Below are 102294 nucleotides of genomic sequence, written 5' to 3'. Positions count from 1 at the left end.
TTTTGATGTGTCTTTTTGTTACGAAGACAGTTGGTATCCATTTGCAACCGTCATATGGACATGAACTGCTACGCTGAGACCCCCTGTAACTCAGAGAAGCCACGGATAACTCTGACTTCTCCCAGCCCTTAGTCGACACGAGGGGGAGGAGATAATGAGTAAAAATTTCAATTTTGGGTGAACTATCCCTTTAACAGAAGGACAAAGAAGGAAGTTAGGACATTTTTTTTCTTATAGAAAGATGCTGGCATGACTTCAGGAATGAGCAGATCATCACTATTCACAAAGGCCAGGTTAGTGCCTACCTGAGTTAACTGCATGTTTCGCAACAAGCTGGTGACTCAGGAGCCAGGCATACTGTATTGTCTGAGGCTGTATCAGTTCGAGTTATAGCTTGACCTCAGGAAGTGGGCCGTCATGGTTTTGTTATTATGTGTGGTAAGAAAAAAACCTATCTGAGTCCATATTAGTGAAATGATGTTGGGAAAGTCTGTGGTGAAATTAAGAACGCAAGTTGTGAAGAAGAAATGAGCATTGGATTCAGGATTAAAAAAAAAAGAAAAAGCAAAGCAAAGCAGGTTGGACAGAAATAAAATGAAACGATGGCAGCACAGCCCTGTACCTGACACAATGTAGTAAAAGGTTATCAGACTAGTCAAAAATATAATTGAATACAGCTAAATATAGCACAGAAGTATAATTTGTCTTTACCCTATGTCATTCCATTTTGCATGGTATTTAATGCCCTCTACACACTGTGCGATTTTAGCAGTCTTATAAGACTGTTGCATGACACACTATGCGACGTGGAATTTACAATCTTTGCTACGACGTCAAGTTTGACGTGTGCAGACTGTACGATGATCGTTCTACTGAATCGCAGGTCGCCCGCTCCCCCTCCTCCCCCCCTCCCCCCCTCTCTCCCTCTTCACACACAGACACAAGTCACCGGCACCAGTGGAGCAGTACTGCCAGTTGTCCGTTATTTAAAAATGAAATCACGGCCTGTATAGAACATCACAGCAGTACCGTCACGTAATGAGAGCACATCTAAACGAGGACTACCTCTCCCGGCGTAAACACGTCAATATTCTCCGGTAGGCGACCGCTTCTCATCATAGTCCGCACATGGGTTTTTTTTTTTTTTTTTTTTTTTTTACAGATTTTCACCATGAGTTTCACACACAACTTTTCTGATGGCTGTATGAGTCTGTCCATGTTCCTCCTCTTTCTCCGACAGTAAAAAGGAATATAGGCTACACCTCTCCAGACATGACAGGATAGGCTATTCGTTTTTTAATTTAATGACTATTTACTCGAAAATCAGTGCTCGTTCCTGTCACCTGCGCCACTGATAGACGTCCATCAGCTGATTAGTAGACGTAGGTCGTAGCAGTTTTCTGACACTGTCAGAATTTAATCGCAGGTCGTCTTTGGTCGCAAGACGCTGACAACGGCCGTCGTAGAGCCTGTCTCACTGTGCGACGTAAGACGGCCGATTTAGAGCTACGACCAAAGATTTCGCCACGATTCTCCTACGATCCGCCGTCTTTCGTCTGCGACGGCCAAAATCGCACAGTGTGTACAGGGCATAAGTGCGCCTTACACAAGCCAGATGTGTGAATATAAAACAAAAGAGTGGGTGTGTGCAGGGTTTTTTTGTGTGTGTGTGTATGTGTGTTGTACAGAATATAAGGAGCTCTTGGCATTTTCAGCATAAACTCTTAAAGAGGCAGTTAAGTGAAACTGGATGTGTTTAGACGAAGTGCAGACTGAAACTCTTACTAAATGATCTGTTTCAAGATACATCTGACAAACCAATTTCTCGTTACTGTGTCTTCACATTACGCTCCTAAATACTGGTCTGGGCTAGTTTTTGTTGATAGTTAGGAGAGCAGGAAATGATTTGCATTTTGCATGATTGAGCAAGAGCATGACAAACATGATTAAATCCAAGAACTAATTGTCATCGGGCATCAAAGACATCTAATTCATCTTTGTACCATTGTACTCAACTCAGAACCTTGAAATGAACATCGCAGCAAAGTCTGGTCGCACTGAGTTTTTATTCAACCTTTGCTTTATTTTTGTGACGTTTTTGTCAGAGCTTCTTTCATTGAAAACAGAGGACGCTACTCTGAGATGAAGGCTGAGATGAAGAGAGGGGTTTCCGTGGTTGCTGTGCTGCTGGTGCAAAGGTTAAAAGGCCTGGAAGTGGAGATGAACTCTGGGTCCTTTCTGCCGTCAGTCATACTCATTATTGTGGGAAACGTAAACTCTCCGCCCAACAAGAGTAATGAGCTTTTGAGATTTTGATGAAGACTCAGAAAGTAGACATGTTTTCATATCATAACAATACTTGTGTGTACATCCCACCCATGGCAACTGCTGAAGTTCTCTCCATGAAGTCGTCGCCAGGATACAGACTAAACATCCTTAGGCACTTTTAACGATAGGAGACTTCAGTCATGTTTCCCTGATGGATTGACTGTTGGATGTGGTGGAGAGATGCACACTGAAGATGTGCGAGGCTGTTCTGAACAACTCGGATCATCCACTTTCATAACATCTTGACGGACCAAAAGACGGCTCCTCTCTCTGTGATGCAGGATGGAGAGGTATAGGCTAGAAGATCCTTTGTACCTACAGACATCAGGGTTTTTAATTCTTCTGCAAATGGTAGATGAGCTGAATTTCCCTTCATACATCAGGTTGTGCATTTATCACACAGGCCAACTTTGATAACTTCCTCATAGTCAGGGATAGTATATAGACCATACCATATTGTATTTGTCTTATCTGTTGTATAATGTTATGTCTTTGCTATCTAGTGGTGGTGTGGTATTTCTGTACTGTATGTTTACAAGACATGAGGTTTCTTCTCCTGTAGACAAAACATGTCTAGACCAGTGACTTCTCACCCCGTCCACTTTCAAACACAAGCCGTACACACACACACATCTTTTACCTAGTCAACTTTGGACACTTGCTTTTGTCTCTGCCAGTTTCTCTGGACACGCTCGCTCACCAGCAGCTTCCTCCCAGATGTATCCTGATAAAATTCCTCACGGAGCAAACGGCTACTCCAGCTGTGAACTGCCAGCTGCCACTCAACTTGTAAAATACACGCCAAGAACACGTCAACTAGCTAATCAGCGTAATTTTAATATGAAGGTAAACACATGACCCACAGCTGTGTGCTCGCTGATGCTGGCCTCTGTCAGCTGAGTTTGACTTGCACTGATAACACCGAGTATATCTGGTGTTTTTACAGGGGAGCCGTTTCATGCCTCAGCTCGGAGTCATTTTTTTAAAAACCTCATAGCGCTGGAACAGGAAATAATCATTATCATAATAATCGTTTAATCATAGCTGTGAATGGGTCGGAAAACCAAGGTCAGGAGGACGTAATTTGATTTGATTGCACTCATCACAGAGCCTGACTCATCAAGCTGCTAGTGGAAAATGCATTGCCAAGTTAAGTGCTGCACTGTAGATGTATGTGTGTTTGAATGAAATATCTGAATACTTTTACTTGGATTGAAATCCCTCACAGTGCGTTTTCTACAGCTTTTGTTATTTTCTTTTGTTTTATATGTTTAGAAAAGAAGAGTTCCCGCCGCACACATGGCCAACTTGCAGAATTTATTGCATTGCAACGTTTCGGTGCTAGACCTTTTTCAAGCAAATGTTTGTGCCAACAACACAGGAAGCCATCTTAAATAGGAGTGGCTGTGTGACACAAACCAATCACTTTCCCACACGTCTGAGTGTGAGGAATTCAAATATTAAATATCAACATACAAACAATAGAAACAGCATCAATATATAAAGGTAAAGAGCAATGAATACATAAAATAAATACTAAGCTGTCCTGACTGGATACATTAGGTCCTAATGGAAGGTAATAGCTAATAATCACAGTCAGAAACAATAAATACGACAGATACAATAGGAAAATAGAAGACAGAGGGACTTGTCATACGTAAAAGAATGTAAAAAAAAATGTAAAAAAAAAAGAAAAGAAGAAAAAACAAAAAGATTATGACAAATATTCTTATTCTGCGGGTAATGGGGGCGGGACTAGATAAGCTTTTGCTTCTCCCGCTTTCCCTTTCGGCCATGTGTATTGTATTATTTGAACGAAGATGAAGTGTGATGATGATGATTTAAATTGACATGCCCGAAATAAACAGATTGATTGATTGATTGATTGATTGATTGATTGATTGATTGATTGATTGATTGATTGATTGATTGATTGATTGACTTGGAATAAAAAGTGTGCAAGGATACAGTAAAAATTCTGCATATGTAAATGAGCACAAAACCAAAGGTCACATATAGATTCATAAGCCTGGTGATGTGAACATAAACATACGTGGCTGCATCTTCTATAGCTGGGCAGAAACCCCACCAATAGACATAAAGAATATTACCAATGGCAATATTAACATGAAGACTATAAGTTGTATATGTTTAAAAGCAGCCAGAAAACATATTTACTTTCACTTCCTCATTGATAAATCTTTTTTTTTTTTGCTATTAAGAGTTTTTATTATGAGTATTTACAACTTTAAAAAAAGGGAGGGGGGGGTTATATGTTTAAAAGCAGCCAGAAAACATATTGACCTTCACTTCCTCATTGATAAATCTGAGTCAGGCCTTCTCCCCCGCCCACCAGGCTGACAGGTGAAACAGCAGAGCAGAAGTATCAAAGCAGTTCATGTAGTTACAGGCAGTGTAGCTGACAGTCCAGAATTAAATAGTGAGGCGTGCTTTCCATGTTTCAAACACGATGCTAACCTGGAAACTGGGTGAATTACGTCTCGTGTGCCCACGCAGCTGCAGCAGCACAGGGCGAAGTAATTACTACATGTAGTTCCCGTCCGTCCGTCGTGTGTGAACCGTGTCATTCCAGACATTCACTCTTGTCTTTGAGTCATAACAATAATAATAATGTTCTCTGTTGTTTATCAAGGTCTCGGTTTGTGTTCAGGTTCAATATTTCTGGTGAGACTGTGATGTTGTGATTGTAATGCTTCACGTGCGGCCGGCTGGCTGGCTGAACTGTGGGTGAACGCCTGTCTGCATGCTGCTATATTTATCCACACTAGGTGTCCAGAGACTGTTTGTCACTGCTGTGTGTGTGTGTAATGGTGGACATTTATAAGTTAGGCAATCCTCGCTCTGTTTTCTCCCTTACAGTCTGACCAAAGGGGAAATCCCTCCTCTGGCTCATCCATCCATCCTCCCTCCCTGCCTTCCCTACCCTTCCCTCTCTCCTCTCCAGACTGCTGTCGTTGTCAGTGTGTGAGTCTCTGTTAACGAGCCGTGGGACTTGTGTTGATGTGACAGTGAGAGTGGAGGAGAGCTGCTGTGGTTTTGGACAGGACATGGTTTCATCATTCAGGGAGAGAGACATGTGTCTACACTCTCCCTCCCTCCCTCCCCCTCTGGGATCAACACACCTCTCTCTGTCTGATTCATACGTTGTGTTTCACAACAGTTAAGTTAGTCAGGCATCGCGCTCAATGAGCCTCCAGTGGGTGGACGGAGAGTATGTTATGAAACTTAAAGGTTCCCAGGGTTAATGTTAAGTTCCTTTTCATATGACCTGTTCTGTTTCACTGTGTGAATCACATCCAGGTTTGTTTGTTTAGTTTAGTTTAGTTTTTTGAAATAAAGGAATGAAAAAAAGTTTATAACTCAAACCCCCTTGTGATGAAACTAGTTGTTGGACTTTATTGACTTTTATTGAAGTTTAAAAGTGAGAACATGTGTAGGACATTTTTTAACAGAGTGGGTGGACTAGGATTTATTTTTGGGGGAAAAGGACAGAGTTTTAGAAAACCGAGCCAACGGAAAAGCAGCAGGATCAGATTACATCACATGCAGGTTTCAAAATGTTATGCAGAACAAGGAGAGCAAAACATCCCCACTGAGTCTAAAGCAACAGAGAAGCAACACTAACATGTTTTCATTTCATTTCAACAATGAAAAGTCAGTCATTTGAGACAGATAAAAAAAAATACTTCTAAATCCTGTTCAACTGTTGCACCAACTGTGACTGGCAGGCATGTTATCCAGGTAAACAACGCCACGGATGGATGGATGGATGGATGGATGGATAGATAGATATCACAAGATTAAAGGGATAGTTCACCCAAAATTCAAATTTCACTCATTATCTACTCACCCTCATGTCGACTAAGGGCTGGGAGAAGTTTCATGAGAAATTGTTCTGCTGGACACAGGAAGAGCAGTGAACTGAGACACTGGGAGCTTCCGCTACAAACAAGCTTAAAATATAGACTTATTTAATTTTTTCGGAACAATTTCTCATGTCGGGGCTTCAATACAAGAGGGACATTACAGACGAGCACTATGGAGGTATTTGGATGTTTTTTGGTTTGTCTTTTTGGACGAAGAAAAGTGAGCACCATTCACAACCATTATATGGACAAATACTGCTGCACGGACCCCCCCGTAACTCAGAGAAGGCACGGAGGACTCTGAAACTTCTCCCAGCCCTTAGTCGACATGAGGGTGAGTAGATAATGAGTGAAATTTGAATGTTGGGTGAACTATCCCTTTTAAAAGGAAGAAAAAGCTCAGTTTACACAGTAAATCGCTGTGCAAAGTCATTGCAAACAGGGCAGAGTTTAGTTGGGACTAATAGCGCTGCAGGGGATTCTGGGAGTTCTCTGGCAGACGGGGGGTTGTAAACGGTCGTAAAGGCTTATTGCTGATTTCCTGTATCTGTCCTTGTGGCAGTGGAGCTGAACCGGTCCATAGGGGAACATGCTCCACTGCCTGAGCAGAAGGTGGAGGAAAGGCTGCTCCTCCTCCTCCTCCTCCTCCTCCTCACAACTACAAACCAAAACAAACAACACCTGATTCAGAGCTTTTTTTTTCCAGTTTATTTGGTCTCAGTGGTGTTTTGTGAGCTCCTGTGATGCCCGAGCACTCGATTTACTTAAAAACCAGACTGGTCATTCCCGTCTAACCTGCCTCATCATTATAACAAGTAATTTTCGCCCACGGAGCGGCTGCCAGCTCAGCGGTTTTCTCAGTAAATTGTGAAGAAGTCCCAGGAGATGAGCAGTTTTCTGAATTGGTCAAACCACTCGGTTCTCGGACCGACAATTATGTCCTGGTCAAGTTACTGAGATCATATCACTTACTCACTTTGATGTACCTCTTGACCATGTAACAGTAACTCTGTCACGGATGCTATGTGTACAATACATCAACAACACATGCAACTGACACTGAGAATATGTATGTTTCACATTTTTACTGCATTTTCTGTTTGCAATTCTAATTTCTTCACAGCATTGTGCAAAAGAAAAATACACTACAGTCATCTACTGTATTTACAACAAACATAAGAAACACCCAGCTGTGCACAACTGTAAACAGTATTGCAGTAACTGAACCTACAGAGAGAGTACTGTAAACCATTCCTGCACATCCAGATGTTCCTGTCTGTCTGGCCACATGTTTTCATCTACATGACTCTGTCAACTGCACCGATTGAAACGGATTCAATGTTCCCAAAGATATTGTCATCCTCGCATTGTATTTCTCTCAACCTTGTGTCATTGTTTGCAATCACCGTTGCACAAATGGCTTCTTCTTGTTGCAGAGTAAAAAGGGTCCTCTTCCATCTCTGTGAGGTTGTCCTGCAATCCTATGTGATGCAGAGTAAAATTACAGTATGTACAGTACATATACTGCATCAACCCATATAACTGTAGTGTACAATACTGTAAAAGTGCTTCCCACTTATAAAATGCTGCAGTACAGTACCATACTGTAAATATGGCAAATCTTTATATACATGTATAGTAAATCTGTAAGTCTAAATGTAAAATGTAAAAAGTTCTTGTCCTACTGTAAGCTTACAGTAAAATGCATCTCTTTGTCCTACAGAGAGTTGAATCTCCATCTGCACCAGCCTGCCTTTGCCTTTCTTGCTGTTTATTGTTTCACATGGATCCCCATTAAGTGACGCCTTGGCAACAACTAACGTGTGAAACTCTTGGCTGCTAACACACACTTTAAATACTACAGGATGCACACATTAAATCATGGCACTAAACCTGTCTGGCTCACGTGGTGGTGAATTCACCGCAGGGCTTCCTCTGCCTTCTGCACAGCATTATATAAATTGTGGGATGTTGTCTAAGCTCCGTCCAACAGTATCTGCCAAGATGTGCGTCTCTCTCTCTCCATACATATTAAATGAGAGACTTTTATCATCTGCTCTAAGTAGTAGTTTCCTGTAGATCAAACTGACATGCAGGTCACTGGCCTGGACGACAATTTCATTCACCCTTTGATCTGCACATTAAGATGTCTGTTGTAGATTATTCTAACATGCTCTTTTCTGGCCTGCAAACTAAATGTACTCACACCGTTCACATGGATCTGAGCATCCTGTGTCTTTAAAGGGGTAGTTCACCCAAAATTCAAATTTCACTCATTATCTACTCACCCTCATGTCGACTAAGGGCTGGGAGAAGTTTCAGAGTCCTCCGTGCCTTCTCTGAGTTACAGCGGGGCCCACGTGCAGCACTGCATGTCCATATGACGGTAGCGAACGGAGCTCACTTTTCTTCGTCTAAAAAGACACACCAAAAAACATCCAAATACCTCCATACTGCTCGTCTGTAATGTCCCTCTTGTACTGAAGCCCCGACATGAGAAATTGTTCCGAAAAAAATTAAATAAGTCTATATTTTAAGCTTGTTTGTAGCGGAAACTCCCAGCACTGCTCTTCCTGTGTCCGTCCAAATCTTGCGCGATTTGCATTGACACCGGTGCAAATCTTGTGTCTTTTTGGACGAAGAAAATTGAGCCCCGTTCGCAACCATATGGACATGCAGTGCTGCACGGAGCCCCGCTGTAACTCAGAGAAGGCACGGAGGACTCTGAAACTTCTCCCAGCCCTTAGTCGACATGAGGGTGAGTAGATAATGAGTGAAATTTGAATTTTGGGTGAACTATCCCTTTAAGGTTTCTCTTGTGTCTTTGCTCTGACTACGAGGCATCTCATCCTTATGCCTTGACTTGTTGTTCATGGCTTATTATGCTTTGTTCACCTGTTATCATTCTCTAGTCTCAGTTGATCCGTTAAACCTCTATAGTCCATGTGGTCATGGCATGAGATTACTGCAACCTCTGTTTGGTTTCCTCAGTCAGTCACATGATCGCCCCTCCCTGTGTGCCTTTATCTCTCGCCTCTCACTCTCTACTTATCTTCTCCTCTCTCTTTCAAAAGTGTCTATCTACAGAAGAATATTTCAGTCATACTAATTTTTTAAGAATATACATCTGTCTTGACTGATAACCACTGAGAGCAGCTAATCTGTTTGCCCCCATTGTTAGAAAACTAAGCAGAAGTTCAAACAATAGATCGACTTTCCCTGCAGAGACGATAACATCCTTCCTCATCCCACCTCCTCCACATACAGTATATTCACCACCACCCAGGTCATGCTGGTATTAGAGCAGCAGGGGGGCTCAAACCTTAAAGACGGAGGTGTCCTTCAGAAAGTCGCTGATTGCCTCCAACAGCTTCAGCTCTTTCCGTTTTGAAAGTGGCCCACTGGCATCCGTAACACCAACAATATCAGCCTCCCAGACTCTGCAGTTGTTCAAATGTTTTATATTTGCTGTTGTAGCGTCTCATTTCAGTTAATCCCTCACAGTCTCGATGGTGTCGTTTTTATAGCGCTTTAATTGAAACACTATAAAAAAAATCCTATCTACCCCTCAAAATTCTCAGTAATGTTGTTCTTTGATTTCACACAGAGTTAAAGGGAGGCTGCTTCTCATAACTACTAGCTGACCGTTACTGGTGATGTTGGCCGTGCGTTTTGTGTCCGTTATAAATTCCACAGACAAAAACAGCAGCAAATCAGGAGCAAGAAAGAAAATATTTAACAATTCCTCACAAGATGACTCCAGTCCACACAGCCAAACTCCTACATACTTCATCTCCTTATTAAGCTCACATTTTTTATTTGATTTGATGTTTATTTGTCTCAAACAAGCACAGTATAAAAACAAACAGTATATGTAAAAAACAAAAACAATAATGACAATGACACACTGTGCAAGTTTGAGAAGGGCCTTGTTTTAAGTTAATGCACATTTTTATAATATCATCTAGTCTATTCAACATTTTTACACCACAAACAGAGATGCTCATACTTTTCAGAGTAGAATGGATGGTAGGCTCTTTAAAGTTACAGTTCCCTCTTAAATCTATGTGCAGAGGTGACAAGTAACGAAGTACAAATACTTTGTTACTGTACTTAAGTAGATTTTTCAGGTATCTGCACTTTACTTGAGTATTTATTTTTCCGACAACTTTTTACTTTTACTCCCTACTTTATACGCAAAAATATGTACTTTCTACTCCTTACATTGTAAAAACTGTTGTTTTTTTTTACACATTGTTTTGCCACCTCTGCATATGTGCCCTCTCTGACCATAAACATCTCCAAATCAACTCAAACTATGAGCTTCGTGGTTTAATTGGATCAAACTTGCACCGTCGAACAACACACACGTCATTCGATTACATTTTGACGAGTGTAATTTCCCTCAATAATTGCCCCATAATTCATTGTATATCCTGCCTGCTGTCTGTCCGTCTCACCGATAGGCAATTACTGTACACGCAGGCATCGGGAACACATCAGCCATAACAAGGTTCATGCAACATTATTGATTAGTTGATTAATTAACCCTGTCTGGTTAATTGGATAATCTCTTGTGTTGTGATCAGGGTCACAGGAAGGAAGCAGCAGAGGTGTGCTGCTGTGTGTAGAGTTTATACATACAGATCTCAGAGATTTGATTTGCTGATAACCACATAGTAGCATGATGATGATGGCGGTACAGTACTTAGGGGCTGACGCTGATGAGAAGATGAAAGCCAACGTGATTTCCTCATGAGTCAGACTGAAACTTACCAGATATCTACCTACCTACAGGATTCCAGTAATAAAGAGCTGCCCACTCACATATATTATCGCTGATGAATAGTAATACAGTAGTTTCCTCTGCAATCTCATCTGCATTTCTAATTCTGAGAAAAGATAACAACCAGGAAAGAACATTAAAGGGATAGTTCACCCAAAATTCCTCCATGCCTTCTCTGAGTTACAGGGGGGTCCGCGCAGCAGTATTTGTCCATATAATGGTTGTGAATGGTGCTCACTTTTCTTCGTCCAAAAAGACACAACAAAAAATATCCAAATACCTCCATAGTGCTCGTCTGTAATGTCCCTCTGGTATTGAAGCCCCGACATGAGAAATTGTTCCGCCGGTCAGTGCAAATCACGCGAGATTTGCACTGACACAGGAAGAGCAGTGAACTGAGACACTGGGAGCTTCCGCTACAAACAAGCTAAAACTATAGACTTATTTATTTTTTTTCGGAACAGTTTCTCATGTCGGGGCTTCAATACAAGAGGGACATAACTAACTAATTCAGAGAAGGCACGGAGGACCCTGAAACTTCTCCCAGCCCTTAGTCGACATGAGGGCGAGTAGATAATGAGTGAAATTTGAATTTTGGGTGAACTATCCATTTAATAGAAATGTCAGGCTCCTTTATCAACTTGCAACTGGGCAACCTGTCATATTTCTCTATTTTACATCAGAAATGAGTTTTTACCGTAGTTCAAAACAAGTTAATCACCATGCAAAAGAGAGCAGCTGTCCTTATCTGCTCTTTGCTGCCAGCAGCTATAATGATGTGGAGTTCAAAGAATTACAGAGAAACTTGAGCAGGTCATGAGGTCGTGCTGCACTCAGGAAACAGTAGCTCTAGGGGGAAATGAACGAGTCGGTGCAAAGACCCGGAGCAGCACGTTGGTCGACTGGTTTTACTAGGTTGCAGTAGGTGCAGAGGCTCAGAAGTGTCGTTTTACGAGGTCTAATCAGAGCTAATGTCGGGTGATTATCTGTTAGGGTTTGTGAGAAAAAAAGCTTCTTCTATATTTTGTGCTAATGTTGATGCTGATGCTTGCGGGGCGTATAGTGGAGGTCGTATTTCTGCTTTGAGTTGATAAAAACTGCTTTTTCCTTCTACTTTTGCTTGATTACAGACAGAAAAAGGAGACAAGCTGTGAAGGGTCCAGTCCAGATTCAAGCCCCGGCTGCTGCGTTGAAGCCAGGTGAGCGACCACTAGGGTGCATGTTAAAAGTTTTATAGCCTCCAAAAAACGCAACGTTTTATCGACTACGTAATGCTACGGGTTGTTTGTACTGTAGTCAAACAAAAAACAACCCGTGAGAAAGTCGAGTCTCTACCAAAAACGGTAACAACTTCTTTGCTCTTGCGTTGTTTTTCCAGCCTGGTCGTAGATTTTCCATTTGAAAATTAACACTTTCTCCTTCACCCCTCAATATAGAGTAAGACGGGAACATTCTTCTGGTAATAGCTTTTAAAACAGCTTCGTTTAACTGAAAGCAGTTTCTCACAGAGATCTCATCCTGTTCCATTGTGAAAGTATTTGAAACCACAAAACTAATGTGAAAGCTAATGTCTGTTCTGACTCATTTAGAGGGCTGCCCTCTTACTCCAAAAAAAAAAAAAAAAAAATCCAAATAGGGTAGTTTCTAGTTTGGGCTCCTTAAATACCGTACATGGTATACTGTTTAGCAAAATGTATACAGTGAAAATAACCTATACATAATAATAATAGTTAAATATTTGGAAAGCAACCAGGTGGAAACATACTAAAGTTTCCCTTTGAATAAATGAGTCAACACCCACTTTTAATGTCAAACAAAGAAGTTAAGTATCACAATTACAAGCACTGATAGTGAAGGATACTGTAGGTTGGGCTGTGGGGGTTGAAGTGAATACTAGCCACGAATCAAGGTTTTTGTTTTGTTATGATCACAGGAAAACAACCTGTGTGTCATGTGAAGACACAGGAAGTCACCATTTCATAACGTAAGACGACTCATAAGACTTTAAATACACTTGATGGATCTCGCTGCAGCACACAAACCAGACTAAAGTTTCCTGTCAGGTCACAATAAACCAACGTGTGATGTGGAAAGGCCCTAGTTAATTGAAAAGAGAGAGAGAGATGAGCTGATAAACCATTTTGATTTCTTAAATCCTGGACCATAACTTCTGAAAATTAGATTACCGCCCACTCACTGGCTTTTGGTGGGGAGAGAGAGAGGAGAGAAAAGCAATAAAATTAGGATTGTTTGATGGTTAAATCCGGTTTCTCTCCGTCTCACATGAAAACAGCTGTGTGGTTCCCCACCCCCACAAAGCTGCACCACTAACGTCTGCATCTGATTATTTCCGTCACTCAAAACAATACAATATCTTAGCCGCCGATAATCAAATCAAAAGTCGGATGAAGAAGAAGAAGAATAGGGAAATTAAGAGTTGCAGTGAAACATTTTAAGCGTGGGAAGATGTAGCTGAGCCATATAATTTAAAATGGTCTTTATTGAAGGATAATGGACAGACTATATGGTTTCTAAGTTTCCCTTTCTGCTACTAAGCCATTGAGCTGCTTCACTATCACATCATGAGATCAACCTTTGCAGTTATTTTTTACCCTCAAGGCTGGTGGAATTTTTTTTTTTTTTTTTTTTTTTACAGATGATGATGATAATGAATTTCCCTGAAAGTCTGAATGTTAAACTGTACAGTCAGCGCCTCTGTGGTTTTAACCTGTTCCCGTTTGACTCAGTTTTGACTGTGTAGACTGGATCTCAGTGCGTCTCATTGTGTATCGGTCAATTAGAGGAATTGAGGATGTTGTGGACGTGTCGACAACAATGAAGTGAAAAGAGCCACTGCAGTGCTTTGTGTGATAATAATCAGCAGGGAAGGGTGCTCTGCCTGTGTGTTCCTGCTCATCCATCCCATTTCTTTTTGTTTAGACAGATTTATAAACAGGTTAATTGTGCGTGCTGGAACGCCGTTCTGGACCTTAAACCCCCCGACTGGCAGCTGTCTACTGTGGTGGACAGTGCCCAAGGATTGTCTTGCTCGTGTTGTGTTGCTGCTAGGTGGAAGAAGAAAGAAAATAGAAGACGAGCCTCTAAATCAAATGCACAAAGTTGGCAACAGTGCAGGCTATAAACAGAAAACTGTGCCAATTCATTTAGAAAGAGCCACGGCCGCCAGTGAGGAAACGATGTACGATCACTGAGTCAGTCACAGACATACAGCTCTGGAAAAAAACAAGATACCACTTTCACAAATGTTTCTTAAAAGCATCTCTACATGTATGACAGTCATTCTTTTCTTTTCTTTTTTAAACACCAACACAAACACAACTCGTTCTACTTAATGAGACACTGATGAGGTCATCACCAGAACCACATCTGGTTTTATAGGAAGATTATAAATAAAAACCACTGCTGGGATTAAACATCGGCATTATCCCACAAAAACTGATTTATAAACTCTTCCTGAGTTAAAATATTCTTGCTGTGTTGTTGAGGAATACATATGAACATGTTTTCTTTGCATTATTATTATTCAAGGTCTGAAAAGCCTAGATATTTTTTGTTATTTAGACTAGTTTAGGCATTTTCAGCCAATAAAAGCTCTAAATGACAATATTTTTAGTTCAATTTTGGGAGAAATGTTGTCAGTAGTTGATAGAATAAAACAATTTCTTTTTAAATTTAATTTTACTCAAACACAAACCAGAGAAACTGATCATTTTGGGAGTGGTCTCTTAATTTTTTCCAGAGGTGTATGTGATTAAAGCATGTTTTATTCTCTCATGGTCAACATAAATCATCTGTTGACTTTACTAACGGCAGCGTGGAATACCAAGGTAGTGAAGACATGTTTGCGTTTTCTACTGGCTTATATTTTTCATCAGAAAAACTGGGCTGGACCTTGGCCGCTCTTGATGTCTGCACGCTGCCGCCATCATCACCCGTGATTAGCATCGAAAGAACCCACAAGTAAATGACACACTAGAAGATATGAACATGAACAAAAGCAAACCGGAGGGAGAAGACGTGTTGAGTAAAACATCTTCAAGGTTCAACATACAGAAACTGAAACACATGTCTGACTGGAAGACTCGGCTATATCGTCCACATCTGGAACACATCCACCTTGTGTGTGTGTGTGTGTGTGTGTGTGTGTGTGTGTGTGTGTGTGTGTGTGTGTGTGTGTAAAGAAGCAGGCCAGACAGAATATTTAGTGAATGAGATGTTTTTTTATTTATTTACACAAGCCATAAAACACACACATACATACCTGTGTGTGCTCAGTGCATTCAGTTTCTTCTACAGTACTTTATAATCACAGAGTACAAGACATCCAGGTAGGTTTGACATTGTTACATTTCAGCGCTGTCTCTCTCACACACACACATGGACGTATATGCAGGAACTTCCATAATTGTAACCAATACATTCACACACTCAAACACAACAGGAAAAAACACTGACATACACACACACAGAGGCAAAAGTCACACATAACATCCACAGGAAGCAGCGTGTGGCCGTGGCAAACGCTGAACATTTCGATGCTGAGCTCAACAGACCACGAAAGGCAATAAACTGCTGTTCTCACAACACAACACAAAATAGCTACACAATATGCTACACAACTCTCTCTCACACACACACAAACACACACCACAGCCACAAACTTTACCTGATGCTCACACAACACTCCCATCCGCCCTAAAATTAGATTAATGTTGAGAACTTGTCGTTTCTTTTTCCCTCACATTACACACACTTCAATACACAACTCATTCAGTGAAACTGGACCCCTGCTGTTATGTAACCCAAGTGTTTTTCTTTCTCTCTCTCTCTCTCTGTCTTTTTTTTTTTTTTTTTTAAGAGCTTTAGGACCAGAGATCCTCCCAAAAAATCTGTAGTAGCTTATTTTCTTGCCAGACAACTTGAGCCCAGTTTGAAGACGTCTTTTTTTATTTTCCTCTAGAGATGCTGAAATAAACACCCCATCATGATGTTGTGCAATTTAACCTCAATGTGTAACTTTCTGCTACTCAGGGGGAAATTTTATCAGTGGGCTTGCATTAGTTACTAATAATTGGGTGCAATCAAAGGTTGTAATCATGCAATGAACATTTCTCTAGAAAGACTAATTTTAGATACAAATCAGCAGATTTCCAAATGGTCCTCTTGTAGTTCAAATGGCACTTGCAATGTTGGTTAATAATGGATACAAATAAAGGCTCACAGGCAATGTAAGTGCAACAAATGACTCCCGAGAGGAAACAAAAGCAAGACACAGGAAGAAACAATAAAACTTGTCCCACAATGACGTGTCTGCTAACTGTAAAATTGATTTGTGGCACAAATTAAAGAACAAACAATGGTGCTTTTTTTTTTTAAAGAATAACAGATGACATACACTCAAGATGGCATTTGAGTAGGGAAACACAGCTAAAACTAATGCAGCCTAATGCAAACGGTCTTTCACAGCATTGATTTAACTGTTGAGGCTGCACTTCATGGTGCTGTTTAAGTGTATTGCATAATACTGACAAGTATTTTTTAATTTCATGAGTTAAATTAAAACCTTCATGAAGGGTTGTTGTACTGCAGGACTGTGGTATTAGAGTGTATTAGTCTTTGCCGCTGTATGTGTACCTACTGAGTGCATGTCAAAGACTCTGAGGCCTGAAAAGTTTTCAAAAAAGCTTACTAGATTGATTAATACATTTTTTTTTTAAATAGCATTTTCCAAAACTAGTTGTATTAATGGGCGGCAGTGTTTTTATAAAGCGAACAAACGCCTAGCTGTCTGTTTTCATGCTATTCCAGTGAGTAATACTGAATGTAAAGAACTCCTCAGGGTAGCTTTGACTTCAGCTACAGGACATTTTATTTAGGAAATAAGTTAAGGTTAATCCTTTATTACCATATAGAGGATCTCTGATTGGACCTAAGCGTGTTATATTTAGTCATTAAAGGAGGTAGCTACTGGTCTTGATGATAAAAGTACCATCATTCGCTTAAATTATGTGCTATCATTAGTTTAGTGGGTCAAAACAAGCATTACATTGACAGCAAGTTTATGTACGTATATTCATTCAACAATACGACAAGAAGAGTTTTCAAGTCAAAGGAAACTGCAGTCTCTTATGAACCTTTAAAAAAAAAAAAAAAAAAGACAATAATATATGCTACATACTGTTTATATACAGAATAAAATAATGTCACTGCCGTCTTGTTCTGCTTAACACTCTTTCCCACCCTCTACCTGAGTGAAGTAGAGTAAAGTCTCTCCAGGCTTCTTGTCCTTTGACCTTTCCAGCAGGAATCTGGTTTTAAATGTGGGGGGGTGGGGTTACCAAAGCAGACCAGAGGTTAACGTTTCAGGTCAAAAAGCTCTGAGATGATAAGATAACGTTCCCAAGATGATGAGCCACCATCACTGAACTACTGAAGCGTTCAGAGGAGAAAGGCAAAAAAAATAAGAGACCACTTTCACAAATGTTTCTTCAAAGCATCTCTACGTGTATGACAGTCATTCTTTTCTTTTCTTTTTTAAACACCAACACAAACACAACTCATTCTACTTAATGAGACACTGATGAGGTCATCACCTGAACCACATCGGGTTTTATAGGAAGATTATAAATAAAAACCACTGCTGGGATTAAACATTGACATTATCCCACAAAAACTGTTTAGGAATAAATACGAACATGTTTTCTTTGCATTATTATTATTATTATTATTCAAGGTCTGAAAGAAGTTATTTAGACTAGTTTAGTCATTTTCAGCCAATAAAAGCTCTAAATGACAATATTTTTAGTTCAATTTTAGGAGAAATGTTGTCGGTAGTTGATAGAATAAAACACAATTTTTTTAATTTAATTTTACTCAAACACAAACCAGAGAAACTGATCATTTTGGGAGTCGTCTCTTAATTTTTTCCAGAGCTGTAGCTACATCTGGGTTTTACCTAGACAGGCCTCAGACTGATATCTACAGCTGGCACTGACATGTATTTGCTCCTTAAATTTGATCTTCATACATAAGCATCACAATCCCATTTGATGTTCATGTCCCCACTTTGTCTTTCATCCTGTATACCTGTTCACTGAACTTTTTAGGGAGTGTGTTTTGCTCTGTACAGGTCTGTATTTTATGGCATTTTATGAAATCCGTCATGTCTCACTTGGATAACCATTCCCAGAACCAGTGACAACAGTTTGGAAAGCAGCATTTTGAATCAGAGAAGGCATAAGCATGCAAGGCCTCTTCCTTCGCTCTTTGTCCTGGATTGAAGGATAATCCATTTCCTGTGCTTGGCGGTGACAGAATAACGTCTTTACTGTGTTGAATTCTGAATCATCTCCTTGCTCAAGACGCTCCAAACCTGTTTTGTCTTGATGCATTATTTCAGACAAAAGTACTTGGGAGTTTTCCATTTCCATTTCCATCTGAATTTGTTTTTTCCAGTCAGCAGCCTTTTTCTTTTTCAATTGAACTACTACAGAAGTAGTCGGAAACGCCTAGTAAATGCCAAAAGCAGATAGGGCTGATAAAAGTGGCTGGATGACGTGCTAATCAGTTCAGAAAAGGGTTATCTTCACGGCAACACCCACACAAGTAGCCCACCCACAGGGGAGTAGAAGCTACGGCCCATGAAAGCTCTCCACTTCTTATGTGACCACCAAGAAAACACACAATTATATCATGTGTCCAATAAATAAACACCAAAGTTGATAATGTACAGCTACAGTTATAGAGTCTCCGCAGAGGGGAAATGGTCGGTGTAGTCCTGGGTGGGATGAGACAGAGCGATGTTGGCGTTATTCTCTTTAGCGATTGATGTTTTAAAGAAGGAGCCCCTGGAGATTCCGAGGGGGGCACGGCAGACCGTGGCCCAGCAGAAGTGCAGCACGCTGGGGGAGAGGAGGATGAAGACCCAGGGGTCAATGATGGAGTTCACGGAGATGAAGCGCAGGGCAATCAGGTCCATGGGGTGAGACTCCGTACGAATACCAATGGAGTTGATATACACCCTGATCTGTGAGACGGGACAGAGAGGAAAGAAGATATAGGAGTTAGGTTTAATAATCCCACTTTTGAATCTAGCACACAGCATGCCACATCCTATCTTAAAGGGATAGATAGTAAAGGGAACATTTTGGCAAATTGGCCCATTGCCATAATCCCTATAGTCATAGCAGTAGGTTCGTTACCTTTAATTGTCGGTGCAAGCTGTTTTTAGAACGGCGGAGCAGAGCTGCGAGCTACGGAGGCTCATGGGATCTCATCATCTCAAACTCATCAAATACACAATCCAACAACTCCAAAACGCTCTGGTGGACAAGTTGTGACCTGCACATTCACCACGCTATGAGATAATAACACAACGTTACCAGACAGAGTTGTTTTAGAGGGAAATTCATGCAAAACCGCTGATGCGCGTTACCTTCAGGGACAGTTTTATCATCAAGCAGTCTCTGAATTTACCTCTAAAACAACTCTGGTAACGTTCTGTTATTATCTCATAGCGTGGTGAATGTGCAGGTCACAACTTGTTCACCAGAGCGTTGTGGAGTTGTTGGATTGTGTATTTGATGAGTTTGATGAGGGAAACCAAGAAATCCCATGAGCCTCCGTAGCATAGCTCTGAGCAGCTCACGGCTCTGCTCCGCCGTTCTAAAAATAGCTTGCACCGACAATTAAAGGTAACAAACCTACTGCTATGACTATAGGGATTATGGCAATGGGCCACTTTGCCAAAATGTTGAACTATCCCTTTAAATCCTGGTTTATAAACCCCACACTGAACACTCCACAGCAGCGAGATAAGAAGCGGACAAAATGTATATAACTCCTCTCCTGTCTCCTCCTGACAGGAAGCTGAAGACAGACATCAGATCTGCTTGTCTGTTTTCGGGTTCACATTCCTGTTCAAACGTCATCTAAGCTTCAATTCAGCCCCGATCTCTCTGTTCATCCTCCAAACACACACTTAAGTCTTGATATCCAGTTGAAAAAATGAGAGAGAGAGAGAGAGATCAGAGACACACGTGACTCTATGGGAAAACAGAAACCTGGGTGGTTTGACGGCTTGTGTTTCACTTGAGCTAGATGTACCACAAAACTTATGCTTCACTCTACTTTATTCTGTCTTTGATTGCACAACTGTAGTGAACTGAGTATTTGTCTGAGAGCTGTCAAAACATGAGTGACCTACATTCACAGTCAACGGTTGTTATCTTGCAGAAAGACGACCAACCTTGTTACGATTAGTTTGTTTTTGGATGTTTGCCAAAAGTCTCGTGAGGTTCAATGTGGAGACTGACTGCCATGTAAATAGATGCAGAAGCCACCATATCATATAACACATAAAAACCACCAAAACATGTAAATATTCCGCTTTGTTTGCCAAATCCCGGTGTTTACAAATCAGCACACACTATCAAAGGGACAACAACAAGCCAGAATGAATTCAGTACCTTCCTCTCATGTGACAGAGTTCAGATATTCAAACTTTTTATTTGGTCTGTGACTAAATAGAAACAACCAAACGTGTGTCTATTCCCTGACCTGCTTTCCTGTTAGCAGAGATAGTTATCAGCTGGTAACTGGGAATGGTGGGAACTCTGTATCTTAACTACAGAAGCCCTGGTGGTCCATTTGCATCGCACTGTGTGTGCACTTTGTGTGTTTGCTCAAAATAACTTTTGCATGATGAATGTTTTTTTTGTTTTGTGCAACACAGCACACCTGCCAATTTTATCCTCCTTCATGCAGAAAACAATCCAACGCTCACAGGACGTTTGCAGAGCACAGAGTAACGGTCTAATTCAAAGGACATATTGAACTACTCTAATTTTGTTTGGGCTTCAGACGAACTGCTGTGGCAAACACACAGGCAGCCGTTAAATTATTAAGAACGTGGTGTTTGTGTGTGTGTGCGCGCGCGCGCGTGTGTGTGTGTGTGTGTGTGTGTGTGTGTGTGTGTGTGTGTGTGTGTGTGTGTGTGTGTGTGTGTGTGTGTGTGTGTGTGTGCGTGCGTGTGTGCGCGCGTGTGTGTGCGCTCTGTGGTTCAGGGAGCGGCTGACAGGCAAGATGTGGCCAAACCAAATTGAGATTGAAATCCAGATATCCTGTCAGTTTTGGCAGATGCTATCTTTCTTAGCCAGACTTGTTACCTACATTTGCTAATTTAATTTAGCTGTTTTCCTCAGCAAAGACTGGATTTATCATTTATGATTGATGGCTAAATTATGAATATGTCGACTTGATATTTTTCAATTTCAGCTAGCTGGAAGGGGGAGAAACTACTGTAAATAAGCTCGCAAATGTTTTTTGTGACGTGTGCTCTCGGGCATCCCTGATCGATAACTGCTGTATTTTTAAAAAAAAAGAAAAAGAAAGAAAGTTTTTGACCTTTTTAAATGGAAGCAGCTTTTGATTGCAGCTGTTTTTATATGGTGGCACCGAGGCCAAGAATGAGCAGCAGGCTTCACTGATTAGTTCCTTGTCTGTGGTTTAAGTGAGTTCAGCTACTGCAGAGAGAGCGGCTGCAGCGAGAAGCAGTGAAGCCCCCTGGGCTGATGACCACAAGGTTGAGAACCAGTGTGTTAATACAATCCATGGAAGCTATGAGTAGTTCACAGGTTTAGGAATTCCTGCTGCTGCTCTCTCTGGGGACCAGAGAGAAACAATATCTAGTTAAATGTGAAAGGAAAAACGACCTTGTAGCTTTTTGTTAAGAACTTTTATTAACTTCTTTTATTCACCTCTCTGGTATTTCACTTTTTTTTTTTTTTTTTTTTTTTTTTTTAAATCTTCCACCTATTTTTGTCCCTTTGCTTCTCTCTGAATTACACACACTATTTCTTCATTCTCTGCTTTTTCCCTAGACTCACTCACTTTTACTGACGCCCCGTAAAAGCACCCATGCTGCTTCCTGAGATGGCGATGGTTGCGCCAACCCCGTTGTGCCAACACTGTCACGGCATTCTCATTAGGTCAATTTCCTGTTGCACAGTCGCACAAACTAGTCGTTGAATAGTTGCCATCAAGACTAATGGGTTTTTCCCACAGTCTATTTAGCTTTCCAGCTCCACAGCTGCAAAATGGTCTTGTTTAGTAGGAGCTTATCAGCAGCTGTTGTCTAATTCCTGAGAAAGCCGGTTAATACCCACTTTCCCAGATTTTCTCAGCCATTGCATGAAAATAGCTTCAATTCATTACATAACTTAACATAAAAAACCAAACTAACGAATGAGCGTTAAAACATGAACAAGGTGTGATGTGTAAAACAGCTCCATAACAACCCCAACGTCATTTTAAACTGAACCACATGAGGTCATTACTGTGATTGGTGACAGGCTTCACCGTGTGTGTGAGACAAAAACACAACACAGCAGGCGAAGGATCTCGTGTGCGAGCGAAGGAAGACAGATTTTTTGGTTTTCCAGACTGAGCTATGAAATCGGACTCGCGCAGGAAGTGTAATAAAAGTGTTAACGCGAAATGTCTGTGCGGGCTCAGAGACTCATTCTTATCACTTCCCATATATCTCTTAGATTTGTTATTGAGAACAATATCGAGAACTTGTTGTCCACTCCATCGTCTGCATTGCATCACGCTTCTCACTGTGTTTCCCCCGGGTTCAGATCCATCCTGATCTTTATTACCGGTCTCCACCTCCTCATCACTGTCTCTGTGTGCAGAAGGCCACAGTCTGACCTTTTCCATTTTTAATGCAATCGGAGATAACTGGTGGTATATGACACACAAACGCCTCCTCAGCCTACAGTTTCATATTGGCAGAAAAATGTAATATGATAGTGTGTGTGTGTGTGTGTGTGTGTGTGTGTGTGTGTGTGTGTGTGATATCCTGCCTTCACTGTGGTATTGCATTGCAAGTAGGAAGCCCCTTAGAGTTTTCTCTAATGCTGTAGATAAATGAAGTAATTGAAGTGCTATTAGTATGCTTCTGAATGTGTGGACATGGGAAAGCTGTGACCACAAAGCAAATATCAAATTAACTTTGCGCTCCACCCTGTAGTACTGTACTGTATGTACTCACTCAACAATGTGTGCAATTTGCTTTAGCAGCAGCTTTATCGCTTGAAATCCATAGTAAACTTTGAAACAGTTGTTTGCCCTCCACGACAGAGGTTTAACATTTCACCAGATGAAATGAAGACTGCATGGGGCTGATGCTGCAGCTCATAACAACCTCCTATAACCTCCATCGGTCTCAGATACACACAAGCTCGTTATGTTTACAACAGACAAACGCACTGTTTAAGCCATTACTTACAATATGTGTAGAAAAAATGAAACAAAAAGGACATTTCTCCTCAAACTGTGTACACTGAGTGTCTGAGTTTATCTAACCAGACAGAGGGGACAGCTGCACTGTTACTGCAGAGAAACCATGCCAACAACTATAGATACCGTTGCTGTTGTTATTGATACTGAGGCAGTGTGAAATATGGTAAAAGGTTTTCTACTCTCTCTGCAGGGCAGCAAGTGGAAATGTCCGTCAATAGGTTAATGTGGCCATCCTGTGGAAACACGAGGAGAAAGAGGAGAACAGAGGAGTGGAGACCTCGACAGACACGTATGTATGACATGTGGCTCCCATTATAAGAAGACTTGATCGTGCACGGCTGAAATAAACGTTGTCGATGACTTCTGCGCGTGTGGTGGAAGGTCTGGTGACTGGAGGATATCTGATAAGACAAAATAGGGCAGGCTAATGGCTAGCCACAGCAGACATGAAGAAGCACGTACACAACCAGATAATAGAAAATAAAAAAACCCACAAGGCTGCAGACTTAAAACTGGAAATTGAAAGAGAAAGAAAAAGAGCTGTGAGCATTTGCCTAATGTGAGACTCAGCACGGCCTTTCCATTGTTGCACAGTTAACACAATTAGAGAAACAAGAACATGAAGCAAGTGGGACATCACCAGATAATAACAATCTTGTATCATGAGTTTCCATCTACAAATAATGCATGTCGTAGTTATGACAGTGTCTGAATATTAAACAAATATCAATATTGATGTCAAGCCATTTTAACATTTAAAAGCCAGACTGGGTATGTGTTGCACATATCTGTAATTCAGTTTTGCCTCGTCGAAAAGAATATTTCAGATATCTGCAACTACATTCTTCCTATCCACAATTGTCGTTTCAGATATCCACAACTACGTTCTTCCTAGGACAAATGACGTCACTTTAACCATTCATGTGTATGGGGTTTGTCATTACAGATATCTATAATTCAGTTGCAGATATCCGCAATGTGAATTACGGATATCTGTAACTGAATTACGACTATTCCTAATTCCAGTTTGAGATATCTACAATTTGATTCTGACTAGTCTGTCCGTGAAGGTTCTCAGTCATCCAGGTCATCTTGTTCTTGTGGAGTTGTAGTAAAAAGCAACTGGACTTCACTCAGAACTGAAGAAGCCTCTTGGATGAGGGGTGAAACGTCTTCAAGCAAGAAAAGAAGTCCAGTTGCTTTTTACTACAACTCCACAAGGATTCTGACTAGTCATAATTCCAGTTCAAGATATCTTAAATTCACCTCAATTAAAGATATCTACATGTCCCTTTTCAGATATCTTAAATTAAGTTTTGACTAGGCGAAACGACGTTGTAGATATCTCAAACTGGAATTCGTAATAGTCGTAATTCAGTTACAGATATCCGTAATTCACATAGCGGATATCTGCAACTAAATTGTAGATATCTGTAATGACAAACCCCATACACATGAATGGCAAAAGTGAGGAAGAACGTAGTTGTCGATATCTGAAATGACAATTGTGGATAGGAAGAATGTAGTTGCAGATATCTGAAATGTTCTGTTTGACCAGAGGCAAAACTGAATGACAGATATCTTGAATAAAAAATCCAACTATTCAAAATGTAGTTACGACAAGTCAGAAAGACGTTGTTGATATCTACAATGTTAATTTCGGATAGTCAAACTTAGCTTTTAAATGTTAAATCCGCTTGCCATACGAGGCCAGTGTGTGCTTTTGAGACACAAGAGGAGATCTCATCTGCGTCCTCATTAGTTGGTCTGCCCTCTTCTCTCCTGCTGCCTCCTCTCTCTCTCTTTCTCTCTCACCGTCCTTGTACAGTATAACCTCACTGTACCCAAGTCATCTATTTTATTCCCTCCTTATTAAGCAGTGAGGAAAGCTGATCCCTGTGTCCTCTACCTGCGCAGGAGTAACACCTGGTACTGTATGTGGTGCACTCTGCAGAGCAGGGCAGTTAAATGAACCCTCATATTTACACTTTTAAAATGTTCTCCAATCTATTCTCAGTTTAATCACCCTTTGGTTATTATGTGTAATGTTTCCCACTCGTGTGCTTGGCCAGTGTGCAAATTTCCATCAACTCAATAAAAAGCTGTAATAAAAGTGGTTTAAAGAAAAAAAAATTGGTGAACTACTATACCCGTAATCCTATTTATCCTTAAAATGCTCTGACGAGGTGAGACAGATTAGATCCAGTAATTAAAACGCTTTAAATTGTTTATGATGTTGCTTTAACTAACTAAACTTCCAGTAAAAATACTCCACAATACATCCAGTTTTTGAAGTGTCAAACCTATTCGAGCTCATCTTGACACAGACTCTCTAAAAGCCTGTCTGTTTTGTCAGGAAGTCGACCTTACAAAGTAGTTTCTGTCCTCAATCACATTCCTCTATTCAATTAACTGTGATGCAGGATCGCTGCAGAGACGAAAGGCCATGACTGCGCATTTCAAGCCACAACTGAGATACAGCCACAAACCAAATAGCCCCATTATACTGATGTCTGGGAGTGCACTGCATCATACACTGCTGGGAGCGTTATCGATTTCACATTTCAAGTCCAAAGTGGCACTTTCAGGACCGTGGTGGTTACCAACATATTGCCCCGGTCGTCTTACTGAGACGGCGTAATGGCTCATCACCAGGGAAAGAGACTCATTTGTACTTTTCCTTACAGATAGGTTTACAGTAGTGATTGTGTAATTGTGATTAATATTTTCCTCTAGACAACTAAATATATCCATTATGATACAGCTCATGTGCTCTGTCACACAGTAATGAAATCCATTTTTAAACGTTTATTGTCCGTACCTGTGGCATCAAAAGCAGTAGCTGAGTCAGTAGCTGTGAGTAGCTGTTTCCTGTCCACAAATTGGCACCAGAACCCTCCATAGTCTATTGTTTTATTGACTGAATAGCTGCATTGTCATAAACGCCACAAGTGTGGAGAGACGGTTAAATACAGATACAGGTCAGACTGTATCATGCAAATTAAATCTAGTAGATACAATACACTACATTTCTGCCACTTGTAGAATCTCAATACAGTTTAAATATCCTAAAGGCAGCATTAAAGCTCATGATGATACGAGTTACACCATGTCTTGCAACTCATGGCTCAAAGGTTAATGGTGTTTACGAATTCCAGCTCCAAAACAAAGATAAGAAAATTTTAAGTGCATCAGCGTCGTGTAAAAGGAGCTGCTCGCTCACTGCATGATGGAACTTCAATCAATTTCTGCTGTTAACTATTTGCCCGACTGACCCATGGAGGTAATTAACCCCAAAACAAGTCAATTAAAGGGATAGTTCACCCAAAAATCAAATTTCACTCATTATCTATTCACCCTCATGTCGACTAAGGGCTGGGAGAAGTTTCAGAGTCCTCCGTGGCTTCTCTACTGTACGTTACAGCGGGGCTCCGTGCAGCACTGCATGTCCATATGACGGTTGCGAACGGAGCTCACTTTTCTTCGTCCAAAAAGACACACCAAAAAACATCCAAATACCTCCATAGTGCTCGTCCCAGTGTTGCTCTGCCGGAATCTTCTGAGATTTGCGGAGCCGTGAACTGGGTGTCAATGCAAATTGCGCGAGATTTGCACAGACACAGGCAGAGTAGTGAACTGAGACACTGGGAGCTTCCGCTATAAACAAGCTTAAAATATAGACTTATTTAATTTTTTTCGGAACTGTTTCTCATGTCAGGGCTTCAATACAAGAGGGACATTACAGACGAGCACTATGGAGGTATTTGGATGTTTTTTGGTGTGTCTTTTTGGACGAAGAAAAGTGAGCTCCGTTCACAGCCGTCATATGGACATGCAGTGCTGCACGGAGCCCCGCTGTAACTCAGAGAAGGCACGGAGGACTCTGAAACTTCTTCCTCCCAGCCCTTAGTCCACATGAAGGTGAGTAGATCATGAGTGAAATTTTAATTTTGGGTGAACTATCCCAAAATAACCGCTCCTGTGGGGTGAGAAGCGTGCATGTGTGTCTTACCACTAGGGGGAGCGTGCAGATGATGAAGATGATGGTCATGAAGACCAGCAGGATGAGATGCTCCACCTCCTCGGCCATGGACATGGCTCTGCGGTCGGTGTTGGATCTGGACGTGGCCATCACCGAGCCGCTCCTCTTCCGCCGCTGGTACATCTTGAACAGCTGGTACACCACGAAACCGTTGCACGCCACGATGGCCAGCACCAGCACCAGCAGGATGGTGGCGTACAGGTTGGCGTAGGCCCGGTCCTCTTTTTCTGTCGGGTTCATGTCGATGAAGCACCACGTGCCGGGGCAGTATTGTACGTATTTACCAAATCCGGCAAACGGGAGCAGGCAGAAGAGCATGCACAGCAGGAACACCAGCGGGATCGTGATGTAGGCGCATTTTTTGGTGACGTGTTGGCTGTACAGGTAGGGGTATCCAATGGCGAAGCACCTCTCCAACGCCATAGAGAAGAGCAGCGACAGGGTGGCCAGACTGAAGAAGGTCATGCTGACGCCAAAGTACTTACACACGCCCTTATCGCCAGACGACATCCCCACCATGGACGTGTTTCGCGCGTACGCCACCTGCACCAACGGGCTGATGAGGCAGGTTCCCAGCAGGTCCGTGATCACCAGCGACGTGATGAGGATGTGGAACAGCTTGCGCCTCCACGTGCCCTCGCTCCTCGTCTCCCTGCGCCTCCGGATCTCCAGGATGACCAGCGCCGCCACGTTGCCGAAGATCCCGGCAGCAAACATGCTGGCGCTGATCAGAGGAGACGTGGGGGGTTCAATGAAGTCTATAGTGTGGCATTTCTCGTACTTTGGAATCATCGTGGGTGAAGACATGCTGGATTTGATTTGGGGGAAAAAAAAAATCAAAAAATCAAAAAAGTGTCCTGAAGTTGTTGTTGTTGTTGTTGTTGTTGTCTGCAGCCATCTCGCTGAAACAGAACGGAAAAAAGAACATCTGTGAAAACCACATGCATCAATCTCTTGCATGCTGTGGGTAAGACTCACTGTAACCCACTTGTAAGTGTAAATATATACATTAATAATAATAATAATAATAATAATCAGAGATGGACAGAGTACTTGACCCCAGTACTTGAGTAAGAGTACAAATACTACTGGTCAAAATTTACTCTGTTACAAGTAAAAGTAGCTCAGTCGACATGTTACTCCAGTAAGAGTAAAAAAGTACTTGCTTTTAAAGGTACTTAAGTATCCAAAAGTACATGCTTTTAAATTTATTTAAAGTAAAAGTAAGAGTAAGAGTAAATTTCTTCTTTTTCACATCAATGAATTACTATATTTTTTTCTAAATGAGTTTAAGGAGCTTTTAACTCTTGTTTCTGAGAATGAACTCTTTGAAAGCAGCTGCACTGATGTGCTGCTTTTAGGGGTTAGGGTTTCCTTCTTTGACAAACACAGCTTGTGTCCAATAGGATTTTAGAAAAAAAAAGAAGAAAAAAGAGCAGACCTGAAAGTAACGAGTACTTTTCAGCCTTCCTAGAAATTAACTTAATTTGTCTTGGAAATGTATTCAAGTAAGAGTAATAAGTAGCCTACCAAAGAAATCTAATACTCAAGTAAAGTACAAATCCTCTGGATATGTACTTAAGTACAGTACTCAAGTAAATTTACTCCGTTACTGTCCACCACTGATAATAATAATAATGATAATAATAATAATAGAAAGACGCTCTGCATAACACAGACATCATTTAATTACAGCCTATTCTTCTGCTCGGACTAGACTGGAGCTACTTGAGTGCATCGTTTAAAAAATGAAACTGTAGCAGCAGCAACATTTCATTGACCATCATCACTCTGCAGCATCGTTTGTTTACCAGCGTCTCTCTAACTTTCACCCTCTTGTTATGACTGGATGTCAGCAACGCTGACCCTGCACCACTCTAATTTTATGTATACACACATCTTTGTCTAACTTTTTCTGATCCCATACGTACACAGAAAAGGACAGAGACCTATTTTCTGCCTCTCCCAAAACACAACATTTTGCATAAACTGGTAAAGTCCCACGCTTATGAACTTCTTTCTTCTCTTTCTTCTCATTCATCCATCAGGGAATAGTGCTATCCTATCCCTCTTTGCTCTTTGTGGATGTTTTCTAACTCATCTGTTCCACTTGTATGACTTTGCATGTGCCTTCACTTTCAGTGGGTAAGTAAGTATTAAGTGACTCACCTACTTGCTGTGTCAAATGCACGACGTGTCCACCACGGTGAGATCCGCTCCAAATGTCCCTGAATCGTTCAAAAAACAGGAGTGAAATCTGTGGATATGTCCAAGCTCACCCCCCAAGACACGGAGTGAGAGCTCCAGCTGGCAGATGTGTCCAGGTGTTGGATCTATAATGCACCACAGGCTGCTTTCCCCAGCCCCACGGTAGATTTTCCGTCAACTCAACTTTTTAAAAATCAATCATGAGGAAATAAGATTTTATTTGGCATACTGCTCTTCCGTTTGGAAATCTACGGAGCCCAAAAAAAGAAAGAAAATGAACAAATTAAGATTTGCTTTTAACAATAAACACATGCAAGAAGGTAACTAACGCTGTGAAGACACGTGTTGTAGCCTATATTTGGTTTTAACTGTGTGGATTTCCACAGTGTGCGCTCGGGTTTCCCTGTAGCTACACAACACAACGTGCTGAGAGTTGTGAAAGTTTGAGTTAAAGTGGGGAATGATTAAATAAATGTATGTAGGCTACGAATGAAAGATGATGAGCTACAGATTTACAAAGTGACTGATCTCAGACAGTGAAACCAAGAGACAAAATCTTGACAGTTTTCTAAAGTCACATCCGCGTCAATTTATTTAGACTCTCACCTATTGTTTTAACTCGCTCCCCGCAGCGTGGAGGTTTATTCCCGCGTTAGAGAAGAGAAAGTCCAGGTCGAGCCGCACCGCAGAGACACACACACACAGACAGACAAACTCAGACTCAGACTCAGATCTCACAGCTCAAAGCCGCTCCGGTTCCAATAAAACGAAGAAGCCGCTCCGGTTTAAAGGTGGGGTGTGGACACAGGGAGAGGCGCGCGGCACTGTGATGTGATGATGAGGCATGAATGGACCCGGGGTTCAGGCAGCGATGTGGTGACGTCACGGGCCACGGGTTACGCCCACCCCTTGCAAGACTGCAGGCTGGATCTCGTTCACTTATTACAAGCCTTTTATAAGTTATTAGTTCAAGCCTTAAACATGCACTCACTCACTGACTCCGACATGATTAGGGATATAAATAATAAACAGTGGTGGACAGTAACAGAGTAAATTTACTTGAGTACTGTACATATCCAGAGGATGTGTACTTTACTTGAGTATTAGATTTCTTTGGTACTTATTACTCTTACTTGAATACATTTCCAAGACAAATATTTTTACTTTTACTCGAGTTAATTTCTAGGAAGGCTGAAAAGTACTCGTTACTTTCAGGTCTGCTCTTTTCTTTTTCTTTTTTTTTCTAAAATCCTATTGAACACAAGCTGTGTTTGTCAAAGAAGGAAACCCTGACCCCTAAAAGCAGCACATCAGTGCAGCTGCTTTCAAAGAGTTCATTCTCAGAAACAAGAGTTAAAAGCTCCTTAAATTCATTTAGAAAAAATTATAGTAATTAATTGATGTGGAAAAATAAGAAATTTACTCCTACTTTTACTTAAAGTAAATTTAAAAGCATGTACTTTTGGATACTTAAGTACCTTTAGTAAATTTTGACCAGTAGTATTTGTATTCTTACTCAAGTACTGGGGTCGAGTACTATGACCATCTCTGATAATATAATAATACATTTTTGTGAATAGTCTGGATTATTTCTGCTCAACCAACTGTCTGAAATCCACATTTTATATTGCATGAAACAACTCTAAAGCAGCACAATCAGCTATTTTTTTTTTTTTGTCAATTTTGCTGAATAAGCTGCTTAAACTGATCACAGTCTTGCTGGCTAAAAATTGTTAACAAGTTTGAGTTATCTCAGACAGACAGTATGGGATATATGAGATGCTCACCTATAGTATGAATTATGCAGCACACAACATGTTGGACAGAGCAAGGCTGTGTCCTCATGTAATAAGATCAAATACAATCTGCAACACCATTTAATTCCCTGAAGCAATTTTTCCTCTAAATAGACCAGAAACTAAAAGAAGGCTGTGTGCGGTTCACAATCTACGCTCTCTATATGCAGCAGCGTGATATTTTGGGATTAGTATGTGACTCTCTGTTGTCTCTGTATGTGAGCATGTGTTACATGGTTTCATCTGTGACACCTTAGCATTTAAAGTATGCCTTTAGTTTGCTCTGTTGTGTGTTGAGATTGCATGTTGTTCTCCTGGGTTGCAGACTCTTGATTTCCCATAGGGATGAATGGGAGTGTTCGTTTCCTTTATAAACCAGTGACAAATCCAACATGACTCCTCTTCTCAACTCTCTCCATTTCCTGTATCCTAAAAAAAAAAAGGTCTGTGATGTATCATAGGAAAACGGATGAATCACCAGCATAATAAATTACAAAAATTTGCATCATGTTGTTTTGCATTTCAGGGATGTATTGGTTCGTTATATCTGCACGAATCCTCACTGTAACATCTTCTTGTCAGGCGGGAGGAAAAGCTTTTAAAAACAACATAATGCACTGAAATATTACACTAATTTGGCCTCTTTCACCCATTTTAAGAAAAGAATAAATGACAGGATCCTTAAAATGGGGCCCGATGTCGTCTGAAAGCCCTGAAATGATGATGATGACACTTGAGTGCTTTTATCCAGGCCCATTAACCAAATCTTAATTGTGATATATTGCCAGTGCGATCGCTTCTTCCTCTCCCACTCTGTCTTCCCCTATTTATTCTACATCACTCTCTCTTTCTGCACAGTTCTTCCAGAATCACACATAGTAACATTCATGCAATAAACATTAGTACAGAATTCAAAGCAATGCAAATACTATACAATAGGTCACATACAATGACCTTACTGGTCCCATTCTGGAGGTTATTTTTAGATCTGACAGCGCTGATCAGATGCAGGAATGAACTCCTACGTCTCTTTGGTCTCTCTCTGTTTTTGTTGCTCATTCTTTCCATTCATTTCTCCTCCCTTCCCCTTGTTCTCTGACACAAAACTACTTTACCTTTCCTTAACTGTGGAGTTGATATCGATGTAAAGGAAAATAAAAAAAAACTAAAGGGTAGATAATATCTTCAGTGAAACTTCCTCCTCTGTCTGTGCTCTTTATTTATAAACAGTTTAGTTATTGATCAAGGTCTTAATCCACAAATCCTACGGTCTGCTCTGCTGGTAAACAGCCTTTGTTCGGGGCTTGGCATCGGTTAAAAGTGCTGACAGGTGCTGTATGTATTGTTTGTCTCGACCCCCCCCCACACACACACATACACACACTAACCCTAACACACACTGCAAGGTTGCATTGCTGGCATCTCTCCTTCACTTCAACAAAATAAACCAGTGTGTGTGTGTGTATGTGTGTGTGTTTGTGTGTTCGGTCCAGTCGGCTAATGGCCTTCGACTGAATCATTGATGAGTTCATTGATTATGGTGAATATCTGATGTCACAAGTGAAGCTGGTCCGTTAATTGTTAATTACACTCTGAAATAGAAATAGAAAACCACGACTGAATCTGATAGATCGCTATTCAAATTATATAGAGACAAATAAACGTTTCTACATCATTGATGTGCCATATTTATATAGAGCACAATGATCCAGATGTTATTATTTGTTCAGGTTACAGGAGGGTGTTAGGGTTGCCTTAACTACTACTAATAATGATGATTTAATTAATATTGTAGAGAAAGTAAAACTTGCACTCTCTGCACAGTCAATAAATAAATAAATAAATAAAATAAAAACCCACTTTGTTGCTGTGCAGCATGTGGATCTTAGCCTTTCCTTTGCCTCCATCTAGAGGTTGCTCTGAGTAAGTGCAAATGTAGTCGAACAGGATAGACTGATGAACCGTGGCAGACAGACATGTTCTAACTTTTCTAGCATTTTCTTCTTTTTTTTTTTTCTGCCCCACAATTGTGAACCCACAGTGAATAAAGTGGCCTCGGGTGCGTCTTGTTTTTCTTCAAACATCTTTAACACACCTCTTGAATTCGATTGATTTGACTCCTCCTGCTGTAAATTAGCAGACAGATCCTTGTGGTGAAGCATGCTGGGACAGGATTATGCTCCAGAGGTGTCGCTCAGTGGCAAATCTGAGGAGGAAGGGATGAGTGCAGCCAATATGGAGAAACCTGAAGCTCTCAGACTTGATGGATCGTCTACAATCCTGGAGCTGAACCCCAGAGAAACATCTGCAGAGAGACATAGAGGTGTCCAGTGTGAGTCTATGTGATGTCATTGAAAGCTCTGCCAGGACTGTGCTGCAACATCTGGGCTGTTTGCCCCGAGTTAAACACATATTCACAAATGGGCTGAGGTCAGGTGACGGACGTGGCCATGCAGTTAAAAATATTCCACTTTGGTTTATCCTGTCCTTTGTGGTTTGCATCTTAAAACTGAATGAACCCTAAAACCACCCATAAATTGTTTCTTTTAAAAATGGATGTAACTAACAATTTATTGTCCTTGTTTACTTATTCCAGTACTGAAGTCCCTCTGTTCAGGTCTACTGGCTAAACTTGGACTTTCCTGTCTCCTGTCTTTGCAGTCGGTGCCTTATTCCAGACTCTACGAGACTCTGGTCCGGTCCCAATGTCCACAGACATACAGACTTTGAGGTTTCCCGGTCAGATCGTAAAGACTTTTGCTTGAGCTAAATTAGTAAAGCTGACTTGACTCTATTATATGTCCTGTCAATCTAAATTTGCTGCAGTAAAAATGCTGCAATAAGCTGCAGTGACCACTAGGTGGCACACAACGTGTAAGTATTCTTAACGTTGCCTTCAGTCTTTATGACTGGCAATAAAATGCAATAAAGAGTAATTGTTTAATCTACATTGTGGGACTGATAATTAATTTTAAGTGTATTCACGACTATTACACTAAATAAGGTGCAAATAAAAAAATCTTTACTGCTGGTGTGAATTTTACTTAAATCTGGACTCTTAGGAGTATTTAGTATTGCACAATTAGTCTCTTAAGTGTCCCCACTCATAAATCTGTCACAGTAAGTAAAACTAAAACAGTGTTTAAAATAAATAAATAAATAAATACATGTTTTATAGTCAGTGTGTGTTTGTGTGTCAGTGATTAAAAAAAAAAAAAAAAAGTTACACAATGTGTGTTTTCATTGTTGTGAAACAGATAGAGTTACATCCGGATTAAAAATGCTCTATTTGTCTTTTTTGTCTAATTCGAGCCAGATGTTGCTTCCAGCGCCGCACAGCTGTCACTCAAGCCCTGTCTGGCCAATCAGGGCGCGTCCAGACTCCTCCCTCCCTCCCTCCCTCCCTCCCTCCCTGTGGTATCAGGGGCTCGCTGCAGCGGAGCGGTGAGTTCTCCTTCTCCTTCTTTCTGCTCCTCTCTCTCTCTCTCCTGAGTCCATCCGTTCACCCTCTTCCTTCTGCCGCTGCCTCACAGTTGCAGAGCTGCTGTTGCTGCTGCTGCTTCACCTCCCCAGCTCTACAATGGAGAGAGGGGCAATGTTGGCTGCTGCGTGTGTGCTCTGCTGGAGCTGCAGTGTGTGTGTGGTTACAGCCATCCAGAGGGCTGATATGTTTCCTTATGGCACTTTAAGTGGAGATTTAATTCTGGCAGAGGGCGACGATGAAACGTCCAGAGTGCTGTCCCTGCCCAAACCTTTATACTTCTACAACTCCCTCTTCTCGCAGCTCTATGTAAGTAAAAAGCTCATTCATGTTATTTTGCATGCTTGTAAATCTCGCGCTGAATTTCGCGACTGTAGGAGCGTGGGATTATTATTATTTATTCCAACATTTCGCAAGTGATGTTTGCAGCTGTTGAAGGAGCGGTGGCCAAAGCAATGGTTTATTATCACTGGCCTTTGGGTTTATAAATATTACTGTAAATGATTAAGTTTTTTCCTTCCTTATGTCGAACTTCTACACGATTGCATCCTCCTCCATGTTTTACGAGTTAGAAATTAGTTTCCAACAATCGTGGAGAGTCAACAGGCTGATGAGTAGGAATACATTTGAGCATTACAGGTTGAGTGGATGACTAAAAAAAAAAACCAAAACATGAATTTGAAGAATCATAAATGTCAGATACAATTTGACAGTGGAAGTCTGAAGTTGCATAAATGGAAACACTCAAGTAAATTACACCTCATAATATGTGTCCTTAAATACAGTTCTTGAGTGAATGTACTCCATGCAGTGTAAACCAGAGGGTGTCCTGCTCTATTATCCAGTGTAATGTATCAAGTCAGCGAAGCCAGTAACAATTGTATGTGGTTTGAATGTTTTCTGAGCCACAATCAAGGGACCAGGCTCCAGGAAGGAGCGCCAGAGGTTCCAGTGGGTAAACGTTGAACCTACAGATTCATTATGTGGTTCCTGGGGTCCACGAGGGGGTTCCAGCGGTTTATGAGGGGGTATGAGTTCATTAGGAGGTTCCCAGGGTTAATGATGGTGTTCCAGGTATTTATGACGGAGGTTTTGAAGCATTCAGGGCTCCCTTATGGTCTACATGGACATTTTTTTTAAATTCTTTTTATTGAACATTTTCAAAATTATAACAGTCCAGTGCATACAGATTATGTAGCAAATCCAGAATATATTCCACAGCAATGATCTCAAAGGTCCTTGTTAGGTCTTACATTTCAGGCAGTTGCATTCTGAGTTCCCAGGTACTTTAACACTTTGTCAAACTTTGCTGTAAAGAGGTCTTTCTGACCGTTAATAGGAAATCTTAGTCTTTCTAGAGAAATATAGTTTGATATCAAAGACTTCCACAGATGTATGAAGGAGGTTCCTCTCCTACCCATTTGGGCATAACAGCCTTTCAGCCCAACATAATGTACAGTGTTCTTATGTGATCTTATTGATTCAGGGATATATCCCAATAAACACAATATTGGAATAGGCTGTAGTTGCTGTTTAATTATCACACTACCTCAGAACATACAGTTTGCCAAAACCGTTGAATCTTTTCGCATTCCCAGAGGCAGTGAAATCTTGTCCCTAAAATAGTCTTACATTTTGGGCATTTTGCAGAGGCCCCTGCTGTATATTTACTATACATATATGAAGATATATAAACATTTTGTAAGATATTATATTGCATTTCTCTGAATCTGTTACATATGGATATTTTCGAAGGTAAAAGTAAGATTTCCTCCCATATTTCACCATCTATCGTTGTTTTCAACTGGGTCTCCCATAGTTTCCGTAGGAATGATAAATTGTTTTCAAATATTGCAATTTGGAGTAAAATTTGGAGACAAAGTGACCTTGTTTAAGACTATCTAAAAGAGTCTTTTCTAATGAGTTAAAGTCATCTGGAAGATTGAGAGTATCCATTTTAGTATACACATAGTGTCTGACTTGGAGGTATTTGTAAAATTATTTTGTTTGTAGTTTGTATGTAGCCTGTAATGATAACCCTAACATGGACATTTTTTAAGCAGAAAATGGATTAAAATTAATGTGTGACTCTCTTTTATAGGTGGCCACCAACGGCATCATATCGGCCCAGGATTTGCCGATGGAGAAGCAATACGTCGACGATGGATTCCCCACAGATTTCCCCGTGGTGGCGCCGTTCCTGGCTGACCTGGACACCAGCCGAGGGCGAGGACAGATCTACTACCGGGCGACGGAAACGCCCAGCGTGCTCAACCGAGTGGCCCAGGTCTGTGTGGATTCAACCAGGAACAATGAATGAATACAATGTCGTGTGGCACTGAACTACAAATTTGGGATTTTTTTTCTTTTTTTCATCCATTAGTTCAATCCATTGTACACTCTTTTGTTCGCTTTTCCTTTTTCCTGTTCCCCCCTTCTTTCCCTCCTCCGTCATTCATTCATCTGCTCACCCAGGAAGTACATCGAGGGTTCCCAGATGCAAAATTCACACCGACGCACGCCGTGGTGGCAACATGGGAGAACGTGGCGCCGTATGAAGAACAAACTCCAACGCCGGGGCCTTCGAACAAGGTAAGATGGATGGAGGGATGGAGAGAACTCTGAATGAATGTATTTATCATAATGTGAATACCTCTTAAGTGTTCCTCACTAATGTGTTTTGGTTCCTGTGAGACACACAACAATCCCAAATTCCTGGAGGTTGTGCATCGCTTGTAATCAGCCTGGGGTGGGGGGTCTATTTGTAATCCCCCCCTTCCCCTGTTAATCTGCCTCTTAACCTTTTGTAGAGGTCAGAGGTCAACCTTAAGGGTCATTAAAGTGTCTCCTCCCTCCCCTCCCAACTTGTTATCCCTCCCTCCAGTTCACACACACAGGTAGAGACACAAACACGCCCTGGCCATTCATGTTGTCACGCTCTGTCGGACAATCAATCCTCTTTCTGTTTGTGAATAACCTGGTTTACTATTAAAGGGATAGTTCACCCAAAATTCAAATTTCACTCATTATCTACTCTCCCTCATGTGGACTAAGGGCTGGGAGAAGTTTCAGAGTCCTCCGTGACTTCTCTGAGTTACAGCGGGGCTCCGTGCAGCACTGCATGTCCATATGACGGTTGCGAACGGAGCTCACTTTTCTTCGTCCAAAAAGACACACCAAAAAACATCCAAATACCTCCATAGTGCTCGTCTGTAATGTCCCTCTTGTATTGAAGCCCCAACATGAGAAATTGTTCACTGCTTTGCCTGTGTCTGTGCAAATCTTGCACGATTTGCATTGACTCCCAGTTCACGGCTCAGCAAATCGCACAAGATTCCGGCAGAGCAACACTGGGAGCTTCCGCTACAAACAAGCTTAAAATATATAATTTTGGGTGAACTATCCCTTTAACACGAAGCTCCTCGAAAAGTTTCACAAATCATAGTTTTGTCATGATTTGACCCAATACAAGCACAAAGCATTTTGTTATTACGGGATAATCCTGCTCTTAATTTTGTAACTGCAGTTCCCATAATTTGTGGCTTTGTGAAATGTAAACAGGAAGTGTAATGTTGCTATGGAGTCAGTCAGCCATGGACGACAACTCTTCATTTTCCAAATTAGCAGTTATTTTTCTGCAACAACTGTGACTGGTTTACTCTGAGCATCAGGAAATGTGACATTTTTTTTAGGAACTCTTCCAGTTTTGAGTTTTCGGGGCTGGTTAACAGATGTTTATTGACGATAGCGATCAGAGATAGTGGCTTCTTTGGAAAAGTGTAACACTGTCACACTGGATCTAAAAATATACACAGTGAGGTCACAAAGTCAGAAGCCACTCAAGGGGGGAGCTGTCTAAAACTTTGTCGAAGCAGCAGCTGTATACATTGTGCCTTTGTGTTCAGATTTGTGTTATGAATCAGAGAGGAAGTGCCATTTTTGACACAAATTACAGCAAATGGGCACCATGGGATTCACAGTGCCTTAGCACCGCAGCTCCTGGAAGCTACCGCTCTCGCTGTGCCGGTGACTAACTTCCTTCAATGGCGTGCACCTGTTCCTCTCAACCAGTCGTATCTTCCTCTGCAGTCTGAAAAAACCTCTGCAGTTGTGCAACACTTTATTTTACTTGTCTGTAATTTCCTAGGAATTTTCTTGAGAAGGATGCGTGTAATTTGTCCCTAATTATAGAGACAGCAGAGATTTTCTGGAAAAAGTGAAGCCCCATTTAAAATCCTAGCAAATACCCACTCAACAAACTTGAGATGAGAATCTAATGTTTACCACAATGAAACGCAGCATCTGTATATGAGACATTTCCTGTTGCTGCAGATCTCCAGTTTCTCATCTCTATGACAGAGCGTTTTCATTATACAGCTGTTTCCAGAGGTGAGAGGTGAAGCCAATAAATACTTGATGTGTTTTTTTTTGTTTTTTTTTGTTTATAATCATTATCAAATTTCATCGTTCTCACTCGAACCTTCTCCCAGGGAATAATGAATAAATTACAGACCTGTAAAATAAAGGGTTACCTAGGGGAGGATTTGTTTAAGTAGTGAGTAAAGGCCGACTTACTGAACTTATCGATCAAACAAACAGTGCTTTGTTGTTCCTTGGGGTGTAGCATGTGGGATGGACGGATGAAGGGAGTGGTAGATTTAAGGGAAAAACCCCAGGGGATCTTCTCTGTCTCTTCACCCCCCAACCCTCTCTCATCTGTGTTTGTCCTTGTCTTTACTCTCATGGTCTGGTTTCTCTTATGCCGTCTCCTTTCTTCCTGATTGATCAAAAGCTAAACACTCAAACAGTCCAGTGGGTAAACGCAGCAGCAGTAACCCCTCGCACAAGAGCCACGGCTCATTTTGATTGTATTGCTGCCAAACGGACAACACAGTGATTGCGCCCTTTTTTTGAGCCTTAAATATCAGAATTAAGTCTTTATCCACTATTGGAAGTTGGTGTCCACCTCTTTAAAAGAATAGTTCACCCAAAATTCAAATTGCACTCATTATCTACTCACCCTCATGTCGACTAAACGCTGGGAGAAGTTTCAGAGTCCTCCGTGGCTTCTCTGAGTTACAGCGGGTCTCGGCGTAGCAGTGCATGTCTTGTATTGAAGCCCCGAAATGAGAAATTGTTCCAAGATTTGGACGGACCAGGAAGAGGAGCTTCTGCTACAAACAAGCTAGAAATATAGACTTATTTAATTTTTTTCGGAACAATTTCTCATGTCGGGGCTTCAATACAAGACGGAGGACTCTGAAATTTCAATTTTGAGTGAACTATCCCTTTAAGTGTTTTTACATGTGCTAAGAGGGCGCTTGTTTTGTTATTTAAAGGGTCTTGTTGTCAGATTTGGAGCGGTCTGGGATTCGCTTCAGCAGGTCTCCCAGTTCGAACTGATAGCATCTTCCTTTGATGTGATTAGCCAGAGGTGCTGGGTGGGGTGTGTGTGTTGCTGGGGAGTCGAGTGGTATGTGTGTGTGAACTGATAAATCTGAGGTGTGTGTTTGTCAGGATGTGTATTGGGGTGACGGGATTGCGGATAGCAGCGTCTGGGCGGGGGGAGGGGGACCGACCGACCACAGTGTGGAGATGAGAGGAAGAAATAACAGGAAAATAGAGCCGGGAAAATTAGAGCGAAAGAGTGAAGGTTCACATCACTAAGAAGCAGGGTTGTGTTTTCTATCAAATTAGTCTTGAAGATGCCATTATCATAATTGGAAAGTAATTGCTTCACTTGAAACCTAAAACACACATTCTCTTGTGTCTGCTACCATGTATAGCTCAATTTGCTAATGACCAGAGCCATTTACACAGAGAACGTGGCCTTCTGTATGTGGAAGTGTTGACAGGCTACACGTTTCTAATCCTGCTACAAACTTAATCTTCATTCATTCAAAGAGTAACTCCAGACTAAACCCACTCAATTAGACAATAAACCCGCGGTTATCTTCAATTTAGAGGTGTTAAATGCATCAATATGTGAGTGTAATGAAAAGATTGATACTAATGTCTGTACACTAAAGCTAAAGCTACAGGCAGCCCATTATTAGCTTAGCTCAGCATAAAGAGTGGCGGTGAGGGGAGATTGAATCTGCCTAGCAACACAAAATTAGGTAAAAACAATATATATCATTTGTTTAATTCATGCAAAAGAATAAGCAGTACTTAAACGTGGAACACAACTTCTCTTCTCTTCTCTTCTCTTCTCTTCTCTTCTCTTCTCTTCTCTTCTCTTCTCTTCTCTTCTCTTCTCTTCTCTTCTCTTCTCTTCTCTTCTCTTCTCTTCTCAATAGGAACTTTTGTTTCTGCTCATATTATTTGTTGTTTCTGACACAGGGGGCATCCCTTGAAATATGTTCATCCTGGTTCAGAGCAGACCCTCACTGAACTTCAGCTTTCATAATATGTTATTCTGTCCTTCCGCCATGAGCCGGGTTGAGTTTATCAGTGACCGTTGAGCTAATGTCCGTGCTAAGATGACTCACATGAAGTTAAACTTGAGCACAGGGATCTTGACAGCTTTAAAAATTAAATGTTCCATGTTCGCGAAACTTCACGGATCTAAGAAAAGCAGCTATGGTTTTACTCACCATGTGCTCTTCTTGAACTTGATCAAAAGGATTTTGTGGAGCCTCCACAACCTAAGAAGCTGTACAATTTCCTCCGGCTTTACAGAGGAGCAGGGAATCCTTTTGAGTTCAGCTGAAGTTATAACAGGAAGGAAAAAAAATGGAGAAGGGATTTTCATATGACAGCAGCAAAAATACTGACTGGACTGTTCCTGGCCACAAGCCTGGGCTGTATCGTGTGTGTGTTTCTGTGTGTGTGTATGTGTGTGTGCGTGTGTGTGCCAGTTCCCACGCTGTAGGCAGTTCCGTTTGTAGCACTCTGGTGAGGCTGGCAACTGGACTGCAGCTGCTCCCCTGTGTGTGTGTGTGTGTGTGTGTGTGTGTGTGTGTGTGTGTGTGTGTGTGTGTGTGTGTGTGTCTCTCTCTCTCTCTCTCCCTCTGTCTGTTTGCAGCTGTGCTGTGGCCGACAAGCTGAAAAACCAGCAACCAGCAAACAAGTGTAGCTAAATTTCATCCCGACCTCCCTCTACCTTCTGTCTCCCTCCCTGGGAAATGTAACCAGAGCGCCGAGATCCAGCTCTGGATAATTATAACATGATTGAGAACATTTGTCACAGCGCGTTGTTGAGTCATTAATTCAAAAAACCCTCGGACAAGTCGGAAACTCCTCAGCTCGACTTATTTATGAAGGAAGTAGACTAAACTCTGTTTGAGTAAACCAGACCACTAATAAATAAACACATGATAAATAAGACAGAACTAAACAACACTCCTCATAACAACTTTGCGTTTAAAGCCATGCCAGGCTATATAAGAAGTTACATCCTTAGTGGCATCAAAAAGGTTTGCCAGACTTCCTTTAAAGACGGAGTAACACACTCAGAGCCATTAACAACGTCTACGTCGTGTGCATTTGTACAGTGATGATGCATCGTACTGTAGGGTTCAGGGATTGCGTGGCAGTTAAATGTGCACAGCAGAAGTCTTCATAGTCCTTGAATGGCTCCTCTCTCCATCACTGAGTCTGAGTCTTTCTGAGGATACGCTCTTCCAGCAGCCTCCATACACCCTATTTATGCTAATGAGATGACATCTTCATCATAACTCAATGATTTGATCCTGTTGAGTTCTCTGCCTGAACTCGCATGTTTGTTTTATGAGGTACTTCTTCGTAACAAAAAGACACACCAAAAAACATCCAAATACCTCCATGCTGCTCGTATGTAATGTCTGTCTTGTATTGAAGCCCTGAAATGCGAAATTGTCCCGAAGAGGAGCTTCTGCTACAAAACTTGAAATATAGACTTATTTAATTTTTTTCGGGGCAATTTCTCATGTTGGGGCTTCAATACAAGAGGGACATTACAGACGAGCAGTATGGAGGTATTTGGATGTTTTTTGGTGTGTCTTTTTGTTACGAAGACAGTTGGTATCCATTTGCAACCGTTATATGGACATGCACTGCTACGCCGAGACCCCCTGTAACTCAGAGAAGCCACGGAGGACTCTGAAACTTCTCCCAGCCCTTAGTCCACATGATCATTCATTATCTATTAATACAAATCCCTACAATCCATGTCGGAGCTCAGCTGTTTTGGAGACGTTGGCTGTCTGGTATTCAAGCAGTGTTAATGAAGTGTAATAAACTCACATTGTTAAACTACTTCCACCGAAAAAATCTTTAAGAGTCGGGACGACACGACACTGGCAACAGAGATTTGCCGTTCCTGGAGACGATTAACGTCTGTGCATGTGTCTGGTCAGCGTAGGGAGGAGGAGGAGGAGGAGGAGGAGGCTATTTAAAAGAAAGGTGTGACAAAGTGCCTTTAGGGAGGTCAAGGGGTTGTGTGTGGGTTTTTGTGAGGAGGAGAGGGGGCTGTCACAGCACACACACACATACATACCGAACAACACACCGTCTCGAAGTCTTTGATGTATGTCGGCCACAATTTGTTGTCTTCCAGCTGTGAGTCTTTAAAGCACACCAGGACTACTTTACACACACACACACAGACAGACTCAAACACATCAAGTGACCACACAGATAGAGGAGGGGCGGCGGCGGGGAGGAGGAGAGCTCAAATTAAAGCAGTAAGTAGAGTAGTGCAACATTTTGGGAGCTAAAGACTCTCACATCTGTACAGTAAATATGAAACTTAGCTGAGAATAAAGCAGCTAGCCTGGTTTAAAGATTAAAGAAGTGTGAAAAATCAGCGAACCAGCACTTTGTAGGTAAAAAAAAACACTCATTGTGTTTCATTTAATTGATCTAAATGTAAATGCAGCAGTCTGTATGTAACTAAATGAAAAAAACAACTAAATATTTAATGCTATGGGGGGGATAAGATGTGGCCTATGATAAAAAACAAATATGCAAAAGCTGGGAACATACTTCACTGGATTATTTACTGGATCGACTTCGCCTTTCATCTTCTTTTCCAGTGTAGATGCAGCATCTCAGTATCTTCACCTACATCTACGCTCCACATACTTTGCTTTTGGAGCGGCGAATGTAAACACAACACACTGATGCTTGGAGCTCAATTCCAACACTGTCACTTTAACGTGCTCACAGAGATATTATTGCAAATGTGTTAATAGTAATATTACCAAACACAACAGTGCATTTGGAGCGACCAGAAAGTTCAAAGAGAGATGGCAATGCATCACATGACATCGGCCACCGAACCTACAAAGACTCACTGTGTGTTATCTGACGACAGAAAATAATTAATTCAGGAAATGAGCTTAAATTGCGTCATTAAGATTTTGATGGAAACACACTGACCGACCGACCGACCGACTGACTGAGATGTTTGGATGAAAACTGTGACTCCTCATATTTATCTATCTATTTTAAAACCAGACCTAGGACTCCACCAACACCCACGTCCTTTCATCTCTCTATCTGTCTCTACCTCTGTTCCCTCTGTTCCGTCCTCCTCTCTTCCTTCTCATCTTCTCTAGCCCCTCTCCTCCTCCTCCCTCTCCCAGGAAGAGGGAGGAGGAGGAGGGGAGTAAAAAAAAGCGCAGACATCTAGCAGGAGTATTAACGACAAAGAAAAAGGCAGATCCCCCTTCTTGTAGCTCCGGCTTCTTCTCCTCCTCCTCCTCCTCCTTCAGAGCGGGGAAAGATAAAAAAGAAGGACCCCCTCCTCACTAATTACACAGAGCCCGGAGGCGACACAGTCCTCTTTGCCCACAAACAACAAGATCGTTTAAAGATGTTGATGTAAACAATTAGGAACACACACATACATTCACATAAGATGCATGTACTTGTGTTTGTGTACGCACATCGTCTCTTAAGTTGTAATAATGTCTGGTTTGTATGATGTAACATCATCAAGAAAGATATGCAGACACACAGGAAGACAGCTGTGGAGATCAACATCTGGGCTGGGGGTTGAGAGACCGAGGTGTGTGTACATGGCTTTGTTTGTGTGACTGTGTGTGTGTGTGTCTCTGTGTGTGTGTGTGTGTGCACAGCTAATCTGACTCTGTCCCTAAGGAAAACAACATGAGATCACTCACAGTCTTCTCCTCATTCACCAAATCTGTGTTTTTTTAACTGTGGTTTTGCGCAACGCGGTGGGTTGCTGAACTGAACGCCTCCTCATGCATATACTGTAACTGTAGGAAACAAGCTGCTCGGGTCACAGCGGCCCACTGTTTGGAAAAGAAGCTGCGGTAGAAAAAAAAAAAAAAGTACTTTGATTCATCATCAGCTCATACTGATTCAGGTCATTACTGTAAGCCCATCCTCATTTGTGTAAAATAGACGTTTGGAAACCAAAGTCAATACAGTGGTGGTGGTTGGAGGAGGGTGAGAAGTCTAAACAGGAATCGCAGCAGATTTAAAGGGATAGTTCACCCAAAATTGAAATTTCACTCATTATCATCATCCTCATGTCGACTAAGGGCTGGGAGAAGTTTCAGAGTGCTCCGTGGCTTCTCTGAGTTACAGGGGGTCTCGGCATAGCAGTGCATGTCCATATAACGGTTGCAAATGGATACTGTCTTCCAAACATCCAAATACCTCCATGCTGCTCGTATGTAATGTCCGTTTTGTATTGAAGCCCCGAAATGCGAAATTGTCCCAAAAAAAATTAAATAAGTCTATATTTCAAGCTTGTTTGTAGCGGAAACTTCTCGAAGCTCCTCTTCCCGGTTCGTCAAATTTGGACGAACTGGGAAGAGTAGCTTCAAGAAGCTTCCAGTATTTGGATGTTTTTTGGTGTGTCTTTTTGTTACGAAGACAGTTGGTATCCATTTGCAACCGTTATATGGACATGCACTGCTACGCCGATTTCAATTTTGGGTGAACTATCCCTTTAAGCCCATCCTCATTTGTGTAAAATAGACGTTTGGAAACCAAAGTCAATACAGTGGTGGTGGTTGGAGGAGGGTGAGAAGTCTAAACAGGAATGGCAGCAGATTTAAAAGGCGAGGAGGGCGAGGGTACACAGAGGAGAGGTGTGAAGTTTAAATATGAGGAGTGAGTGTTGGAATAATTTTAGACTGAGCTGAACTGACTCGGTGCACACACAGGAGGTGACCTCATCCCTCTGACACAGACGGAGCTACAAAAAAGACACAATATTTATGTATCCACCATCTGCAGAACAAACTGCATCAGAAAATGCAAAATTTTGGTTCCAAATTTCATACCGAGACTAACACACTGTCTGTATTTTCTCTTCAGGTGAATACTTTCCAGGCCGTCATCGGTTATGATGAGACCGACTCATACGTGCTCTTCCTCTACCCTGCTGGTGGTCTGAACTTCTTCGGGACGAGACCCAAGGTAAAGTGCGGATACAGTGCCTTAATTCACAGCTTGATTATCTTGGATATTTTGCCGCAGCAGGACCTGTCGACACGAGCAAATTAAGATAAATGTTTCATCTAATTATAGCACAGCTAAGCAAAAATATTATTCTTTTTTTTTCTCTGCTTGTAGGAGTCTTACAATGTGGAGATTGAGCTTCCTGCGAGAGTTGGCTTCAGCAGAGGAGAAGTTACATATTTTCTCTTCTCCCGCGCTGAAGGACCTCACTACAGCGTTACAACCGATGAGCAGAGTGTTAAAAACCTTTACCAGTAAGTACGAACCCTGCCTTAAAGGGATAGTTCAACATTTTGGCAAATTGGCTCCAAATGGCTCTTAATATTTACTACTTCCTCTATAGGGTTGGTAATACAGGAATACCAGGGATATGGCTTTTCCACACTGGAAACCGTCACTCCTTTGACAACATTGTTCCTGCGTCCTTCGGTGGGCTCCTTGCCACGCCGCCGCTCGGACAACTAGGCCACCACCCGGTCAGTTTGTTTTTCTTCTCTCATTTATTCGTTTAATTGTGCACGTGCAGAAATCTTCTGACTGAGCGATGGTTTGTGCATCTAGGACACGACCACCCCCGAGTACCCGGAGTACGACGACTATTCGGACAATAACTTTGATTCTGAAAATCAAGAGGCGGAGGACGATTATCCTCTGACAGGCGGGAACCCTGAGTTCCAGCCAGCGCCGGCCGGTGGAGAGTCGAGTCCCGGTGCTCCCTCCACTCCCTCAGAGGTTCCCGCTCCTCACGTGCCGTATGGCGGCGAAGATGTACCGCTGACCTCTGACCCCCGGTATGGCTCAGAGACAGCAGAGAGGCAGTACGCCCCCCCTAATAATCCCCCAGAGCCAGCAGCGGAGGAAGGAGCTCACGAAGAACCACAGGTAACGCTGAAGACTACAAACGTATGTTGTTTTTCATTAGAATGTTTGAGCCATTTTGTATTTTTGTATTTTATTAGCACATGAAAGATACATGTATATAAAACAGCATATTAAAAAGTGGAACAACAACAACAAAAAACATACAAAGTATACAGTAGATAAAGCAAATGTGCAGGAGAAACCAAAAAAACCCATAAGGGCTTGTCAATTGGTCCTCCTAAAGATAAACATTCAACATAAATTTAATTTACAGTAATGTGAGGAACAACATAAAACGATTAGAAAAGAGAGAGAAAAGCAATATTGTGTGTTGATGTAAAGAAAATATGTGGATTATGCATTGCTCAACTGGGCCAATAGAAAGTGAATTATTTGTTTCTTTAATGAATTTATGCTTGAGCAGTTTCTAAGGTGAATAGGTAATGAATTCTTTAAGTGCGGACTGCGGACCTCTAAATCTAATGAGAACTGAGAGAAAGTAGACTTGAAAAAAGTGGGATGAAGATTATTTGCTGACCTAGTGTTGAAATTATGAATCTGGGAATTGAACTAAAATACAGTTTGGAAACAGATTGGAAGTAACTTGTGAATTTGCACTGGTCATGTAGAAAAAGAGCAGTTTTTTTAATCTGGCAGTGCTCTCATGGGTTCGTAATAATGGTTTGAAATTGTAGTCAATTCTGTAAATGCTGCGGTCACGGTGGAATGCTGTTTTGGAGACGGGGGTCGCGGTATCAACAAATACTGGCAACGGCTACAGCGAAACCCTACATACTGTATACAATTTGAAAGTATGCACAGATCAAAGCCCCCTCCCTGCTTTAAAGCATCTGGAGAGTGTTAAAAAAGAGTTGGCTGGGTGACAAAAGGAGAGACATATTCATTACACAATGCATATCCCCCTCCGTAGGTTCCTCTGGAGGTGGTGGAGCTGTATACCCCTCCCAGGAACGAACCGCCACATCTCTCCCCGGGAGGTCACGTCGTCAGCGTGGATGAAGATGATGTTGATTTTGACACAGGAGGTAAAACACAAACCACATCTCTGTGTATATACTGTATGTGTGTGTGTGTGTATTAGGGCTGCCACGATTAGTCGACTAGTCACGATTATTATTATTACTGTCTCATAAACTATTTGATTTTTTTTTAACAGAACGACTATTATTTACACTGAGCACAAAATGCACTTTTGTTATATTTGAATGAGACCAAAACTTTATTATTGTGAATAATTCCTTAGTTTCAGGTGTCTACACCGTTTTATTTAAATGTAGCTATTATTATTATTATTATTATTATTATATGTTTGATGCCAGAGAGAGACAAATGAAGGAAAGAAAAACCTAAAAAGTATTTATTTTGGTGTTGTTTAGGTCAGTGCCTTATCCTTATTTTACTCAGCTGTTTGCACTTTATGCTATAGTTAAAGAATTGTTTGTTGCTACAAGCTGCATATTTCATTAAAAGTTTAATGAACTCAGAGAAAATGTATTACCATGTCAACCAGTGACAAGGAATTTGTCTTGGTTTGCTCTCCAATACTATCATCTTAATTGTCTTTACTTTTAGTCAGCATATACCTTAAACACTTCAAGCTGAAAGCTAATGATGGTTCTATAAGAGCAGCTGCATGCTGGTGCGATAAGCTGTATGTTTTACATTCAATTTACGTATGATCCGATTAGTCAACTATCAAAATAATCGTTTGTGGCAGCCCTAGTGTATATATATATATATGTATATATGTAGATGCAGATGGCTTGTAAACATATGAGAGGACGGTTACCGGGGGAAACAGCAGGGTAACACTACCTTACCCTCTGCTGCAGAACTGCTCAGCAGCTGCCAGCACAATACTGCCGTTGTACTGGGCAGCTCCCAGGTGTGTGAGCGTGTGTGTGTGTGTGTGTGTGTGTGTGTGTGTGTGTGTGTGTGTGTGTGTGTGTGTGTGCAACCGCTCCCACAGGCTTTTTGCCGTCAATAAGAATGTGTTCTCAGTCAACTCGCCCTGGTTACATAAGAGCCAAAACGACGAGTGTGTGAAAAAATGTTCATCTTTTAAATCATTTAGCGATGATGAAACCTTTTTTTTTTCTCTCTCAGAAAGGCAAATCGGTCAACACACACAAATTTTAAAAACAAAACCGGTCCCTCATGTAGTGGAGTAATGATGCCTGACAACACACAGCACACACATAACACTTAATAAAACACAAACATGTGCCATTTGTCATGCTGTCGTGAGTTTACTGTTTATAAGACTTAGAACTTGAGACATTTGTTGCACTGGTGTGTTAGTTTCCCTCCTGTTGTAGAGAAACTTTCCTGACATCCTGTGTGCATTTGTAAGTGTGTGTGTGTGTGTGTGTGTGTGTGTGTGTGTGTGTGTGTGTGTGTGTGTGTGTGTGTGTGTGTGTTTGTGTGATGCCCCTGTAGGATGATAGTATGCTGCAATCCCAAATCAGCTACAGTATTTGCCAAAAAGACAAATAGAGCGAAGGAAGCACAGAAACACTCAACATGTGGTGTTAAGAAATCCAGTGGAGTGACAATTTAATAGTTTTAGTTTTTCATGCATTTTCACAGCTGCTTTATTTCACGGACATTTAAAGTGCTTTCAAGGCGGCGGGCGCAGTTTCAGAGCAGTGACAGAAATATGATTTTGCTTTTCGTCTGCTCAGCACCAGTGCCCACCAATTTTCTTGCTGACTGCGCAGTTCTTTTTTTGTTTACTAACCTCTGTCGCAAATAGACAGAGTGCATCACTTCCTGTGTGTCAGAGCAGTTTTTTTTAAGGAACAAACCACCATCCCAAGTGTTTAGCACATGTACGAAAGTCCTAGAAAGTAGACAGACTGTAGTAGACACACATTATTATTATTATACATGTCCATCTCTGTTAGTGGGCGGTGGGACTGCAACAGCTGGTTTCTCTCCAAACATGAGTGTCATTGAGTTTGTGTGTGTGCGTGTGTGTCTTTATGACTTCTTTTTTTACTCACCCTCTCTCTGTTCATTCATACATATATGGAAACAATGTTCAGTCTCCATTTAAACGTAGTTAGTACGATCAAAACACTGGAAGTACGTTCATTAGGTGTTTAAGCTGAGCTGTCGAACTTCATTCACAATAATAAAAAAAAAAAGCCTCTTTCCGTTTCTTATTCCTAAACAAACTGAACTTCTCCTTTGATGGGAGACATTAGGAAATGATTAACATATATTCATTGTGTATGTGATGCATAATATTAAAACGTTCCTTTCTCTCTCCTGTCTCTCAGTGATTCACTACACTACAGAGAACAAGGAAACATGTGCCAGGTATGTGACACTGTTGGTATAAGACGTCTGTATATTAAATATTTAGAGCGGTTGTTGGACGGTCTAATTGTATTAGTTTGACAAAGAATTTACAGTGTACCACAATGTTAATGTTTGATCTCCTGAGAGCACACAGTTTTAAATGAGTGTGTCAATGGGATGTGAAAACTATGCATTTGAAAATGAAAAAACTGTGTCCGGTCACGGTGCAGAGATGTTTTCATAAGGAAGAAGAATGCGTGGAATGAAAAAGACAATATTTCTGGTCTGCCTCTATTCTTAAAAAATGCTATTGTGAATAATAAACTGGTGGAGCACTGTTTAAAGAAGGAAAACCACTGAAATGTACAGTAACAAAATGAGCGCACGTCAAAAAAACATGGCAGCCATGACAGCAGGGTGGTAAATAATTTTCATTCTCCACCACCACGAACCAGACAGCAGCTTTGATGGAGCTATGGAAACACAATGTCATCTGCAGCCGTGAATGTGAGTTTGTTTTTCTCCTCCAGATTCCAGCAGCAGTGCTCCCAGAATGCATTCTGCTCCGACTACGCCACCGGCTTCTGCTGTCACTGTCAGTCCGGCTTCTATGGAAACGGACGCCACTGTCTACCTGATGGTGAGACAACGTTACTAATCTGATTTATTTTTGTCACAATTACTTGTTTTCACAATTAATCGCGGTATTAAAGATTCCTAAATACCGTCACTTTCCAAAAAAACATTAAGTCTGAACTGTCCTTCTGGGTCAAATTGACCCAATCTGTTCCCTTCCTCCATCCTTCCTTCCTTCCTTCCTTCCTTCCTTCCTTCCTTCCTTCCTTCCTTCCTTCCTTCCTTCCTTCCTTCCTTCCTTCCTTCCTTCCCTTCATCCTTCCTTCCTTCCTTCTTTCTTTCTTTCCTTCCTTCCTTCCTTCCCTTCGTCCTTCCTTCCTTCCTTCCTTGACCCAGGAGGACAACAGGAGGGTTGAATATTTCAAACACTTCCCCTGGGGGATTAATAATTGGTCATATTTTAATAGATACTTAATATATTTTGTGTAAATAACTAGTAATGTAATTATATTTTGACTATATTTGATTTTACACATTAAAAGTGTAATTACTGTAATAAGCCGGTGAAATAATTACTGTAATGCAAAAATAATTGTGATAATCATAATACCGTGATAAGAAAATCTATAATCGTGACATCCCAACTGTAAATTCGGCGTGTTTGAGTGTTTTGGTTTAACGCCCGTGCTGCTGCTCCTCCAGGCGCTCCGCAGCGCGTCAGCGGGAAGGTGAGCGGCACCGTGACCGTGGGTTCGACCCCCGTCCACTTTGACAGCATCGATCTTCACGCGTACATCGTGGTGGGAGACGGGAGAGCGTACACCGCCATCAGCGAGGTAGGAGCCGGTTTTATCTAGACGTCGCACACACACTATACTACATACAACTACTGTTTATGGTACTTGTATGTACTATGTATGTACTATGTACAAGTGCTAAATGCACAGGTTTTATGAGAGACGACAGGGTGAAGGAAGAGAGAATGAGGGAGGGAGAGAGGGATGAACTGGGAAGAAAAAAGAAGAAGGAAATGGATGTGGGGAGGGAGGGAGGAGGGTGAAAGAAAGGGAAGGAGAGAAGTACTAAATGCACAGGTTTTTTGTTTTGCAACATGCATTTAGCCTACAGTGAACAATAAACATTTATTTCTCCAGCTTCATGTGCTGAGCATTGTGTTTTCTATTTTTCTATGTAGTGTTTAGTGACTGCTCAGTAGTGTTTTTAATTTTGATTTGACAACATAGTTCAGTTTTGGGCACAGATTGAACTGTTTTGAGGTGAAAGTTTGGTTTTGCAAGAAGAGTCTGAGGTTTTGTGAATGTAGCTTGAAAATAGGGGTTTGTGTTCACAGTTTAAAGAAAAGGAGAGCAGCTTTCAAGAAATGTGTCTTAGCAATTGAGAAAAACTGTAATACATGAACTGTCGTCATTTTGTCTTTCTTAAAAAGGTACCGGAGCCGGTGGGCTGGGCTCTGATGCCAGTCGCTCCGATCGGAGAGCTGTTCGGATGGTTGTTCGCTCTGGAGCTGCCCAACAGCAAGGGAGGATTTAAAATCACGGGTAAACTGTGTTGCCTTGTACATCTGGACTCAGGAGCACATCTGTAGAGAGATGGGAAGGGACGGGGAACTCCTCCACAGCAAGGACATCTTGTCTGTGTGTGTGTGTGTGTGTGTGTGTTCAGACTCCCAGCCAGCTGTATCGTCTCCAGGGATGTGATGTGATCAGTCTTCCACCTCCCCTCTCTAATAGCAAACAGCTGTGTGTGTGTTTGTGTCTTTGTGTCTTTGTGTGCGTGCGTGCTCTTGCAGACACTCCACTTTTTACGATATGCAACAGCTGATCTATGAATACACTTTTGATTGATTGATTGATTGATTGATTGATTGATTGATTGATTGATTGATTGATTGATTGATTGATTGATTGATTGATTGATTGATTGATTGATTGATTTTTTTTATTTTTATGGGAACAGGCATATACAATGTATAAACCGACAATACACTGACCAAAAAACAGACAAACGACAGAGCAAACCTAACAACACAACAAAACAGGACAGAAAAGCAAAAAACATGCACAAGAACAAACAACTACAACAAAAAAAGGATGTGAAACTACTATAATTCAATTAACAGTGACTACTTAGTATACATTCACTCAAAAGTAAGTTTTTCCCATTTTTTGTTATGCATTTCTACCTTATCTTGATTTATTGCGATCATTTTTTCCAAAAGAAATTGGCGTCGCACTTTATTTCTAAAGTTCGAAAGTGTTTTTGTTTGGGTCTTAAATATATTTTTTTTCCCCCAAAAGGATGATCGTGTTTACAATCTGTGGGCAGTTTACCTCCAGTACTCCCAACAAAATATTTAGTGGTGTAAATTCAAAGTGAATATTTTTGGGTCTTAGCCACTTTTGAATGTCTAACCAAAATCTGACTACATGTGTACAGTAAAAGAATAAATGTAATATGTAATAAATGTATCCTACACTTCTTCATTGCAAAATGTACATAATGGAGAGTGGTTAATGTTAAAAATGTTTAATTGTTTATTTGTGGCAGTAATTCAAATTGATTGATTGATTGATTGATTGATTGATTGATTGATTGATTGATTGATTGATTGATTGATTGATTGATTGGTTCGACTGTTTTCCCCAGGTGCCGAGTTCACCCGGCACGCGGAGGTCGTCTTTTACCCGGGCAACCAGCGTCTGTCGATCACTCAGACGGGCCGCGGCCTTGACGACCACAACCACCTCACTGTGGATACCGTCGTCAATGGCAACGTGCCCTTCCTCCCCCCCGGAGCCGAGGTCACCATGGATCCCTTTAAGGAGACCTACCAATACTACCCCTCCGGTAAGTGGTGTTATCGTGTAGGGATGTCACGATTACTTGTTTTCACAATTAATCGCGGTATTAAACGACACAATTAATTAATCGTAAAGATTCTTAAATAAATACCGTCACTTTCCAAAGAAAAAGATTATGTTGGAAACACAGAGGCAGATGTGCACAAAAGTTAAGGTAAATGTAAGAAATACTGGTCCATTTACCTAACGTAACATACAATTGGTAGGAAAAAAAGAAAATCCAGGGCACTCAATGACTCAATATAAAAAGCCTTTATTTATACAATGGCTATATCGAAACGCGTGGGCTGTAACCCACTCAAATGTTTTTATTCGATATAGCCATTGTATAAATAAAGGCTTTTTATATTGATTGAAGAAGAGTGCCTTGGATTTTCTTTGTTCCCACCAAAGAGCACCTTCGTCATATGTTTTGAACCTTCTGAGCACTCTGGATTTTTTCCTTTTTTTCTTTATACAATTGGTAGGAATTTAAATGTTAGCATCTCATTTGGGATAAAAAACAAACAAACAAACAATTGACCCATGGAGGATTAATAATTGGTTATATATGAATAGTAGATACTTAAAATATTTAGTGTAAAAATTTGTAATGTAATTATATTTGGACTGTATTCGATTTTACACATTCATATGTTGTGAAATGAATTAATGAATAAATAATCGTGATAATCGTAATACCGTGATCGACAATCGACCAAGCGCCTTTTCGCTAAACAACATCGTCCCTCTCTCTCCACAGTGGCCACCTCCACCTCCGTGAGGGAGTACTCGGTCGTTTCGGCGGACCGCGGCTCTGAGTCCTTCTCCTTCCAGCTGAAGCAGAACATCACCTACCGGGACTGTCGGCACGACAACAGCGCCGTCGCCCCGGAGACACTGCAGATAACTGTGGAGAGGGCGTTCGTGATGTACGTCAAGGAGGAGCGCATCCTGAGATACGCCATCACCAACAAGATCAGCCCGGTGGGAGGTGAGTCACGCCACAGTCTTAAAGGGATAGTTCAACATCTTGGCAAATTGGCCCATTGCCATAATCCCTATAGTTTTAGCAGTAGGTTCGTTACCTTTAATTGTCGGTGCAAGCTGTTTTTAGAACGGCGGAGCAGAGCCGCGAACTGCTCAGAGCTACGCTACGGAGGCTCATGGGATTTCTTGCTTTCCCTCATCAAACTCATCAAATACACAATCCAACAACTCCACAACGCTCTGGTGGACAAGTTGTGACCTGCACATTCACCACGCTATGAGATAATAACACAACGTTACCAGACAGAGTTGTTTTAGAGGGAAATTCATGCAAAGCCGCTGATGCACGTTGCCTTCAGGGACAGTTTTTCATCAAGCAGTCTCTGCATTTACCTCTAAAACAACTCTGTCTGGTAACGTTCTGTTATTATCTCATAGAAACCTACTCCCAAAACTATAGGGATTATGGCAATGGGCCAATTTGCCAAAATGTTGAACTATCCCTTTAACGATGAAAAGTATCTTAATCCATATTACACAAATGATTAAACTGATATTAGTTTAATCACGAGCCTGGGAGTGATGCTCATCAGCTGGATGACACTGACCAGCTGTTGTCTCGTCTTTGACCTCGGCTCGTTTTGGGAGTAAATTCGTTCCAGACCGTCAGTGTCAGTGTTGAGTGGCTGAACGCAGCCGAGGTTTTCTCCTCCACATCCCCGACTAGTAACCAGACCTCCTGGTAATTGTTGCAGCGCTGCCACAGAAACCTCAGCCAAGCCAAAGCACAGAGCACACACACACACACACACTGCAAGCTGAGGGCATAATTATATATTGAAAAACCATGGAAAACAACGTTAACATGTAACTGTATTAGCTGTGCTGTTCACGCGGACACTTAACACCGTTTAAGGATCATTACACCACAATTTACGTCACCGCTTTGGTTTGTTCATACAGATGATTTACATTTATAACTTGTATATGAACAGATGTTGACACAGTCCTGTAGAGTGAGCTGGTCAGGCGGTTTATTCTGAAAGGAGGCCAACAATATGAGGAAAAATGAATACAATATACACACAAAACCCTCTCCGACCCATTGTTGGGTTTGGTGTCTGAAGGTACGTCGTGGTGCCAGAGAACCAAAACCAAAAGCCACAAAATGGTGCAATTCAACCCCACAAGTGGTTTTGGTTTCCTCAAATCTCACCAGTCATCATGTTTGTGCTGCTTTAGTGAGTTGATCCTGTGCGACGACACGATGATTTGAAAATATGCAGGATGGATTTTCACACATTTTTTTGTAGTTTCAGAGTGAGTGGATGTTTGAAAGGGTTTTTGTGAAAGAAAAGTCCAACCAGACAAAAAGAACCATGTGATGCAAGAGTAGGGAGGGGAGGGAGGTTGACTAATGAAGCGAGAGATGAAAGATCTTAAATGCATTGTGGATGGACTGGCCAGGTGCACTCGCGCAGCTGACAGCCGACCCTTTTCTATTGGTTGTTGGGTATCTAAATGAAAACCTTCAGCTACAGATTGAAGCATTTCTTGAGTCCTAATCATTATACTAATTGATTATAACTGGGTTTAAGTTTCTCTCACTTCCCTCTCTCCTCTTGTCTCTTGCTTCTTTTGCATCGCCCTCCTTCGTATCCTCAGCAAAGACTTTTCAAATATGGAAATGTGCATGGAAATGGAAATACAGCACGCGTATGTCGTGTTCTTTCTCTGTCAACACACACAGGTCATGCTTTCGGTATCCACTCTGTCTGATGAAAAGCAGACAGAGACGGAGAGAGAGAGAGACAGGAGACCCCAGAAGATGGAGAGGACAGGAAAGCGTATAGGACAGACAGAGTGAGGGAGTGAGGGAGTGTTTTTTTTTTGTTTTTTCCCCAGGTTTTGAATCGGGATCAAGTTTCTGTCATTTAAACGTCAACACGTTGATTAAAAAGGTTATGATGACACATCTCACACATGCACACACACTGGTACACCCCAGTGCACAGCTGGAAGAGCTTTTGGGGATCAGGGGTTTTGTAAACATGGGTTAAGTGGTGTGTGCATGAGAGATAGAGTGTGTGTGTGTGTGTGTGTGTGTGTGTGTGTGTGTGTGTGTGTGTGTGTGTGTGTGTGTGTGTGTGTGTGTGTGTGTGTGTGTGTGTGTGTGTGTGTGTGTGTGTGTGTGTGTGTGTGTGTGTGTTCAGGGGTCTTTCACTTTCTGGGAAATAATATCCCAGCCAATGACAGATTTTCTAGAGGGGAGGGGGGCATGCAGGGTAGAATAGCTGCCCATTGATGTCATGAGAAACCAGAAGAAGTTAAGACATTGACCTGATAGAGAGGGGGAGGTAGAGAGAGATAAAAAGACACAGAGAGACAGAGAGAGAGAGAGAGCATGTATGCATTGTGCGCTTATCTGCTGCCGTCACCTTGTGTCCACATGGACGCGATTAAAGTTTCATCTTCAGACTTTACAAACTCCCAGAGAACAGAAAGTCGTTTCGTTCCACTGTTAAAGAGTTTGCTTGTGCATTATTAGAGCACATAATCCAATATTGAAGCAGATGTTGTAACCGCCTTTCTCTGCACTGCACTGTGTGACCACCACACGTTATGTAAGAATGAATATCTGGACAACCTTAAGCCTCACGAGCAGCTGTCACGCCTCTGTATCAGTGAGACGCTGCTCAGACTGATTGTTAAACCGGTTTTCACAACATTCACGTTACAGTTATCTACTAAGAATGTGCACAATCATGTATCTTATTGGCCAATGCGGTGGTTTGCTGGATGACAGTGTGTTGCGGCACAAGTTGAGCCCAGTTCACATCAATTTTTTTTAGCTGGAAGACCCTGTGTTGTTTAGCCACGCTGACCTGTGTCGCCCTCACTGTGTCAACGGACTGGCTCCATTCAAATAAATGAGAGGGCTCAAGTCAGCCTAAACAAAAAACAAACACAAAAAGACACTAGTAACCTTCCAGGCATAAAATCCTGTCTCAAAGGCTTTTAAAAAGGAAAACTGTTTCTGTTTAGCTTCGCAGAGGTTTCTCATTGGATCCTACAACTCCCATAGTGCAACTCAGAAGCATCTTTCTTCATGTCTTCGCTGTTTATTAAAGGCTCTCATCTTTTTTTTCTTTCACATCTTTTTATTGTTTTTTTTCCTTTCAAACACAATACATCTGTTCATTTGTATAAAATATTTACAGTGGAAGCACAATATGAACTCGAACCTCTTCCACCCAGTCAAGCCCTTATTTCCCATATACTGAGACCATACATATATTGTCACAATCTTGTATATATGAATGCACAAAGGAAAAAAAAAATTATATATATATATATAAATATACATACATAATTATATGCACATATAAACACATATACATTTGATTAGATCAGAACACAAGCACACTGGAGCCGATTAACACAACTTTGCTGGAAGTAATAGGTAATGTTTACACTGAAATGGAGAAGAGGGAGTAACTGAAAGCAGGGATAGACTAGGAGTAAAGAATTATTCCTGTAATCATTTGTCGAGGTGAGTGAGATTTATATGACACGTGAGAGCAGATTGCAAGAACGATACCCTATTGTGTATTAAGACTTTTAAAGTGTTCGAGGAAAGGTCCCGACACATTCAAAAACTTTTTGTATGAGTTATGGATTGAGTAACGGATTTTCTCCAGGCTCAGGCAGGACATAATGTATGCTCTCATCTTTTAAAGGTCCCATACTATGTAAACGCAGCTTTCCAAGTCTTGTTTCATTATAAAACAGGTCTAAGTTCTTCTGTTACTCAGACTGGGCCCTCTGTCTGTCTTCAGGCCGAACGCCCTCGACCATGCTGCAGCTTTCAGCACCTCAAACACTCTCTTCAATTTCAGCTCATTTCGGGCTCCTCAGTAAAAGTCAGTGTTGATAGATAATTTAACCTTGTACCATGGCTGCTGGACACACGGACGGAGCACCTTGGCCGTGTTGTTGCAGACAGTCGTATCTACGCCCTCGTACTGTACAACCAGTGTGTTTGCATGTGTGTGTGTGAGTGTGTGGAGGAGTTTTGCAAAAAGAAAAAAAGAGTAACAGGTGGGAAACTACAAGTCTTTGCTTTGATGGTGTGTAGTGCATGTGCAGGGTGTATATACAGTATATGTGTGTGTGTGCATGTGTGTGTGTGTGTTCTCCACCCCTCTCTCTCCCTCGCTCGCTCTCTAATTACGCCTCAGTCCTCTCTCCCATCCATGTGTATCTCACCCTCTCATCGCTCCGTCTTCCCGGCCGCATTCAGGACTTTGAAGAGTCTCTCTCTCTCTCTCTCTCTCTCTCTCTCTTGCTCTCTGATAATGAACCAAAATTGGTCTGTGGCCTCGGGAGATGGAAGCAAGCTGTGTGTGTGTGTGTGTGTGTGTGTGTGTGTGTGTGTGCGTGCGTGTACTTGATTCTGTCTAGGTGTAAGTGTGTGTTGAACAGTCAAACATAATTAAGCACAGATATTATACATGTTGTGAATCTGGTGGTTTGCATTAGACTGGAGTTTTATTGAAGCCATGAGAAACCAAATCCTGTGTTAAACTGAATGATCAGATAAATTGCCTTTTAGAACAATACTGGAAAACAACATTAACAGTATTTCATTGGTGCGCTGGATCAGATTCAGTTGCTACAGACAGTACTAACACTGTCACTGTGTTTGACTCTGCATTACCGGATTTAAATCATATTTGAAAGTCTTTTATAGTCTCTTATGAAGATCTCCTTTTGTTTTTCTTCCTGATTCTACAGAAATTAGTCTGCGGGTTGTTGTTGCGGTCTGAGGGAAAGACTGAACACCCATCTGCTCCTTCGTCCCGTGTGTGTGTGTGTGTCTGTGCGTCTCTGTGTCTTCTCGTGTGTATGTGTGTCTAACCCCGTCCATATGGTGAATATTGAGAACATGAAGGGAGGCACTTCCGAAGAGGAAACCGTCCTATGGGACTTTGTCTGGAGTGATTTTTTACATGTGTGTTTGGTTAGGCCGTCCTGTAATCATCGCTCTAATCATTGGACTTTTACTGCTGAATAATCCTCATCGCAATTCATCTCAATTCAGGACATTTGGAGTGTGCACAGTGCGCAGTGGTGGTGCAATAGGTTTTCATTGTCACGTGTCTCTGGTTGTGCAAGACTTAACTTTGTTTGTGCAGCCAAATCCTCCTCACATCTGTGTATTAATTTTATTATTTTTTAAATTTTGGATGCAGCATCTTTTTAGAATTTTGTTTTGAAGCTTTTACGAAAGCAAAGCATCAATGTGCACGGCTCAAGCTATTTCCTCTGTCTCTCCTCCTCCCGTCTGTAGTGGAGCCCACAGGGCCGGAGCTGGTCAACCCGTGCTACGCTGGGAACCACGACTGCGACACCACAGCCCAGTGCATCCCGCTGGAGGGCCAGGACTTCCAGTGCCAGTGTGCGACTGGTTACAGAGGGGACGGACGCAACTGTTACGGTACGGGTCGTCTTCTGTCGCTTTATATGGGCATGAGCACACACAGCGTAGTACTGTCTGGGTATACAGTACAGCGCCAGGTCTTAAAGGGATAGTTCACCCAAAATTGAAAAATTTCACTCATCTACTCACCCTCATGTGGACTAAGGGCTGGGAGAAGTTTCAGAGTCCTCCGTGGCTTCTCTGAGTTACAGGGGGTCTCGGCGTAGCAGTGCATGTCCATATAACGGTTGCAAATTGATACCAACTGTCTTCGTAACAAAAAGACACACCAAAAAACATCCAAATAGCTCCATGCTGCTCGTCTGTAATGTCCGTCTTGTATTGAAGCCCTGAAATGCGAAATTGTCCCGAAAAAAATTAAATAAGTCTATATTTCAAGCTTGTTTTGTAGCCGAAGCTTCTCGAAGCTCCTCTTCCCGGTTCGTCCAAATTTGACGAACCGGGAAGAGAAGCTTCCGCTACAAACAAGCTTGAAAAATAGACTTATTTAATTTTTTTCGGGACAATTATATATGGACATGCACTGCTACGCCGAGACCCCCTGTAACTCAGAGAAGCCACGGAGGACTCTGAAACTTCTCACAGCCCTTAGTCCACATGAGGGTGAGTAGGTAATGAGTGAAATTTCAATTTTGGGTGAACTATCCCTTTAACGGTGTATGTACAGAACGCTGCAGAGTGTTTTATGGTGCTTTGCTCCACTTGGCTCAGTCTAATTACTCCCTCACACACTTAGACAAGACACACAAACACATGCAGACGGAGTTAAAGCCGGTTCAAGGGAGTGTGTCTGTGTTTCGTCAACATGGCTCCATTACATGTAAAAGGGTCAAGTACAGGCTGGATGGAAGGCATCATCTGTACTCCCACCTTTACCTCCTTTTCTTCTCTTCTTTTCTCTGCATCCCATCCTCCTCCTCCAGGTTAATGTGCTAGTTAACAGGCACTTGTAGGGTTTTCAGCTGGAGCATGGCCTGTCATTAGCCCAGCAGCAGGTCTTTCTCTCCTGCTGACAGCACTAGGAAAGCCCCAGGCCCAGCCTTCGTTCCCATGGCTGGGCCTCAGTGTCTCTCTCTCTTGCTCATGTAGCCCTGCATAGTGTTGCACAAGGTGTTTAAGAATGCAGAGGAGAATCCAGGTGTGGGGTGTACATGTTACAGTAACACAAACAAGCAGGCGCACAATATATATACCACTAATGACCCTTAATAACAGCTTTTATCCTCATGCCCCACATGCAACAGTAATGAGTTGTCAGATAAAGGATTCCTCCTCGGTCACAAGCTAAAGGGCTTTTGTCTCTTTTTCTCCCTCACCGCAGACATCGATGAGTGTGCAGAGGCTCTGTCGTCATGCGGCGCTCACTCTCAGTGTGTGAACCTGCCTGGAAGCCACCGCTGCCAGTGTCAGAGCGGCTACGAGTTTGGCCACGACGGGCGCACATGTGTCGGTAAGTTGTGTGTGTCAGGGGATCGCCAGAGAAATTACATCGTCTGAGGATGTGGAAGGATGCTTCTTACCCGTATGAATCACCCGTCTAGTCTGAAAACTGCAGCTGCATGCGAGGTGACACAATGGTGCTCGGCTCTACTTTTAGAAACTTTTATGGTCAAACATCCCAAAATATTGCTGACAATACACAAAGTCACAAGTAGCAGTCATACACTGGCCTGATGTCACTTCTTTTATGATTCATAGTGAGGCAACTGTGTGTGTATCTGCTGAAATAGACAAAGGACTGTTAATTACCATCTGAAATTAAAGAAGTAGTCCACCCAAAATTCAAATTTCACTCATTATCTACTCACCCTCATGTCGACTAAGGGCTGGGAGAAGTTTCAGAGTCCTCCGTGGCTTCTCTGAGTTATGAACGTGTTGTTAGTTGTGAACGGAGCTCACTTTTCTTCTTCCAAAAAGACACACCAAAAAACATCCAAATACCTCCATACTGCTCGTCTGTAATGTCCCTCTTGTATTGAAGCCCCGACATTTTTATTTGTCGGTATTTGGATGTTTTTTGGTGTGTCTTTTTGGACGAAGAAAAGTGAGCTCCATTCACAACCGTCATATGGACATGCAGTGCTGCACGGAGCCCCGCTGTAACTCAGAGAAGGCACAGAGGACTCTGAAACTTCTCCCAGCCCTTAGTCGAGATGAGGGTGAGTAGATAATGAGTGAAATTTGAATTTTGGGTGAACTATCCCTTAAATGACGCGACAAAGCCCTTTGAAGTGGCTTGTCTCTGAGCTGTGAAGTTATTTGCGTGAAACATCGACAAAGATACACACTAAAAAACACTCAACAATAAAGGCTTGGCTGCTGGATCTACTTGCACGTACTTGCATGTAAGTTAAAACCAACGTTGTGTAAACACAGAGTTTGTTCCAGCGATTTTCTCCCATCATGTTCTCATCCTGACCTGTTGTCAGTTACACTTGTTGGTCCCCGAAGATGCAGTTTGGATGCACATGTAGCTCTGCATGTTCCAAAAGGAGCTGAACAATATTGGAAGAGACCCACATATTTGTCTGAGCACAGCAAAGGAATAGCATTTCCTCCAGAGCGGCGCACGGCACAGCTGTGAAAGCGAGGAAAACTCAGCGAGAGAGAGGGGAGGATGGGTGACGAATGTGAGAACAAGAGAGGGTGAGATTAGACGGGACAAGGGGGGAGGGAGTGTAAGACAAATGGAGCAATGACACAGTGTGTGTGTTGCCCTGGAATGTGTGGAGGAGCGAGGTGTGTGTGTGTCCTCCTTTCACCCATCAGTGTGAACTTCTGATGAACTTCCTTTAAACCCTCCCTACCTCCCTCCGTGACGGACGCAGTATGTAATACTTTACATAAGGCCTTGAAATCATCCAAATATTGATAAGATACAACAGAGCTGCATAATTTCCAGCCAGCAGTCACCATCAGTATCAGTATATACATGTACTTCATAATAACATCTAACATTTTACTCTGTCTCCGTCTCTCTTTCTTAGATATGGACGAGTGCAGCTCCTCTCCATGCCACATCAACGCCAGATGTGTAAATACACTGGGATCTTTCGAATGTCAGTGCCAGTACGGCTTTTATGGCGACGGTTTCTTCTGTTCCCAGCAGGAAGGTCGGTAAAATTGCCACTGTAGCGATGATGCATGCTGACAAAAGTTGCAGATTTGATTGTTTTCACTTTACATTAAATATGATTGTGCCACTTCTGAACAAAAACGATGATGACATGTAGTGAATTATTGTGTGTACAGCACAGACAGTTCGTCCAAAGAGCCAGTGTGAGCAGCACAGAGACAGTCTGCAGAGCGGTGCGGAGGCGAGCGGCCGGCCCAGTATCGGAGCCTTCATCCCTCAGTGCGACTCAGACGGACGATACCGGCCGCTGCAGTGCCACGGCTCCACTGGACACTGTTGGTGTGTGGACACTAGTGGACAGGAGAGACCAGGAACCAGAACTCCACCTGGGACCGCACCCACAGACTGCGACAGACCGGGTAAGAAATGCTTCTTCACCAAAACGATGACCAAATGATGTCCCACACATGTATGCACTTGCACTTTCCACTGCAATCCTGCGTTTTTATTACCATGCAGGGCTATTTATTGTCACTGTAGTGTCACTCTATCTATCTATCTATCTATCTATCTATCTATCTATCTATCTATCTATCTATCTATCTATCTATCTATCTATCTATCTATCTATCTATCTATCTATCTATCTATCTATCTATCTATCTATCTATCTATCTATCTATCTAGAACTGGTCTGACTGTCACAGTATATGAGTAATAATGTCATTTTATTCTGATCTTTTCCTGCTTTTTCTGAACCAGAGCGTCCTAAAACTCACTGTGAGCACCGCAGAGACAGCGTCCAGACCACCAGTCCAGAGGGATATCCTTTATTCGGAGCCTTTGTCCCTCAGTGTGACGAAAACGGACAGTACGCACCTCAGCAGGTCAGTGACCACTCAGGATTTTACTCAACCTGAAGCTCAAGTGAAATAAAACAATGTTAAATTCCTGCCATTATTAATCTCAGTGTCACAGCTCCACCGGACATTGTTGGTGTGTGGACAGTAACGGAGAGGAGAGACGTGGGACAAGAACATCGGCTGGTGAAGCACCCAGAGACTGCAGTCAACCAGGTAAACATGTGTTTCACTGCTTTAACATTAGTTTTTTTTAGCCTCAACAGAGAATAACATACAAGCCTGATCACATATAATCATCATCGTCATCACTTGTTATTCTTCGTCCTCAGATGAACCGGAGCGTCCTAAAACTCACTGTGAGCACCACAGAGACAGCGTCCAGACCACTAGTCCAGAGGGACATCCTATAATAGGAGTCTTTGTCCCTCAGTGTGATGAAAATGGACAGTACACACCTCAGCAGGTCAGTGCTTGTATTTTGGATTTTTTCATGACTGTAAACTTGATATTTAAACTGAAAATGTATTTATTTATTTATTTATTTTGATTGCTGCTCTCTCTCCAGTGCCACGGCTCCATTGGACATTGTTGGTGTGTGGACAGTAGGACAGGACAGGAGAGACCAGGGACCAGGACTCCACCTGGAGCAGCACCTGTAGACTGTGACAGACCAGGTAATAAGTGGTTCTTGAATTAAATAAACTGGTGTCAAAGTGACAGTGCTGTTATATTCTGTTGGTCTTTGTCTCCTCAGATGAACCAGAGCGTCCTAAAACTCACTGTGAGCACCGCAGAGACAACGTCCAGACCACCAGTCCAGAGGGATATCCTCTACTGGGAGCCTTTGTCCCTCAGTGTGATGAAAACGGACAGTACACACCTCAGCAGGTCAGAGACCACTCAGGACTTTACTCAACCTGCAGCTTTAATGAAACATGCACACAAACAGGGTATCCGCAGAGTCTTGAGAAGTATTAAAAGTCGATAAATAAATTTTGGGAAAATTGAGACCCTTAAAAAGTATTAAAAAGTCTTTTCACAACTTTATAAAGTCTTACATTTTGAAGGTATTTTTTTCTGAATTAGCTGTCCAAGAGTTTGAGTCCTAAAAAACATTGTGAAAGTGTGTGAATATATTCGTTTTATTAAAAAACAAAGATGAACCGGGCGAGTGAGTATCCGAGTATTTGAAGTCAAGCGAGTACTCGGATATTGGCTACAGCCCTACTGGAAACTAAACCAAACGAGCTGAGGCACATGTCATGACTGTCGTGATTGTTGTTTTTGTTTTTTGAGAGTGGAGCAGTGTTTTTTTTTATAAACGTTGCCTTTGATTTATTATCCTAGCCTATTTTGAATTCTGTTGTATCATAGTGGTCTATAGTCTTTATCACAAACTAAAACTGTTAAGTTAAAAGTGTCACTGATATAAATGGTTGCAGCTTGAAGTGGCGGTGAGGTATTACTAATATTAAGAAGGTCTTGAAAAAGTCTTAAAAAGGTATTAAAATTAACTTCAAGATTCCTGTATACACCCTGACAAATATATTCATGTTGTTGTGAATCTCAGTGTCACGGCTCCACCGGACATTGTTGGTGTGTGGACAGTAGGACAGGACAGGAGAGACGTGGGACAAGAACAACGGCTGGTGAAGCACCCATAGACTGCAGTCAACCAGGTGAGCGAAACGAAACATATTCTCCGGTGTTTCCTTTACAGCTCAGTTTGCTCACATTGTTTCTGCACAGACAGATAACTCATAATAAGACGTAATCTGTGTGTAGCTGGAACAAGGACACCACCTGCTACACAGCCCACTCACTCTGACAAACCAGGTGTGAATGCCTGGAAAAGCTTGGCAGATATTTATTTGACTGACACGCTCTGCTTTGTACTTCTGAGACAGGTCTAAGCTTTAGATCATGAAATATATCTTCATCCATTTTAAAAGACTGACTAAACATACCTCACATATCCGGGTGAAAGTTGTTATTATTATAGAAATTCTGTGTGTTTTCATTGTCATTTGTTCAAGGTCAATATCTTACAGTACTTTCCCGCCTTTTAGATTTAGATTTGACATTTTCGCCACAGGAGTTAAAGCTGGGGGTTTATTGCATGTATTTTGTTGGAAGAGATGAACAAATAGTGACTTTTTGTAATTCTGTCTTTTCCTCCTCGGTTAAACCAGAGCGTCCTAAAACTCAGTGTCAGCACCACAGAGACAGTGTGCAGACCACCAGTCCAGAGGGACATCCTATAATAGGAGTCTATGTCCCCCAGTGTGATGACGATGGACAGTACAGACAACTGCAGGTCAGCCCCCAGTGACTGAAACTGATGTTTTTGAATTACATCTAAAATACATTTTCTGACTCTCTGAAATAAATCAAATGTTCTGTTTTTTTTTCAGTGCCATGATTCCAGTGGATATTGTTGGTGCGTGGACCCTCAAGGACAGGAAGTAGCCGGGACCAGGTCGTTACCTGGTTCTCCGCCCACCGACTGTAACAATCCAGGTGAGCAAAGAGAAGAAAAAAACACACACAAACAAACAGACTCACTTCTCCCTCCGCTCAGCTCCACGTGAGCACTTACAGCTTATTAGTTTAAAAGCAGCGCAGGCAGCAGGTGTATTATGTCATGGCTTTCCAAGGCTTTCGGGCTCAACATTGACCCGTGAACGTGAACCCCTTAATTCCTCATCTCGATGACAAGTCAAACAGACAGCACGTTTACACGAGTGTGTGTCTAACCTTGTAAGTGGTGCACGGCTGAGGTCATTGGGTCATCGCCTTGGAATGCCTGGAAAAAACAGGTGATATCACCATGTGTGTGTGTGTGTGTGTGGTGGGAAACAGAGCACGGAGCAAGAATAACATGAAGCTAAAAAAACACATGAGAAAAAAATGTATATACATTTCCAGTCAAAGGTTTGGATCCACTTTCCCATGTCACTTAATTTCACATCCTACAGGCTAGATACTGGATGTTATAACGTCGTACAGTATATGCACATGCTAGATTTTTGAGATAATTATAATATTGGGTAACACTTTATTTGATGCGTATCTCTATAACGCATTATAACCATACTTATAATGAGTTATAATGCAGTTATAGCACTGTATAACTATAATTATAACACTCATAAATTATCATAATGCTTTATAACAATAAGCATAACACATCATAAAGTAATAGACTAATAGAGTTATAATTCTCTATAATTGTGTTATGCTTATTGTTATAAAGTCTTATGATAATTTATGAGTGTTTAATGATAGTTATACACATATATAAGAAAATTATAACACATTATAACTTATAATGCATTATCGATGTGGGCATTGTCAGCGAGTTGCTAACAATTATAATGTATTATAATACCTGACTTTATAAGTCAAGATAAAAAGCTTTATAGTGTGTTATGATTATTGTTATAAAGCATTATGATCCTTTATGAGTGTTTATAACTATAGTTATACAGTGCTATAACTGCATTATAACTCATAAGTATGGTTATAATGTGTTATAGAGATAGGCGTCAAATAAAGTGTTACCTAATATTGAATTATAATTGCAAAATAATAGTGGTATGTTTGTGAAAATCTACATACAATGACTGCATGTGTTGTTCAGTCATATTTGCTGTTGTAGGCTACAATCCTGTTCTGGATGTGACTGTACTTTTCCTGCTCCCTGCTCTTTGTCTGCTCTGTCAAACAGATTTACTGAGACTGTCTCGTGGTTTTGACCCGTTCGTGTGATCTGTTAAGTGTTTGCAGAGTAAATAATCTTTGTCTTGTCCTCCGCAGGAGAACCAGAGCGTGCTAAAACTCACTGTGAGCATCACAGAGACAGTGTGCAGACCACCGGTCCAGAGGGACAGCCTATAATAGGAGTCTATGTCCCCCAGTGTGATGAAAATGGACAGTATATACAACTGCAGGTCGGGATTGAGAGACAGATACATTAAAATTGTTTTATTCAAGGACTTAAAGTAACTTTGAGTGACATATTCCAATGACGTGTTCCAGTGCCACGGCTCCAGTGGACATTGTTGGTGTGTGGACAGTAGAGGACAGGAGAGACCAGGGACCAGGACTTCACCTGGAACAGCACCCAGAGACTGTGACAGACCAGGTATTAAATGGTTCTGCAGCTAAATAAACTGGTGTAAGAGTGACAGTGTTGTTATAATCTGTTGGTTTTGTCTCCTCAGATGAACCAGAGCGTCCTAAAACTCACTGTGAGCACCGCAGAGACAACGTCCAGACCACCAGTCCAGAGGGATATCCTCTACTGGGAGCCTTTGTCCCTCAGTGTGATGAAAACGGACAGTACGCACCTCAGCAGGTCAGTGACCACTCAGGACTTTACTCAACCTGCAGCTTTAATGAAACATGCACACAAATATATTCATGTTGTTGTGAATCTCAGTGTCACAGCTCCACCGGACATTGTTGGTGTGTGGACAGTAACGGAGAGGAGAGACGTGGGACAAGAACAACGGCTGGTGAAGCACCCAGAGACTGCAGTCAACCAGGTAAAGATCCTACATTTCCCCAAATGCACTTCAAACTCTCTGTTTATTGCCTCGTCACCCAAAGGTAAAGTCTCATGACATCACCAGGATTATTTTTTATCAGACTTGTCAAAGCTCCTCCAGAGCTACAGAGGACATTACGTCACTGTTTGGACAAGCTGTGGCTCACTGAACTTGTTGTTGAGCCCCTTCAGCTGTGATCCAGTGTGTTACATCTGGACATTAAACCACAACAAATATTCACATATGCAACTGACATCATCGCAGTGTGACACATCACCGGGAAGGAAGAGGAAGAGGGGGAGGAAAACTTTATGTCTTTGTCTGACTCTGAACCAAGGCAAAAGGCATATTGATGACATATTTGTAGTTAACTGTTTGTTATTCTTCGTCCTCAGATGAACCGGAGCGTCCTAAAACTCACTGTGAGCACCACAGAGACAGCGTCCGCACCACCAGTGCAGAGGGACATCCTATAATAGGAGTCTATGTCCCTCAGTGTGATGAAGTTGGACAGTATTTACCTCAGCAGGTATCATTCTGACTATAGTGTGAAGGAGCATGGCTGTGCATCTGTATTTTAATATCGATATGGGCAGATTTTAATTATTATGTCTCTTGCAGTGCCACGGCTCAACTGGAACTTGTTGGTGTGTGGACAGTAGGGGGCAGGAGAGATCAGGAACCAGGACGTCACCTGTAGCAGTGCGTAAAGACTGTAGCAAACCAGGTGAGACACTTTGGGCATCAAGTCTGAGGAAAAAGGTGAAGTTTTGTCCAATCAAGCTGCCAAACCTGCCAAAAGTAAAGATTGACCAGAGCTTCGACATATGTTTGTGCTTTCTAGTAACTTGAAGGGATAGTTCACCCAAAATTCAAATTTCACTCATTATCTACTCACCCTCATGTCGACTAAGGGCTGGGAGAAGTTTCAGAGTCCTCCGTGCCTTCTCTGAGTTACAGCGGGGCTCCGTGCAGCACTGCATGTCAATATGACGGTAGCGAACGGAGCTCACTTTTCTTCGTCCAAAAAGACACACCAAAAAACATCCAAATACTGTACCTCCATAGTGCTCGTCTGTAATGTCCCTCTTGTATTGAAGCCCCAACATGAGAAATTGTTCCGAAAAAAATGAAATAAGTCTATGTTTTAAGCTCGTTTGTAGCGGAAGCTCCCAGCACTGCTCTTCCTGGTTCGTCCAAATCTCGCGCGATTTGCATTGACACCCAGTTCACGGCTCCGCAAATCGCGCGAGATTCCGGCAGAGCAACACTGGGAGCTTCCGCCACAAAAATTTGAATTTTGGTTGAACAATCCCTTTAAATAACGTGTTAATTCTCCTCTAGATGAACCGGAGCGTCCTAAAACTCACTGTGAGCACCACAGAGACAGCGTCCGCACCACCGGTCCAGAGGGATATCCTCTAGTTGGACTCTATGTCCCTCAGTGTGATGCAGAAGGACAGTACCTCGCCCAACAGGTAAAACTCACTGACACATATTGATTAGTCTTGAGTATTGTGTGTGGGGTTAAAAATATTAATAGCACTGTTTTCTTACTTATTGTTATCTGCTATATATATATAGTGCCATGGTTCCCCTGGACATTGCTGGTGCGTGGACAGTCGGGGACAGGAGAGACCAGGAACCAGGACGCCACCTGGAGCAGAACCCGTAGACTGTGACAGACCGGGTGAGATTTCTGATCACCAATCAAATAAAACATCTATTGTGGGCTGTTATTGAGATGTTTCAGTCGACCCTTCAGCTGCTAGCGCTGTGAGGAACATGACTTTAGTCTGTGCCTCTCTCTCTCTCTCTCTGATCCTCGCACTTACACTCCAACGTACACACAGAGGCCGGTCTATAAATTCACTGCTGGCCATAAATTCCATTTACGACCGTCCAAACATCTGAAGTGGTCATTTTGTGGTGAGATGAAGCGGAGGCTGTTGCTCGGAAACCAAACGAAAAACAGGACAAAGGGGCTGACTGACCCGTCTTTTTATAGTGACAACACGGTGTTAGTGTAACAGCCGCCGTGCAGATGCTGCACAGACGCGCAGAGACAAGCTCGTAGATGTGTCGTAGCTACGTTTACCTCCTCTCAGATATTACCCTAATATGCTTCTCAGTCTAGAAGCTCAGTTCAGTCTCACATTAGAAACCCAGAGAGAGAGAGAGAGACGCCAGTGTAAACACCAGCAGAAGCCTGAAGTGGTTTTGGGTTTAGTTTTAAAGCTCTGCTATAAAGTGAGTTATTAAAGGGATTTTACAAGATAAACAGTCTTGACAAAAGCAATATGTGTGTGTTTGTGTGTGCTGTTTTACAACACACCATTAATCAAACACTTCAGCTATCACTGACATGAACTCTGAGGCTATAACAATGAAGAACTGCAACAGATAGAATCTGAACTGTTGTTTTTAAGCAGTCAGTCAGAACAGTTATAATTAAGCAATATATCACGACAGGCCGTGGTATATGCTCATTATACCACGGCTAAGGGGCGTTGTTGGCCCGACTTTTATAAAACGGTTACCAATAATGACAATATGAAAGAGGAATACGTATTTTATTCAACTAGAAATACATATTATCCAATAAAATAGCCCCACTGTGAAAAAAATAGTCCCACCTCTCCGGACGTTAGCTCCAAGTTAGCTCTGCATCTCGTCTTTTCCTCCGCTTTTCTTTCAGGAGAAAGTCACTGCTCAATCCCCTCTACCATTGTTAACCCTCCCCGGAGGTGAAAGTTCACCTTAAACATGTGAATTCAACTACTTTTGTCAATTTTTTTTTAACATTGTAGAAACACCGACTGTCTTTTGCTACCGACTGCAACACTTCCATTCATACCAGTCATACGTACCTGACGCGGAGTGATAGCCTATGCTGTGATAAGGCTTTAGAATAGTAGCCGTGGTATATACTGTATGCTCATTATAGGTTATCACAGTTAACAACCAATCAGATTGCCGGATTTCACCTTTCCGTTTTGTTTATAATGTGCGATACTTTATTTTTCCCCTCAGTCCCTGTTGCTCCAACCCAGCGTCCTGAGAGCGTGTGTGAGCGATGGCAGGCCAGTCTGGTTGAGCACTACGGCGGAAAACCAGAGGCAAACCAATACGTGCCTCAGTGTGAGCCAGACGGACAGTTCAGGTACACAACAAACAAACACAAACACAGTGTGGTGTTTGAAGAAATCAGGCTACTAATCTCAACTCTTCTCCCCCCTCAGTCCAGTCCAGTGTTATGGCGAGACGACTTACTGCTGGTGTGTGGACCAGGACGGACGGGAGGTCACTGGAACCCGATCACATGATGTCGTCAAACCCGCATGTACGTATCTGTTCCACATGTAACACACACTGCAAAAGCTCAAAATCTTACCAAGAATATTTGTCTTATGTTGAACTATCCCTTTAAAGCATATTTTCACTTGAAATAAGTAGAAAAATCTGACAGTGGAGCAAGTTTTTCTTTCTTATTACAAGCACAAAAAAAACTGCTTTCACTGGCAGATTATTCTACTTATTTCAAGTGAAAATTTGTTTGAAACAAGTGAAAATGATCTAAAATCAAGTTAATTTTTAGGTGATGAGTATTATTTTAATAAGTGGAATGCGTTTAGTTTTGACTAGAAATTAGACATTGTGACAAGAAATAAGACAAATATTCTTGGAAAGATTTTGAGTTCACATGTTTGATTTGTTTAAATTATGGCTGATGAAGCGATTCACAGTTTTGAATCCAACCAATCCTTTCCATCCCAGGCCTTCCCTCGGTGGCCCCGCCCACCGTGCATCCGTTGCCCCGCCCCGATGTGACCCCGGTGCCAAACACTGACGTCACGCTGCTGTACGCTCAGGGACAGAAAATAGGAGCGCTGCCTCTGAACGGGACCAGACTGGACCCGAGCCGATCCAAAACACTACTGACTCTACATGTAAGAGAGAGGAAACATGAGGTCACTGCTGGTGTGGCTATGAATATGTTACTTAATACATGTAATTATGTGTGTGTTTACACTTGTGTGTGTGTTTGTGTGCGTCCAGGGCTCCATAGTTGTTGGTCTGGCCCATGACTGCAAAGAGAACCAGGTCTATTGGACAGATTTGTCTGCAAGAACAATCAACAGAGCTTCGATGGCTCCTGGAGCTGAGCCCGAGATCCTCATCAACACAAGTGAGATCGCACTCTCACACTCTCTTAAAGGGATAGTTCAACATTTTGGCAAATTGGCCCATTGCCATAATCCCTATAGTCATAGCAGTAGGTTTGTTACCTTTATTTGTCGGTGCAAGCTATTTTTAGAACGGCGGAGCGGAGCGGCGAGCTGCTCAGAGCTATGCTACGGAGGCTCATGGGATTTCTTGGTTTCCCTCATCAAACTCATCAAATACACAATCCAACAACTCCACAACGCTCTGGTGGACAAGTTGTGATTGTGTTTTAGAGGTAAATGCAGAAACTGCTTGCCGGAAAACTGCCCCTGAAGGCAACGCGCATCAGTGGTTTTGCATGAATTTACCTCTAAAACAACTCTGTCTGGTAACGTTCTGTTATTATCTCATAGGTGGTTCAGAGCGTTTTGGAGTTGTTGGATTGTGTATTTGATGAGTTTTATGAGGAAAACCAAGAAATCCCATGAGCCTCCGTAGCTCTGAGCAGCTCTCCGCTCTGCTCCGCCGTTCTAAAAATAGCTTGCACCGACAATTAAAGGTAACAAACCTACTGTTATGACTATAGGGATTATGGCAATGAGCCAATTTTCCAAAATGTTGAACTATCCCTTTAACTCTTGAATAATAAATGTTGCGTAGTGTTTTTAACAAATTCAACTCTTTCTCTTCTGTTTCTCTTCTGTTCCTGTAGACCTGGTCAGTCCAGAGGGTTTGGCCGTGGACGCCAAACGCAGGTTGATGTTCTGGGTCGACTCAAACCCCGACATGATCGAAAGCGCCAACCTGGACGGCAGCGGGAGGAAGACGCTGTTCGACACAGACTTGGTCAACCCCCGCGCCATCATAGTGGTCTCTTCCACCGGGTAAAACTCTTTATTCCTATTTGGTTTTAGTCGAGACACTAACAGGCAAAAACACTGTTCATGCACTGATCAATTTTGAGATTTTGGGCTATATTTCATTCATTTTTCAGATTTCGGTTCTGGAAATGTATGGAAATTAGCACATATTTCATCAGATATTGCCTTATTTACATATTTAAACATAAAATTTGACAAAACTTGTAATGCAAGAAATATTTGTCTTAATGTGAGTGATAAACTTGGGAAGTTTCATGGTGATATCTGTTATTACCCTATTCACCGTAGTGTCTCAAAACAAAGAAGATTTAATAATCTAACCTGTCACTCACTAAAACTGTGGGGCAGTTGAGTCTGGATTTGCAAACACTTACGAATCCCTTTCCCTGAAGCAGTCAAGTGCCCACACACAGGCTTCGCGATCAAGTGTAACATCCTCAAGGTGCTGTAGCGCTCCACAGAGATTTTATATCGGGCGAGAACCAGATGGTTTTCAGTCCATTATCAGAACCGTGAAATCAAACACACAAGTGGAGCGACAGGCCCTGTAACAAATCCATCGCTGCACTGGAGGTTATATGTTTTTATTAAGGCAGTTTAAAGCAGCCGTATGTTTGATAACTCAGTCACAGAAAAAGTAACATTCAGAGGTTTTCTCTCTCTGTGGGTGTTGCACCGGAGTGAGCCAAGAAAGAACTGCACTGATGCTATTAATCCTGGACACACACACACAGACAGACAGACACACACACATACACACACGCACACACACACACACACACACATGCAATGAAAGCTTGAGGCCTTCATTCATTGGTCGGCTCTCAAGGAATAACATCTGCTTTTCATCATTGCAACTAATCACATAATCAACAGTTCAGTGTGTATGTCTGTGCTTGTGCGTGTGTGTGTGTGAGAGAGAAAGGGGGGGGGGGGGGTTAGACTGTGTGTGTGTGTGTGTGTGTGTGTGTGTGTGTGTGTGTTAATGTGGTTGATACAAGTGATTAACCATAGCAGCAATAACCTAAATCATAAAACCTCAAATGTGTGTTTCACATTATTGGTTTGACAGTTTAAAGTTTAGCGTCTGCCTCAAGGCCAAGTATGTGTGTGTGTGTGTGTGTGTGTGTGTGTGTGTATGTGTGTATATATGTGTGTGTGTCCTGACAAAAAGCCAAATCCTAAAGGTAATTACGGCCTCACACGGGTACACTTATGATTAACCACATGTTCCCTCAGCAGAGCAGAGCAGACGTTAGTGAAGGTATGTACATGTGCACTAATGCCTCATACATCAACATCTGCTCAAATTGATTAACACACACTCATATACACATGGTGCGTTTGCATGTGTGTGTGTGTGTGTGTGTGTGTGCGAGTTGATTGCTCATGTGGTGTGTATTACCTGTCGTTCCCTGCGGAACGTGCCCACATGTACACTATCATCTACAGATGAAAAGCTGCGTGGCGTCATGAGCAGCCCACACACACATGTTATCATCCCGCGCTGAGTAAAGTTTGGAGCTTTTGAAATGTTTTCTAATAATGACATTTAATTTGCTTCATCACAGAAACAGATGAATGATGAAAACGTGGTTGAAAAATGTTCATATGTGTGTGTGTGTGTGTGTGTGTGTGGGTGTGTGTGTGTGTGTGTGTGTGTGTGTGTGTGACAAATAAAGATGAAACACACTCAAAAAAAATGTACCAAAGGAGAGGGCGGGGGGGAGCTGGGGTCAAAGGTCGCACGCTGCTCGGAGTAACCTGACCGTGACCTCATCAGTGTGAGACAGCTGCTCCCCTGAGCCCGTTGCATGTGTGTGTGTGTGAGGTTGTGTGGTGGTTTTCCTCTTGTCTCGTTATATTAGCCAGAGACCCAGAACCGCTCTGACCTGTCCACGCCAACTCAACACTAATCCAGTCTGGACAGAGTTTTCACATCACAATTTACCGCACATTTCAATTTGAAATACACATCAATTTACAAAAACTCATTTGAGGAAACATTCGCTTGCATTTGAAACACTACAAGCTTACTAACACATTAACAAGATAAAATAAAATAATCACAGGGGTTGACATTTCAACAAAAGTGCTTTAAGCGTGTTAAAAGAACACAGGATTGTAACTGTGTAAAGCAAGAAACTTTGACATTGTTTCATATAATTCATTTATAGACTGACTTTCTTCCGATAATACCTTTAGGGATGTTATATGGTTTTTAATTTCATTTTTAAAACAGTTTATGGTGGGTTTTCTGTTTTTCCATTTATTCTTGTGTATGTTATGTATGATATTTTCCCATAATAAGAATTACCGTATGTTCGCCATTTTGGATACCTTTTTTGACAGACCGTCCATATAAATCATCACTTGAAATTTGTTAAACAAAGAATTGTTAATCCCAATATTTAACCATCAACAAACATCTTTATCATTTAAGATAACTACAATAAGTCTTTGTTAGTGTCACTTCATAATAACGCGCTGAATGAAACGTCTCTGTCTTCTGTAGGACTCTGTACTGGACAGACTGGAACCGAGAGGCTCCGAAGATCGAGAGTTCGTCGGTGGACGGTCAGAACCGCAGGGTGGTGGTGTCCGACGGGATCGGTTTACCCAACGCTCTCACATACGACTCTTCATCCGGACAAGTCTGCTGGGCTGACGCAGGTAAACGGGGCTGAAATCTCCTCTCATTGTCCCGCTGGCTGTCTATAATAATGATAATAATAATAATAACAATAATAGAGAACCCTCAAATAGATTTTTTATTTCTGCAGGTTTATTGAAAGTGGCCGATCTAATAGACCTTCAGACCTTAAAAATAATGTATAAAGCAAAGAATAGATCATTACCAGAAGAGGAAGAGGACAACAGACTGAAGCTTGATTTTAAACATACATTTGCAAGGCTAAAAAAAAAGTAAAAAAAAAAGTATATCTCAGTTAAAGAAAATGTTTAAAAAAGAAAAGATAAGCGCCTACAAAAAAGAAGGAGAAAGAGAAAAGATAGATAGACTAGTGGTGTCCACTGCTATTTTGCTTGTTTGTTTTCTTGTTATTATTATATGTTTCATCATCTTTAATATTTTGAAATAGAGTATAATATTGGTGTTGATAGTAAGCCAATGCAATTATAACAATAGAGAGGGGCAGGTACTATAAGTTTTTCTTCATCCTGCTCCTTTTCATTTATGTGTACATGATGTAGATATGTGCAACCATGTGTAGTATGTATACCATGAATGGAATAAATGAAAATGAAATGAAATGAAATCGTTTCTCTGCTCTTTATTCCAGGCACTAAGCGTTTGGAGTGCGTCTCCCCGGACGGCTCAGGTCGACGAGTGATCCACCCCACTCTCAACTACCCGTTCAGCATGGTTTACTACAGCAACCACTTCTACTACACAGACTGGAGGAGGTAGCCATCTTTTCTTTACTCTTTACTGATCATGTGACGCTCAGTCTGGACCATCCATCCTCACCTTCTCTCTCTCTCTCTCTCTCTTCTCTAGGGATGGTGTGATCGTCGTGAGCAAAGGCAGCAGCCAGTTCACCGACGAATACCTGCCTGACCAGCGCTCTCACCTGTACGGCATCGCCATAGCAGCCACCCACTGTCTACCAGGTGAGATATGTGTGCACAAACACTGCCCCTCTCACATTTTAAAGGGATTAACATTAACAAGGGTTCAACATTTTGGCAAATTGGCCCATTGCCATAATCCCTATAGTCATAGCAGTAGGTTTGTTACCTTTAATTGTCGGTGCAAGCTGGTTTTAGAACGGCGGAGCAGAGCCGTGAGCCACACTATGAGATAATAACAGAACGTTACCAGACAGAATTGTTTTAGAGGCAAATACAGAGACTGCTTGCTGAAAAACTGTCCCTGAACGCAACGCGCATCAGTGGTTTTGCATGAATTTACCTCTAAAACAACTCTGTCTGGTAACGTTGTGTTATTATCTCATAGCGTGGTGATTGTGCAGGTCACAACTTGTCCACCAGAGCGTTGTGGAGTTGTTGGATTGTGTATTTGATGAGTTTGATGAGGGAAACCAAGAAATCCCATGAGCCTCCGTAGCGTAGCTCTGAGCAGCTCACGGCTCTGCTCCGCCGTTCTAAAAACAGCTTGCACCGACAATTAAAGGTAACGAACCTACTGCTATGACTAAAGGGATTATGGCAATAGGCCAATTTGCCAAAATGTTGAACTATCCCTTTAATAACCAGAGACACACACACACACATATCATCACTCTCTTTCACTTGCACACTGTCTATTCAGATGTGTTATTATGGCTCTGTATAATAACAGCCACGCTACCTCCCCTCTCTCTCTCTCATACACACACACACACTTTAAGGTGTTTCAGACAGTGAGCTCACTGGTGTGTGTGCAGTGATGTCATCACATCAGTCAGCTCCCACCAGATGTCACCTGAAGCCTGAAGGCTGCATCAGCGCAGAGACAGTGAAGGGTTAACTCAACCAGGGAGAGGAGGAGGAGGATGTGTTCAAATGCGATAGAAAGACAGTAATTATGAGCTTCTCCAGCATGAAGGAGAGACGTCAGTTTAAGAATATTTACTGAGGTCATTTTGTTTAAAAAAAATCAATCAGACACAGATTCCTATTGATATCGTTGTGTTTCATGTCTCTAAAAACACGCCTTTAAATGTTTATTCCCCCTAAAATATTATCGAACCTAATAATAAACACATTGAGCCTCCCTCTCAAATGCTAAATCCACATCTGTACCATCTGTAAACCATGAGTGAACTCATTTAGATATCAACTTTGAGTTGTTTGCATCTAAGGTAAATAATTACCAATGATTGTGTAGATATTGTGTCATGTGAATCTCCGTGTCTGGAGGTTTGTGTTTCCTCATCCCGAACACAAAAGCGAGTGACGAGTGACGATCATAAAGCTCAATCGGAGACCAAAGAACAGCGATCACACAGCTGCGAGCGACCCTCTGCCTGTATTTTGTGTTTGCGTATTGTCATGTTTGATGTGTCGACATCTTTTTCAAAGCCTCCTCTTACACAGCTGTAAAGTACAAAGTGGCCGTCTAAACACAGGATAATCCTTAAAGTGGCACCTTGGCAGATGTCGTCAAAGATGCACACATCTGCCGAGTGAGTGTGAAACCTGCTCGTCGTGACGGAGGAGTTATGTGCACGATTCAGTTTGTTCCTGTGACTCTGCTCACTTGTATGGCAAGCGGATTTAACATTTAAAAGCTAAGTTTGACTATGCAGAATTAACATTGTAGATATCAACAACGTCTTTCTGACTAGTCGTAATTACATTTTGAATAGTTGGATTTTTCATTCAAGATATCTGTAATTCCGTTTTGCCTCGTCAAAAAGAACATTTCCGATATCCGCAACTACATTCTTCCTATCCACAATTGTCATTTCAGATAGGCCTATCCACAACTACGTTCTTCCTAGGACAAATGACGTCACTTTTGCCGTTCATGTGTATGGGGTTTGTCATTACAGATATCTACAATTTAGTTGCAGATATCCGCTATGTGAATTATGGATATCTGTAACTGAATTACGACTATTCCTAATTCCAGTTTGAGATATCTACAACGTCATTTCGCCTAGTCAAAACTTAATTTAAGATATCTGAAAAGGGACATGTAGATATCTTTAATTGAGGGGAATTAAAGATATCTGTAATGACAAACCCAATACACATGAATGGCAAAAGTGACATAATTTGTCCTAGGAAGAACGTAGTTGTGGATATCTGAAATAACAATTGTGGATAGGAAGAATGTAGTTGCGGATATCGGAAATGTTCTTTTTGATGAGGCAAAACTTAATTACAGATATCTGCAACTCATATCCAGTCTGGCTTTTAAATGTTAAAATGGCTTGCCATACATACAGTTGGACTGTCTGTCACTACCAGTTTGAAGCCTCAGATGAAATAACAGCCGCTGTGCTTCAAAGACGTGGATGTGTGGTGTAATTCGGACCCTGATGACAGCTCTGAAACACACTTGTTAAGGGGTTTTGGGAGCTGCCTGTCAGAGGCTTAAAAGCTGTTATTGTTAAATACATGAGCACAGATTCTCTCAGTTGCAAAGTGCAGGGCTTTGTTCAGGATAGGAGGCTCTGTTTGTTCTGTCATTAGGCTACTCGTCTGCTCCAAAGCTTTCATCCTTGCCGCCATGCAGATTCACACAGGAAGAGAAGATCTTTTACCTTTTACATCTTCATTTCCACCCCATCTTTAAAACTTGAAGAGGAGGTAAAGAAAGAGAAGAAAAGTCAAATGTGTCAAAGTGATTAAAGAAAATGTGATTTCCGTGTCGCAGGGAGCCACTAACGACGGCGCGGCGGCCGCAGAGTCCAAAGGTGCTAAAAGTCTGAGGGTGGGGGAGGGGAGGGGGGGCAGGACCGGCCCAACACCCGTCCTCTCCGGCGTCCCTCAGAGGAGAGGACCATGAGCAGGAGGCAAGATGGCTTCCTGTGGCCAGACTGACCGTCGGAGCAGATTTACAGCCCCTCCACCACAGACCGGACCCCAGTATCTCACCTTAAAGATATAACCCCCTAAATAAATGTTTTGTAAATTTGTTTTATACCTCATTTTTAATTTGTTTTTTTTACTGTATTTTTGTATGCAAGTCTTCCGTTTTTTGTTTTTCTATTGATTAGCCAAAGAACAATGACATCAGATTTTATGAAATGTACGAGTTTGTGTTCAAGTGTTCGAGCCAAAGTTCTGTTGTGAAACTTCCCTTTTGTGGCCACAGTGGCTTTAAATCCAGTCCGTTACGAGTCTAATAGACACACGCTGAAGGAAAAGTTGGGAAATTAGTAGGTGGAAAGATTGTGAATCATACCGTTTCCCATACTTTCAGCTCAGATATGGATCTAAACTATGACAACAACTGAAGAAAAACGCATTGAAGAACCTGTATTTTCCATTTGCCTTCGTCCGATCACAGCAACTCTGCACTACTAATCTGATTCTCACACATGATGAAATGACATTACAGTTTGTTTTTTTTACTACTACTACTTTTCAAATCTTTATCTTTTTATAAGATGTGATATTTATAACAATAAAATGTGATTTGGTACTTGATGGATGTTTTGTGTTTATGTATCTGCGGTGGCTTCAAGGTGCAACAATCAATCTCCACACAGGAATCACAAGGAGCCAAACTCTCTTCTTCAGCTGTATTTATAGATTTGTCTCCAGTCAGTGTAAATCTTTCAAACTTCAAAATAACGTTCCCATCCATCTGCAAAAAAGTGGGTTTACACTGGAAACAGAAGACACAAATAAAAGTTGTCTGTTTGAAGCTTTGAGAAGTTTCTCAGCAGTTTCTACTGGGGGGAGAGTTTGTGGCGGCAAAACTCATATGTCCACCTCAAACAAAAGAAAAAAAAACTGGATTTTCTGTTCAAAAACTCAAATTAAAACTCCTGTGGTTCAGTCTCACTCTTCCTCGCTCTTCACCCTGGCTCTCATCTGCCGACCTTGCCCAGCCGGTGGTCTGTCTTGGGGTCGGCGATGATGGCCTGAACGGCCACGATGGCCTCGTTGATCTTGGTCTGCAGCTCCCTCAGCTCCTCGATGTGCAGCAGGCGCAGGATCTGAGCTGCTTCGTTCAGAGTCGCGTCTGAGGAGAAGTGAGGAGGAGGAGTGCGTTTATTTTACTTACTCCATAGATGATTAAGTTTTATTGGATACATGTGGCCGTCGTCCACGCCGCTGATCTACCACCTCGTGTCAAAGTAACCAAACCAACCCCTTCACAATCCATTTGCACTTCCTGTACTTTTGATTTCAGGATGTTGAGCAGGCAGCACTCACCTCCAGTGTCGAAACCCAAGATGTGTTTGTCTAAAGCTACTGGAATGCCCTGCAGAAGAGAGAGGGAAGTATATATTATTATAAACAACTGGAGGAACATTTTGTCTGTATAGAAATGTATAGATCTAAACATAAACAGTGTGTACCTCTCTGTTTTGGCTGGCTTTAGTGATGGCTTCAGGAGAAAGTCTCTCTTGGATCAGAATACGAATGGCCTGGTAGGTCCACATGAAAACACAGATTCATTTACACGACAGGTTTCCTCTGAATTCAGATTATAATCAAAAAGACTCACAGATGCTTTCATTGTATTTATTTCCATCTTACATCTTTACTCTTAACAGTTTAAGTTTGTTTTGCTGCACTGTAAACAAACCAGTACTGAGATCTTAAAGGTTTCAACTAATGGCCCTAATAAAATGTATTATTTAAGTACATTTAATAGAGCAACATCTCTCACCTTGAGCATAACCAGGTAGTCGTCGTGCCGCTGAATTTTGAGGATGTTGGATAGAGCCGTCACTCCTGCTTTGAAATCTGGTGAGTTACCTAAAAACCAACAAACAAATAATGATTAAATGAGGATTTGACGATGATGATGACACTAGAGAGGAAGTGAGGTGTGAGGAAATGCAGAGGAGCAGAGAGGCGTCTGTGCTTACTGTCGAGGTTGATCAGCGGGTCGACGGCTTTGTCACTGTTACTGGAGGAGGCTGCCAGCGGCTGACAGTCCTTGTACTTATCCACTGAGGACACACAGGGAAGATTATTCCTTGTATAATGTCTCCATCTACTGGTCTACATCTGTATTTCAGCACTGAGCTACAGATTTATACCTTATATGCCTTTGTCTCGTTATACCTTAAAGGGATAGTTCAACATTTTGGCAAATTGGCCCATTGCCATAATCGCTATAGTCATAGCAGTACGTTCGTTACCTTTATTTGTCGGTGCAAGCTGTTTTTAGAACGGTGGAGCAGAGCCGTGAGCTGCTCAGAGCTACGGAACGGAGGCTCATGGGGTTTCTTGGTTTCCCTCATCAAACTCATCAAATACACAATCCAACAACTCCAAAACGCTCTGGTGGACAAGTTGTGACCTGCACATTCACCACGCTATGAGATAATAATAACACAACGTTACCAGACAGAGTTGTTGTAGAGGGAAATTCATGCAAAACCACTGATGCGAGTTGCCTTCAGGGACAGTTTTTCATCAAGCAGTCTCTGTATTTATTTATTTTTTGGTAATGTTCTGTTATCTCATAGCGTGGTGAATGTGCAGGTCACAACTTGTCCACCAGAGCATTTTGGAGTTGTTGGATTGTGTATTTGATGAGTTTGATGAGGGAAACCAAGAAATAGCTCTGAGCAGCTTGCCGCTCCGCTCCGCCGTTCTAAAACCAGCTTGCACCGACAATTAAAGGTAACAAACCTACTGCTATGACTGTAGGGATTATGGCAATGGGCCAATTTGCCAAAATGTTGAACCATCCCTTTAAAATGAATGCATGTCTGTGAGCTTGTCAAACAAAGTGGGATCATTACATGATTACATTTTTCTCACCATTGTCTCCATATTCGTAGCGCACAGCCAGGCCCAGTAGCCAGTCCACAGCCTCCTGCCGCTCCTCGACTCCAAAGGGACAGTTGACGTCCTGCAGGTACTGCACAGGCACAAAAGGAAAAAACACAGGAGCTCCTATGTTTAAAACCAGTGCTACAAAAAAACACACACCTCACAGTTCTCTAGTAGTGGGAGATTCAAGGTGGTGTAATCTGTGGTGTCTGTCACCTTCTGGTAGGCTTTAGGCCACTCAGAGCTGGGGATGTTCCTCAGGTCTCCTCTCTCCTCGATCTTGTAGTGTCGGATCTTCTGGTCCTCCAGCCACACGATGCAGTTCCTGAACTGGGTGTCATCTGGAGGGAGAGGAGCACATCTGTATGTATGTAAACTCACACAGGACACTCACATCAGCAGCCACATGTGCCTAAATGAACTAATCAGCTGTCTGAATATAAATGCGATGCTGCAGGGCAACATGTCAGCTTTCAGTCTGCTGAATCATTTAGCTACGACAGGACCAAAATAGTTGACACTGCATCAGAGTGGACAGTATCACAGTTCACTGCTTTATCACTGTTAGATTGATATTTACAGGCCGGAAATCTAGGTCAGCATTTCCAAATTAAAACACCTTTCTCTAAAATGTTACACACTGTTTAATAGATTGCTAATTTCAAGGTAAAATGCAATAACTCGTTAGCTGGTTTAAATATTAAACATAATGCACACTTTGTTTACACATAAAGCTATGCCGAATCAAAGTATTATGTATTAAAAGTGTGTATTTATATTTACGTCATGGACAAATGAATACACTTCTGTTAGAAAAGACAAATCGTGAAAGTGGCATTTTGCTCCAACAGTTTGGCACCGGTTTGTCTGGACACGTTAGCTGCTCCACGTTACACCCACTTGGACCGATTTAACAGCTTTTAACGAGTTTCTTTCTTACCTTTGCAGTCAAATCCAATCGGGTTGTGATAATCTAGAGCTGTCAGTTTCCTCCGGAACATTTCACCGTGTGTTTTGAGTGTAAACGGAGGAAATCTGGAGCTAGCAGTTTGCTATATTTGCTGCTTCTGCTAGCACTCGGTGAGTGGCTCTGCGCATGCGCTACGTACCACTTCCTGTTTGGACTATCAAAATAAAACTTCACCCGACGACAAATCAATGAATGGCCATGTAAGTTGTAGTTTAATAACTTAACTTTAACTATCCCAAACAACTGGTTTCTAACAATTTGCTACTCCCACTCATATTTAGTAAATATTACTGTGTTTTAGCTTCAAATGCTGGATTATATTTCACATTAATTCAATAACGCATTCCTGCAGCACTAACTTCAAATGAGGAGCATCAAAACTCTACACGTTATAGAGGTTCAATCCTGACTATCTGATAAAATAGTGCATTTTTCCACATTACAACTGCAGTGTAATGATGATCAGACCTTTTGTTATGTCACAAAGAGAGGAGAACCGATTTTGGAAAAAAAAACGACAACTTTATTACACGTCACATTTTATAAAATGAGGCAAAAACCATCCAAGATGATGCAAAAGACAAAATGAAAACAGAATTAGGCGTGTTGCTTCATGTATGTGTTGGCATGTGTGTGATTCAGAATGGTCTCATGCGTTGACCGAGGGGCGGGGCTCTGTTAGGTGGCGTGATTGCTATGTCCAGGTAGTCTCCGATCTGAAAGCGCTGGGACTGCAACGTCATGGAGTCATCTGCACCCTTTCGGCCAGATACAGTGCTGCCGATGTCTTTCAACCTGGGTAGGATGTAGGGGACATGTTTTAATATACAGTGAGTGCACACAAATTCAACAGCCATGAACCCAACTTTTGCCTTATTTGTGTGTAACCAACCTATATGTTTTCCCTCTGGGGTCAGGAAAGACTATGGCAAAGCTGAAGTGCGTTCCTTTCTTCCTGGCCTCTGGATACACCTCCTTCACCAGGCTGGTCAGCTCCTTCAGAGTGGCGTCCATCCTGAGACACAGAGGATGTAAGTCAAAGACGTCTACAACACTGACATCAAACAGTATCTCTACATCAATATACATTCAGCTGATTCATTCAAACAACAATAACCTCACCATGTGTATATCTGCAGTTCGCTGGAGGGAACGTTGCCACGAGCAAATTCATCCGGTCTGTGGTGTCGGCCACTGTTGGTGGTGAAAACTCTCAGCAGAAGAGGACAGGTCTGTGGAGTAAGTAAAAAAAGAACAACATAAAACATGTTTTAAATAGCATAATGACCTGATTAAGACACAATAAATCAATCAAATGACATCAGATAGACATAAAATAAACTATTTTTTATTTGACCTGGTGCCCTCTAGTGGAGTCACTACAACCCCGCATTTATATTGCCAACATACAGGTGATAATAACCTTTATTATAATAAAATGTAAAGTTGAAACTGATAAATAATCGTGATAGTAACGAGATGAACATTATCTGAATAATAATATTTAGGCTATATTATAAACGCAGTTATCAAACAACATGAGGGAAAACGCAGCTTAACTGATTATGGTAGACTACAATATTTATTTACAATGGGTCTTAAAGTTACTTGAAAATGCACACAAACCCTAAAAATGAGCAAATGATTCATTCAACTGCAGAATTATAATTGACCTCTGCTCTGTTTCATTTCATAACGAATGAATATTTATTGAATGAATGTCACGTTAGCATTATTAGCATACCTCGGGGCTAACGTTACTGTTCAGTTTGATAACTCCATGAATTAATTACCACAAAAAACAACATTTTAACACTGCAGATATATTTTACAGCTGTTATATGCTGATATACTAATGTATTAATGTGTAACTGTGGAGCTTAAATGGCGATGCACCGTTAACTGTTAGCACTTCGGGCAGTTAGCATCCAGCTTTAGCTCAGAGCTAACGAGGTAAACAAACCAAACCGAGCTCTCACCTTTTCTCGGTCAATTGGCTTCTCCGGCTCTTTCTTAATTTCTTCCTGTGTGATGCGCGATTCGAGAGCCATTGTTATTTTTATTTTCTTTTGCACTTATAAATTAAATTCACAGCACGTCGTGGCTTTTTCGTCTTCTGCCTCCTCGCCCGGTTGTTTTATCGTTGCTGCAGCAGGAGGCAGCGGAAAAAAACCAAACCATTTCCGCTTCCGGTCTCTTTATGTATGAGTTCACTGTTTTACCGCCTCCTGCTGCTCCGATGTGTTATTGCATTGTTTTATATTATGGTTTCATGTCTAAAATGATTAGAAATCGAACCAACTATTGTTAATTAATTAATATATCCTGAATTATAATAGAAAAGATGCATAATAACACTTTTCTCGGTCTAGAATCACCATATATCCTCAGAAATATAGGCCTAATGAAAATATTTATTTCACTTGTGATAATTATATTAAAAGACAAAGACAGGGACCATATATAAAATCTGCTGTGTAACTGGTGTTTGTTTATTAACACAGACGTTACTGTGTCCCTTCACTTTCTGGCCAAAATCTGGTTCACGGCTCTGATTATTACTGCAGTGCCCGATGAAGAGATTTATTTTGTTTGAAAGGAACACTGCAGGTGATTAAACTATTTTGCTTTTAAAGTTTTTATCTATGTAGCATTGATTGAGCGTATGCAAGTTTCAGGAATCATCAGCACGTCTTTCATACAGTAGAGTCAGTGGCTGATCCAGGATCAGTCGGCCAAGTCCACCTACAGAACTGAGACCTGCTATTCGGTCACATGCTGCTCTCCCCCTCACTCATTACAGTGTGTGAGTGTAGTTTGTAACATATATGTGAGCGTTGTACAGTGTGTTTGTGTTTGTGTGAATGGTGTGTGTGTGTGTGTGTGTGTGTGTGTGTGTGTGTGTGTGTGTGTGTGTGTGTGTGTGTGTGTGTGTGTGTGTGTGTGTGTGTGTGTGTGTGTGTGTGTGTGTGTGTGTGTGCCTATCCTGACAGTGACCCCCTCTGTTCTCCTGCTGGCTGACTGACCAGGGATCAGGAGCAACTCAAACAATTGGCTCTATTTTACCTCTCTCTCTTTCTCCCTACTCATTCACTTTTGTGTGACCCCACGTCACCCCGCCACCACCACCACCACCACCACCACCTCATCAGCATGGATGGCGCTTGATTTTTGTTTTTTTTTGTTTTGTTTTTTTCAGCCCTGTCCTGACTGAGGGATCAAACAGTGGCTCTTTGAGCCTGGTGTTGACACTGATATCCATTCATTGATATGCATCAAGAATAAGAGTCACTGTTATTTCCCCTAATGACTCCATTAGAATCACTGACGCCCTCTGTCTCCGTCTCCGTCCCATGATGTTTTCTTGCCCTTCCAGATCATTGCTGCTCATTATGCAGGATCATGTTAAAAGCTGTGTTACACACAAAGCCTGTGATTCACCTCCAGTAGCTCTCGCTGTTACTAGAACCTAAATAAATACAATACAAATAAACTATTAGAAACTTCTAACTAAAGGACAACTCTCAAAAAAAGTGTCTTAATACTTCTTTTTTTTTTTTTTTACGATTGTCCTGGCACATTGATGTCTATAAAACTGTAAACCCCGACCCCGAGCAGAGCACCGCAGCTCATACAAGTGTCCTATAGAGACTGTGTTGCAGCCTCTTAAGCAACTTCCACTTCAGTTGTGTGAGTATCCACAGTTGTAAATGGAGGAAGTTGGTTTTTTGCTCCCACACTTTGACAAACAGTGGGAAATGCTCATTGGTCACGGACATTAGCAGCACACAGAGCCGCACTGTCCTCAGCCCGACTGCTGCCAAGTGATGGTTTGGCTCTGAGAAGTCTCTCTACCTGTGTCCAGTTACACACACACACACACATCCCACACACACATTTACACACCGAGATGCAACTTTGTTGTTTCACTCCCTGAGTCCCTTGTGAGTACAAGAGATGCTGCTTTTTTCTCATTAAAGTACATTTTTTGTAACATGTAACATCCATATACTGTTAAATTAATGGTGGTTAACGGCTTCTTTCCCTCTGAAGCGGTGCTGCAGCCTGATGCCTTATTCTGAAAGTTCCTCACAGGAAGTCGTCCTCATTTTCTTTGGCTGACTCCGACATTTGGAGGCGCATCTTTTACTTCATGCAAACTAAGCAGACGCAGAGTTTGTGTTGGGTTCAGTGCATTTGTCGGATCTCACTCTGTCACTTTGTATTTTCATTTTTATTTTGCAGGCAGTGATGTGACAGTGTTTGTTTTCATGCTGGAAAGGACTATGTGGAATATTTTCCTGCAAGCAACCTGACTCTCCAGACAGGTAGGAAATTTATTTGTTTTGATTTGGGATTTTTCATCATCTTTATTATATTTGCAGCACTTTTTGCAACGTTTGACTCATGAAATCTGCTCTCAAATGAACTTACTGCACATTACACTGTCCTTGATCTTCTATCAGTATAATGCAGATCAATTAACTAATGAGTGAATCAGTCGGTGTGTGAATGGTGCGGCTCAGTGAGGACGGACTGTAGTAGTGTGGGTTTGTACAGTGTGTTCAGTGTGTTTTTAGTTGAGTGGGCTCGGTTCAGTACAGTCCACAGTGGGCAGAGAGGTTCATCAGTTCACATGAATGCTGGCTCCGGGCCTTCTCTCCTCCTCCTCTCACTTTCATTCCTTTTCATCCTCTTCCTCTTTCAAACTTCTCTTTTGTCTTCGTCGTCGCCCGTCTCTGCTTTCATCTCCTGCCACGAATTTCCATCTGTGCCGCTGTCTGATGTGCAGCGAGAAGATCCTGCCACTGAAAGCACCAATGCAGACTGCAGCCTCCGTCCCCCTCAGGAGAGACTTGAACCTGCAGCCTCCCAGTAAACAGACCACTGCTGCTGCTCTGACTTCTACACTTCCCATTCTCATTTCTCCGTTGTCTGTGTCCCCAGGATGTCTTGGCCTGCTCTGTACGCTCAGCTGGTGGGGGCCAACCGTCACTCCACCAGCCTGGGGAAAGTCTGGCTCTCTGTGCTCTTTATTTTCCGGGTCATGGTTCTGGTCGTGGCTGCTGAGAGCGTCTGGGGGGACGAGCAGTCCGACTTCACCTGCAACACACTGCAGGTAGGGCACAGCGATATGCATTTAATATTCTAGTGCTAATTCATTCTTATTCTCAGTTCTTGCTAATAAACACATTTATAAACACAACACACGTTTTTGCTGCTACAGTAGGCAGCTAATATGTTAGCAAATTTAAACCAATTATTGTTATTGAGTAACTAACAATAATGAATTACAGATGTGAGAGATTTATGTCAATTTTTGCATTTTTCAATTTGTTTTTCAAACACGAATCAGTATATAACCCAAAAGGTGTCCAGCACATGTGCAATAACATCTTAAGTATGTGCAGTATTGCCTTGTGCAACATAAACAGTGTAGTTTATGTACTTATTTTGCTTTTATACCCACCTTTTCCTACACTTATAATTGCTTGTTTATGTGGGTGCTTGTCTGCAAAGCGATGTTGACTGTAAACCACTTATGACAGTAAAGGTTATAAGGTGTAAGCAGCTGCAAGAGTGGCCGCTGTTTGGCAAAAATTACATAGGCTCCCTTTAAGTAATCAGTAAAAAATAATTAGAATAACTTATATATTTATTAGCCACAACATTAGAGTGGGTAACGGTGAGAGTTCACTCTTTAAAATACTTGACTTTAGAAATAAAAGTGATACAAGAGATTCTCATCCTGTGTCTCTGTCCCTCTGTTTTTCAGCCTGGCTGTGAAAACGTCTGCTACGATCAGTTCTTTCCCGTCTCCCACATCCGCCTCTGGTGTCTTCAGCTCGTCTTTGTCTCCACGCCAACGCTCCTGGTGGCGATGTACGTGGGCTACCGGAACCACCTGGATAAGAAGAGGCTGCTGCAGGTGTTTGTACAGCTGCACACCGCCGCATCGCGCTGGGACTGACACCGTTGATCCTGTGATGTTCCACCATCCCCACATGTTGTTGTTGTGTCCTTTCTGTTGACTGTTTCTATATTGTGTCTCATTTCATCTCCTCGTGCTCTGTCCTCTCTTGTCTTGTCTTGTCTTGTCTTGTGTTGTGATTGTGCTCTCATGTTGTGTCATGTTTCTGTAATGTCATAGTTTGTCACATCTTTTCTGGTTGTGTCTTGTTTTGTTTCAGTCTTTTCCTTTCATGTCTCTTTGTTATTTTTGTAGTTGTGTCTTTTCTGGTCTTGCACTGCAAAAACTCAAAATCTTTCCAAGAATATTTGTCTTATTTCTTGTCAAAATGTCTCATTTCTAGTCAAAATGAATCTCTTTTCACTTACAATAAGAATCATCACCTAAAAATGAACTTGTTTTTAGATAATTTTCATTTGTTTCAAACAAAATTTCACTTGAAATAAGTAGAAACATCTGCCAGTGAAAGCAGGTTTTTTGTGCTTGTAATAAGAAAGAAAAACTTGCTCCACTATCAGATTTCTCTACTTATTTCAAGTGAAAATATGCTTGAAAGAAGTAAAAAGTGTCTAAAAACAAGCTACTTTTAATGTGATGAGTCTTATTTTAAGTATAAGTAGATTTGTTTTGACTAGAAATAAGACAAATATTCTTGGTAAGATTTTGAGTTTTTGCAGTGTGTCTTGTTGTATCTTGTCTTATCCTATTTTGACATGTCTTGTCTTGTGTTGTGTTTTATTTTTGTATCTTGTCGTCACCTTATGTCTTACCACAACATGTTATGTCTTTTATGTCGCGATGGTACGTCTTTATTGTGTCTTTTCTTCTCATGCCACGTCACGTCTTTCATGGTTATGTGTCTTTCTCTGACTTCACGTGTCCACCTGTGCGACAGGGATCTGGTCGATCTGCTTTTCTCAGCAGCAAAGGTCAGGAAGAAGAGCTGGAGACTCTGAAGAAGCGGAGACTCCCGATAGCCGGCGCCCTCTGGTGGACGTACGCCTGCAGCCTGGTGTTCAGGCTGCTGTTCGAGGGAGGCTTCATGTAAGATGCTCTCATTCCGGTTTCCCCACACTTCCTTGATTGAGTTGAGTTGAGTACATACATAAGTAGGGCAATATACATAACAACACATAGTCAACAACAGTACTAAAACTACAGCTTCAAGCCAGCTGAGCATTCAACAAACTAATGGCAGAAGGCACAAAAGACCTAGAATAGCGATGGGTCTTCCTGAGAGGCTGCATGTAACGTCGACCTGATGGCATCAAGATAAATTCACAGGATTATTAATGATGCATGCTGCCATTTGTGAGACTCGTCTTTACCAAAGGGAGTTCAACTCAGTACGTTGGGTGCCAGTAATTTTCGAGCAGACTTTCACAATGTTATTTAAACAGTTCCTGTCCTTCACTGCCAGACTGTTAAACCAGCAGATGAAAGAGAAAGTAAGGAGGCTCTCAATGTATGAAAAGTACACAGTACATAGAATAGAATTGGAGACCCCGAAGGAACTGATTCTCCGCAATAAATGAATCCTCTGTTGAGCCCTTTTGACCACTGAATCGGTGTTGATGTCAAATTTAAGCTGGGATTCAAACAAAGTACCCAGGTATTTATATGATTTAACAATTTCTACATCTTCCCCATGAATCATGCTTACATTGGTGTTTGCCTTGTGTTTCCTGAAATCAATAACCAATTCCTAAGTTTTTGAAACATTAAGGTCAAGGAAACTGTCATCACACCACTTAAAGGGATAATAGCATTTTTTTTAAAGTGGGGTTGTATGATCTACAAATAGCCCCTAAGTACTTTAATTGCAGTAGAAGACTCTCTGCACTCCTCCCGTTAGCAACGCCAGCCCATAGCCCTGCCCGGGGATACTTAGGGGCTATTTGTAGACCCACTTTAAAAAAAAATGCTACTATCCCTTTAATAACACACTCTCCTCCTGGTCTCTCCAGGTACGCCCTGTACGTGGTCTACGACGGCTTCCAGATGCCGCGTCTGGTGCAGTGCGACCAGTGGCCGTGTCCGAACCTGGTGGACTGCTTCATCTCGCGGCCCACTGAGAAAACCATCTTCACCGTTTTCATGGCAACCGCCTCATCCATCTGCATGGTCCTCAACATGGCCGAACTTGCATATCTCGTTGCTAAGGCTGTGACTAGGTAGAGGTATTAATCAGTCAGTCAGGTGATTAATCAGCTGATTAATTGATCAACTATCTACTCAATATTGTGTTAAATAAGTCAATCCAATGTGTCAATGTGTCTGATCAGCCAGCTGTGGCTTGTCCTTTGTTCTTCACCATATAAAATCTTTACATCCACCTATACCTTCCTCTCTTCAGGGCTGTCAGCGGTCAGAGGGAGCGGAGGTCAAACAGCAAATCCAGCAGCAGAGACAGGACGCAGAACAAGACAAACCAGAAGTTACTTGTCTCAACCTGATGAGCAGCAACAAGGTGGATGATACCTAAGAAAAGACACTGATCCAAAGACTTAAAACACTTAAAGGCTGCATATTTACAAGAGGAGCACACGTGGATGTGTGAATACAGCAGAAAGTGGACGTTTTCTATGATGCCTGAATGTAATATTTAACGGGTGGAGAGGATGTCAACAACTCCAGTGTGTTTATACACCATGCTGTTTTATGGATATATAAAGGGATTTCTAGTTAAACAAACAACATATTCTAATTAGGGCTGGGACTTTAACGCATTAATTACGATTAATTAATTACACAAAAATTAACGCGTTAAAAAAAATTAACGCATTTTAATCGCGCTTATTAAAAAAAAATTCAATTTTTTTTTTTTTTTTTCAATTTTTTTTCTTTTTTTTTCTCACGTGTGTCTACGTGCGGTGCGGCCGCACGCGAGAGAGGCGACAGTTTGAGAGGCTGACTGGCAGAGATGAGAGCTGGTGAAACGCTAGCATGGTTATTTAAAACACCATCTCTGATCTCTGCCTGCACATAGATACACAGACACGGGCGCACGCTAAATGCGCTATATAGCGCTAATTGCTCAGCTGCAGCGCTATATCTATGACCTGTCACTGTCACAGGTGCAGCTCATCTCATTATGATAGGACTTCACCCTCAGAGCTGTCTGTCTTCAGACTGTCCTGACCTGTCCCTGAACATCACACAGGGACAACATGGAGCTGCCTGTGTGATTGGTTACTGAGTTTTATTAATGTTTACATCAGGCTGAGTTCAACAAATCAGTTTATGCTACTGTGATTTAAGTAGCCTAGTTAAATACTACAGTAATCATCATAGTGTATTGGAAGGAAAGACCATTCAATCTGTATGTATCAAATATCGACTAATGAATTAATCGATAATTTGCATCCCTAGTCTGTTGGTCTTGGTTAAGTACCACCTTGAATGCTTAAGCTTATGTATTCAGTCATTCAATGGTATACTAAAATCCATGTGAAAAAAAAATGCTTCTCACTGTTCTCAGGTCAAATATTTATATGCGATTAAAATGCGATTAATTGCGATTAATTAATTACAAAGCCTCTAATTAATTCGATTAATTTTTTTAATCGAGTCACAGCCCTAATTCTAATGTAATGGGGGAAATAGGCACATGTAGTGCATTTAAATTAATGGTGCTGTGGGGTTTAGGGCTTTCATGCCATCTATTGGGGAGCAAGGAAATAGCAACAGGACTCACTTAGCAGCTATACATAGTGTACACACTACATCTACACCTACAGTCGGTTAATAACAATTCACTGAATGTCAATGCACTCACCATCATCTCTCACTTTACTTCCACAAATAAAGACAACTTATATTAGTTCTGTGTGGGTGTAATGGGTTAATTAAAGATCAACACGGTATTAACAAAGATAGATAGATAGATAGATAGATAGATAGATAGATAGATAGATAGATAGATAGATAGATAGATAGATAGATAGATAGATAGATAGATAGATAGATAGATAGATAGATAGATAGATAGATAGATAATAAATTGTATTTCATCCTATTTTTTAATATATATTTTTTTAAATGTTCCTCATTCAGATGTTTTAAATTCAGCTCATCAGGAGTTTAGTAAAGTGCAGTAGCCTGTGCCCACACACACACACACCCCACACCCCCCCTCCACCTCCACCACCACCACCTCTACCCCCCTCGTGCGCCCCATGCACGGGGACACTGCTGTGTGACAGTGGCGGATGGCCTTGGCCACGCGGGACGCAGCCGCTGCGCTTCGCCTTCGCGGGACAGGTTCCACACGCGCCCCCCTTTTTTTTTTAGACTAGACTGTAGCTGTAACTCTGCGTTATTCTATTCTCTCTCTTCTGTGTGTCTCTCTCACTCCCTCTCCCTCTCTCTCTCTCTCTCCCTCTCTCTCTCCCTCCCCCCTCCTCTCCCACTAACCCTCTGCGACTCCTCGCTTTGGTCGCCTCGAGCCCACGCGTGGGGAGTAAGTAGAAGAAGAAAGGAAGGAAGAAGAAGGAGAGAAGAATAAGGAGAAGGAGGAGAAGGAGAAGAAGCGCGCTGCCCGGAGGGAGACGTGTTTCGGAGGAGAGCGGTAAGCAGGTGGAGGATGGAGCGATGGAGTTAGACTGAAGTGGGAGGGAAGAGGAGGGATTATCATCCTTCCACCTGCTGGATTATCTACTACACCTCTCACGCTGCATTCACTTCCCTGTGGGAAAGACGGCACACAGGAAGCCACTAATATTTCATAAAGTCAATTTATGATTAATTTTTTTTTTAAAGAGAGAGAAATTAGAATATTTCACATCAATATAGTGTTGAGATGTCAAAGCTCCTCAATATCAGCGTCACTGTTATCATTAACACACAAAAAAGACATTTAAAACTAATTGAATCTGTTTTACACAACTTCAACCAGCCTTAATGGTTTGTCTCCTCTTATGCAGACGTCCTACTGTACATGGAGAGTATCAGACAAACTTTGTAGTAACTTTTTATTTAAACAAGCTAGAAAAACATGGTGATATATGTTGCATCCATCATTTTTCAATTTAATTTTAATTTGTACACATCTAACTGTAAACCAGTGCAGCTAATGGGAGTCAAGGCTCATTGATCATTCATGTTCATGTGCCAGTTACTTGTTGATTCTCTAACTAAAGATAATTAGAGATCTATCATTTAATCATTCATTATTTTATTTAAAATAGAGCTAATGTCATGATTATTTTTCCCAATAGCGTTTTTTTATTTTATTTTTTTAATAGAAACATGATGGGCTACATCCTAATAATCAATCATGTTAAGTTTAAAATTGCACATCGGCTGTCAAATTGATGTAGGAGAATAATAATAATCTCAGTCTGCCTGTATACATCGTTATAACTTTTATAACACAAGACAAGTGTGCTTTTGCACAAATGTATGTGTCTTTACTCACACCTTTATAAAGTTTATGTATCTCTACACCAATATCATGATAGATTTACAAATGTTTGCACACACCTTAATGCACCTGAATACACACTGTTACACATTTTATACACCTGCAGGCGTTTTATACACTTGATGTATCAGCGTATCCTTGTGTATTTAGTATCATGTTGTTTATATTGGTCACGTTTACATAGAGAAACCCAGTTATGTGAGCCCACCCTGGTTTATCCGACTGGTCTATGATGTTTATGAGTGGTATATGGGTGGATGCTACTTGTCGAACAGCGTGGACTTTGATGTTATAACATGGCCACAGTCTGCATATCTTTAAAAGTTTTCAGGTGCAGGTGGCAGGCCAAGAGTTAACTGTTTGGGCTGTTTTAGCACAAAGGCCTCTGATCCATCAAAAGCACACGCCGGGCAGGACAATGTCCATCTGGCAGCTTCTCTATTGTCCGTGGTGACAGATGGTATTTCATCACGTCAACACATCATGTATATGTACACATGCCACTGTTACGGTAGATTGGCACATCAGTGGGCTCTTAAAAGATCTTTTCATTGGTTCGCTGTGATTATGATTCTCTCTGGGCTCAGGAATTTGGAAAAGTTGCATAATGTGTGTTGACTCTGCTTCAGCACTGATGACATGACACAATTAAAGAGGTGGATTGTGAAGGTTTTACTGTAGTAGAAAGATAATGTAGCAGTTATCAAGTTTGATATCCCTGTATAAACTTACATACTATGTGTAACTCCATTAAATAGTTTACATTATACTTATCTTATGGAAGTTTACCAATGATATGAGTATTACTGTCTTTTTATGTTTACTTTATTTTTTAAATTGTGCAAATGGACTCGTTTTATAGACTAATGAGAGCGAATCAAATTCCAGTCTTGGGGTCATATTAGAAGTTAATTAGGTTGTCAGTGGCCTCTATTCACTTCTGATAGGGTGGTGGCTCAGACATACAGAACTAATGTATGCTACTGTAGCTTTGAGTGTGTGTGTGTGTGTGTGTGTGTGTGTGTGTGTGTGTGTGTGTGTGTGTGTGTGTGTGTGTGTGTGTGTGTGTGTGTGTGTGCACGCGTGTGTGCACGCGTTATCAGTCGATCCCATGCAAACATTTGCCCTCCTCAGCATTCCTGGGATGTGATGAGTCCAGCATTCAACAGGGACAACCTGTTATCCACTCATTCACTTCCCACAGATGGCCCAGCCATTGTCCACCCGCCAGCCAGCCAGCCCCACAGCACAGACACACACACACACATATATACAGACACACACACGCACACACAATACATGATGCATGTGATTGAGATGTATGGAGTTATATTGTCCTTATACTTAAAAAAAAGAACGTAGTGGTTCCTATAGAGCAGAAGATCGTCCAGCTGTTCACAGCAGTGATGAGGACTTTGTGTGGTTTTATTCCCTGTAAAGTTGACAAGAGCGTTTTGTCTCTCCCTTCCAGATATTGTTTTTCTTCTGATCTCTGGTCGATGGATTTATCACTGACAATACAACAATATTTTAGTAAGTCCTCCTCCCCTGTCTCTTCGTTGCAGCCTCTCAAATCTCAAAAACCTGGTGAACTGTAGGTCATCGACTGTTGTCAGTTCTAAACCCACGGCGTTAAACGTGATAGAAAAGAGTGGTCGGGGATGTACAGAGGCTAAATTGTTGTTGTGTCACATTTTATCGCCTCACATAGATCTCATCTAATCAAATGTTTGTTAATCCGCTGCTGAAAATAGTTCCAAATAACTGCACTTTTTTTGTTTTGAGCAAGTCCCCAGGTTGCTGGGCAGATGTTGTTATTACAGGGTGGGAGAGTCGGAAATTATAGAGAGACTGACTAACACAATGTTAGTTTTGGTGTTTTCACTGAATGTGTTGACAATAATGAAAATATCTTGACAGATGCCACTGAATCTCCTCTTTTGTTCACCACAGACTCTTGTTTTCTCTCTCCAGGCTAGAAAATCGAGTGAAGCATGGGTGACTGGAGCTTTCTGGGGCGGCTGTTGGAGAACGCTCAAGAACACTCCACTGTGATCGGAAAGGTGAGCAGCTGGACAGTAACAGAGTACATTTACTTGAGTACTGTACTTAAGTACATATCCAAAGGATTTATACTTTACTCGAGTATTAGATTTCTTTGGTACTTATTACTCTGACTTGAATACATTTCCAAGACAAATATTTTTACTTTTACTCGAGTTAATTTCTAGGAAGGCTGAAAAGTACTCATTACTTTTTTTTCTTTTCTTTTTTTCTAAAATACTATTGGACAAAACGTGAAAATAACAATTGCTGTCCTCTTATGATCCCATTCATTTTATTTGTTTTTATAGGTGTTTCTGCAGCTTTATAGAACATTGTGGTTCTAAAAGCAGCACATCAGTGCAGCTGGTTTCAAAGAGTTCATTCTCACAAACAAGAGTTAAAAGCTCCTTAAATTCATTTAGAAAAAAATATAGTAATTCATTGATGTGAAGAATAAGAAATTTACTCTTACTCTTACTTTTACTTTAAGTAAATTTAAAGGCATGTACTTTTTTACTCTTACTGGAGTAACATGTCGACTGAGCTACTTTTACTTGTAACGGAGTAAATTTTGACCAGTAGCATTTGTAGCTACTCTTACTCAAGTACTGGGGTCGAGTACTCTGTCCATCTCTGAGCTTCATAAATATCAGTTTTGGAGACATCGACTTCCAAAAACTGTTGATCTTCTCATCTGGTAATGTGTGCATTCTTCCTCCCCAGGTTTGGCTGACTGTCCTCTTCATCTTTCGCATCTTGGTGTTGGGCGCAGCAGCTGAAGAAGTGTGGGGGGACGAGCAGTCGGACTTTACATGTAACACGCAGCAGCCCGGTTGCGAGAACGTCTGCTACGACGAGGCCTTCCCCATCTCCCACATCCGGTTCTGGGTGCTGCAGATCATCTTCGTCTCCACGCCCACGCTCATCTACCTGGGCCATGTGCTGCACATCGTCCGCATGGAGGAGAAGAGGAGGGAGAGGGAGGAGGAGCTCAGAAAGGCCGGACGGCACCAGGAAGACCACGACCCCCTCTATCACAACGGGGTGGGCGACGGAGGAGGAGGAGGAGGAGGTGGCGGGAAGAAGGAGAAGCCGCCGATCCGCGACGAGCACGGGAAGATCAGGATCCGCGGAGCCTTGCTGAGGACCTACATCTTCAACATCATCTTCAAGACTCTGTTTGAGGTGGGCTTCATCCTGGGACAGTACTTCCTCTATGGCTTCCACCTGAGGCCGCTCTATAAATGTGGCCGCTGGCCCTGCCCCAATACTGTGGACTGCTTCATCTCCAGGTCAGACAGCAGGAGACTGTTTTCTCTTTCTCCTGTTTCTTTGTGTTTTTCCTCTTGTTTTTGTATATGTGTATGTGTATGTGTGTGTTTCTGTCACAGGCTGCTTTTGGGGACAAATTTCAGACTAAAGATTCAGTTCATCAGGGACAGAAAAGGCTCATTTGAAGGTTGGAGTTAAGGTTAGATATGTCAACATCATTAAACTCGAGTTTATAATTCACTTTTTATTGCTTTTTAACAGTGCAACAAAAGGACCAACAACATATAGCATGTGAACAATGACAAGAACAAATCATTACATGAAAAAAAAACAAACATTTAAAGCAGAAGTAAGCGATCTTGTGGTTTTGGCTAACTTCCTGTCAGCGGATGGAGTTAGCAGTCCCCGCCCTCGTCCCTACGTCACCACATTCATTTGTGAAAACTTGTCCACAGTTTTCATCTGACTGATCCTCGATCTTAAATATTGAAGTATTAGACAGCAGGTACTTTGTTGTCATGCTTGTTTGTATCTTTCTTGTACAGTATCTCTCTAATTAAGCGCAATTTCACTTTTCATAAACAACTATTTGTATTTGTGAATGAAAAGTGTGTGTTTGTTGCTGCAGGCCCACTGAGAAGACAATCTTCATCATCTTCATGCTGGTGGTGGCCTGCGTGTCTCTGCTGCTCAACCTGCTGGAGATCTACCACCTGGGCTGGAAGAAGGTCAAGCAGGGCGTCACCAACGAGTTTGCGCCCGACAACGAGTCCCTGCTGCTGGGCGCGGACGAGCGCGGAGACGCAGACACGATCCCCGAGCAGGCCGCTCCGTCGGTGATGGACTGTTTGCCGGCGTACGGCAGCGTGAGCGTGATGGGGCCCGGGGCGGCGGCGGCGGACGCCAGCGCTCCCGTTCCCGCCGAGCTGAAGATGGACGGCGGCGGGTATCACCCAGACGACTTCCTGCTGGACACCGTGCCGTCTTCCTACTACGGCAACGGCGACAAGGGGAGCGTCGGGAGCGCCATGGAGCAGAACTGGAGCAACATGGCGCGGGAGCTCCACAGTCTGAATGGAAAGAATTCCAGCTCCTCCTACCCTCCTCCTCTCCCCTCTCCCCCCACCTCCACCTCCTCCTCTCCTCAGGAGGAGCTGACAAGCGCACAAGAGGATCAACGCTCCATGTTTCCCACCCTGCCTCGTAATACCCCTCTTTACCCCCTCATGCCACAGGAGTCGGCGTCGGAGGAGGAAAGCCCCCGGTCGCCTTGTGTCCCACACGACGACTTCACTGTGGTCACCCGGGCCGAGATGCATCAGCCTCCATCTTCGGAAATCCGGAAGCCGAGTCGCGCCAGCAAGAGCAGCAGCGTCCGAGCTCGCCCCGACGACCTGGCAGTGTAGCTAAAACCCACACACACACACACACACACGCTCACACATATCACACAACCTTACAGTACACACATGCTGTATACACATAGAGAAACCCTACATATGCACAACAGCATAAAACCACACAAGCACGGCCTCCAGCAAAAGACAGACGCTCTGCAAGGCAGATGGTTACACAAAGGTACAGCTGGAGTTTGCTGCTAATTTTAATCTTTATTAGTATTATGAACCAGAAACACAAGGAGTTTGGCCAGAATACCCCGATGGCGCCCTGCTGAAGCCCTGTCTACGCATCAGTCACCTTCTGAGGGGATTTCCTCAGGGTTTTTAGCTGTTTGTCTCTTTGCAAAGACAACGGTGGACGAAGCATGAAATGTAAAAGTGCCCTTTAATATTTCATACATCCTGATACATATTTATTATCATACTAGTACAATGAACCAAAGCCACATGTTTAATCTGAGATACTCATTTTAGCATATAGGCAGGAAATGGAGAAACAGCTAGAAGAATAGCTCACTAATAGCTCACAATAAAAATGAATATGAAAATGATAATCATCAATTTCTCAAATCTGAATTGTAGAATGTGTTAAAAGATGAACTATGAACTGTGAGCCGACAAAGCTGTGTGTTATTGAGCTTTGAACAGAGCCGGGCCAGCTGCTTCTCCCTGCTTCCAGTCTTTATGCTTTATGCTAAGCTTATTATGGACTGGCTTGAGCTCCACAGTGAATGCACAGATATAAGAGTTGGAAAACCATTCCTAAAAGTGCCTGTATTAATATTTATATTTATTTCTATAGCCAGTATTTTTCTCAGCCAGCAGAATCTGACGGTCTCCAACCAGACGATGTGTTGCAGCGTCTAAAAGTCATTTTTATTATCGCTGAGCAGCACAAAGAGAGAGAGACGTAAACAGCCGGCATGGCCGCCACTCGCTGTTCTGGCCACACTCTGTTGTTGTTGTAGAAGTCGGACAGGGACGGTGTATAGACCCATGAAATGGGGATCGCCGACATACCCACACACCCACACTATATGTATATACATATATAGGCAGCACAGACACCAATAAGAAAAGGTTATGATGATGATGATGATGATGATGATAATAATGATGATGATGATGATGATTGGACTAACTAATAAGTTTGGGAGCGTAGAGGCATCAGTACTATATTCTTTTACTTTCATCTTTCTTTTATTTCTTTGCTGGGAGACATCAGAGGAGAGGTTTGCACTTTTGTTTCTTTATTTTTTTTCTTTTTCTTTTTTTTTGTGACGTGATGATGGAGCTGTGTGTCTGTCACATCTGTCCGTTTGTGTGTGTGTGTGTGTGTGCTGCTCTCACCCAGCCTGTAGTTTCAATGAAGAGAGGGATGCACCCATGTTAGGAAGGACAGAGCAGATGACAAGAGGAACGCAATAAGGCAGTCCCACCCTGAGACGTAGTCTTTAGGCTTCACAGGCTGCGTGTGTGTGGTTGTGTGTTTAGGTATCTTAGTTTGTTTCTGTGTTTACAAAATGACATCTCTGCAGTTACATCAGGGTAAACTATATAAAGTTTATAAATATGTAAATATATAATGATCAATAGTATTGATAGACACCACAGGATATTATACAGAACTACCTACATTCAAAAGAAAAGTTGTTAGTTTCTGATCAAGCTGCAGTTTTTTATTATTTACAAAGACTTTCCCTAAAACCAAAAATCAAACATGCTACAGCGTTTTCTGACATTGGCCCCACCGGTCACTTTATACAAAAAATCCAATGTTAGAAAAGTTGATACAAATAAAACATGATACACAATGATGAAGGTCTAAATTACTA

General features: G+C 41.9%; 6 protein-coding genes across 6 annotated transcripts; 3 read left to right on the top strand and 3 right to left on the bottom strand.

Moving 5' to 3' along the window:
* Window positions 1–18760: 18760 nt before the first annotated feature.
* Window positions 18761–28162, bottom strand: ptger2a (prostaglandin E receptor 2a (subtype EP2); the record flags this gene model as incomplete). Its single annotated transcript, XM_083987692.1, has 2 exons — window positions 18761–19048; window positions 27341–28162. The coding sequence occupies 2 exons, from the start codon at window positions 28160–28162 to the stop codon at window positions 18761–18763; spliced, it is 1110 nt and encodes a 369-aa protein (XP_083843818.1).
* A 6691-nt stretch (window positions 28163–34853) lies between these two features.
* On the top strand, window positions 34854–81062 carry nid2a (nidogen 2a (osteonidogen)). Its single transcript, XM_083990141.1, has 43 exons — window positions 34854–35164; window positions 36957–37142; window positions 37331–37447; window positions 46136–46237; window positions 46394–46533; window positions 46623–46755; window positions 46841–47161; window positions 48072–48186; window positions 50446–50485; window positions 50998–51107; window positions 51746–51879; window positions 52491–52602; window positions 53711–53911; window positions 54668–54898; window positions 60248–60394; window positions 61719–61847; window positions 63385–63510; window positions 63650–63892; window positions 64236–64360; window positions 64444–64549; window positions 64666–64799; window positions 64902–65010; window positions 65091–65224; window positions 65907–66015; window positions 66529–66653; window positions 66751–66856; window positions 68156–68289; window positions 68378–68483; window positions 68563–68696; window positions 68781–68886; window positions 69285–69418; window positions 69511–69616; window positions 70234–70367; window positions 70474–70579; window positions 71923–72052; window positions 72132–72232; window positions 72667–72839; window positions 72949–73078; window positions 73769–73940; window positions 76453–76610; window positions 77240–77363; window positions 77458–77570; window positions 80287–81062. Exons 1-43 carry the CDS (start codon window positions 34955–34957, stop codon window positions 80295–80297), a joined length of 5817 nt encoding a protein of 1938 aa, XP_083846267.1. The 5' UTR covers window positions 34854–34954; the 3' UTR covers window positions 80298–81062.
* An 81-nt stretch (window positions 81063–81143) lies between these two features.
* Window positions 81144–84470, bottom strand: rtraf (RNA transcription, translation and transport factor). The gene is made up of 8 exons (XM_083990267.1): window positions 84316–84470; window positions 83592–83716; window positions 83364–83463; window positions 82460–82543; window positions 82258–82346; window positions 81944–82012; window positions 81798–81846; window positions 81144–81603 (listed from the first exon to the last, which is right to left on the bottom strand). The coding sequence occupies exons 1-8, from the start codon at window positions 84374–84376 to the stop codon at window positions 81449–81451; spliced, it is 732 nt and encodes a 243-aa protein (XP_083846393.1). The 5' UTR covers window positions 84377–84470; the 3' UTR covers window positions 81144–81448.
* A 497-nt stretch (window positions 84471–84967) lies between these two features.
* On the bottom strand, window positions 84968–86505 carry sap18 (Sin3A-associated protein). The gene is made up of 4 exons (XM_083985676.1): window positions 86325–86505; window positions 85468–85577; window positions 85238–85360; window positions 84968–85140 (listed from the first exon to the last, which is right to left on the bottom strand). Exons 1-4 carry the CDS (start codon window positions 86394–86396, stop codon window positions 84984–84986), a joined length of 462 nt encoding a protein of 153 aa, XP_083841802.1. The 5' UTR covers window positions 86397–86505; the 3' UTR covers window positions 84968–84983.
* LOC310996289 (gap junction beta-2 protein-like) lies at window positions 85496–92937 on the top strand. The gene is made up of 7 exons (XM_083985666.1): window positions 85496–85584; window positions 88591–88673; window positions 89293–89464; window positions 90122–90274; window positions 91212–91360; window positions 92284–92490; window positions 92673–92937. Exons 3-7 carry the CDS (start codon window positions 89294–89296, stop codon window positions 92770–92772), a joined length of 780 nt encoding a protein of 259 aa, XP_083841792.1. The 5' UTR covers window positions 85496–85584; window positions 88591–88673; window position 89293; the 3' UTR covers window positions 92773–92937.
* Window positions 92938–97735: 4798 nt separating this feature from the next.
* On the top strand, window positions 97736–100465 carry LOC310996268 (gap junction alpha-3 protein-like; the record flags this gene model as incomplete). The annotated part of the gene is made up of 3 exons (XM_083985646.1): window positions 97736–97804; window positions 98511–99079; window positions 99688–100465. The coding sequence occupies 3 exons, from the start codon at window positions 97736–97738 to the stop codon at window positions 100463–100465; spliced, it is 1416 nt and encodes a 471-aa protein (XP_083841772.1).
* Between the last annotated feature and the right edge of the window lie 1829 nt (window positions 100466–102294).

Source organism: Trachurus trachurus, assembly GCF_905171665.1.
Source record: "Trachurus trachurus genome assembly, chromosome: 2".
Classification (NCBI taxonomy): Eukaryota; Metazoa; Chordata; class Actinopteri; order Carangiformes; family Carangidae; genus Trachurus; species Trachurus trachurus.
Note: the sequence above shows the minus strand (reverse complement) of the source record. Positions and strands in the feature narration are given on the sequence as shown.

Excerpts from the sequence above, each read along its gene's own strand:
- nid2a (XM_083990141.1), top strand. The coding sequence starts at position 34,955 with ATGGAGAGAGGGGCAATGTTGGCTGCTGCGTGTGTGCTCTGCTGGAGC. Across the intron at positions 46,756-46,840 it reads GACAACTAGGCCACCACCCG|GACACGACCACCCCCGAGTA; the intron begins GTCAGTTTGTTT and ends TTGTGCATCTAG. Across the intron at positions 68,290-68,377 it reads GACAGTATATACAACTGCAG|TGCCACGGCTCCAGTGGACA; the intron begins GTCGGGATTGAG and ends GACGTGTTCCAG.
- rtraf (XM_083990267.1), bottom strand. The coding sequence starts at position 84,376 with ATGTTCCGGAGGAAACTGACAGCTCTAGATTATCACAACCCGATTGGA. Across the intron at positions 83,464-83,591 it reads GGCCTAAAGCCTACCAGAAG|TACCTGCAGGACGTCAACTG; the intron begins GTGACAGACACC and ends GTGCCTGTGCAG. Across the intron at positions 81,604-81,797 it reads CTTGGGTTTCGACACTGGAG|ACGCGACTCTGAACGAAGCA; the intron begins GTGAGTGCTGCC and ends ACTTCTCCTCAG.
- sap18 (XM_083985676.1), bottom strand. The coding sequence starts at position 86,396 with ATGGCTCTCGAATCGCGCATCACACAGGAAGAAATTAAGAAAGAGCCG. Across the intron at positions 85,361-85,467 it reads GAACTGCAGATATACACATG|GATGGACGCCACTCTGAAGG; the intron begins GTGAGGTTATTG and ends TCTGTGTCTCAG. Across the intron at positions 85,141-85,237 it reads CCCAGAGGGAAAACATATAG|GTTGAAAGACATCGGCAGCA; the intron begins GTTGGTTACACA and ends CATCCTACCCAG.
- LOC310996289 (XM_083985666.1), top strand. The coding sequence starts at position 89,294 with ATGTCTTGGCCTGCTCTGTACGCTCAGCTGGTGGGGGCCAACCGTCAC. Across the intron at positions 89,465-90,121 it reads TCACCTGCAACACACTGCAG|CCTGGCTGTGAAAACGTCTG; the intron begins GTAGGGCACAGC and ends TCTGTTTTTCAG. Across the intron at positions 90,275-91,211 it reads ATAAGAAGAGGCTGCTGCAG|GGATCTGGTCGATCTGCTTT; the intron begins GTGTTTGTACAG and ends CCTGTGCGACAG.